General features: G+C 41.0%; 5 protein-coding genes and 1 pseudogene across 13 annotated transcripts; 3 read left to right on the top strand and 3 right to left on the bottom strand.

Moving 5' to 3' along the window:
- Positions 1–1,063: 1,063 nt before the first annotated feature.
- On the top strand, positions 1,064–16,706 carry LRRN4 (leucine rich repeat neuronal 4). Its single transcript, XM_033440264.2, has 4 exons — positions 1,064–1,724; positions 3,562–3,766; positions 9,300–9,437; positions 10,953–16,706. Exons 1-4 carry the CDS (start codon positions 1,064–1,066, stop codon positions 12,196–12,198), a joined length of 2,250 nt encoding a protein of 749 aa, XP_033296155.2. The 3' UTR covers positions 12,199–16,706.
- Positions 16,029–42,518, bottom strand: CRLS1 (cardiolipin synthase 1). Of its 3 annotated transcripts, none has more exons than XM_004276453.3 (7): positions 41,882–42,518; positions 38,973–39,110; positions 34,271–34,400; positions 21,398–21,483; positions 20,426–20,494; positions 18,740–18,831; positions 16,029–17,011 (listed from the first exon to the last, which is right to left on the bottom strand). In XM_004276453.3, the coding sequence occupies exons 1-7, from the start codon at positions 42,185–42,187 to the stop codon at positions 16,924–16,926; spliced, it is 909 nt and encodes a 302-aa protein (XP_004276501.1). In that variant the 5' UTR covers positions 42,188–42,518; the 3' UTR covers positions 16,029–16,923. The 3 variants fall into 3 exon arrangements, with proteins under 3 accessions (XP_004276501.1, XP_049555960.1, XP_049555959.1); XM_049700003.1 differs by lacking the exon at positions 41,882–42,518 and adding an exon at positions 41,710–41,850; XM_049700002.1 differs by lacking the exon at positions 41,882–42,518 and adding an exon at positions 41,599–41,618.
- An 18,567-nt stretch (positions 42,519–61,085) lies between these two features.
- On the bottom strand, positions 61,086–102,311 carry MCM8 (minichromosome maintenance 8 homologous recombination repair factor). 7 transcript variants are annotated; one of them, XM_004276451.4, is made up of 19 exons: positions 101,991–102,309; positions 98,798–98,944; positions 98,419–98,502; positions 96,316–96,398; positions 94,657–94,806; positions 92,696–92,799; positions 91,710–91,908; positions 88,266–88,351; positions 83,922–84,073; positions 83,482–83,677; positions 80,358–80,388; positions 77,025–77,165; positions 74,833–74,974; positions 70,620–70,815; positions 68,654–68,873; positions 68,168–68,377; positions 67,255–67,331; positions 62,678–62,867; positions 61,086–61,384 (listed from the first exon to the last, which is right to left on the bottom strand). In XM_004276451.4, exons 2-19 carry the CDS (start codon positions 98,940–98,942, stop codon positions 61,292–61,294), a joined length of 2,499 nt encoding a protein of 832 aa, XP_004276499.1. In that variant the 5' UTR covers positions 98,943–98,944; positions 101,991–102,309; the 3' UTR covers positions 61,086–61,291. The 7 variants fall into 7 exon arrangements, 6 of the variants coding, with proteins under 6 accessions (XP_004276499.1, XP_049555954.1, XP_049555956.1 ...); XM_049699997.1 differs by lacking the exon at positions 61,086–61,384 and adding an exon at positions 61,742–62,108 and having other exon boundaries at positions 98,798–99,001; positions 101,991–102,311; XM_049699996.1 differs by lacking the exon at positions 61,086–61,384 and adding an exon at positions 61,743–62,108 and having other exon boundaries at positions 101,991–102,311.
- Positions 102,312–102,362: 51 nt separating this feature from the next.
- On the top strand, positions 102,363–113,151 carry TRMT6 (tRNA methyltransferase 6 non-catalytic subunit). Its single transcript, XM_004276450.4, has 11 exons — positions 102,363–102,727; positions 105,267–105,394; positions 106,845–106,954; positions 107,506–107,597; positions 107,728–107,811; positions 108,077–108,201; positions 108,968–109,326; positions 109,717–109,802; positions 110,444–110,546; positions 110,649–110,735; positions 111,664–113,151. The coding sequence occupies exons 1-11, from the start codon at positions 102,600–102,602 to the stop codon at positions 111,871–111,873; spliced, it is 1,512 nt and encodes a 503-aa protein (XP_004276498.1). The 5' UTR covers positions 102,363–102,599; the 3' UTR covers positions 111,874–113,151.
- A 1,784-nt stretch (positions 113,152–114,935) lies between these two features.
- LOC117203896 (EEF1A lysine methyltransferase 2-like) lies at positions 114,936–119,431 on the top strand (annotated as a pseudogene).
- Positions 119,432–124,951: 5,520 nt separating this feature from the next.
- On the bottom strand, positions 124,952–138,179 carry CHGB (chromogranin B). The gene is made up of 5 exons (XM_004276449.3): positions 137,932–138,179; positions 133,412–133,458; positions 132,852–132,945; positions 126,232–127,928; positions 124,952–125,343 (listed from the first exon to the last, which is right to left on the bottom strand). Exons 1-5 carry the CDS (start codon positions 137,978–137,980, stop codon positions 125,260–125,262), a joined length of 1,971 nt encoding a protein of 656 aa, XP_004276497.1. The 5' UTR covers positions 137,981–138,179; the 3' UTR covers positions 124,952–125,259.
- Between the last annotated feature and the right edge of the window lie 1,640 nt (positions 138,180–139,819).

Genomic DNA, 139,819 nt, shown 5'->3' with positions numbered 1-139,819 from the left:
CCCCCCAGCTAGCAAGAGGGAGGCCCTTTCCCTGGAGCCAGGGTGGTTGCTCAGGGACTTAGCAGTCAGCAGAGAGAGCTGGAGCAGGAATGCACACCTGCAAAAATGAGGGGATGTCAAGCAGTGACCTCAGGGTCAGGACCTAGTTGGAAGTAGCTCTGACACATCCACAGCAGCCCGTGGCTGCCTGATCTATCCCTACCTGATCTCCCAGCTGCCCTGTGCAATCCTGGGCACTCCAGAAACTCCACTTCTAGCAGCCCTCAGTCATCCCTTCTGGGCAGGGCTGACCTCAGGAACCCTAGCTTTTGTTGGAACCAACATGGGATGAGGAAATACTTGACTCCAGGTTCCCAAGCCCCACAGTGGTCTGTGGGCTCCCTTCTTCCCTGAAGGCAACCCTGAGTGTCCTCCCAAGAAAGAGATCCCAGAATTTAAAGTGTGACTTGCAAACTAGTTTACAGGCAAACTGGACTCACCTGTGGCTCCGTAGTCTAAGGGGGAAAATTGGGGCAACTGAGTGTCGTTGGAACAAATAAAGTCTTCCTTAAGTCCCATGTTTATTATACCCCAGCAGAGCTCCCTCCCGACTGAGGCCATCCACTGGCATGTTACTAATATACGTTTATGCAGCAGCGTCTGCACACCTGGGGAGAATTTGCAAAGAGAAAGGTCATGTTCCCTTCCCCCCAGAAACTCATGGGATGGGGACAAGCAAAGGGAGAGGGTTACTGGAAAGTTCAGGGGCAGATAAGGGAGGCCTTCCTCAAGAGGTCACCTGTGGGTGGAAATCCTCGAGTGAATGAGAGGGAAAGGCAGAGCTAGGGGAAGGAAGGGCAGGAGGTGCCGCGGGGTACATGCGGGAGATGATGGGGCAAAGCAGGCAGGGACCAAGTCACCGCACATCTGTGACGCGGGGAAACAGCTCTCGCCCTTCAGGGAACATCCAGGCTCTTCCTGGGGAAGAGGCGGCGGGGGGTGGGGGCGGCGCGTTTGCCCCTTCGTTCGGCGTTTCCAATGCATTTAATGGGTTGGTCCGCTCTTCTGTCTGCAGCTAAGCGCCATGTGGTGGGATCTGCTGGTGCTGCTGCTGCTGCCGTGGACGGCACCGCGCCCGAGCCGGGCGGGGCCACTCCAGAAGGCCCCAGTTTTCCAGCTCACTCACCAGGGCCCCTGGGGGAGCGGGGCCGGCAACGCCACGGTCTCGCCCTGCGAAGGGCTCCCCGCCGCGGGAGTCACGACCCTGACCCTCACGAACCGCAGCCTGGAGCGCCTGCCGGGCTGCCTGCCGCGCGCGCTGCACAGTCTCGACGGCAGCCACAACCTGCTGCGCGCCCTGAGCGCGCCCGAGCTCGGTCACCTGCCGCGGCTGCAGGTGCTGACGCTGCGCCACAACCGCATCGCCGCGCTGCGCTGGGGCCCCGGCGCGCCCGCGGGACTGCACACGCTCGACCTCAGCTACAACCTGCTGGAAGCCCTGCCGCCGTGCTCCGGGCCCGTGCTGCCCGGCCTCCGAACGCTGGCGCTGGCCGGGAACCCGCTGCGGGCGCTGCAGACCGGAGCCTTCGCCTGCTTCCCCGCGCTGCGCCTGCTCAACCTGTCCTGCACCGCGCTGGGCCGCGGCGACCACGCTGGCATCGCCGACGCTGCCTTCGCGGGGGCTGGTGGCGCGCCCCTGGCTGCGCTCGAGGTCCTGGATCTCAGCGGCACGTTCCTCCGGCGCGGTGAGTGCGGGCGCCGGGTGTCGAGCCCGAGGGGCTGGCGATCTGGGGAGAAAGGGCTGTGAACTTCCTCGAGGGGCGCTGCCCCCGGCGCCTGCTCACAAGACCACTCAAAAAGACCCGCCCCGAGCCGAGGGCACCCTGTTCGAAGCGCCGCACCAGGCTTCACTCCTTGAGTTCCAAGAGGTGGGGACTATTATCTCCGTTCTGCATGTGAGGGAACCAGGGCACAGAGAAAGAGGAATGGCTGGCCCGCAGCCTCCCAGGTCATTAGCGGTGCCTCCATATCCGAACCCAAGCGTTCTGGGTCCAGAGCCCACACTTTTAGCCTCTCTGTTCTGCTCCCCAGCAGAGCTGGTCAATGCTTGTAGAATGGGGAGTGGATGCAGCGCTTTGGGGCTGATGAATGGAAGAACTTGGTACCAAACATTTAGTTAACGTGAAGCACCTGATGCTCAGAGGATGCATTCATTGATTTCTATTCAGTTGGCTAAAACTCTTTCTGTGAATGTTGAATCCTTCAATAAGACACAGGAGGGAGGTGAGAATACCTGTTTTCCTGTACTTGGCATGTTCTGACTCTGATTCACAAGGTTGGTGTTATTTTTAAAAAAACACTTCTCATCTACACAGTAAGTCCCCTACATACGAAGGAGTTCTGTTCCTAGAACATGTTCGTAAGTCCAATTTGTTGGTAAGCCCAACAAAGTCTGTCTAGGTACCCAGCTAACACAATCGGCTATATAGTACTGTACTGTAATAGGTTTATAATACTTTTCACACAAATAATACATAAAACACAAAAAATAAAACATTTTTAATCTTACAGTACACTACCTTGAAAAGTACAGTAGTACAGTACAACAGCTGGCACACAGGGGCTGGCACCAAGTGAACAGGCAAGAAGAGTTACTGACTGGAGGAGGGAGGGGAGGTGGGAGATGGTAGAGCTGGAGAATCGTCAGCAATAGGAGATGGAGGGTGAGCTGCAATTTCACTCATGCCTGACGTTGATGGCACAGGTTCTGGTTCCTTGCTGGATTCAATTCTATCTACCCTCTTAAAACAAAAATCCAGTGATATCTGGGTATTAGCTCTTTTTTTCTTATCATAGATGACACGGTAGCACTGGATTGCATTTTGAATGGCTGCTGCAACCTTCATGTACTGTTCTACATTCCAATCCTGTGCCTCAAAAACTAACAGCGCCTCCTCAAATAGAACTTACATGATTGGACATGCGAATGCATGTTCGCATCTTTGAAAGTTCACAACTTGAATGTTCGTATGTAGGGGACTTACTGTAATCACCTGTTCCACCACCGACAAGAGAACAAAGAACAGGAATCAGAGGAAGGGGCACATTCTCCATTTACTAGGAGAGCCACAAAATGAGGTTTCTGGGCCTCCTCCTACCTCACTCCTCCTCTCCTTCCTTACATTCCTCAAAGACTTCCCTTTCTCCTAGTAGCCATCAGAGTAAAGGCTGGGGTACTTCTGTGAGGGGTTTAACAAGAGGGTGGGGCAACAGTGGACTTGGAGACAGTGTCCTGGGGTCAAGCCCCACCCTGTCCCTTCCCCACCGTGTGGCCTTTCGCCAGGCATTGTCCTCTGGGGCCTCAGCCACCTGGGGCTGGAAAAGGAATAACTGGTCATCTCCGAGGGCCCTTCCAGCTGAAATGGCTCATGCTTCTGAGATTCCCAAAGCTGCCCACTGTACCCATGCTCTGCAATGACCTTCACCACTCACCTTGTCACTCTCATTGTTTCCTTAATCCCATGCCGGCCTCCTGGGTTTATGCCTTCCCAGGTAGTGGGCAGCTTCCCCTCTGTGTTTCAGTTCAGTCAGGATGGATCAGAGACCTGCCGAAGCTCACGTCCCTCTACCTAAGGAAGATGCCCAGGCTGAACAGCCTGGAGGGGGACATTTTCAAGGTGACCCCTGACCTGCAGCAGCTGGATTGTCAAGATTCACCAGCACTTACCTCTGTCCATACACACATCTTTCAAGACACGCCTCTCCTACAGGTCCTTCATTTCCAGAAGTAAGTGTTCCTGAAGCACGTGACTGATTTTTGCCCATTACACTAAGTTGAATAGGCATAACTATTTTATAGGATAAACCAGACCTTACTTTGCCTTCCACTGCTCCTTCAAGGCCTCGCTGGGGTCTTGTTCCTCCGCATCCTTCGAGTGATATGGTGGGCACATCCTAGAGAGTCCATCCAGCCTAAAAATCAAGCAAATCAGTCCTGTCCAGAGTAATGTTAAAACTTCAAACTCTCATGCATGTTAAGTTTCCTTTAAGCCCAGGATGAGAAACTTGCAGTGGGAAGAGGAGTTGAGGGCATCAGGGTCTTCTCTATTTTTCCAACCACCTGCTTCCCCATGTGTTTATGCAAGTCAGCAGCCCCTTCCAGGGCTTGAGCAGGTCCTACTTGCATTGGGACCTGGGGATGGTGCCGTCTGGCCCAGTGGATGTCCCAAGTGTCTATATCCACCCTCCTTCCCAAGAGCAACTACTGTTCTGACTTCTAGCAGGAAGGGCAACGTCCCTTTGAAGATGATCCCAGGCCACCTCCTTTCCTGTGGGCCCACAAGCACTGTTGCCCCACCATCACTCTCAATGTAGCTACTTCTCTTCTTTCTCTGCTAGCTCCAGAGTACTCACTTTGGGGCTTATCACAAGTGAAAAGGACATAGAACATGCAGAGCACTTAGCTCAGTGCCTGGCACATTGTGTGTGCTCTATAACATTAGTTAAGATCATCATGGTGGTTGTGATGAAGGTGATATAATGATGACAGTGATGGTGGTAATGGTAACTCTGATGATGGTGAACTGGTGATAGGATGGTAATGGTGATGACGATGGTGGCAGTGGTGATGATGTGGATGAGAGTGATATCATCTCTGGCTCAGACTCCTCTTTTGAGCTTCAGACTGATGCAGCATTATTTAAGGTTATCAGATACGGAACCAAACTGCCTGGGCTCAATCCTGAGTCCACCCACCACTTACTAGCTATGTGAGTTGGGGCAAGTTACCTAATGCTTCTGTGGCTCAGTTTCCTCATCTGTGAAATGGGGATAATGATCAAATCCTCCCCCACTGCATTGTTGTGAGAGGAAATGTTTTGATATGTGCCTATAACAGCACCTGGCACAGAACAGGAGGTTTGTATTATTACTACTGGGCATCTCCACTGGATGTCTCATAGGTCTGTCAGGATCTAGCACACAACTAGATACATGAGGCTGGAAATCATGGAAGGCCTGGGCTGGAGATCCCTAACTGAGCACCTTCAGCACACAGATGGTGGAGGAGGTATCAGGTGATGACGGTGGATGCTGATGGGGATAGTGGTGAAGGCACCAGTAACAATGATGCTGTTGAGGGCGATGGTGGTGTTGATGATGACAGCATGGCCCTTGCTTTCAGGGAGTGCACAGTTCTGTAGGCAGCGGACATCTGCCAATTGTCATGATATGCTGGGATCAGTAACAGAGGCACACACCATGTACCGTGCTATAAGGCAAGTGGGGTTAACGATCAGCTCCAGCAGACTGGAAAAACATAATTGATCCATATCTTCAACGGTGAGTCCAAACTCACCAGGTGGAAAAGGCAACCTAGACCCCAAGAAAAGCAGGCATACCTGGGTCAGAAGTGGTGGCTGCTTCCTCTCCCTACGCTTCTCAGTTCGCTGCAATCTGACCACCCACTTCAGCTTCATGATTGAATGGGACCAGTGGCATTTCAGCTGCTACATCCAGTGGACACTTCTCTATCCACTGAGCCCCTTGTTGAGTCTTTCCCCCTCTTGACACGCTCTCCTTGTCCTCAGGATGTTGCCCTGGTGCTTCTCCATCCTTTCTGGATAGGCCTTCTTAAGGTCATTGGCTATTTCCACTTCTTACAACTTTTTGGCATGTCATTTCTCACCCTACATGCTTCCTCTAGCATTGTCCCCACCCCCTTGTCTGATGCCGTAGGATTTGGCAAAATGTGGGGTGTTGGTGACATTCGTTCTCAGTGGAGCCAGATGGGAATGGGTTGAAGAGTCAGTGCAGGTGTAGATGGATCTTAAGGTTGGCTCCCCAGTTACCAGGTCCAGTCTGGTCTCCATTCCCAATAGCTCCTGTGCCAGCCCTTCCTACCTGCCCTGCAGGGCAGCTGGATATCAAGTTCTCCTCATTCCCTACCCCAATAACCGAGAGCCTTCTAATCGGTGACTCCACCTTCAGAGGCCCACATGTTAGTGCAGGAAGTCTCAAACGTTTCTGTTCCGTGGACTCCTGTGGCATTCTGTGAAGCCTATGGGCCAGAAGAATGTTCTGATATACATAAAGTAGGGTATGTACGTAGGATTCCAAAGAAACCAATTATAGTTAACAAAATATTTTTAAATGTGTGTTTTAGGAATATATGTGTGTGGGGTGTGCTTCTTTATTTAACACCATAAATAACAAAATCCAGCAGCACGTCCAATAACTTCCATAATTTTGATGATTATAAATGACAGAAAACTACTGAAAAGTGATATGGAAATATCTGTGATTTGTTGGTGATTCACCTGTGATTTGCTGCCTTCTTTTGCCACTGTAGCAAATGGTAAATTTCAGTTAGAGGTTTGTGAAAGTAAAGAAGTAATATTCTCCATCCAAGTTCACAGACCCTGTCTCCAAGGACTTCAGGTTAAGAACCCTTGTAACCCAGTCACCATATTCAGCCAAGAGGTCTGTCTAAACTGTAATCTGATTGAGTCTTAAGCCAAATGAAAACCTTTCCATGCTTTCCGTGGCTGGAGGGAAAGGTTTAACTCTCTGGCTGGCTCAGCCCAGGCCCCCACTGTACCCCACTGTGCTCCAGCTGGGGGAGGAGCCACTCCCAGAAGGCTGGGAGCTCTCAAGCCTCTGCAGCTTATTAAATGCCCACTCCCCTGCTGGACCCTCTTCCCTGCTCAGCCCACCTTGCTTCTGGCTCTCCTTAGCTCACCCACAGCCTCCCCTGGGAGGCTATCTGTGATAGATGCTGGGGGACGTGTGCATGCCCTGGCACAGTCAGCACCCTCTGAAGAGGGGGTGGCACCCTCCTGGCTGCTCTGCCAACCCAGCATGCCCAACGCCATCCACAGTCCTCTCCGACAACACTACATGCAGGAGGGAGACGCCCTTGGCAATATAGCAGCAAAAAAAGAGAAAAAGATTGTTTAGAGGGCGAGGGGAAACTTCTTCCACACTAGGGCTCTGTCAGTTCAGATGCAGAGAACACCTAGGTGCCATCATGCGTCAGGACATGATGCAGGGTCTCCCTCAGCATGCGGATGGCAAATGCAGCTTGTCTTTATCATATGCAGGTTGCACTGGATGGCCCAAAGGGCTGTCAGATAAGGAAAAGACTCCTTTTCCTTATTTATAAAATGAGTGAAATATTGGGAATTCCCTGGTGGTCCAGTGGTTAGGAGTTGGCGCTCTCACTGCCGGGGCCCAGGTTCAATTCCTGGTCAGGGAGCTAAGATCCCGCAAGTGCAGCCAAAAAAAAAAAGAGTGAAATATTATCTACCTCATGATCAATGAGATAATGTTACCTGAACCACTAAGCAATGTTACTTCCCCCAAAATATGGTAATCCTTTTCCTTTCCCCTTCAGGCAAAAAGAAAAATATTTCTTTTGAAAGATGAAGTGCTAAGTAAACTCCCATCCTAAGATTTCTACTCTATCTCTGTGAATCCTGCTAAAAGCAAGCATTTGCATATATATATATATACACATATATGTGGGCACAGCTTAAGTTTCAATATAAATGGCACACACATATATTCAGTGCTCCACAGGGGACAACTGTCAGGTGCCCACTGGCCAGGAGTGTTAGAGCAGATCTGGGTGGTAGGTCCTTCCTTGCCCAGAACATCTGCATCTCCCCCAGAGCAGGAGGAGAAGGTGGATGTTTCCCAGGCAGATGGAGAAAAGCCAGCCTTTGATCAGAAGAGGCCTGTAGATAGAGTGTAACTCCTGTTGCTAATGATACTCAGATTATAACTGAGAACATGTACAAGAGGCCAGGAGACTCCAGGAGTTGAGACAGTTGAGGCCAAACGCTCAGTGAGGCTCTGGGCAGAAAACGCAGAAAACCAGGAGAGGACCTGCCACTGCTAGGTGTGGTACATTGTTTGCAAAAATGGCCCTGATAATTCCTCCCATCCCTGTAGACACACCCCTTTGCAATGTACTTTACAGCTCCTCCCATCAGGAAGTAGAGTCTGTTCTCCACCCCTTGAAGCTGGGCGTGGCCATGTGACTTCTTTAGGCCAGAGGGACATTAGCAAATGTTATATAAGCAGAGACAAAAGCAGATGAGCAAGTTGGGGCTCGCCCTCTCTTGCTGGTGGGGACTGGTCCACCACCATGTGCACAAGCCTGAGCTAGCCTCCTGGGTGATGAGAGACACATGGAGAGTGGTCCCAGCAAACCCAGCTGAGGCTCCATATATGGGAGGCCATCCTAGATCTTTCGGGCCCAGCTGAGCTGGCCCAGACCATAAAAATCACTGAGTCAACCCACAGAATCATGAAAAAGAATAAATATTTATTATTTTAAGCTAAGTTAGCAAGCGCTAACTGATACACTTCAGTGAGGCATCTTCCAAAGGACTGGTGTTGAGTGCCATCAGATGCAGTTCAACTGCAATAGTATACGTTCAAGAGTGTTCTCACTGGGCTTCCCTGGTGGTGCAGTGGTTGAGAGTCCGCCTGCTGATGCAGGAGGCGCGGGCTCGTGCCCCGGTCCGGGAAGATCCCACATGCCACAGAGCGGCTGGGCCCGTGAGCCATGGCCGCTGAGCCTGCGCGTCTGGAGCCCGTGCTCCGCAACGGGAGAGGCCACAACAGTGAAAGGCCCTCGTACCACACACACACAAAAAAAGTGCTCTCACTAATTAAGAACTTGTGACTGGTCTATGATAACAATATCTTACTTTTTAAAAAAGTATATATTTTATTTTATTACTTATTTATTTTGGCTGTGTTGGGTCTTTGTTGCTGTGGGCGGGCTTTCTCTAGTTGCGGCCAGCAGGGCTGCTCTTCCTTGCAGTGTGTGGGCTTCTCATTGTGGTGGCTTCTCTTGTTGTGGAGCACGGGCTCTAGATCACAGGCTCAGTAGTTGTGGCGCACGGGCTTAGTTACTCTGCAGCATGTGGGATCTCCCTGGACCAGGGCTCAAACCAGTGTCCCCTGCATTGGCAGGCAGATTCTTAACCACTGTGCCACCAGGGAAATCCAACAATATCTTACTTGTGTAGAGATTTATATTTATAAACACTTTCATCATCACAGACTCTTTTTGATATAACCAGCAGGGAGGATTGTCTCCATTTGTTATGAGGGGTGATACTGACTGGGTTAGGTTTGTATCCCTACAGATGAAAAAAAAAAAAAATCCAAGGTTATTAAGAGTTTGCTCAAAGCAATATCATCTAGCACCTAACAGAATGGATTTCCCATAACACCACCGTGGCTCTCTGGGTATAGTTTTGACCTGATTGTAAAAGACTGACTTAATAGATTTTTGTGCATTTCAGCTGCAACTTGAGTTCCTTCCCTCCTTGGAACCTGCATTCCTCCCAGGTCCTGTCCATCAACCTCTTTGGTAATCCCCTCACTTGCAGCTGTGAGTTGTCCTGGCTCCTCATGGATGCAAAGAGGATTGTCCTAAGCAGGTAACACATTTACAAAGCAGATGACTGAGGGGTGAGGGCCTGCCCTCCGGAGCTGAAGTTCTCACAGCTCATATCTTGCTCACGTAACCATGCTGGACAGGTTGGCAGTGCTGGGTGGGGCAGCCATTCCCCGTGTAGTCACACTCAAGAACCCAGGACATAGAGGCTCTACTTCCCTTCCAGTCAGCCAGAGGGGCAGAGAGCGTGGAGGACCCCCGACTCAGGAGGTTTTAATGGGCCAGGCCAGGAGGTGGAGCTCACTACCGTCATTCACATCCCATTGGCCAGATGTCACTTAGCAGGTCACGCCTACTACAAGGGAGGCTGGGAAATGTAGTCTAGCTGTGTGCCCGCTAGGAAAAGCAAGTAGGAGAAGTAAAGAGCTAGCTTGTCTCTGCTAAAGCGGAGTTATCATTGCTTATTTTTACAGACGAGCGAATTGGGGCCCAAGGAAGAGAGGTACTTGCTTAGATTCACGTAGCCGCTGGGTGGAGGAGGCAGGATCTATACCGTCTTCCAAAACTGTGCTCTTAACCACTGGGCCCCACTGAGTCCCCAAAACGGGGCCTGGCCTCTAAGTCCAGGGCCAGTGGGCTTATAGAGCTCTCTTGTGAGACAGGAGAAAAAGAATTCCTATGGAGACTTCCCATTGGCTGCTGGCTGGAAGAGTTGTTTTGCAATGGGGAGCCATGCCCAGGCTGGCCACCAGGAGAGGATGGGGGCTAGGGACACCTCTGGTCTTGAGCACCCTCAAACCACCTCCACCAGCTAATCTGTTCTCCTTGCAGCTCACTTTGAGAGCCCTGTCCTGTGGGGTTCTTTTCTCACCTCTCACACAAGCCTGGATATCAAGTGGGGCTCAGTCTGCCCCCCTGACCCCTTCATGTTGCCTCTGGCACCCAGGCCCTTTGCAGTGAAGGGTCTTGCTCTGGTATGAATGAAAAGGTTGAGAGTACTTACTACTGTTGATTCTGGCTGTTACTTAACCTCTTTGTGTTTCTACCTCCTCATCTGTAAAATGGGGATAATAGTGCCTACCTCATGAGGTAGTGCAGACTAGATTGGTTTATACAGTGAAGTGTTAGCAATAGTCCCTAGCATGCAGCAAGCACTCAAAAAATGTTAGCTAGTATGAGTATTGTTACTAGTACTCACCACTAGGAAGCAGACAGGTGAGAATAAAATGGCAGACCACACTTAGAGCATCTGGACTGCCCTTCACCGGGCTCACCCTGGGTTTTGGCTCTGCATTTACTAGCCACGCTATCTTGGGCAGTTAGTCCCTCTTTCTGAGTTCCCATTTTCTTCTCTGCACAATGGGAGTGATGAGGGGAGCCTCCTACACAGGTTGCCCTGAAGGTCACTGGCGTGACCCACGTTGCATGTGTACCACATGGTACCTGTCAGATGTGTCACAAGGCTTAGGAGAGGGATTATCTGCACTGAGGACTCAAAGCCCAGCACAGAAGCAGCCCTGATGCCAAATACCTTCTAACCAATTGGCCTCCCCTCTAGGGCAGCAGACACTGTGTGCACACCAGCTGCAGGATCCAGTGGCACCTTCTCAGCCCCTCTTTTGCTGTCCCAGCTGCCAAGTGTGTGCCATTCGGACCAAAACACCACCTTCCTTGATTCCAACCCACCCTCCTCAGTCTTCTCCACCCACACACCATCTACACAGGGTCCCTCCACCCTGCGGAGAACAGTCCCCTCTACCCAATGTGCAGGAGGCCGACAGAGTGTCACCAAGGTGCCCTCCCTCCCTGTGGATTCCCCCACACAAGCGGCGGGGCCACGGCACAGCCTTGCCGAGGACGGGGCCGTTCCCTCCACTACTGTCTCTCCAGCAAGTTCCAGCAACTCTGGCAACCCACCTATGGCTGCGAGCACAGCCGGGACAGAGCACCAAGAAGAACATGCTGCTCAGCTTGTCCTGGAACCTACTATCTCAGCTGCCTCCACCCCATGGGCCAGCAAACACCCTGGTCTCTCCCCTATCTCCCGGAACCCAGGGAGCACGCCTCAGCCCGCCCGGGGGACACGGGACACCCCGCGGGCTCCCCACCCGCCTCCTTCCGAGGGCGGGATTCCGGTCCTGCTGCTGGACGACTCCAGTGAGGAGAAGGAAGAGAGCGGGAAGGAGGAGGTGGGGGCGCCGGCCCGGGATGAGCCCTGCGATTACCACCCCTGCAGGCACCTCCAGACGCCGTGCGCAGAGCTGCAGCGGCGCTGGCGGTGCCGGTGCCCCGGCCTCAGCGGGGAAGACACCCTCCCGGACCCCCCCAAGCTGCAGGCGGTGGCCGAGACCACTGACACGTCGGCGCTAGTGCGCTGGTGCGCCCCCAACTCGGTGGTGCGCGCCTACCAGATTCGCTACGCGCCCGAGGGCCGGCCAGGGAACCAGTCGGTGGTGGGGGACGTCTGCGCCACCGCGCGCCAGCACGCCCTGCACGGGCTGTCGCCGGCCACCGCCTATCGCGTGTGCGTCCTGGCGGCCAACGGCGCGGGCCTGAGCCGGCGCGGGGCGTGCGCCGCCTTCAGCACCGGGCGCAGCCCAGCGCTCCTCGTGGCCGGGCTGGGTGCCGCGGGCGGCCTGCTGCTAGTCAGCACCGCGCTGCTGGCCGCCGGCCTCTGCCGCCGGGGCCGGACGCCACGCTCCCCGAACCGCCGTACGCAGCTGCTGGCCTACCGCAACCCCGCCTTCGCCGCCGAACCCGCGCCGCCGACCCCGGCCTCGCTCCCGCGGGCGCGCGATCGCTGAGCACCCGCCGCGTGCGCGAGGAGAAGGCGGTACCCGGTCCCGAACTGCCGGTCGGCCCCGAGCGTCTCTCCCTCGGGCGAGGCCCGCGCTCCTCAGGCACACGTGGCACTCCCCGCGCTGAGTTCCTCATTCCCGGGAACCTCTCTGCCTTCCCTTCCTGCTGCTTCTCTCTGTTCCGAGAAACGTGATGGTTCATGCTGCCGGGCATCCCTGTGTGTGGTTTTATTGGGGTTTTTCAGCAGTCAGTGCCCCTCAACGTCCGGTAGAATTAGAATTGTGTGTGGAAGTAGGAAGAGAGAAAACAAATGGCGCAATGCGGCCGCTTTTCTCATATTGGAAGCGACATCCTCAGGTCATTTCAGAGAAGTTCCCTCATGGTCAAGCTCTGGTAAGGGTCCTGTTGTTAAAGGGAACGACTCCAGTGGATTCTCAACCTGAGAACCGGTTATGTTCCCTGAGGCTTTGCGGGTTCATTAGTTCATTTCAGGGTACAGTAGCAGGTGTGCTTCTAGCTTTAAACTGCAGTCTTTAGGGAACATCTGTGAAACACGGGGAAGGCTGTCCTTTCAAACTCGGTTTTTGCTGCATTTCACCTATGTGAACTCCTTTTTTAAGGAAGCATAATAATTAATAATCTCACTTTCAGGAAACTTTTTTTTTTTTCCGGTACGCAGGCCTCTCACTGTTGTGGCTTCTCCAGTTGCGGAGCACCGGCTCTGGACGCGCAGGCTCAGCGGCCATGGCTCACGGGCCCAGCCGCTCCGCGGCATGTGGGATCTTCCCCGACCGGGGCACGAACCCGTGTCCCCTGCATCGGCAGGCGGACTCTCAACCACTGCGCCACCAGGGAGGCCCCAGGAAACTTTTTTTTTTAAGAGAGAGAAGAAATAAAAGGAAAACCTCAAGGCTCTGGCAAGAGGCCAAAGCATTTCTCTGCTCAAATTGCATCAAACAAACCTTTTTTGTATGATTCGTATCTGACTGTGGGCTATGTCTCACTACACCTTTTTTTTACTTCTATACAAACTTGGGGGGAAAGTGACTTTATTAAATTAAAATGGGGGTCATATACCTAGATTTTAATTTTCTACGTTAGCATTTATGTAAGTTTCCTGTGGCCACCGTAACAGGTTACCACAAACTGGGTGGCTTAAAACAACATAAGTTAATTCTCCTACTGGTCAGGCCAGAAATCCGCAGTCAAGGTATTAGCAGGGTTGGTTCCTTCTGGAGACTGAGGGAGAACTATTCCACGCCGGCCCCCCTCCCCCCACTGCCCCCACCCCTCCACCCGTGTCTGGTGGAAGCCAGCAATCCTTGGGTTCCTGGGCTTACAGGTGCATCACTCATCCATGCCTCCTTGTCTTGTGACAGTCTCTGTCTCATGTGTCTAAACACCTCCCCCCTTTTTCCATTCTTTTCTCCAGGCTTACTGATATATAATTGACATATAACATTGTTTAAGGTATACAATGCAATGATTTGATACTCCTATATATCGAGAAATAATTAAAATAAGGTTAGTGAACACGTCTGTCACCTCATATAGTTATCTTGTGTGTGTATATGAGTGTATGTGTGGTGAGAACTTTTAAGATCTTAGCTACTTTCTAATAGTACGGTATTGTTAACTGTAGTTATCATGAACTTGTAACTGGAAGTTTGTACCATTTGACCACCTTCACCCATTCCCCACCCCACCCCCTACCCTTAGGGACCACCAATCAACTCTGAGTTGCTTTTTTTAGATTTCACACATGAGATCCTACTGAATTTGTCTTTCTCTTTTTTCCGTTAGTATAATGCCCTCAGGGTCCATCCATGTTGTTCCAAATTGCAAGATCTCTTTCTTTTTTATGGTTGAATAATATTCCATTGTATATTTATTTTTTCTTTATCCATTCATCCAGTGACACTTAGGTTGTTTCCATGTCTTGATTACTGTAAATAATGCTACAATGAACATGGAGGTGAAAATATCTCTTCAAGATAATGATCTTATTTCCTTTGGATATGTACCCAGAAGTCAAATTTCCCTCTTCATATAAGGACACTAGGCAGTGGCTTAAGGCTCACCCAAATCCAGTATGACCATCCTAACTTGATTACGTCTGCAAAGACCCTATATCCAAATAAGGTCACATTCACAGGTATTGGGGTTAGAACTTGAACAATATCTTTGAAGCACAATTCAACCCACAACAGCATTTTACTTCTATTCCAAGAAAAAAAATCAAGTTTGATTCCCATGTATCTTTTGTTTCCATGACATGCTGCAGCACAAAAACCATGCTGCAGAAACTAAGCATATCCAAGTTTGACCTGAATAACTGAACTGTATTTCTAGGTGAAGTTTTGAAAAGGCTTCCCAAAATTCTGAGGTGGATCCCTAGTTTCATCAAATATGTAACCAAGAGAAATAAGACTGATTTAAAAGATACCTACCAGCTTCAAATTTAAAATTGCAAGGCAGAAGTCCTAAACATAAAAGCCCTCAGGAATGTAGTTATATTATCCCAATGCCTTTTTTAGTTTAATATCAAGATTGAGGGACCTTCCCTTGTGGTCCAGTGGTTAAGACTCCACACTCCCAATGCAGGGGGCCCAGGTTCGATCCCTGGTCGGCGAACTATGATCCCACATACCGCAACTAAGCCCGCATGCCGCAACTTCTGAGCCCATGCGCTCTAGTTGCCTGAGTACTGCAACTAGAGAAGCCTGCGAGCCGCATCCAGAGAGCCTGTGCAGCGCAAGGAAGACCGAAAACAGAATTAATTAATTAATTAATTTAAACAATATTCCTTTAAAAAAAATGATTGAGTCTGTTATGTGGAGGCATCAAAATGAATTTGTCTTGCTTGGAGTCTGTATGCATGAATATACACTCAAACATACCTAATACAATTTCAAAGTTTTATAGACCAGCAGAATTTATGTCTTATAGCAATTCAGTATCCAAAAACATACAGGTTGACGTGGAAAAAGTCTATTAACCAGAACCAGATTAAGACTTTGATACTAAAGAGACTAGGGACCCAACCCGTAAGTCACTCCAAATAGTATCAACACTAGACCATAAATAAGCATAACAAGACACAAAATTCTAATTTTTCCCCTACTTTATTTCAAGTTCTCCCTTTTTTAAACATCATTTTTGTGTGCTCATACTTTGCTAGTGCTGAGACATGGTCAACGTGCCTCTTGGGTGGTCCAGCAATGGGACTTCCACCTCAAGCCTCACTGCACCCCAGGCCGTTATGAGACATTACAGGAGGTTCCCAAAGGGGAGAATGGCCAGCCTCACACCACCCTTCTCTCACCCGCTTCCACTGGATTCCTTAGCAGTGTCCCTGGCCGCAGGCTTCAGTGTTTTCCAAGCCAAGGATGGCTCAGCAGCTAATCTGGGAACAAGGAAGCCAGGACCAGCAGGCAACAAGGGGCACACTGATCCAAGGATGTCACAACCAAGAGGCATGAATTTTGCTTATAACTTCTCATTTTAACACAGCTCAATAGGCTATGTTTAGATAATCTCACTGTATGAGTCCATGTTACACTTAGGTTAGACCTCGGGACAATGAGCAGCAACAGGCCTCCACTGTTAAGAGGAGGCAACCGGCACCAGCCACTTGTCTTCCTCTCCCCTCTCCCTGCATCTTGCATTCTCTTAAACATGACAGTGTAGCAAGAATAGGGCTTTTAAGTCAGATGATCACAAACCAATTATTTTTACAATGTTAAGTGCAAGTGATATATCTGAATGGACTTTATGAATCAGAAAACTTCCACAACAGCAGACGACCGTGGAACACAGACAACCCAAATTGAAGTTCACTTTTTTCCGGCTCTTTTATTCCTTTAACATCTTAACAAAAGAAGATTCCCCAAAGCTTAAAAAAACCTTTGAAAAATATAATTTCATATTATTTACATAACATATGAGTACAGGTCCCAATATCATACAAACATTGTTATGTTAGAGATACAGTGGGAAGGCATGATGTAACTCACTGCCTCTTGGATGGCTAGGGTAACAGACATATTTTCATTTTCCAACTACCTTTGTCACTTATTATCCTGATGCATAAACTATTAGGCACCTGAGAGGTTGGAAGACTTCTGAACATGAACTTCAGTACCTTCTATTTTGATCTTATTTATTATTTTCAAAATTTACTGCATTTTAAATCTCTTTACAAGTTTAATTCATCCACAACTAAGCTACCTTTATAGTCATTATCCTGAACAATCAAATATTAACCACATGTACTGTTAATGTGTGCACAGATCTAAAAGTCAAACAAACAACTGTGCAGCCAAGTTGTACAGGATGTATATTTAAACCCAGGAAATTCCCTAGTGCTTTGTGAGCAATCTAAATTCTATTAAAGTGACAACTCTTCAGTTTCCATGCTCTAGACTGTTTTTTGTTTTACATATCAAAAAATGACTGACAATAATTGCTACTTATAAATTAATCAAGAAACCTAAGATAAAAAAATTCTAAATTATAGTTTTATTTGTATTTAAAAATACATTGGAAATTCTGCATATGCCCATGATCAAGCTTATTTTCAATGCACATTACTTAAATTTTGATGACATGGTTTGTTCTGACAAGTCCTTTTTCAAGCTGAACACCAAAAAAGGAAACTCCCTTAGATTTCCACTGGCCCTGCCGCCGATGATGTATATTGCTTCCTTGCTAATGATGATGGATGACTTTCATCTGCCTTTTATCACCTGAACAGTCTTCCGACCATAATGATAATAACTGTAAGCTGATGCAGCTGTGGTAAAAGCTGTAAGACACCTTTTATGGAAGGAAAGAAAGAAAATTTAGTCTAAACTCTAAAAAATGCTAACTATAAGAACCATAAAGAATACATTTAAAGGAGTTGTTTCAAAGTAAAAAAGCCTGTGTTGGTGTAATTTTTTTTTAACAAGAATTTAAATATACTGCTTTTCTTTAAGACTTCATTTGAATCAGTAATGTCAAACAGAATTAACCTAATCAGTCTGAAAAAAATAATAATAGCAATTGTCATTTTTTACCCAGACATTATTCTAGGTAGTTTTATTTTCACAGCAACCTCATCTTACAGAGGAAACAGTGCCCCAGAGTTTGCTCAGGGCCACAGAACTATGAGTCTGGCTTGGTTCCAACTCTAGAGCCCTTGTGCTCCTCCCACTGTTCCACGCTGCTTAGAGTGTTAGTTTTAGAAGCTATTTCTTACAGATCTTGGGAATTCTAATATCTGAGTCATTTTAAATAAAATTCAGCTTTCTTTACTGATATTTCCTTAAAATTAAGGAGAATTAATCAGATTCTCTTTGAAATGACACGAGTGACACTCAGGGCTTGCTGAGCGCTCGCAGCTAACACGTTCCTTTTTGGTGCACACATGTACTTCTGTTTCCACCAGGTGAGGTGTAGGCTCATCAAGAATCTGTTTGATCTCAAACCTGTTTATGCCAGTTTGATATCCTAAATTCACACATAATGAAACATACAGGTAGGAAGAGTCGCTATTTCTGAGAACTAAGCTGGAGGCTTTGGAAAGGCTTGATATCACAGCGAGTTGCTAAAAATTACTGTCAAAGTAAGTAGACAATGTAATTGTTAAAATACTAGAGAAAATGGTAAAAATCTAGAAAGTTTCTATACTCTGATTGCTTCATAAATGTCTTACATTCTTATATCACTTTAAAAGCAGAACATGAAAATCAGAGAGGTTGTATTATGGATGCAGTTTTTTGCAAGAAAGAAAAAAATCCCACTGATGAGCCTATAATCAAAGAAAAGGCATTGAGCCTTTATCAGAAGACGTAGGACAAATCAGAATGAATGTACGATTATATATTTTAGAAAATAAAATGTCTAGCGTGTGTATCATTTTTAAAGCTTTTTAGCTTAACTGACTTTAGTTAACCAACTATTTTCTGGCTCAGACTGCATCAAGCAATGTTTTAATTATCGAGTTAAAAGTAGAGTAAAAATACAGTGCTTTAGTATCAGTGTGGCATAAAGTATGAATGTGACACATTTTCAAGGCAATACATAACCTTAATAAAATAAAACTCAAACTCCTTTCTCCAAGTTTCTCTCCCACTCTGCCCCCTTCACTAGGCTGGGTGCACTTTCCCCTTATCCACTCTCCTGCACGTCTGACTTTGCTCAGGGTCTGCCCTTCACCAGAATGGCCTCCCCTCAGTCTCTCTCCACCTAGACCTCATGGCTCAAATGCTACTTCTTCCCTGAAGCTTTCCCTCTTCTTCCTACCTGGAAGTATTTTTCTCTACTCCAAAACCCCAACACATTATCTGTACCTCTCATCCCTTCTAATTTGCATGAAACCCCCTATAACTTCTATATTCTACACTTGATAGTAAGCTTCTTAAAAATGGTATCAATCAAAAAATATAGCCCACAGCTTTACCCAGTGCTTAATAAACATGATTAAGAACAAAGTAATTCTAGGATTGTCAAAATAAGCCATTTTGTTGACATTCTCAGAGAGTAATTCTAAGTTTAGCTTACCACAGGATCTGAAGATAAATGCTGTCAGCATAATTGAAAACCGGAGCTGCCAAAGAAGCTGCCACCAAGATTAACTGGACTGCTGTGTTAACCTAAAAATAAGATGTCATAAATGAACAGTGCCAACCCAATTATGTTTCAAGCTCACAAGAGAAAGGCATAACCCATCACAGTGTAACACAACAGACCCTCAGGGATGCTGTAATATCCCTGCCAAAGAAGCTGGCATTCACACAAAAGGCTGAATTTCACTAACAGGCCCATCTGTCTCCACAGCTGCCCTATCTAGTGAGGGGAAGGGCAACTATCAGAAAACACCACTATCTTGAATTTCCATAGCAATAATGTTGCAAAGTTCTCTGCCTTTTTCTCAGTTGCCTATTAAAACAGCCCTGTGAATATGGAAATAATGAAGATACTCTTCACAGGTAAAAAGGTAATGAGTTAAGTGACTTGCCTGCAGTCATAGCAGGTTACAGATCCAAACCCAGAACCCACATTTCCCAGTACTCCATTCAATGCTCCTTTCACTTGCCTACCACCTGTCAAACCTATGAAGTTAGAAAACTGAAATGCACTACTCTCCATGAGAGAGGCTCTAAGTTCGGAAATGAGTAGGTTTCCCTACCCTAAAAGACAGCATGGTGGAGAAAAGGAAGACAACAAAACCACTGGAGACTTCCTGTACTCATTGAGAGAAGCATTCTGGGGAAGCGGGTGATGTATGAATCCGTGGGTGATGTGTCTAGAGAAGCACCTATGTTCTCTCATCCATGGTGCAGCCAAATTACAAGGATTCGACTCCGTTTTAAAAATAAGTAATAAAAATTGCCTGGAGAACTCCCTGCAAGCCCAAGGAATTAAGGCATTTGTCCCTGGTACCTCTTTAAGCCACCTTCTGTACAGTGCTATACTCCAATTACTGTACTTGATACATATGTAAGTCACAAAAATAAATAGATAAAATAAATAGACAGATAAATAAATAACGCATATTTGTAGGTAAAAATTCACCCCAGGGAGTCTCTGGTTTAAGAGTAATCATCCCTCTGTCCCAAAGATGATCAGCATCCCTAACCTGTTAAACCTCTGTCACAAGGCATGGAGCAAAAGAATAATTACAGCAAACTTACCAAGGCTACTAGTAAAACAAATCTGCCTTCAGAGACATTAATAGTGTCCTCTCTGTGTGCAAAGACTGGCACACAGTTATTATCCTGAAGAGGGCTCAGGAAAACAGATGGACAACTAAGAGTAGGAGTTGTTTATTAGTGAATAAAACTTTCTCATGTCCCTTTCCATGTTAACAATCGATCTTGCAAATGAAAGGACCTTGTTATATGGTGTTTTCACTACAGGGAGGGGTGGGTAGTGAAACCAGAAAGAAATTTTCATACTCTCTTTGTGTCAATATGCAATTACATTGCCACCTCCCCTAAGTGGTGGCCCTAATACCTCATTTGGAGACTTAAATTCTTACACCACCAACACAAAACACAACATATATACTAAAGATCCAGAAAGCCTGGAGGACAAAAGAACTGGGCTAATGACCCCACTCTCTATTCTCTATGGTCAATACATTAAAATGTGTCTCATTTTCAGCTGCTCCAGACTGAGGTTTATAGTCATCAAAATAAAATCCTCAACGGTTTTTAACTTAAAAGGATGTTGTGTGTCTCTTACCTTGCTGATGAAGGTTGGTTTTAACCTAGCAGTGGCATAACAAGGATTGAAATACTTAGAAAGTGTTCTCTGGCAGAGGACAAAAAAAACAAAGTTTATTCATCATTCAAGTTTAAAATAAATATTTTGTTATTATATGCAACAGTTACTGAGTGTATAACACACGCCTGGCTATATGCTAGATAAACCCTTTATCTGCATCTTCTTTTATTATACTATATAAGCAACATCTACATTCTTCATAAATCACCTACAGTTTATTGAAAATAGATTTTTTAATTTATAGATTTCTCAATTTCTATAAATTTCTAACACAATAACTATCATAAAGTCTGCTTAACTATGTCTTTCTACTAAATAGATTCAACAAATCTCCCTCATCACTGTTTTCTTTATAGGCTAAAAAGAACCAAAATGAATAAAATACTGCCATTTTCACCAGGCTGGGAATCAAAAGATGAGGTTGTTATGTTCATGAGGTGGCTATAAGCTATGCTATGCTTATGTGCTCAAATATTTGTAGAACCAATGAACAAATGTGTGAACAAACCACTCCATGCTCATAAAACTGTGATTTTAAAAACCAGTTCTAGATAATCCATAGTAGAAGCTAAATTAGACAGGGAAGGGTGCTTAGTTATACAAAACACTCCTAAACAGAGTTTGCTGCTAGGGATGGGGCTAGCTGGCCTGAGTTTTATGGACTATCAACTAAAACAATGTTGACTTATAACAAAAACATCCTTTTAAAAACTGATCATTCATATTTTCACTGAACAGCTACCATAATGGGTGATTCAAATAGCAAGATGACAGTTATGTCTGTTTTCTTTAAATTCCTAATAAATGGATTGAATACATAATAGTCATAAATTATTCCCATAAAGTGAAACTCAGTACGCAATAATGATTTTTTTCTTTTGCCTTAAGTTACAGTAATACTAAAAGAACATTTTTTTGAAACAAACTCACCGGTGTTGGAAGAGTTCGATATCTGATATAAAAAACAGCAGCAATCAACATTACATCTCTTGAAATTATCATATAAGTAAGTGGAACTGAAAATCAAATATAAAATAATTTTGATTGGGATTTTGAAAATTATTAAGACATTATACATACAATGAAGCCTTACCATAAACTGGTGTTTCACCTAAGCAAAAATTTTAAAATAAACACTTATTGATGCCTGTTTAGGGTCCCTACAGTGAACCACTGATTTTTATGTTTTTTTAACCTGCCTTCAAAACAAGGTGAAAGACAGACTATGGCTTTTAAAGTCACATTTCAGAATGTTGATCCTCTCACCCCTTTCTGTATTTTTTTTTCCTTGCATACGTTTTTAAATTGCAGTTAATCAGTGTCAGCTCTACTCAATCCTATTTCCTTTGTTACTTCCCAGCTTTGTAAATTTAGAAAAAAGATCACCAAGCTCACTATAATTACACGGAATGAGATGGTAAAAAGGTTGGAAAGGATGCCGGGACTCAAGGCATTCTTTTTTTTTTTTTTTAATAAATTTATTTATTTATTTTTGGCTGTGTCGGGTCTTCATTGCTCACGCGGGCTTTCTCTAGTTGCGGCGAGCGGGGGCTACTCTTTGTTGTGGTGCACAGGCTTCTCATTGCAGTGGATTCTCTTGTTGTGGAGCACGGGCTCTAGGCACGTGGGCTCAGTATTTGTGGCTCGCTGGCTCTAGAGCACAGGCTCAGTAGTTGTGGCGCATGAGCTTACTTGCTCTGTGGCACGTGGGATCTCCTGGGACCAGGGCTCAAACCCGTGTCCCCTGCATTGGCAGGTGGATTCTTAACCACTGTGCCACCAGGGAAGTCCTAACTCAAGCCCTTCTGACTTTTAAGAACTCTGACTGCTTGCTTCTGCATTCTAGATTATTTTATGAACAGTAAAATTTGCTATGTGTACCACTTGTGGAGAACCAAAATATCTTCATTTTTGCCTGGCCAGTTCCTATCCAGGCAATTGCTATTTTTTCTTCTGCTCATTCATTCAATGAATTCTAGTTAAACATGAATTCAACTTGTTGATAGTTTTCTCATTATTCCTAAGATCCTACAGGACGGTCCCAGTGCCAGCAGAAGGACATTTTAAGTGGATACCCAAGGAACTCCTGCTCCCTTGTCGAATGAGAATGGGAGGGCAGAGGTCCTGTTTCATTTTACATCCTTCCACGTTGAAGGAAGTTTTAACCATGAATATATGTCATGTTATTAGAAAAAAATATTTATTTAAAAAGGAAAAAATCTTGAGGCTAACACTCATTTCAAATTGTTTCAATTACTAAAATAAAAGAATCATGCACATCCCTTCCATAATACTTTCAAACAGTTCTTTGTGAATTACTTTTAAGGCCATACTTAGGGTCCTCTATTGGTTCAGAAACTTATGAAAAATCTCAGTAATTAATTACAGATTTAAAATTTAAATCTCTGCTGGTTGTGGCTGTGATGTAAGTGTTGATCCTTGGCGTAGTACTCAATGACAAGACGATTCCAAAGAGAAAATGCTTATCCACTCAAGTCATGGCATTTGGAGCACAAAGAAGACTCGACCGTATGAACCAAGTAACAAAACAAGGCAGTCATGATTTTTAGGAGGATTTTTGTGCCTGTAAACCAAACTTTTCTATAGTAATAATCAGCTGGCAAAATCAAATAACTATCAGATTTTATTTATTTTTAAATCAGATTTTAAAATGCAGCAAACTCATGTGAATTATATACAGTAAACACAACAGTAGAGGAAAATAAATACCTGTTATTGTAGTTCATCACCACAGGGGAAAAAGAATATAATTTAATTCTAAATAAGGTTTCTGCAGAAGAACAGATGAAGCAATTCAATACACTGCAAAGCCTTGGGCTCTAGTTCTATTAACTACTAAAATTACCATTTATTGGGCATCTGGCACCATTTAAGTATTTTATACATATTATGTCATTTAATCTACATATCAACTCCATGATATGGGAACCATCATTACCCCATTTTACAAATATTGAAAACAAGCCTCAGGCAGATTATAAAACCTGGCCAAGGTCACCAGTTAGTCAGTACTACTGCAGAATGCATCTCTGGGCTCAGTTTACCATCTGTTAACAGTCTGGTGGAAGACAGGACTGTTTACAAAATCCAGTGTTCCCCAAACTGACTACTCATCACAGAATCACCTCGTGAAAGCTTCATAAAAGCAAAGGTGAATGCTCCCTGGGGGTTCACAAGCACAGCCAGACTGGGACCAGGCTGCACTGGGTGATCTCTAAAGCCTCTGCCAACTGAGAGCCTGTATACATACATGTTCTTACTGTGATTTGGGGGGCAATTCTGTCCAGTTCCCTGGCTTTTGAATCTTCTAACTGTTCCTGCTTTCTCTCCTGGCCTTCCTTTCCCTTTTCTTCCAGGGCTAAAGCAGCTTTCCTTTGTCTATTAGAGTATGATAGTGTGTTAGGGAGGTGTAAAATGTGTCAGGGAGTGCTCCAAGGTTTTCCTATTTGCTAACTCTGTCTGAAATACAGTTTCTGCAACAAAGAAGTACATCATGGGCAAATTTATTAGTGTTAAAGGGAAATAATAAAATCAAGTCACTTTTACATAGTAGAAGTTTGCATTGAAAATAATAAAGTTAACACACAGCCATAGTCATTTGTTATATATTTTCTATGGCTGTTTTCACACTACAATAGCAGACTTGAGTAGTTACAACAAAGACCACATGGCCCATAAAGTCAGAAACATTTACCATTCTGGCCTTTACAGAAGAAGTCTGCCAACCCTTGTTCTACATGTTAATCTCTAAACCAGGACCTCTGCAATCTCTAAGGAGCAAATGGAGAGCTCTTACCTACAAAATAGAGCTAAAGGTACTGAGAATTCAGGGCCACGCCTTGTCTCTCACTGCCTGTTCACCCTAGAGGGTAGTATACCACCCAACAAATTCCACCAATGCCCAGGGAGCACCCAGTTAAACATTTATGAAGTAAGCAGCCAAGAATCACCAGACATTTTAGCAAAGTCTCCATCATGAAAGAGAGACCAAAACAAACAGAAAAAAAAAAAAGAAGAAAAGAAATAGATACAATACAGGGGTTTAAAACCACCCCCCCACAAACACACATACAAAAACAGATAGAAGATGTCCTGAAATGATGATACTCACCTATGAAGTAAGAAAAAGACATTTTTAAAAATTTTTTTATTTATTTATTTTATTTATTTTTTTTTTGGTTGTGTTGGGTTGTCACTGCTGTGCACGGGCTTTCTCTAGTTGCAGTGAGCGGGGGCTACTCTTCGTTGCAGTGCACAGGCTTCTCATTGCAGTGTATTCTCTTGTTGTGTAGCATGGGCTCTAGGCACACAGGCTTCAGTAGTTGTGGCACATGGGCTCAGTAGTTGTGGCTTGCAGGCTCTTGAGCGCACGTTCAGTAGTTGTGGCACACGGGCTTAGTTGCTCCGCGGCATGTGGGATCTTCCCCGGCCAGGGCTCGAACCCATGTCCCTTGCATTGGCGGGCAGATTCTTAACCACTGCACCACCAGGGAAGCCCCTTGTTTTGTTTTGAAAGAACATACAGAACAAGAGCTCTTTATTTCCTCTTGGAAATTAAAAATGATAGCAATAAAAATGTCAATCGAGGGACTTCCTTGGCAGTCCAGTGGTTAAGATTGCACGCTTCCACTACAGGGATTGAGGGTTCAATCCCTGGTCAGGGAACTAAGATCCCACATGCCACGTGGCACAGCCAAAAACCAATTTTTTAAATTAAATAAATAAATTAACTAAAATGTCAGTAGAAGGGGTAAATGACAAAGTTGGGGAAATTTCCCAGAAAGAGAACAAAAAGTGTTTCCAGTAAGAAAAGAACCTAGGGAAAAATGTTTAGAACTGATGGATAAGTTTTCAGACTGAAGGGGCCTTCTTAGTACCCAGCACAATGGAAGAAAGATTTACTACAAACTCTAGTAGGATCTAGAACATATAACACTGCAAAATTTCAGACCTATAGGTAAATGAAAAGATCCTCAGGTTCAGCTCCATTAATATCTGAGTAGGTAATAATTCTCCTGCTAAGACAGTTAAAGAAGAACATTAAACAAAAAAATCTTGAAAGTGAAAAGCTTGTAAGATGCTAAGAAAGTATCAGAATGAGAACTCAGGAAAATAAGCCTAGGTACTGAAAGCCACTCAAAGCCACTGTCCCTAACCCTAGGGAAGTAAGCCACAAAGCTGAATAGGGGTTTTGGCCACCTTAAAGGGTGGGGAAACAGTAGTCAAAGCCCAGAGCCCTCAGGTTGGGCAGTGACAAACCACCTCCTAGCTTTAAGCTGGGATCTGAACAACTATTTCCACAGGGTTGGGAGAGGAGATGGCCCTATGCAAACTAAGCCTTAAAAAAGAATGTCTTATCATCTGGCCATCTAGGTGGTCCCAGACTGTTAGCATGCCTAGATACCTGGCAGAACTGAACAAAAAATCTCCTCTGGAGAGTGATGCCATCATCCTACACATCAAGATATTCCTCCAAATTATTTTTTAAATATTAGTACAGTGTCTAAACAGTCAAAAATAACCAAAGACATAAGATACCATGAGTGAGACTCAATAGAAACAGACACATGAAAGAGACCCTCAAAAGATATTTCAGAATTACCAGTGTTTATAAAACAACTAAAGCTTACTATGTTCAAAGGGATACAAAAATCAAGATTGAAAATTTCAGCAGGGAACTGCAAACTATAAAAGTTGATTTACTAAGTTTGCAGAAGAATGAAATAGAAATTTTATAACTAGAAAATATAATAGAAGACTTAAATGAATTTGGCACAGCTGAAGAGAGAATTAGTGAAATGAAAGAGCAAGCTTCATTAGTAATCATCTAGAATGGACTGCAGAAAGATAAAATGAGGTATCATGCAGAAAAGAGGCTCAGACACTTAAAGGATACAGTGAAATCTAACACAGGTATACTGCAGTCCCAAAAGAAGGAGAAACACAGACAACAATACTTGAAGATTGTGGCTCAGAATTTTCTAGAACTGATTAAAGATATCAATCCACAGATTAAAAAGCCCAACAAATCACAAGCAGGATAAATAAAAAAGAAAATCACACCAAATATTGTGAAACTACAGAAAACCAAAGAGAAAGAGTAAATCTTAAAAGCAGACAGAGTAAAAGTACCTTTGAAAAAGAAATGGGTTAACAATTTCTTATTACCAAAAATGGAAGTGAGTAGACAATTGCATGGTACTTTAAATGTACTGAAAGAAAATTAACTACCAGCCCAGAATTCTATACCCAACAAAAATATCCTTCAAGAATAAAAGCAAAATCAGACAGAGAAAGACAAATACTGCGTGATATCACTTATATGTAGAATCTAAAAAAAAAAAAAAGAGAGATAGAAAGAGGCTGGTAAAAAGACACAAACTTTCAATTTTAAGATGAAACAAAAGATGAATAAGGTCTGAGGATCTAATGTATAACACACTGACTAGTTGGTAACACTGTATTGTATAATTAAAATCTGCTAAGAGAGTAGAATTTAAATGTCCTCACACAAAGAATAAAGGCAACATAAAAATATTTTCAGAGAAACAAAGAAAAGAATGTACCACCAGTAGACCTGTATTAATAGAATTTCTAAAGATATACTTTAGAGAAAAGGAAAATGATTCCAGGTGGAAGGTCTGAAATACACCAAACATAAACCAGAAAAAAGTATGAAGATACATCTAAATGAACACTGACTTAATAAACAATATCATGTGGGTTGAACACATAAATAAAATTAAAGTATGAGAATAACCTAAATTGAGAAAGGAATAAATGGAGTTAAAGTATTCTAAGGCCCTTCCAGTGCCCAGAAGGCATATAGGCATCCCTCGGTATCCATGGGGGGTTGGTCTGAGGATCCACCCTGCTTCCCCCAACATACACCAAAATCCACAAATTCTCAAGTCCCTTATATAAAATGGTGGAGTATTTGCATATAACCAATGCACACCTTCCCATATGCTTTAAGTCATCTCTATATTACTTAATACCTAATACAATGTAAATACCCTCAGTTTCCAGTTTGCAGCAAAGTTTGGTTGGAACTTTCTAGATTTTCTTCCCCCCAATCTGAGGTTGGTTGAATCCGTGGATGGAGAACTCCCAGATACAGAAGGCCAAATGTATAGATTTGTTAACATTAAACTTTGATAAGGTAAAGATGAATTATAATTTTGAGACTAGCTAAATGTTAACAGAGTGTAAAACTTTCCAATTGGTACAGGAAAACAGTGATAATTATAGAATATAGAATATAGACAAAAGTAGAATAGAACATACAGGCCAAATAAAACACAAAATAAAATGGAAGACTGCTACACAAATACTAGTAATCATAGTAAATGGATTAAATGTTCCAGCTGAAAGATAAAATATTTTTAGACTAGATAAAGTAAAGAAAAACCATCTATCTATATGTTATTTTTAAGGAATATCTAAAATATAAAGATGTGGACAAGTTGAAAGTAAAAGATTGGTTTATCATGTAAGCACTGACCAAAAGTAAGCTAGTGTAGCTATAGTAATAGTCAACAAAAGAGACTTCAAGGCAGGAACTTCCCTGGCAGTCCAGTGGTTTAAGACTCCGCCTTTCCACTGCAGGGGCCACAGGTTCAATCCCTGGTCAGGGAACTAAGATCTCACATGCCAGATGGTGTGGTCAAAAAAAAAAGAGAGAGAGAGAGAGACTTCAAGGCAAAAATCATTTCTAAAGATATAGAGGGTCACTTCAAAATAAATCATTCAATTCACCAAAAAGACATAACAATTCTACTTTATATGCACTTATTAATAGCATGACTTCAAAAGACATGAAGCAAAAATCAGAGCTAAAAAGAAAAAATAATGGAAAATTGGACACGGCAGGAAACTTTACTCTCTCAGTAACTGACAGAAAAGCAGACCAAATGTAAAAAATAAGTCCGTAAAGAAGGAGATTTAGCCACCAGGATTAAAAACTTGACCAGGGACTTCCCTGGTGGCACAGTAGTTAAGAATCTGCCTGCCAATGCAGGGGACACAGGTTCAATCCCTGGTCCAGGAAGGTCCCACATGCCGCGGAGCAACTAAGCCTGTGCACCACAACTACTGAGCCTGCGCTCTAGAGCCCACGAACAAGCCACAACTACTGAGCCTTCATGCCACAACTACTGAAGCCCACGTGCCTAGAACCCATGCTCTGCAAAAAGAGAAGCTACCGCAATGAGAAACCCATGCACCACAACGAAGAGTAACCCCTGCTCGCCACAACTAGAGAAAGGCTGCGTGCAGCAATGAAGACCCAACACAGCCCAAGATAAAGAAATAATTTACTTAAAAAAAAAAAAAATTGACCAAATGGACATATGTAGAACATCATACCCAATGACTGCAGAATACATATTCATTTGAAAACGCATAAAATGTTTATAAAATTTGACTGTATACTGGGCTGAAGGGCTAAAATCACAGAGCATGTTCTCTGAACACAAGGTAATTATGCTTGAAATCAATAACAAAAAGATACCTAGAAAATCCCACAAATTAAGAAATAAATTTTTATTAACATCATAGGCCAAAGAAATATCATAATGGAAACAGATTACTTTGAACTCGATAATGACAAGAACACTAATACCAACATATGAGATACAGTGAAAGGGATACTTAGAGGAAATATATAGCCTTAAATGCAAACTTTAAAGAAGAAAAGCTGAGGGAATTCCCTGGTGGTCCAGTGGTTACAACTTCGTGCTTCCACTGCAGGGGGCACAGGTTCAATCCCTGGTTGAAGAACTAAGATCCCACAACGGCACAGCCAAAAAAACAAACAAAAAAAGGAACGAGTTAAACATTCATCTACAGCTGTGTTGTTCAATACAATAGCCATGAGCAACATGTAAAGATAAAGCACTTGAAATGTGGCTAGTCTGAAGTGAGAGGTGCTGTAAGTGCAAACAGCACACTGGCTTTTGAAGACAGAGTATGAAAAAACAATCTCATTAATGATTTTTTATTGATTATATAATGAAATGACAATATTTTCCATCTAGTGGGTTAAATAAAATGTTATTAAAATGGGGGGTGGCCTGGCACAGGCAGCAGTGCATGCACAGAGCACTCAGTCTCCACTGTAGCAGAAGTGCAAGCACACACACACACTTCACCTGTTTCTTCTCACTTTGAACATAACTACTAGAAAAATTTAAATTAGATCTATGGTTCCCATTATATTTCTACTAGACAGGACTGATCTATAGAATTTAGAAAAAGAACAGCAGAAAAAAACCAAAGGAGGAGACAGAAACAAAAGAGCAAGATTTAATGAAGTAGTAAACATATCAGAGAAGTTTGGCAAAGTTCAAAGTTGGTTCTTTGAAAAGATTCATAAAACAGACAAACCTCTGGCAAGACAAGTCAAAGAAAAAAACAGACAAATAACTAATAATTAGGATGAAAAGGGGGACATCGCTACATAGTCTACAGACATCAAAACGTTAATGTGGATACTATAAATAGCTTATGGTAAATTTTTTTAAAATGTAGCTGAAATGGACAAGTCCCTAGAAAAACATCACAACTCACAAAACAGACAAAAGATGAACCACCCTGTAACCATTTTTTTAAAAAATGAATCAACTATTTTAAAACTTTTTCCCAAAGAAAACTCCAGGCTTCAATGGCTTCAACAAGTTCTACCAACATTCCAAGAAGGAATAATTGCAATCTCACACAAACATCTCCCAAGAATGGGGTGGGGTGTGTGTGCACTCCCTAAATTCATTTTATGAGATTATTATAAACTTGATATTAAAACCTAACAAAGGTAGGGGACTTCCTTGGTGGTCCAGTGGCTAAGACTCCACGCTCCCAATGCAGGGGGCCTGGGTTCGATCCCTAGTCAGGGAACTAGATCCCACATGCTGCAACTAAGAATTCACATGACACAACTAAAGATGCCGCATGCTGCAACTAAGACCCAGCGCAGCCAAATAAATAAATATTAAAAAAAAAAAAACCTAACAAGGGTATTTGTAGAAAAGAATTCCAGGCCAATCGTCTGAATCTAGATGTGAAATCTTCAACAAAATATCAGTAAACCAAATAGCAATATCTTCATAATATATCATGACCAAGTTAGATTTGTAACAGGAATGTCATCAGGTTCATTTAACTTAGAAAATCAATAACGTAATTCACCACACATTAAGCTTAAAGGGAAAAAATATGACTATCATAATACATGAAGAAAAAAATTTTCATAAAATTCCATATCCGATGTAAAAAAATTTCTGCGCAAACTGCCAGTGGAAGTGAACTTCTTTAACCTGAAAAAGGGGTATCTATAAAACCCTACAGGAAATGTCATATTTAATACTGAAAGACTGAAAGCTTTCCTTCTTAGACTGGAAATAAGACACAGATACCACTCCTATTCAACATTGCACTGTGCACTATTGTGAGGCAAATTTTTAAAAAGGTAAAAGGACTGGAGAAGAAGAAACACACTGTCATTAATTATAGATAATACATAATCAAGGATACAGAAAATCCAAGAGAATATACATTTATATTATTAGCATAAGAGTTCAGCAAGTTTTGCTAGACACAAAAACCACTGTCAGAGATGGAACTGATTTCATCCAATCAACATCAGCTACTACAAAATGAAATATTAAAAAAGCTACCATTTACAAAAGCATCAAGAACTATCAGTCACCTAGGAATAAATCTAATAAAAAAGTTTTATTAGCTCTCTAGAGAAAACTGTAACATTTTGACATTTTAACAGACCTAAATAGAGTAAATACAAGATGTATGTGGATTGGAAGACAATATTGTAAAAATACCAATTCTTCCAAATAAATCTGTAAATTCAGTGCAACCCAAATAAAATCCCAACAGGTTTTTCTGGGGAACTTGAAAGCTGATTCTAAAATTCACACACAAATGAAAACAGGTAAGAATATCAAAGTGGAAGAATGTGCTCTATCATGTATCAAGACTTTTGGGGGACTTGCCTGGTGGCGCAGTGGTTAAGAATCCGCCTGCCAATGCAGGGGACACGGGTTCGAGCCCTCATCTGGGAAGATCCCACATGCAGCTGAGCAACTAAGCCCGTGCGCCACAACTACTGAGCCTGCGCTCCAGAACCCATGAGCCAAAACTAATGAGCCCACGTGCCACAACTACTGAAGCCCGTGCATCTAGAGCCCGTGCTCTGCAACGAGAAGCCTGCGCACAACGAAGAGTAGCCTCCGCTTACCGCAACTAGAGAAAGCCCACGCACAGCAACAAAGACCCAACGCAGCCAAAAATAAATAAATAAATAATAAAATAAATTAAAAAAAAAAAGACTTTTGGCAAAGTAATAATAATTAGGGATGGTACTGGTGCAAAGATAGACAAATCAATGGGGAATAAACTAGACAACCCAGAAATAACCCATGTATATATGAACATGGCAGTGAGTCTGGAAAGTATAGAATTTTCAATAAAAAGTGCTGGGATAATTGGGTGTCCCAAGAAGCAGTTAGAAAATTAACTTTTAAGAGAGAGAATTTTGTAAACCATCAACTAGGAATTATGCAAAGAAATCTTAAAAGCTTTCTAATACAAAACATAATCACACGTAAAGGAAAAGATATCAGAATGGCATGAGACTTCTCAACAGCAAGATGGAATCTGGAAATCTATAATCAGGGTCTTGAAAATTCTGAGTGAAAATAACCTGCAATTGAAAATTATGCCCCAATCAAGTATGGAGGGTAGAACAAATACATTTTAGATGTCTGTAGAATAAAGACATTGTACACCTCTAAAAACCTTGCTGCCAGGCTGCATCCTAGCTAGGAAACAACTGGATATTCTACTCCACAAAAAGGAGGACCCTAACAAGGAAGCCATGGGAGCCTGGAAAAACAAACCCAACACAGAAGAGAGACAATGGAAGTTCCCAGAATGATAATTAAGGGAAGTTGCAGTTCCAAAAGCGACCTACATCAATTGTATCAACAATATCCATAATACCAAAACCTGGAAACAATTTCTGTGTTCACCACGGAAATACCTGGGCTGGCCAACCTTTGTAAAACAATACAACAAAATACAAAATAACTCTGAAAAATGAGAAGCATGAAAATACACACACACACACACACACACACACACACAAATTTTAATTGTGAATGTTAACAGAATGCTCCTTAGGATCTTTTCTCCTACAAATTATCTATATTACTTATAGCATACCCCTGCCCCTTCAATACCCCCAACCATTCACACACCATAATTCTGACTTTCAAAGAAGCACATGAACAGTAGTCTAATTCATTTTTAAATTTGGTATGTGGATTTAAAAGCCTAAAGGTAGGGACCTCCCTGGTGGCGCAGTGGTTAAGAATCCGCTTGCCGGGGCTTCCCTGGTGGCGCAGTGGTTGAGAGTCCGCCTGCCGATGCAGGGGACACGGGTTCGTGCCCCGGTCCGGGAAGATCCCACATGCCGTGGAGCAACTAAGCCCATGTGCCACAACTACTGAGCCTGCGCTCTAGAGAAGCCACCGCAATGAGAAGCCCCCACACCGCAACGAAGAGTAGTAGCCCCCACTCGCCGCAACTAGAGAAAGCCCGCGCACAGCAACAAAGACCCAACGCAGCCAAAAATAAAAATAAATAAATAAATTTATTAAAAAAAAAAGCAAAGCCTAAAGGTAGAGGAGAAAAAGAATCTCTAGATTGGGAGACTATACTAGACTGAAACACCAGTAAACTTCTTCCTATCAAATGTCAGTAATAACATGGTATTGAAGGACCAAGTACCAGCTTCTTTGTTCTCAGATTCTAACTCTTGGAAATAAACAGTTTAATCTGAACCAAAGGATTAAAAACTGAGAAACACAGCGGAAGTAGAAAATGAACAACCAAAAAGCACATACAAAATACAAAAGATCATAAAATTTTGTTACAAAGAGTATTCAGGGGCTTCCCTGGTGGTGCAGTGGTTGAGAATCCGCCTGCCAATGCAGGGGACACGGGTTCGAGCCCTGATCGGGAAGATCCCACGTGCCACGGAGCAACTAAGCCCATGCACCACAACTACTGAGCCTGCACTCTATAGCCCACGAGCCACAACTACTGAAGGCCGTGCACCTAGAGCCCGTGCTCCCCAACAAGAGAAGCCACTGAAATGAGAAGCCTGCACACCGCAACAAAGAGTAGCCCCAGCTCACCACAACTAGAGAAAGCCCACGCACAGCAACAAAGACCCAACGCAGCCAAAAATAATTAATTAAAAAAAAGAGTATTCAGACAATGTACAAACTATGTGTATAATTTAAAATTGCGTAATACCATCTAAGTAATAATAATAACAATGTGAAATTTTATAGACATCTTTAGGATTTCAGAGCTCTCACTTATTAAATTGTACTTAATAAATAATAAGACTTAGGAAAATTTTAAATTGCTTTCAAAAGCTAGGCACAAAGAAAATAATAGTTTCAAAAGATTCTAGGATAATATGAATTAGCTCAATTTTTTTGAAATATTTGTTTAATTTTAAATAATTTTACTAAGAAAACAATGCATTCTATAGTATATACAAGGTCATAAATTCTAAAGTAAAACAAATAGCTTGGAAAGCAAAACAGTTCAATAGTTTAAATTTAGGGAAACACTTTAAAGTTGAAAACATATTTTTGGAACAAAAATTATTTGTCTCTCAATCAAGAGAAATCCTAAGCTGATAAATGTGATTCTTCCCTGTACTATTTAAAAGTACGCATGACGCGTTCTTACCTGGAATAAGATCTGCATAGGTCAAGCTAACATATAAGATGCTGATAAGTATTTTATCAGCAAGTGGATCAAGAGCACTTCCCAAAGCTGATTTTTGATTGGCCCAGTTTCGAGCAATAAATCCATCCAACTGAAAATAGAAGTTTTTTTTTTTTAAATAAATGTCATAATAGGTACAGAGTAGATATCTTGAAGGTTAAGAGATACCAGAATAACCGCTATACTTGCATAAAATGTAGATAAAACCTCTTCTGTCTCTTACCCCCAAACCTTCTGTTTTACTGGTATACACTTAGCTTTTAAATTACCAACTGGTCAGAAAATGATTTCACTTTTCTACAGAAAAAAGTTTTCACTTTTCTTTCTCAAGGCCTTCAGCTATTTTGCAATGTTTTCACAATGCCCCTTTGTGGGATGAACCCAGACACAAATTTAGAGATGTAAAGAACCCAAATAAAACTCAAAGAAAGCAGGACTGACAGAGCTTGGGCTAGGCACCCCACCCCAACCCACCCCTCCCATCCCCCACCCCTTGAGCCCTGAGCTATTTCACTACAGCCAAAATAGCTGCTTTTACTTGCAAGGACTACCGTTTAACTGCGAGATTTTCTAACTTCCATTCCTACCTACTTTTCTATAATATGACCCAACTCCCTATGTTTTAGCTGTTATTATTTTTATTTTATTCTATTTTAACTGTTATTATCAATATTTTTTATCTAGTGCCACTGTTAATTCCATGTCTGACTGTATTGCATGACCTGTATTTGAATACAAAACTCAGTCCTCTGTACCTGGCCTACTTAAAATTTTTGATATGAAAATTACTTATTCACTACTCTTGGAAACAAATTATATTTTAAAGCAGAGGTCATACTTGGGTTACCAGGGGGCCAAAGAGGCCTGCAGGCTGGTTTTGTTTGACCTGCCCAGTGATTTTTTAAATATAAATTAGTTGCCAATATTTAAATATTCAAAGTCTTAACTCAAAAAAATCCAGATCTCCAGGCTCACTTGAGAAATGGGAAGATCTGGCCACCCTGGGGCCACAAAATTGACTGAAACCAAGTACTGCCTATTTTCATTAAACGAGGCAGATATTTTCTGGTTTTCCAAGTCCCTACCCCGGCTTTTACTCATTTTATTTAACTTCAAACTTCAACAAATATTTGAATTTTCCAGTCCTAGTTCCAAGGAAAAAGATCAAATTAATCTAGACGTAATTTAACATGGTACATTTTAAAGGATAAATAAGTCCTCCATATCTCAAGTATTCCAATGACTTAGAGCAGTCGTACAGGACAATGGTTAAGAACTTACTCTTCGTAGCAGAGCATAAGTGGTTCAAGCACTGGCTCTCCCACTCACTTAACTGTGTGACTCTGGGCAAGTTATTTGGCCTAAGCCTCAGTTTCCTCATCTGTAAACCAGAGATAGTGCTACCTACCTCGCAGGGTGGGTTGTCTCAGTACATAATGTGATTAATACTTGTTTAGCACTCAGCGCTTAGTAAATCCGCAAAAAAAGCAGTTACTAGCTATTACTACCTCAACTGAAAAAATCTATTTTCTTAAGTATACTATAGGTAACACTAACAGAAAGTGCCTAGAACTGGGAGTTGGGGCCTTGGAAGATTCAGGTGTCAGTTCAGTTTCTGATCTCGGGGAACTTATCCTCCCATTTTATCACCATCATCACCCTCTTGTCCTCATTTTTCCTCTACTCACACTGGATTCCAAGGTCATCAACATCATCTCTTCTTTGTAAACCTCTATAACTCCCTACTCCACTCTCCCTCAACCCTGCTTAAATACAACTACCATGTACTATAGGCCTGCACCCAAGCAGCTGAACACTGATCAAGAAAAACACATAAATGGGCTGATTGATCTCACTTTTTCATGACCACAAATCTCCTGTGGGCACTCAATACTGCCTGGCAAACCCACACCTGCTTACTGTGTTTACCTTCCCTATTCATAGTCTGCTCATCCTTCCCAAAGCCTCTCTCTCTAGCTCATGACCATGTCTATATTTGCTCAAAAAACAGAAACAGAGTGTCAGCCCTCCCTTGTATTCCCACCTCCAAGTCCACCACCTACTAGTGTCCATGCACATTCTCTCTGCGGTCCCTGATCCCAAGTCCTCTTACCTTCTGAGTTTTCCCCACCTCCCCTGCATCATCAATCTCTCTCTTCCTACCCAGTCATTTAATTAATTAGTTAATTAACAACAAAAATTTCCCCAGTATGTATCTCTTTATAAACTACCCTTCCTTGACTATCTCTCTATCCCCCTATGAAGGAAAACTTCCCCAATGTGACATCTATTGTCATCACCACCTCATTTATGCTCGCCAACCCATTTTGACTGCCCCACCCTCTAGAGATTGTACCCATAAAAGTCACCAATGAATTCTACATTCTTAGCTTACTTGACCCCAACACAATTAAAGCACTTTCTTCGCTTAACATCTGGGACACCTTATTGCCCAATTTTCTTTCTTTCTCACCAGCTATTCCTTCTCAGTGTCCTTTTTTGGCTCCTTCTCCATTGCTCCATTATTGTTCTTTTCTCTGACCTCTTCTCTTCTTTTACCACAGCCTAGATGATTTCATCCAGACTTGACCACCTATATGATGATAACTCTTAAATCTATCTCTAACCATGATTTCCTCCAACTCCAAACTACTGTATTCAACTACCCAATGTTACCTCTATCTGAACAGGCATAACAACTCTTTCCCACAAACCCTGTCCTACCCTGAGTGTTGACCATCACAGAAAATGTACACCTCCATGCATCTGCTTGTTGAAAAGGAAAAAAGTAACAGCCTAGCACTCCTATTTAATTCCTTTCTCTCACCCCACATATCCAATCCATTAACATATCAACTCTATCTTCAAAACATATTTCCCAACCCTCTTCCCTAGATTACTATAAGCCTCATAACCAGCCTCTCTGCTTCTATTCTTGCATTCCTGTAATCCATTTCCCACATACAACATTCCCCTACTTAAACCCTCCATGAGTCCAGCCATCTGCCCAGCAGCCATTCTAGAGGCATCAAAACCTACATGAAGTAAACATAATATGATGCCAGTTAACTCAGGTTTCTGTACACATTGTCTTACATATTTAGAAAAGTGTAAATGAGACCTCTCCCATTCGATGAATATTGCAATCTCATGTGGCAACTAAAAAAACCTACAAACCAAAAAAGAGCAAATCCAGTAACTGAAAAACATCTTGCCTATTATGAAAAAAAAATTCCATTATCAATATAATGGCCTTTGACAGACTTGGAGACTATATTAATAAATGGAGGGCTTCAGGCTTCACAGATAAAAGCAGGGACAAAAGAAGAGATTGTGAGAATGAGAAGTTGTGACAAACAGGAGCTAAACTCGGGAAAAAGAGGCGGTAACCACTTCAAGAAACTGTATTTGATGCATATTTAGAAATGCCATATAACAGTGCAAATGTCCTCATTATTTATCCTGCAGAATTTTCAGCTAACTCTGTATTGCTCAACAATGCTACTGGGCAGGTGTAATTTTGTTTCTATGAACCTCAAAGGGAACAGCTGATGTTACAAAGAAAGATGCTATGTGACTTTTATTAACAGAAAATTAGTTTCTCTTTATTCTCACTGAATACTGAGCAAAGCTTTTCAAACATACATCAGTTTAAAGAGGCACCAAATTATTATTGCCTGTCTGGGTACTCACTTGGATCTCAGACCAACCTTGTACAAGAATATACAATTTATATACATAATGTCTATTTCTACATGCTTTTGTCCTGATTTAAAATCTTTCCTCTACCTTTCCCCCACTTCCTTCAATTGTGTTTTTGCAGGACATATAGTTTTACAAGCCATTTCAAATCCTTTATGCAACAGGGTGGGTGATAAATACAAATAATGTCACACATGATGATGACTGGCCAGTCCACAAAAGCCTATATAACACATAGTGTGGCTTTCTGTTAGAAAATTATTTTCCAAGTTCTAATTGGAGATAACCTGAATAAATCTTTGCCTCCCTATAAACTGACACAGTGGTGTCAAGGTGCTCTTTTCTCCTTGGTCCATCTGCTGGGAGAGTGGAAGAAGGAAGGATGTCTAATGCCCACCTAGGGCAGGGTCTTCTGGAAGGTGGTCAGAGGGGTGTAGAGAAGGAATCAAGGACCAAATCTGTGGGGTGCCTATGGCCTCCTGCCAGCATAAACCTGAGCAGAGATCCGGCCTCTGCAAGCTCCCTGGTCACAACAACTGGCCCACTGTTTCCCTCTCCACCAGTAAAACCAACTGTTGTTGCAGATCAGATATTTCTCTCTACTATATAAGTAAAAAAAAAGTCTCACAGCTTCTCTCCTTTATTTCTATCCCTAAAGCAAGTACTTGGCCCTTTGAGAATTTCTAAGGTTTTTTCTTCTATGAAGAAGTTAAAAACCAAGAGTAAAGAGCTCCCTCTCCCATGCCTCCCTACAACCTCCACTTCCTTCCTTAGATCATATAAAGAATAACAGAGTCCCATATAGATGTTAAAGACAAGCCTTTACACAAAGCACTAGGTGAAATTCATCTTGAGGATTTCCTTCCAAAGAAAAGCAGACTGAGTCTGTGCTATTTCAGTGTAGTAGAGACCCTGGGATTTAGAAGGGGAGCAAAACAGGGGGAGTGCCGGTACAACTTACCAAATCAGTTAGCCCAGCTAAAGCAAAAACTCCTAGTGCAATATTAAAATCTTCTTCAATAATCAAATAGCCCAAAACTGGGGCCAAGCCAATTCTCATCATTGACAACATATTTGGGATTGTCCATGGGTTTTCATACTGAAACATAAAGACAACAAAATTTAAATACTATAAATTCATACTTTAAATAACTATATACATTGGAAAAATACACTCCATCAACTTAAAGGTTAGAAGCTACATAAACCTTAAAATTAGTACTTTCAGTTTTAAAATCCATTCCGTTATTTTTACACACATCTAAAACTGTAAAGAATGCAGATGAAGATATGTCATATACCAAAACACAGACTAAAATGTTGGTTGTATATAGAGTAGGTTTTCTCACTAAAGAGAGAAGGAATAAACATGTATTATCTATCATATAAGTCAAGCCTTTAATGTATTACTTCACCATCAGAAATCAAAACTAAAAACATACTGCTTTTAAAAGTGAAAATTCAACAACACTGTAAATCAACTATATCCAATAAAATTATTTTTTAAAAAAGAATTACTTTCCCATTATACAAAATTAAAAAAAAGATCTTCAGGAAGATCTTATACCTCAAGTAGACAAACGGTCTAGAAAGTGTCAGAAAAAAGCCGAATTATCAACCATGGGCATTTTGGCTAAAAAACATTTATTGCAAAATAACCTCTCCTCACTCCTCTACACATACCCATCAAAAGAATGCTAAATGCCATACACAGTGTTGGAGATACGAATGAAGAGGAATAAAACATTTAATTCCATAAGCTCATCACTAAACTGGAGAACTGCTAGAAGAAAATGGAACAAGGAAAAGGTATTGAGATACTTAGGAAATAAAGAGATTTTGTAAATTTGTTCAAAATAGCCACAGAAATGTTAAGATCCCCAACCAGAAGCTGAGGGCTTTCACAGCTCCCCTGTGGGGGCTTTATGATTCCTTGAAACTTCATTTGGAGCCAAGGTGTTTGAAGTTGGCACCAACAAAAGGGCACCTCAGCAGCTGCTCTGAAAACCATTCCTTCCTGGCCAAAGTCTGTTTCATGAGAGGGTGTTTCAACTTTAAAAAGCCTCAGCCTAGTGGAACTAAGATACACTGCACAGAACAGGGTACAGAAATAATACAGAGAAAAATGTCATTCCCTAAAGGCCGGATTTTTTTTCTCCACTGAGTCAAGACTGCCAGCTCTACCCCATGGGACTATCTCCTCACAAGATAACCCTACTTAACCTCTTTATCAATCAGTAACCTATTTGCCTGAACCTTAATTTTGACATTTCCACTTCTAAATACCTCTTTTAAAATACCTTCAGCCATTCTGTAAGAAAAGCCAGTTCTCTAAAGATACTAAGTTTGTGTTTATAAACAGAACCCAGCAAGAAATGTTCACCTCAGTTTGAAGGAATAATGAAGTTATTGGGGCCCAGTGGCAGAATACTGTCATTAAAGATACAGAAAAATTCAAATTCTGCAGGAAACAATCACCAAACAAGCAGCACTCCAAACCTCTACTCAAGGACCTTCTGTTGAACTAATCCACATTATATTAATTAAATGGAATCATTCTTGGAACATATTCCAAATTCAAGTTCAAAGGTCCAAGTGTTTCAGAGTCCAGAGGAAAAAAAAAGTCTGTTGACCATACTGCGATACAGAGTAAGTCAAATACTGATCCAGCATTACAGTGCCTCATTGAGGGGGGTGAGGAGGTACAGTTCATGATTGAGAGAAAGGAAAAACAAAGCAAAAGGTCAGAATACAGAGGCCCAAAATTAAACTCAGAGAGGCCCATGGGGAAAAATTAAAGACACAGTTGTAAACAGCCAGAGCATTTCATTTGGTGAATTAATAAACCAGACTGAATGTTCTTAGAACAATGAAAGGGATTCCTTTTAGCTCCACATATTTCAGTTAAAATAAAATACCTCAATTTATAATCATTAAATTTGTAAACGTTTCTAAGTTAAAATTAAGAGAGCTAATCTCAGATTACCCAACCAGATAACCTGTGGCATACTCGACCAACTACTGCCGTTCTTGGAAGGACTTCAGCCAGGATATGGCAACCTCAAAGCATCCAGCATTCATTCAAACCCCAACATGCTCTAGCTATTAATGTGGCCGAGACTCCTGCCAGGATGTGGCCACCCCAACCCATGCTGTATAACTGATGAAAGCAGCACAGGGGCCCACTGAAGACATAACAATTGAAGATGTAATAATTGCATGAGTCTTGCTACATGACATCAAAAGCTCTCCCACACTCATGCTCTCATGTCTTCTGTTTGGTCAGTATTTCAACAGGTAAGCAGACAAATATTTTCCTCCGTTACCTCAGGAAGAGAGGTTTAATCTTTTCCTATAATTAAAGGTTAAAGGATCTTTTAATTACGATTTAAATTACTTAGCTATCCTTCATCCTACAATATGTAAAGTCACCAAAGGTCAAATGATAGTTAACCAAACCTGCACAAGCAAACAGAAAGGCCTGTATATCATTCTGAAGACGCCCAGAGACTTGCCCTAAACATTGGGGATTCGCTTCAAAAAATTTAAAATGGGCTTTTAATAAGACAGGTGAAGGGTATTTTTACCAATGCAATATCCAGAGGCGCGTCCAGCTACCGGTGCGGATAGACGGGAAGGAGAGGGCTCTAACTTGACCACCGAGACAGGAGGACGCGGCTGGTACCCCTGACACTCACCCCGACCGAATGATCTGCCCATAACTTCTCTTCGGGGAACGCTTTAAAAGTTCTGAAACGGAAGCATCGGACCTCACCGGCCACGGCACGTTATTTGCGTTCGGGACCGAGCGCCGCCGCAGCAGTCGACCCCGACCCAGAGTCGCCCCTCCGCCTTCTCCTCGGTACGTACCAGGCTGGCGGCGCTCGCCGGGCCCCACCGGCCGCCCCGGGCCTCGGTGGCGGCGTCCTCTTGCACTGCGGGCCCGGGGGCTGCCTTCCCCGCGCCCGAGCAGTGGGCCCGCGGGCTGGCCCCAGGCAGCCGCAGGCCGAGCGCAGCCGGGCGCAGCCACCAGCGCTCCGCCAGGCACCCCAGGCAGCATGGCACTGGCGGCAGCAAGGCCCCGCGGGCGCGCCCCTTGCCCGGCCGCGCTCCCGGGGCCCACACGGCTACGCGCAAGGCACCCCACGAGGTGCGCGCCACCCGCGAGGCCAGCATGGCCCTGCGGGCGAGCCGCGGGGACGCAGGCGGCGAGAGCTCAGCAGCCCGGGGCACCGGCGAGTAGCTGCCCCATCGAAGCCCAGCAATATCGGAGAACCTCGACAGCCTCCATACTGGTTCTCAAGCCTCAGCACGTTCGGTTATACCAGTGGCCTGGGCCGCCAAGAACGGACGCCGTCGCGACGCTTTTGCGACACCGTCGCCGCTGGCCTTCCCAGCGCCGGCGGCGACGGCGCAGGTGGCGGGAGTCACGTGCCGTTAGGCCCAGTGGGCTGCCGGGTAGCGGTCCGGCACGGCGCCGCAGTCCGCCCACAGGCGGGCTCCGGGCTCCGTGGGGAGGCGAGGAAAGGAACGCGCAGGGCAGGACTACGGCGCGGCGGCTGTGGCCGGGAGAGGGCGGAAGACATCTCGCGCCCCGGCCGGAAACCCGAGGTGTGCGCGGCTCTGGGCACAATCGCGAGAGTTTTACATATTGCTAAAATGTCTGATACAGAAGAAGTATTTAATACTAGCTCTCTGTTCTTTTCCCTCTTTTGAGCGTTGCATATGCCCAAAAATATGGGTGTTAGAAAATGTCAGTACTAGCAATTACTGATCGTTTACCTGAAAAAAGTGTTTACTGTAGCCAGGCTAGAGTGCATCATCCCGTTTAATCTTCCCAGCAACTCTCGGATGGGTTCCATTAGTATCTTACTTTTACAGATAAGGAAATTTAGGCTTAGAGAGGTTAAGAAACGTGTTTATTAGAGGAATATCCAAAATAAGAATCGTTAATTAACTGACAAATTTTATACATTAATGATTAATATAGAAGTTATAAATTATATTGATTATTGCTATATTGTTATTAATATTTATTAATGTTGCAGACCTGTTTTCTTGTAGAGTCTATGTCAGTGAATTTGAATCGTTCTTGTGGCCTCTGCACCATCCCCCTCAGCCGTGTCTGTGCTGACAGACCCACATTGAAGTTGATCTTAAACTTAGTTCAGGTAGCTTAGGAAAGACCAATTGAATTTGAACGTCATTGTAGAGCTGAGTATTTATCAAAAGAAATCTTCAACTTCTTGCACACATATTGAAATGCTGATATTGAGAGAAAAATTAAGTGTTTGTACTAGCAATGTAAAAAGGATAATTCTTTTAAAAAACAATGATATTGGAATCAAATACCTACAACTGATACATAGACTTTCTGGATAATCCTGTGGGGGGGAGTGGGCAGTATTTCAGTCTCTTATCCCTTCCACTCAAGGACCTGCGTTTACTCTTTCCGTTTACTCACTCTTTCCACCTTCTCCTAATTTAGGACACTTTCTCATTGTCTCTTGGGATTTTTTCTTCTCTGTGCTCCATAAGCTGTCAGTCCTGCTGCATCTGCCTCCTGCTATGAGGGCATGATCTTACTTGCTTTTCTCTTCATGTTTTTTTCATTTCTTGCTCTGATAGTTTTTATTTCTATTCCTTTTGGTATTTAATCTTGTTTTTTCTAAATTCTAATTTAATGTTTAATTATTTATTCAATTTATGTACTATCAATTTATGGTAATCTAGTTTTATCCAGGGCCATCAAGAATGATACCATCGAGAATAACACCTGAGCTCTTCACTTAGTTGCTTTATTGTTTGGAGATAGCCTTTTGGCTCATAGGCAAAAAATAGTCACAGAAATTAAACCATGAAATATAATTTATGGTTTTCTGTTTAAAATACAGTTTTAGTCGTATGTATTTTTTGTATATTTCTGTGTATGGAATTACATTATACTAAACTGTAAATTTTTAAAATAAAACTTTTGTCTGTTGTCTGTGTAGTGATTTCATTATGTTCTTCTGTTTCTCACTTCAATATAAAATTAGAGAAAAAATTAACCCCCAACTAAAACAAAACTCACACTTTAAATATAGTAAACTAGGAAATGGGGAGGTGTTGGTTAAATGGTACAAATTTCCAGTTATAAGTTCTGGGGCACTAATATACAGCATGGTGACTATAGTTAACAGTACTGTATTATATACTTCAAAGTTACTCAGAGAGTAGAGCTTAAATATTCTCACCACATACACAAATAATTATGTGTGGTGATGGAGGTGTTAACTAACCTTACTGTGGTAAACAATTCCCAATATATACATGTATCAAATCATCATATTAAATTTACACAATGTTATATGTCAATTATATCTCAATAAAGCTGGAAAATGTTTAATAAAATAAAATATAGGAAACTATTATATATATGTATATATATGTAATACAGAAAGTCAGCTTTACTACGGACTACTGATATTACTACTAAGTCTTTATAAAGTAGGGCAGTTAAGTGTCTGGCATTTTGGCCTAAAGGTCAATGACAGCTCAATACATAGAACTAAAAAGTAACAGTGCTTCCAACAGACCATTTCCTTAACATTTTAAGACAGGAGAACATGCAGCTATCAGTCTTTGATCTCATTTTCTAGAACATGACAGGTGTCAACAAATGAACAGATTAATCTGGGATGAAGGGTGGAGAAAATGCAGAAACCCAGTAAAACAACAATCCCAGATATAAGCTGTTAGGATACACATAGAAAATAGTAGTGAAGCATATTTGCTAACATATTCAGCTAGGGGAGGGCAGGGGGCAGAGGAAACCTAAAAGTTCTACGGTTAGTATTTGATTTATAATAAGTTAATTCCCTGTTTTATAAATTGTATAAGTTAATTTCTATCTAATAAGATTAACTAAATAGGTGGGCAGCTCATATGTCTGAGGGATTGGGAATCTCTGTCACTGGACTTTTTACCAAAATTAGGAAAAAATAATTGGAAAAGTAAGCCTGTAACAAGAATCCAAGTAAGTATCCGTCTATGAGCCCTAAGTCTCTTGCTTGAGATTAATTCCAATTTTTATCTCTTCACCCTTTTTATTAGAATTATTTTTTTAAAAAACTAGTCAGGTGTCTTATCCCAACTTCTGTAGTCAATCATGTAAATTCTAACAGAACAAAACAGGAAAAGAAAGGATTGTAAATAACCTTGAATAATTAGCCAGTTGACAGTGTGCTTAAGTTACTTCTTTGAAAGCATCAATGCTAACAACAATAGCTACTAATATCTACTGTGCAGTCACAGCGGAGCTATGGAGCTATACCGTGTATGGCTTTTTTTTTTTTTAATAAATTTATTTATTTATTTTTGGCTGTGTTGGTCTCTGTTGCTGCACACGGGCTTTCTCTAGTTGCGGTGAGCGGGGTCCACTCTTCATTGCGGTGCACAGGCCTCTCATTGCGGTGGCCTCTTCTGTTGCGGAGCACGGGCTCCAGGCACACGGGCCTCACCAGCTGTGGCATGTGGGCTCAGTTGTGGCTCACAGGCTCAGCAGTTGTGGAACACAGCCCGTGGCAGCTGTGGCACACAGTTGCTCCACGACATGTGGGATATTCCCGGACCAGGGCTCGAATCCGTGTCCCCCGCACTGGCAGGCAGATTCCCAACCACTGGGCCACCAGGGAAGCCCCTGTGTATGGCTTCTTATCTTTTGATTGATCCTTTGCTGTGGAAGTTGTGAAAGTAAAAATGTTGCCCCTAGAGGGTAGTATTGTCTCGCCACTCAGGCTTTCCTTGGTTAGTTGCAAAGCGGTGCAGGTCGGGCTGTGCTGAAAATAGGCACATCCTACCTCTGCTAAAGATTCCTGGATCCTGGTTTTAGGCTTTTGAAAATTCTGCAACCCACTCATTCTTTCCCACTTGTCACTTCTATTTGAAGCATAAGCTTTTTGAAAAGAAAACTATCCCAAATCTATTCGTTAATATTTTCTGTTAATAGTCTATTGATAAACATAGAGATATGTTTACCCTCTTCTTATATTAGACATACAATAAGGTATAGTGTTTGTTACTTATATTAAGTTGTTCGATCTGGGATACAATAAACTTGAGTCACTTTCTGTTTCCTGGGACCAGAAGAAAATAATTATAGTGCAAAGAAAATAGCTCTGCAAGTGGATGGGTCTTATATAAATAATAATTGGAAGTTAAAGCCAAATCAGGAAAATGAAATTATTTCTCTCCTCAGGAATCAAGGAGAGTTAAGTTTTGTAGGAGTGAGCTTTAATTACTCATCCTAACCCCAAAGGTATTTTGAATACTTAGTAACACAAATAAGGTACAGGTTTAAACCATTGTAATAACTACATGAACTAACAGTCTAAACAGGAAGGAATAAAGTGATCGGGTTTAGATTTGAAACACGTGTACCCAAGAGAGGGCATTAGTGGTAGGGTCAAGCTCTTCAGGGCCTGCAGAGATGAACTCTATATAAATTCTATAATTTAGATTGCTCTTTAAATTATTAAGAGATCTAAACTAAATTCTTTTTTTTGTCAATTTCTAGTGCCAGCCTTTGATTATTCCTTTCTGAGAATATGTGAACAAGTCTTTAGCTAAGAGTTTATAAAAACTCATATAAATGGTTCATTTCTTGTAGGAAGCTTCAAAGGAAGTAAAAACAGTCACATAGGCAGGCATTATCTACAAACAAGGAAGTGAAAGAGTTGGGTTTAATACTTTTGTCCTATTTTCCCTTAGTAATAAAAAAAACACTTTTTTTGGCCGTGCCACACATCCTGTGGGACCTTAGTTCCCTGACCAGGGATTGAACCTGGTCCCATAGAAGTGAAAGCACCGAGTCCTAACCACTGGACCACCAGGGAATTCCCAGTAGTAAAATATTTTTAAAGTAACAGCAGGATTTTTAACATTATTTAGTGTATGACTTGCTTTATTTTTTGTTCCATTTCTCCTTGTCAAAAATTTAAGAATCTTGTTTTCTATAGCTTAGAGAGACCTATTTTAATGTTATCATCTAACTATCCAATCCATTTCAGGACAAGTGACTGAATTTGAAAGATGATAAACACCTTCACACCCCCCTCCCCAATGGAAAAAATTTAAAGCAATACTGTGGATTCTTTCAGTGGTTTACTTCTGAGAGAAACCTTCAAATGTGAGCACAAGATAATTTTTTTCCTCCATAGAATACTCAGCACTTTAGTTAATTTTAAAGGGGTTATATAATACCTGCAAAGTGAATACAAATTTGAGAATTTTGTTTTTTAAAGTGTTTTTGAATGTAATAAATATTCTTCAGCTACTGATTTCCTATACGTACCTCATATTCCTCGAAAACTTAATAGTTTGTTAGTCCTCATATTTTTAGAAGCCACGTCTCCACACAACTCAGCATTATTATTATTATTTTTTCTTTTGGCTGTACTGCGCAGCTTGCAGAAGCTTAATTCCCTGACCAGGGATGGAACCCTGGGCTCTGGCAGTGAAAGCACCAAGTCCTAATCCCTGGATCACCAGGGAATTCCCAGCATTAATTTTTTTTTTCAGTTAAATCAGGTTGTTTAATAACTTTAATTCTGGAGCACGTGTTCATATCTAGGAAAAGGTGGTGTAGGGCTGAGAGGCTCAGTACTAGTAGAGAAAACAGTTGTGTTTCTTGACGAAATTTGAGTTAAACTATGACTCTTCTTATATTTTGAACAAAATACAGGGCTAGATCCCTTTTGAAATATTCTTCAGTCTTTACCCACTCACTAAAACTGAGATTTTTACCCAGTAAAACTGGCTGTTACCAAAGTATATCAACTTGTATACAAATCAGCCACAGTTTGGAATAGGTTTTCTGATACTAAAACCACCCTCTGATATTTGGCTACCGCCACCTCTTCTATGTTTTGTCAATTCCAAGCCCATTTCCCAGGAAGCAAATTAAACTAAACATATTATTTCCTTTCTTCCACAATTAGAAAATTCTTCTATACCACTCATGTTTAGATTGTAGGGAATCTACATGTCTCTGTTCTCAGAGAGCTTACATTGCAAGCTGTCTGGACTCCAGCCCCTAAAAGATCAAAAGCATCTTCCATGGAATGTTTTGCAGACTTCCTATATAATCCAATGAAAGCTATAAAAAATAAGCAATACAAATTTTGGTAAAATTTCAAGGGATTTCTATAGCCCAGGAGACCCACTCACCAACCCCATGGTCATAACCATTGTGGGCAATGCTCACTCACACTTCTGTGTTCAGAGCTCAGGTTGTGAGTTCAGATGTGAACTCTTTGCCACGTTCACATCTTGTGCTTGTTCTCTATGGCCCCTAATTTAACATATTAAGCAGAGAAGAAATGGGGATAACACCTCAGCTTTTAAAGGTGTCAACCTAGCAACCAAGAAATTTCAGTGCCTCACTCTTCTTTATTCATCACCTTGGTGAAGGGGTGTGTCCTTCATCCCAGACCCTTCACTGAGAACCTCTCTAGTCCAGCTGCTGTTTGGGTAACCTCTGATGATACAGAAACTATAGCAAAAAAGGCATCTTTCTTACTGTCTCACAGTGAAGGTGTCAATGACAAAATGTGAAAAACTTCCACAACCAAAATGTTAGCTAAGAGTCTTTTTCACTGAGAGGTTCTCCGAACATTCAGAGTCAAATGGATGACTTGCCTCTTTTTTTTTTTTACAGCTGGTTTTCAGTGTCATGACTAGATATCAGCTCCTTTTGCTAGAATACTGTTTATACGATGTTGTATCGCTGTCCTATTGCTATTGCAACACCTTACCACAAACTTAGTGCCTTAACACAAATCTATTATCTTACAGGTCTGAAGGTCAGAAGTCTAACACGGATCTCACTGGGCTAAAATCAAGGCATTGACAGGGCTATGGTCCTTTCTAGAGGCTCTGGGTAGCATCTGTTTCCTTGCCTTTCCCAGATTCTAGAGGCCACCCACATTCCTTGCCTGATGCCCCTCTTCCTCCATCTAAAAAGCCATCAGGATTGCTTCTCTTTGTGCCTTTTCTCCATAGTCACATCTTCCTCTGACTGACTCCATCTGCCTCCTTCTTCTACTTTTAAATTCCTTCTGATTATGTTGAGCCTACCTAAATAATTCAGAATAATCAATCTCCCAATTTTAAGACCAGCTGATTAACAATCTTAATTTTCCTTTGCTGTATAACCTAACATATTCACAGATTTTGGGGACTAGGATGTGGATGTCATCGGAGGGGGGATGACATTTTGCCTGCCAAACCTGTGAATACAGTGCTTCTCAGGACTGAGAAGGAGAGCCATTTTCAATACTTTAGATAATAGACCTTCTTTGAGAAAGAGAAGTTTTCAGGCTATCCAGTGTTTTCAATATATCTAGAAGAAGTCTGTTGAAATTATTATTTATATATGGAAGTAAGGCTAAGGTTCTCGTCTTAATGAATTATTCAGTGACTTTGCAAGTCTGTGTATTAAAAATAGTTTCAAGTTAAATGTCAAAATCTCACTCAATTTTTTTAACCTTTTCATTTATTTTTATGTCTATCTTATCAAGTTATATATATATATAGTTATATATATATATATACGGTAACTAATTCCATTGTGTAGAAAAGCTGATGATGAAAACAAATATGTACACTCTACCTTTCCACCCCTAGGCCCATGCTCCAGAGCAAACCTGGTATAGCTTTTTTTAATTCTTCTGATACTGACCTCTATAACTTCAAATAAAACTAGTATGTAGTTTTTATGAATTAATATTGCCTCATAACTTTTTAAGTATGTAGTAGGTGAGCTGGGTAGAGTGCTTTGGATAAAGGTATATCAGTGAGGATTTAGTTACGGGAAATGCAGACCATTCTCGGCACATTAAAAAGAAGGATTGTAAAACAGAGATGATTGTAATATTGTTGGAAGGGCTGGAGGAATGGGCTGCATGCTGGGTCTCCAGGGCTGACTCCCAGAAAAACACTACAGGCCTGGCTTGCCAGGGGAGCTTCTACCCCCACAACAAGAAAGGTGGAGAATTGGGGCCTGCCAACATCACACAACTGCCTCTTAACAACTGCTAGAATGTTGCTGCAGAGAAGTTAAATTAAATGTCTCCTCAACTACATGTGCCAGCAGAAAACAGCAAGAAGGAGGAAGACGGCTCTCCAATTCTACCTTCCCAATCTAATGAGCGGACTCCAATTCACACTCAGAATTCAAGTGGCAAAAGGACTTTGGGAGGGAATTCCCTGGCGGTCCAGTGGTTAGGACTCCGTACTTTCACTGCCATGGGCCTGGGGTTCCATCCCTGGTGGGAAAACTAAGATCCCAAAAGCCACGCGGCACAGCCAAAAAAAAAAAAAACTTTGGGAAACGTTTCTTTGCTTTCCAACCTCTGTATTATAGGAAGGCACACTAGGAGGATGGATTGGGTGTCGGGTATCAAAATCACTTTATTTACTACCATTCACCTCTTTGGCTAGTCACTATGCATACATGTTCATTCTACCCATTCATAAACATCTGTATAACAACGGCAACTTAACATGACAACGTAAAAAACATATTTCCCTTCTTTATAAAAGGAAGCTATAAAGATCTATCACTCACTGTGTGGTGTTTATTCCTACACTCTGCTTGATAACCTCTATCCAAAGGACTAAATTATCAAGTTGACTACTACCAATACATTTTATTTCAAATAATAGGGGAAGTAAGGGGGGAGGCAAGTTGCTTAATGTACAAATACAGGCCTTCTTTCTGCAACTGGTCTTGAGGTTCCAGTTAATATTTAGAACTATCTTTCTCCATTCCCACTCTGTATTCCCTTTTTACTCGGTCAGCATCTCAGCTGGTCTGGATTCTCTACCTGGTAGGATGACTCAAAGCTTCATCCTGAGGTGTCTGAGCCCATAATGATCCTGCCTATAGTTTCTACCACCTTCTATTAGTGGATGTGAACATATTAGGAACTGCCCTAGAAGACCCTCTAAGTTCTGGAAATGTCTTCCATGCCCCAATTTATATCAGTGACCCAGTTTTCTCCTAATTATCAAGTGGAAGCCCACTAATCCTCTTTATGTTTTCTACATCATAGGCACAAGAGCCAAAATGTTTAGGTGGTAGTTTCAACATCCAGTTCAATGGATTCATTGTCCTGTCTTCTGGTAGAAGTATTCCTCCTTTGGATAGTAAGACCTCTAGCTAGTAAAGCCCAATTTTATGGGCATGCAAAGCAAAAATTTTATGAAGGGATCATTAGAAGTAACAGTGACATGGTGTTCCTAGACCTTGGTTCCTAGACCAATGTGTTCTGGCTGTGTAAGAAACAGCACCATAAAGTGGTCACTGGCTTGGAGAAAATAATTCATCCTGTAGGACAGTACCCCAGACTTGCTAGATATTATCAACTAGCTGGCATCATAACTGATTTTTCATTGTCCATTCCAGTGTTCCCTCAGGCCAGATGCTCTTAGGTGATGGGGTACATGGTAAAGACAGTACCCATGAACTTCAACCCATTGCCTTACTTCTTCAGTTGTAAAATGACTTCCTTAGTGAGAAGTAATACGTGGGATATCGTGACAGTAAATAAGTTTAATAAATTCACATATGGCATTGCTGAAAGAAGTAAGGCAGCAAGAGCAGACCTATCCAAAATAAGCTCACTTCTTCCAGAGAAAACAAATTGCTGCCCTCTTGCAGCCCAAAGTAATTGATCTGCCACCAAGTGGCAAGCTCATCCCCCTGAAGTTTGGCACTGTGTTGTCTCAGATAAGTTGCTCTGCTGTCAACTTAGACCCTCAGCAATGGTGATAGTCTAGGTCAGTCTTGGTGAAGTTCATGTTGTTGAGCACATGCCTAACTGCAACCCCAGGCCCCGTGGTCACTTTGTTCATGAACTCATTGGCCAAGATCTGAGGTGGCTGTAGAAAGAGACTAGCTGACATCCACGGAATAGGTGATATCTGTTTAGTTGCAAAGCTCCTTTGGTGCGCATTCATGTGGACCCAGGTGTACAGAGTACACCCAGACTCAGAGTACATTCTTAGAAACTTATTCACAAGCCTCTTCCCCAGACTGATGTTCATTCATTCAGCAAATACTTATTGAGTGCCTGTCAGTGCCAGGTACTATTATAGGAAAAGGGGACTTAACAGTGAAGATAATAGTTAAAAATTCCTATCCCCGTGGAACTTACATTCTAGTGAGATGAGGAAACAGACATAAACAAGATGAATAAACTATATAGTATATTAGATTGTCAACAGAGAAACAGAGATGGAAGATAGGGTTGGGGAAGTGCAATTTTAAACAATGTCCAGGGAAGATGTCACTAAGAAGGTGATACTTGAGTAATGACCCAAAGGAGTTGAGGGGATGACCCATGTGGCCCTTTGACTGAAAAGCAGATCAGAGAGGAGAAACAGCATGTGCAAAGACTCTCTGGTAGAATGTGCCTGGTTTGTACAAGGGCCAGCAAGGAGACCAGTGCGGCTGCAACAGAGTGAGTGAGAGGAATGAGCGCAGTAGGAGTTGAGGTTAGAGTGTGAACATGGGGCAAGATATGAAAGGCATTGTAAGCCATTTCATGTATTTTTGCTTTTATTCTAAGTTAAGCACAGGCTTGACCATCTTGTTTCTTATACATCCTGACTGGCTAAGCCACATGATGTATGCTTGAAGTTATGCCCACTGGCGAAAAAATCCTTTTCCCAGTGTTCTTCAGAACACTGTGTTCTCCTTAGAGATTCTGTAATATAGCAGCACGCCACTTTTGGCTAGTGCCAGATGTCATGCAGAACCACCTATAAGCCAGGTTCAAAATGTTTCTTTCTCAGCTGAACTACCCTGTGAGGCCTCAGATATGGAAGGGAGAGAGCAGTATGACAGGACCAGACTCACTGGGAGTGTGAGTCACATTCCTGAAAACATACTGGGCCTTTGGGACCAACTCAAGCCTGTTCTTCCATACACCCCTTTCACTTTATGATGAATGCCACTACACCCACTCAACATTACGGCTTGGTGGATCGGAAAATACCTCTTAGTGTCCTGTGGCCAGTAGATGAGGGCTCAGTAGAGGGCTTGGAGCTGTTTCTGAAGAGGAGGAGTAGTTATTGGCTGAAGAGAACCAGGACTTCTGCCAATTCTGGAGGCCTATGTCGTGATTGGCCTATGAGGACCTGCCGGGACCAGGTTCCATCGAGTAATCTGACACAGAAACTTACAGCACCAACATCACTAAGATGTTTGCACTGCAGCCTGAACCAACTGGCGAGCCTACTCTTGCTCTGAGCCTATTTGGGTCCTGGATCAAATTCCAGTGTGGGAGGTGGAATTTTCCCACACAACCAAGCAAGTCTCTGGACACCAGCTGGGTATCCTACAATTTGGCTCAATTCTGACACTATCAACCTGGAGATAGTATCAGATTCCACAGGTGAAGTCCCATAAGACTGCCCTCTACCTCAGATACAAATCCCAAGCCCAGGTTGTTACCTGTGCCTCTAGCTGGCTATAAATCAGAGGTTCCCACAAATCCCTTCCTTGGGTGTGAATAATTAGCTAAAGCTGCTCACAGAACTCCAGAAACCCATTTACTCACTAGATAACTGGTTTATTGTAAAAGGATATAACTCAGGGACAGCCAGATGGACGAGATGCATAGGGCAAGGTACGGTGAAAGGATGTGGAGCTTCCATGTCCTCACCCCAAATCTCCACATGTTCGCCAATCCAGAAGCGCCCCTAACCCTCTCCTTTTGGACTTTTATAGGCTTCATTACATAGTCGTGATTGATTAAATCATTAGCCATTGGCCATTGATTCAACCGCCAGTCTCCCTCCCCTCTTTGGAAATCAGGGGGTAGGACTGAAAGTTCCAACCCCCGATTGTGTAGTTGCTTCCCTAGTAACCCTTAGGTGCTTTCCAAAAGTCCCTTCAGTAACATAAACCCCGTAGTGATGGAAAGGTGATAAGACACCCATTTCACTTTCATGGCTCTGAAGTGATTTCGGGAACTGAGGACAAGAGACCAAGTATTATGACAAAAAAAATGCTCCCATTTTTTTGCTTATTGCTCAGGAAATTCCAAAGGTTTGGGAAACTCTGTGCCAGAAACAGGGATGAATATATAATTCATAAATCACAGTATCCCTGAGCCACACTCAAAACTAAAAGTATTATGGATTATACTTATTGTATAAGTAGCACACCTAGTGTGTTGTATCTGGCTTCCAAAATCCAAAGAAGCAGGACAAGTATTGTGACTCTTTCAGAGTGTAACGGGGTGCAAAGTACAGCAACTTGTCTTTCACTTTGCAGGGTATATTCTGATATGCTCCTAAGTACTGGAATCCAGAAGCTTCACTGAGGAGACAGACCCCTAAATTTTTGTGGGATTTACCTCCAAGGTTATGGTATGGATGACCTGCCAAGGTATCTAGGGTAGCCAGTATAGTCTGCTCACTTATCATTCTATCAGCATGATGTCATCAGTGTATGGACAAGAATTGGCATCCCATGGGATGGGGAGATGGTCCAAGTCTCTGTACACTAAATTATGACAGAGAGTCATAGCTGTCACGGACCTGAGATAAGACAATGAAGAAATATTGTTCTTGACAGGTGAAAGCAAACTGCTGCCAGTGTTCTCTTATTAATGAGAGAAAGAAAATAGCATTTGCCAAATGTATAGCTTCCTGCCAAGTTCTAGGGGCTACGCTGATTTGCTCTAGTAAAGAGGATACAATTGGAATTGCAGCTGCAATTAGAGTAATTTAAAACATTCTACTGCTGTCTTTCTAAGACATCTTCTATAATAAAATGAATTAAATAGTGCACTTTATCTTCCAAAAGAAATGGTGGCAGTAATCTCTGTGATTCCTCCAGCAATGCAGCATTGCCTTTGGTTTACTATTTTGGCCTTACGATACTATGATAATAATATATGGCCTTCCTATCAGAATAGCCTTGATCCACAAATTAGGGAGCCAAGTGGAGATTTTTTAAGTTAAGTATGTCTGCTCCAATTAGGCATTCAGGAACTGAAGTAACTATAGGGTAGGTTCAGGGACCCATTGGTCCACTGTAAGATGGACTTGGGCCCAAAATCTATTTATTACCTGACTCCAATAGCTATACCCCACCCTCCACTCAACTGTAATCTACAGTGATATTCTGCTCAATATTCTTGAAGTTCATCCATTTTGTTGCAAATGGCAAATTTTCATTCTTTTTTATGGCTAGGTAGTATTCCATTATATATACATATATATTTTTGGCCTCCCCATGGGGCATGCAGGATCCCATTTCCCTGATCAGGGATTGAACCCGCATTCCCGTTCCCTGCACTGGGAACATGGAGTCCCAACAACTGGGCTGCCAGGGAAGTCCCTATTTTTATTTAGTTATTTATATATATATATATATTTTTGGCCACACTGCACCACATGCGGGATCTTAGTTTCCTGACCAGGGATCGAACCTGTGATACCTGCATTGGGAGTGTGGAGTCTTAACTACTGGACCACCAGGGAAGTCCCTAGGTCCCATTTATTTATTTGTTCTTTTATTTCCTTTGCTTTAGGAAACAGATCCAAAAAAAAATACCACTACGATTTATGTCAGAGTGTACTGCCTGTGTTTTCTTCTAGGAGTTTTATGGTTTCCAGTCTTATATTTAGGTCTTTAATCCATTTTGAGTTTATTTTTGTATATGGTGTTATTAGAGAATGTCTTCTTTATTCTTAATTTTTATCCACTTGACTACCATGAACTGAGAGAAGTAAACCAGTCTCTTACTACTTGACTTCTGCATTTCCTGGTCTCTCTTATAGTTTCTGCTTCCTAACGCTATTTGCAACATATCCATAATTATTATATAATTTTATGAACTGCTCTGCCTAGAATTATAGAAAATATTCTTTGTTTAATAAAGCTTTGCCTTGACTTCAGTCTCCTTTTATATTAAGATGACACCCTTGCTTTCTGTTTGTATTTTCCTGGTACACCTTTTTCCATACTTTTATTTTCAACTTTCTAGTTGACTTTAAGTGCATCTTGCATACAAGAGTTTGTGATCCCATCTGAAAGACTTTTGTTTCAATAGGCGAGTTTAGCCCATTTGCGTTTATTGATTTGATATATTTAGGTTTAGGTTTACTTCTGTCATGAATATGTTAGGCTCTTTTCTTACTTCTAAAACTTTCCACGATACGTTTTCTTGTTTTGCTTTGTATGTTTGTTCTAAAATTTGTACCTGGGATTTATTTTAATCAGGAATGGTAAGCTAACAGACATGAGGCAACTGCCTTTGAAAGAATTTATTACTTACACTTCCCAAGAGAAGTGGGCAATACCACACCACAAAGGGCCACAGGGGTTAGCATCAAGGCTGGTCAGAAGGCGGGAGCAAGGGGGAAGCCTAAGTGTTTATTGCTGTGGTTGTGGGAACTGGTGAGGTGAGGATGTCCCCTATTGGGCAAGAAGTGAAACATAGATACTGGCATTTGTTGTTGGAAGGTTTGTAATCAGAGAAAGCTGGATCCCAGCAGAGATGTAAACAACTTTGGACATTAGTTTGGCCTTGCGATTAATGGATGCCAAGTAGACAACAGAGGATCTAAGAAACACAGAAGAGTTTCTTCTGATAATTTAGGTTTATAATTTCATCTAATAGTTTTAACATCTGACCTTTTAAACAGTATCTGTTATTTTCCTCTTTGAACAATGTATGTTAACATAGTATATTTATACTACATAAGTATATATTATATAAACATATAGTAGATGTGTATACTATTTATGTAGTATATTTCCTCTTCCTTCTCTCTCTCGTCTATCACCTTACTTTGTTTGATGTTATCTGTGCTGACTTTTGTGAAATGTACTTTTTATACTATTAATAGATTTATCATCTTTAAATACCTTTTAACCCTCTATCCCACAAAGACATCATATTTACACTACTATCTACCTTTTCCTTCCTTCCTTTTTTAAAATCAGGACTTAATATTTACATTCTGTTCTATGGCAATAATCACATTTATTGGTCCTACAGTTAAACGTTCAGTGTACATTGCCTTTTTTTTTTTTTGGTTTTAATTTTCCAGTCATCTAGTTTGCTGTAAGTTGTGTTTTGGTTTCCCCATGTCCCTGGTACAGAAGTGACATCCATGGGACATGAAGGCAACATGTGCCTTGTGAGGCAGTAGGGTGGTAGCAGCTTCCTCTTAAGGCCAATTTCAGAAATTGCTCCTTGAAGCTTATCCTCTTAACTCACCAGCCTTCCAACAATCCTGTGAGCTAACGAAAATTCTTTCAAAAATCTCCTTTTTCTGCTTAATCAAGTGAGTCAGTTTCTACTGTTTGCAACCAAGAGTCTGCAAACCACAGTTCATGGGCCAAATTGGACCCGCTATCTGTCATTATTCAATGGATTAAAAAAATTAAAGATTATCATTCTAGACACATGAAAATTTTATGAAATTAAAATGTCAGTGTCTATTAATAAAGTTTTATTGGCACACAGCCACACTCATTTGTTTATGTAGTGTAACAATGGCAGAGCTGAATAGCTGTGACAGAGGTCATATGACCCAGAAAGCCTAAAGTTTTTCCTATCTGGCCCCTTACAGAAAAAGTTTGTTGACTCCTGGTTTGCAACTAAGAAACCTGATCTAAACATCTGGGTATAAAATTATTTTTTAAAAGTTTTTGTGGGCTTCCCTGGTGGCGCAGTGGTTAAGAATCCGCCTGCCAATGCAGGGGACACGGGTTCGAGCCCTGGTCCAGGAAGATCCCACATGCCACGGAGCAACTAAGCCCGTGCACCACAACTACTGAGCCTGCGCTCTAGAGCCCGCAAGCCACAACTACTGAGCCCACGTGCTGCAACTACTGAAGCCCGTGTGCCTAGAGCCTGTGCTCCACAAGAGAAGCCACTGCAATGAAGCCCGTGCACCGCAATGAAGAGTAGCCACCTCTCACCGCAACCAGAGAAAGCCTGCGTGCAGCAACAAAGACCCAATGCAGCCAGAATTTAAAAAAAAAAGAAAAAAAATTTTTTTTGTGGGCATTGCTCTACATGTTTCAATGATGAGTGTTGTTTTGGAGAAATCTGAGGACAGCCAGATTTTTTTTTCTCCTTCAAAGTGGCATCTGTATAACTTCTCATTTAACCTCTCCTTAGAAGGTGCTGCCGCCAATCTGTATGCCATATTCACACTATTGCAACGGTGGGGTTTTACATTTTTCTCCAAGAGGTTTGCAAAGTACACTCTGAGAAACACCTCGTTGCTTCCCTTGGAAATCTTCAGCCATAGCATCATCTCTGCCTCCTCCCTCATGCAAGGCTGCTTGGGTCATCCTGACAGCTCTTGAGAGTCCTTCCTAGTGTTGGGGTTTGGGTCTCAAGTTGTTTCCTAGTTCACAGAAGATGAACTATATAAATATAAATATATATATATAAATAAATATATATATATATATATTTTTTTTTTTTTTGCGGCACGCGGGCCTCTCACTGTTGTGGCCTCTCCCGTTGCAGAGCACAGGCTCTGGACGCGCAGGCTCAGCGGCCATGGCTCAGGGGCCCAGCCGCTCCGCGGCCATGTGGGATCTTCCCGGACCGGGGCACGAACCCGTGTCCCCTGCATCGGCAGGCGGACTCTCAACCACTGCACCACCAGGGAAGCCCTGGACTATATATTTTTGTTCTTCAGTTTCCTCATTGCTTTTGAGCAACTTCCCAGAGAGAAACAGGGGAGAATGCCTCCTTGTAACTAGAAACTCCTTTCTCATTTATTCTCTTATTCTTTTTCTATATTCTTAAATCAAGTTGCTTAACCACTCTGATTAAGTTCTGTATCACTCTGTGTCCTTATTTATAAGTGGTATAATCACCCACTTCATGTGTGTTTACCTCATAGGGGTATGTGGTCAAAATCTGTTTTACATGCTAGGGCAGTAGTGGTGAATAAAGCAAAGTCCTTGTCCTTATGAAGCTGAACAACAGATGATGGCTTGGGCCAGAATAGTGGAACTGGAAGTAAAGAAAAGTAATCAGATTTCAGGCATTTTGAAGATAGTGCTGAGAGGATTTGTTGATGGATTGATTAGGGGATAAGAGAGAGAGTTAAGATAACTCCAACATTTTTGGCATAAGAAACCAGCAGCATAGAGTTTTTAAACACTATAAAATTTCAGAACACCATGGAAAAGGGAAGGTACAAATAACCTGTCAGAGAAAGTAAAGGTCACATACCAAGAATCAAAATCAGAATGGCTTTGGATTTCCAAACAGAAAAACTGAAAACTAAAAGCAACAGAGTAATATCTAAAATTCTGAGTGAAAATGATTTCCAAACTAAAATTCTATGCCCAAATTATCAATCCATGACTAAGGATAGAATGTGCCTTATAAAATCTTCCTCAGGAAGCTACTAGAAAATGGATTCCACCAAAATAAAGGAGTAAAACAAGAAAGAGAAAGACATAGGAGCCAGGAAATGGGAGAGAAAATGAGACATCTCATGATGACAGATGTGTAGTTCAGAATGGAAAAGGCTGGAGAACTCCAAAAGAGATGTCTCCAAGAAGTTAAAATAGACTATTTGATTTGTCTGTGTATTCTGCGAGGAGATTCAGATTTACAGTGGAGCCTTGGGGTCAAAGCTAAGTGGTTGAGAAACAAATTATTAATTCTAAGGAAAACAAAATTTGTACAAGAAAGGAGATGAATATATTCAACAGTCATAATAAGATTAACGCCAAATACAGATTTAACTAAAAATTATGATATATAACTAAATTGGAGAGAAATGGGGAAGTCTGTATGTATGTATTTATGTATGTATGTAGAAGGATTTAAGAGAACCACGTTCTTATCTTCTAAGGTAAAAAGTCAATATAATTTTTGAAACTGAAAACTCAAGAATGAGCATTACTATAAATAGATAACAAGAATTTACTGTATAGCACAGGGAACTATATTCGTATCTTATAATATACTATAATGTAAAAGAATAGAAAAAAAAGAATATAATAATAAAAAAGAATATATACATATATATGTATAACCGAATCACTTTGCTGTACACCTGAAATTAACACATTGTAAAACAGCTATACTTCAATTAAAAAAAAAAAGAATTAGCATTACTAGCGTGTCCTTTAGAAAAATGGAGGTAAATGCGAGAACAGTTGAGACTGAACAGAAAAATAGGGAATGTGGAAGAGTGGAACAGATGCTGCTAGGTTTTAATATTAGTTTTGCACAACAGACATCCCTGGCAGTCCAGTGGTCAGTGGTTAAGACTCCACGCTTCCACTGCAGGGGGCATGAGTTTGATCCCTGGTAGGGTAACTAAGATCCCGCAAGATGCACAGCATGGCCAAAAAAAACCAACTAAAAAAACATATAAATAAATAAATAAAATATACTTTGAAAAAACTATTAGTCTCGCACAGCTATTTATTTAAAATTTTTTTCAGTAGCTAAGATGTTAAGCTTAGTATGTCAATATAAGGATGGAAACTAGACTTTTGGTAAGCTTGCAGTAGTATATACAGAAGTCTAATTGTAATATTATATACATGAGACTTATATAATGTTATAAACCAAAGTCAAAAAAAAGTCAATATAAAAATTTCCAAATTATGGGCTTCCCTGGTGGCGCAGTGGTTGAGAGTCCACCTGTCGATGCAGAGGACACGAGTTTGTGCCCCGGTCCGGGAAGATCCCATATGCCGCGGAGCGGCTGGGCCCGTAAACCATGGCTGCTGAACCTGTGCGTCCGGAGCCTGTGCTCCGCAACGGGAGAGGCCACAACAGTGAGAGGCCCGCGTACTGCAGGAAAAAAAAAATTTCCAAATTTTTTGGGAATTGAAAGTTGGTTTCAATTTATTTCTAAAAGATATTCAATTTTGTGTGTCAGAACTATTTAAACATTTAAATGTAACTTTGTAAATGCTTACCCAGATGCACATGTGATATGCAAGACTATGAAATATTTATAAGAATGAAAGACAGGTCAAAAATAAAACTATAAATAATTTCTAATTACATCATTTAGATAAAATATAAACAATTTATTTTTAGCCTTTTGGAGAAGTAAAAAATTAACACATGACTTTATCACTTCTTAAATTAGTTCAACACTCTTTTCCTATTGCATTACTTTTGGGATGTTATTTTTCAGGTAACTTTTTTTTTTTTTTTTTTTTGGTGCATATTCTTCATAATAAACCCAGGAGGGCCTGGCTTGGTAGCTCTTTTACATAGTTTGAAGCTGGTAAACCTTTGGGCCTTTTTTCAAGAGGTAACCTTGGTCATTTAGTGATCCAATAAAACTTTCAAAATCAGCTACCTGGAAGAAAATATCAAAAGAGTTATTAGCTCATTAAGTAATATACAAAAATATGATTTTTAAAATGAATCTCTCAAACAGTAATATACAATTGTCAAGTTTCTTATGCAAATAAAATTATTTGTACTTCTTACAGAAAAAACTGCCTACATATAAATCTTGGATTCTATAATGCCTAGCTAGTCAAAAATAACTCCAGTGGGGCTTCCCTGGTGGCACAGTGGTTAAGAATCTGCCTGCTAATGCAGGGGACACGGGTTTGAGCCCTGATCTGGGAGGATCCCACATGTTGCGGAGCAACTAGGCCCGTGAGCCACAACTACTGAGCCTGCGCGTCTGGAGCCTGTGCTCCGCAACAATAGAGGCCGCGATAGTGAGAGGCCCGCGCACCGCGATGAAGAGTGGCCCTGGCTTGCCACAACTAGAGAAAGCCCTCGCACAGAAACGAAGACCCAACACAGCAAAAATAAATTAATTAATTAATAAACTCCTACCCCCAACATCATCTTTTTTTTTTTTTTGCGGTACGCGGGCCTCTCACTGTTGTGGCCTCTCCTGTTGCGGAGCACAGGCTCCAGACGCGCAGGCTCAGCGGCCATGGCTCACGGGCCCAGCCGCTCCGTGGCATGTGGGATCTTCCCGGACCGGGGCAGGAATCCGTGTCCCCTGCATCAGCAGGCGGACCCTCAACCACTGCGCCACCAGGGAAGCCCCCCAACATCTTCTTAAAAAAAAAAAAAAGGATTACAGGCTGTACATTTAAAAATAAATAACTCCAGTTTGCAGAGAATCTTTTATATTTGTTTTAGCTTAGCTTCAAAACAAAAATCAGACTAACTTTTGCAATTGAGTGAGCAATTTTCTGTATAAACTGTTTTATGTGTTTAAAGTGCTATTACACCTATTTTCACTAAAACTTTTAAGTAGGTAGAGCAGGTGGAATCATGTCTATTTAACAAATGAGAAAACTGAGGTTCAACGATTTATAAGGATGACTTGCCCACAGGGATTGTCAGGAAAACATGGAAACTGAATCTTGCTATGATGTTTTCCCCTATCAAGATGTTGAAAACTCTTTAGTAGGTATGAATTTTAGATAAAAACTGTTTTTCTGAAGCTCTGAGCAGCTAATTTTATATCTTAAAGAAAACAAGCCTGTATTTTTAAGTACTCCAAAGACACCTATTCTGTTCTTTTAATCCAAATCTTTTAATATTTAAATATTCTACTATATTAATAAAGGCCTCCTGAAATTATTATAAAAAGATTTACTAATTATTTGGTTTATCATACCTGAATGTTTAGCTCTTTGGCAATCTGCCGAAGTTGATGAAATTGAAATAAATTATTGTAAGTTCTTTCAGCAATGTTGTTGAGAGCGGAAATAAATCTTTTTGCTGTTGACCTGTTGCTCATTCCAGAACCATGCTGGGATCGTTCAAAATCTAGGTTCCCAAATTCATCAGAGTAAGTTCCTAACATGCTTATGGGAAGGAAGAAAAAACAAAGTTACCCAGTGTGGCACAGCTAAAGAAATTTTTGTCCCAGGCCTCCAGGTTATAAGAAGAAAAATATGGGGCTTCCCTGGTGGCGCAGTGATTGAGAGTTCGCCTGCCGATGCGAGGGACACGGGTTCGTGCCCCGGTCCGGGAAGATCCCACATGCCGCAGAGCGGCTGGGCCCGTGAGCCATGGCCGCTGAGCCTGCGCGTCCAGAGCCTGTGCCCCGCAACGGGAGAGGCCACAACAGTGAGAGGCCCGCGTACCGCAAAAACAAAACAAAACAAAACAAAAAAAATTGTGGAAGTAGCCCTGAGGCTCACATAACAAAGATTTAAACATGTTTATTTATTGAGTGGCCACTGTGTAATTCACTATGTATTAACAGTTTGGGGATAAAAATATTTTGGACAGTTACCACTTTTAAGAAACTCCCTATATTTGCAAAGAGAAATGCATAAAAATACAAAGTTGATAGGCTACAATATAAATACCTGGAACATTCTTTTTTTTTTTTTTTTTTTGCGGTACGCGGGCCTTTCACTGCTGTGGCTTTTCCAGTTGCGGAGCACTCCGGACGCGCAGGCTCAGCGGCCATGGCTCACAGGCCCAGCCGCTCTGCGGCATGTGGGATACTCCCGGACTGGGGCACGAACCCATGTCCCCTGCATCGGCAGGAGGACTCTCGACCACTGCGCCACCAGGGAAGTCCTGGAACATGCTTTTTGATTCATGAAAAAAGAAATTCTAAATATACTAAATTTAGGCTTCACTTGGTAAAGATGTGTTCCAGCTCCTAGTGGAGCACCTGGCAAATAAAAGGTGTTGAAAAATACTCTGGATAATGAACTAGAAAGGTTCTGCTGAGTTGCAGTAATGATCGATATTAAAGGATATGCCTATTACTCCAGCTCTCTGCTGCTTTCCTCCTATTTTCACAGTATCATTAAGGAAAGAAATATGTACTTGACAGTAAATTTTAGTCAGAAGTCTGATAGTACTGGTTAGACATACAATTAGCCAGCCCTGTTGCTGATTCCCTGCCTGAATTCTCTGCCTATAAATGAGACATATGTAGTCTCACAGCCAGGCTCATAGGCAAAGATGTTATTTAATCAGGAATTAATTAATCAAATATACATTGGTCACTTCCGAGGCAGTAGGCTTATCGTGGTGAACAAAATAGGTGCAATCCCTGCCTTTAAGGAGCTCACAGGAATGAGTTTAAAGGGTTACTAAAAACACAGCTTCATTTTGTTCCCTGAATAGACAGGAGCTCACATGAAAGAGAATGAACTGTACAAATAGGAATATGAGTCATCCAAGATTGTAATAACTGATAAAACAATTTGATGAATGTGTGTTTCCCCTAGATATATAGTATAATCTTATTTATGATTAACTACTTTACCATATAATTTACCATATACTTATTTCTCATAAAACAGTTATCACAAATGCTTTAGGCTACTATGTTAATTATAATAGCTAATATTTACCTTAATTATATTTATTTACCATGTGCTATCCTACTTAGTCCTTCCAGCAACCCTAAGACTTAGGGACTATTCTTATTCCCATTTTATAGATGAAGAAACAAAGCCTTGGAAGGTTAAGTGACTTGCCAAAGTTACACAGCTAATGAGTGGCATATCTGTGATTTGAAGAAAAGTATGTAAAATATGAGTTACTTTCCTTAAATAGAAAAAACTCTCACAATGATCTCTTAACCTTTGAAGGTGGCTCTGTTCTCTTCTGCTTCCTAGTTTATTTCCAATTCTAAGAGAAAGCTTATGTGAACTGTTGCCCATAAATATGTGGTTTTTATAGCTATGTGCTCTGATAATTGTGATGTATTGTCACAGTTTAGATTTTTATTATTTAGGCTTCTGCTTCCCAGTTAAAATGTAATTTTACAGGTTCCAAACCACGTTAAGGGCAAACATTCAAAAGTTGAGGAGACAGAAACTCTGAAATGGGGACTTACCTGGTGGTCTAGGGGTTAAGACTCTATGCTTCCACTGCAGGTGGCACATGTTCCATCCCTGGTCAGGGAACTAAGATCCCACATGCCACACAGTGCAGCCAAAAAACAAAACAAAAACAAAAGAAACTCTCAAATGGAAGATTTAATGAATGAAAAATGATTACTAAGATCAACCTTACCATTAATGCAGTACATTTACTGAGGGCCTACTGTGTGCTAGGCATCAGTCTGGGCCCTGGGAGTACATGGTAAATGCGACAGATAAGGTCCCTTCTCTCAGAGTTTAGACTGAGAACAGAAAGCATGTTAAGTATCACAAAGCAGGTAATTCACGATCTAGTCTCAACGTGTTTAACTGGGTCTTGATCTCTACCATGGAAATAATGCCAGGTAACTCCAATCATTTGGAATCAAACTAGCCTCTTTTTTCCCTGAAAATTTTTATAAAAGTTAATAAACACTCAAGCAATTCAGGGAAACAAACTGGAAATCTCATGTGGGTGCTATTTACACTTAATAATGAGAACTCTTTTTTCAGGAGCCCTGAAGAAAACTGACAGCCTGATGCTAATTCAGTTTTACCAGCAAGGCAACTTTGAGAAGTAGAAACAAATACAAGTTCCACAAGGAAAAGCCCATGTAAATACTGTCTGACATGAGTATTCAGACATGCATAACTATTCATAAATGAGCACTGTAGTATTTTTATTGAAAAGGCAATTAGAACATAATATACCTTGCTTAAGTATAATGCTCAGATATGAGAACTAATCCATGTTGTCCACAGACCTGTGGATTTACTGTAGAGAAACACCAGATTGGCTGCTTGAGGCAAAGTTTGGGGTCTGAGGCCTTGGGAGAGTGACAAAGGGTAAAGCCTCAAAAACCAAATGCTACAGGTGAAGGAGAGTGGCTGGGGTAGTCTGACCCTTGATTTGCTTGACGGCCAACAGTCTATGAAGTAGAAGCACATGACACTCTTCAGTAGAGCCAGGCACCAGAAAACCCAAAGAAAGGGCGAGAGAGCATTAAAAAGAAAAGAAAACCAGGAGCGGCAATCTTGGCTCCACTTCCAAAGGTGAAGCACTTAAGGGTACAATGCACAGAAAGAGAAAGATACACATACTCAAGATTGTGAGCAAAGAGGCAGCTTCTTGTCATTAAATGAGAAGTCCCTGTTGTTGGTGCTTGTTTTCAATTAGGAAAAAATTTTAGAATCCAAGATTTCTAGAATTTCGGTTGGGTTCAGTGACTTACTTTCCTAGTGAAAAAAAGGATCTCTATTAGGACTCTCAGTTTCTTATTGGTCTCGTCTCCCAGGAAGTTAGACCTACGAGAAGTCAGGCAGCTGGTTTTTGTGGCCATTCCTTTACTTCATATGCTGGTACACTGAGCCCTGGCAGCATGTTGTATGAGAAAGTCTAGTAATTCCTATCTGTTTGCTTATAAATGATCAACTGGAGGGTCTCCAGCACAATGAAGCCAGCCTGGTAAAATTTTCACCTACAAGACCCCTCGAACCCTAGTAGTGAGTCACGTAAAAGAGAAAATTGATGGTTCAAGTGCTGTGTGATGCTAAACCAGTAAGATATTAAGATATAGAGGGTAATATGTTAGGAATTGGTCGAAAGCATTGGTAGTCATTAATTGTTAATAATTTTATTCATTATGAGGCAGTTAGTTACTCTGGGGCCAGCAATAAAAAATTATAAGCTGTCAATTCTTTTTTTTTTTTTTTTTTAGCCACACCACGCAACGTGTGGGATCTTAGTTCCCTGACCAGGGATGGAACCTGCGCCCCCTGCACTAGCAGCTGTCTTAACCACTGGACTACCAGGGAAGTCTCCAGAGAGGAGATCTTTAAAGTTGTCATCACAAGAAAATAAATTGTAACTGTGCAGTGATGAATGTTACCTAGACTTACTGTGGTGATCATTTTGATATACGTATATCACATATATATATAATATCATTATGTTGTACACCTGAAACTAATAATGGTATATGTCAATTATATCTCAATTGAAAAAAAAAGGTACAGAACAGAGTAAGTTATATGCTATTTACAAGAAAGTAATGGGTGTCCTGGTAAAGAGGAAGGGTGGATGGTAAACAGGATGGAGGCAAGCCTTCTCAAAGTATGCTTTTGAATTGATTTTAGAACTATGTGAATGTATTACCCATTCAAAAAAACCTTTTTTTTTAATGTAAAGATTATTTACACAGGAATATTTTAAACCAGTAAAGTACAATTTGTTCCAAGGAAAATAAGTGATCAAATGGGCTAAATAAAAATAATATTGCTTGTCCCAGTTAAATATATAATTTGAGATGGAAAGATGACTGGTATTTCACTTAAAACAGCATTTAAAATGTAATCTTACCTATATTTCATAATTTCAACTATGTCCTCAGCATCTTCTTTGGTTGCTTCCTCTCTCAATTCCAACCTTGCTCGTGCCTTTTAAAGAAAACAACCATCTTCAGATAACAAAAGATAAATATATTTAACACTGATTGAGCAGGTATAGTATGTCTAAGTTTATTTCATTTATTCATTTTACACAAAACTTTGGGAAGAGGGGCTGTAGTATGAAAAGTCACAATTTTAAAAAATTATCTGAAAACTTGAGTATGAAAATTATCACTCATTTTAAAATCTATTGTTATCTACTAAAATAGATTTTAGTAGATAAAAATTTTTTGAACATCTTTCTGAATGCTCATTCTAGAAGATTTGATTATGAAATAGACTTGCCTTGTACTTTCAGGAAATCATGCCTAACTAATTTGTTAAAACAACAAAGATGAGTTACTCAGATTCTAGGAGCAAAAAAGCTCAAACTCTGATCCAGTTAATTTTAACTGCCAGAGTTCTCTTAGCATTCCATAATTGTGAATAGATGTTACTGCCGTTAGAAAAACAGGCACTTACAGACCTGTTGTATATAAAATCAAATACTCCTAAGATATTTGACACATTCCATGTTCCCATATGCTCACTTTTGAATTCCCAAATCCTTAGTTAACCTAAGCAATCTTCAAACTTCAAGAGTCTCCTAAGTGTCATTAAAGGAAAAAAAACCCATTGCATAAGTAACTGGTCCTGCTTCGAAAAAAGTGGTTAAACTTTGATTGTTAAGTATATGACAACCCTTTTAAAAAAAATGTATCTACCCATTTCTAATGTCTCTCAGTAGGAAGAAAAGCAAATCATTACACAGAAAATTGAGAGAAATCTTATTACCCTCTACTTCCTTTTTAAGCCAAAAGAATGTGAACTTAAAATCAACGAACCTCTGTTAGACGAATCAAAGATTCCAGCTGCCTAGTAGTGATTGGTGAGCTATTTAACCGCTGGCTCTGTTTCCGGAGCTCAAGGTAAAAATCCTGAAGAATTTGAGTAGCTTCTGTGGATAGCCTTGGAGAGACATACTGCCGAGCATAACCAATGTACTTTCTCAATAGCTGGTGGGGAATTGGATCTATTGTTTCTCCAGGAACCACCTAAAGCATGATAAAAAGGCCCAAGATTACAAGGATAAGTAGCAAATAAAATCTTTCTGCTAAAATAACTTGTTTAGATAAATAGACCAAATAAGCCAAACACTGTAGTTCTAGCTCTCAGTCTAGTTGACTCAGATTATTTCAACTGAACTTTATATAAACTCTAGTATTATAATATAAAAGGTATTTGCTATGAAAGTTTACATACTACACAAGCAACACACTGAACTCTGACATTCAAACAAAACTGAACTGAATGATTAAGAAGAAGCATACCTTTAGTCTTTCTGATAGTGGTTTATCAGAAACCACTTCAAGTATAGAAGTATTTGAATCTTGACTATTCATACGAGCTACTGTGGCACTGCTAACAGCTCTCTGCTTTCCAGCCCTTATTGCAATCACATGTTCAGAGAGTAAATGATCATGATCCTCATTTGGGGTGTCTAACAGGATAAAGACTAAATCAAATCTGGATAGTAGGGCACTCCCCATTCTAAAGGTGTGAAAGAAAGAAGAAACAGTGATCGGAATTAAAACAAACAGAAAACCTAGAAAACTGTTTACTCACTTGCTTACTAATCAAGTTCCAGGTAGAACTTAAAAAAAAGAAAATGAAGCTTTAGGTTAAAGAAACAAGCAATAGCTTCTGGATTCAATATACCCACCAACTCCAGAGACACACCAGGTCACATGTGCACAGCCTTATATGTACCTATATCGGTATGTTGAGGACGCAGTCTTTTCTCACACCAGCAAAACCACTAAATTCTTCTCTATGTTCTATATCACTCCCTATGATTTAGGATCATTGAACTTGTAAGCTAGAATGCTACATGATACATCGAAGGTTATCTGGATGAGTAGTTCTTAATCTTTTATATTTCCTGTCTCACCAAAACATTGAGTCTCTCAAAGTACCTAAGCCCATTTAGAAGCAAAAATACCACTTTTTCTTAAAGGGGCATTTATATGTCTATTAATCATTATAGTAAAAGTGCTGTGTTTTACTTAGTCATTTCTAAATTTACCAACCAGATAACTCCTTTATTTGAGACCAACAAACTGAAATCCAGAGAGGTTAAAGAATTGGACCAACATCCTAGTGGTACCACTAAAAACCAGAATCCAAGTTCCCTGGATCCTTGTTCAATAAGATCTTTCTGATCTTTCCAATTACAGGACTTGGTCATTTTATTAAGAAACACTAACAGACGGCTTTTTTGGTGGTAGTACAGAAATACCCAGGATCTAAAAGTACAATTGTGTTTTTTACTATGTACCATTCCTACAATAAAAGTATTTATTATTAAATATTAGAAAATTAGCTTTTTGTTTCCCACTAGAATTTAAAGTTCCAATTTTTTACATGAGGCATCTTTTTGTCTTTTTCTCACTTATGCATCACTTGAGGCTATTTTCCCCTCCCCATACATTTTGTCCAACCTGTACAGAACAAATTAGAAGAGAAAGCATACACACACCCAGATATAAACATTGGTTTTGGAAAAAAGTGGGATCCACATATACAGTTAAGTGTGTAATGTGCTCCTGTCACTTAACCATAAAGCACAGACATGTTCCCCTATCACAGTACATACAAAGCTACCTTCATTCTCCTAATTGCTACTTTCCACAGTACAGTCTTATTATCTAGTTCAAGCACTTCCCTACCGATGGGGGCACTTCACGTTATTTCCAATCTTTGGCGTGATAAATAATGCCGTAAGACCCACCCTGCCAACATATCTTTGTGCACTCTTGTGCCTATTTCTGTGAGTATAATTCCCAAAAGAATTGGCTGGAACAAACAGAATATATTTAAAATAGTGATAAACATGTCAAGCTGTCCTTCAAAATGCTAAACTATGTATGTGAGAACCCATTTCGCCACCCCATTGCCAATAATGATTAATATTTAAAATATCTGCCAATCTGGTAGATGTCAATAGCACTTCATTGTTTTATTTTATTTTGGGCTTGCCATGTGGCATGCAGGATCTTAGTTCCCTGATAAGGGATCGAACCTGTGCCCTCTGCATTGGGAGCGTGGAGTCTTAACCATTGGACTGCCAGGGAGGTCCCAGCACTTCACTGTTTTAACGTGCAGTGTTCTAATACATTTTTGTCCATTTATTGGAAACTTGCAACTTCTGTGAACTTTCCATTTATGTCCTCAGTTATCTTCTTCATATCTATAGGCATTCAATATACTAAAGTATAAATATTTGAAGAGGCTTACTTTAAATTCTCAGAAACTGTTTTAGCTTTATTGTAGTGTCCTCCTACTGGATTGGCAGCAGCAATAATGGAAGTTCTTGCAGGAAGGCTGCAAACTACGCCAGCCTTAGCGAGACTAATACATTGCTGTTCCATGGCTTCTAACAAGGCTTGATGTTGATTCCCCATCTTATCAAATTCATCTATTCCACAGATACCTACAACCACAGTAAAATAATTCAGACAAAAAATATTCCTTTCGTCAAGTTTCAAACCTGACAAGATAGAAATTATTCCACAATAAAGCATATTTCCATTAGTTTCCAACAGTTAAGATTATAAAATGTCATACAGTACAAACTTTGTGCTTGTTTTACAGCAAATAAAATATTTATCTTATTTAACTGTTATATAATATTTAGTCATTTAGCATTTTCCTTGGGCAAGGCACTATGTGGTGAGGGTTACAAAAATGAAGATATGAGAGTGACCCTCAAAAAGCTCAAAGGCTTAAATTTGAACAGATAATATATATATACACATTTAAGATAGTATATTTTAACAACTATAATATATATGCATAATCATATGAATTTTCTGGGGGTGGGGTGGAGTTAAAAGAGGAAGGAGAATCTGGAAAGGTTTCAAGAAAAAGGTGCTATTTGAGCTGGGTCCTTTGGGAACAGTGGACAGCATGATTTGGGAAGGAACACAAAGCCTCTAAAGTCAGAATCTGTCTAGAGTGCAGTTCTCAGCAATGCCAGGTGTTGACTGTACAACTGTAGAGTTAACTGTACACTTAACCTCTTTAAACACCATATGAAGACCCACCACTGAACAGGGAGGAGCAGCGGTAAGGAGTATCAGTTTTTAGATTCCACCTATAAGTGATCATACGATAAGTCTCCTTCTCTGTCTGACTTATGTCACTTAGTATGATCGTACCTAGGTCCATCCTAGATAAAACTTTTTTTTTTTTTTTGCGGTACGCGGGCCTCTCACTGTTGTGGTCCCTCCCGTTGCGGAGCACAGGCTCCGGAAGCACAGGCTCAGCGGCCATGGCTCACGGGCCCAGCCGCTCCGCGGCATGTGGAATCCTCCCGGACCGGGGCACGAACCCGTGTCCCCCGCATCAGCAGGCGGACTCTCAACCACTGCGCCACCAGGGAAGCCCGATAAAACATTTTATGTGCCAGGTATATTACGTCTAAACCACAGGTTTCTGGAAGCCCTCTAACATTACCTTGTAATATTTTTCCTCCGCTTCTCCCCATACCATGAGCAATTTGGTGGTCATGTCCTGAGGGCTTTGCTATGGTTAAATGTCTCTATATCTACTTTATGATCAGTAGGTCCAGGACTCTCTGGAATTGATGGTATTATTGGAAATTCTCAAGATTACTAGTACAGTTCCTCAGAGGTGTGGACAGGGTAGGAACAAAGTCAGGCTACCTCTTTGCCACTTTTCAAAGTTTAACGCAGGAGCTGGCAAACTTTTCCTATAAACGGGCAGATGAAATTTTTTATGTTTTGTGGGCCACATATAGTCTGTCACGTATTCTTGGGTTTTTGTTTGTCCTTTACAATCCTTTAAAATAGCTTGTGGACTACACTAAAATAGGCTGAAGGGTGGGTTGACTTGTGGACTAAACTTTGCCAACCCCTGGTTTTAAAGCATATAGTTTAAGTTGTGAAAATTTTACTCTTTTTCTTGTTTGGCTACAATTGGTATATCTTGTTGCTTTTTTTTCAAACAACTTTTTGGTCATTTCATTAGATATTGAAGAAGGGAAATATTACAAAACAGCTCTATTTCTCGTTTTTTTTCCCCTGAAAGTCTTCAGTAAAGATTTTAGTAGGATCCTATTTTTTAGTAGGATTCTATTTGTTTCTAGAATCTGGTCTCGGCTAATATTCTTTTGTATTTTAACAGTGATATTTTTACCATCATAGTGCTTGGCTCATCTACATAGATTTGAAAGAGAAGGCCATTGGCTTTTTTTTTTTTTTTACTTTATTTTATTATTTTTGGCTGCGTTGGGTCTTCATTGCTGCATGCGGGCTTTTCTCTGGTTGCAGCAAGCGGGGGCTACTCTTCGTTGCAGTTCACAGGCTTCTCATTGCAGTGGCTTCTCTTGTTGCAGAGCACGGGCTCTAGGAGCGCAGGCTTCAGTAGTTGTGGCTCGCAGGCTCTAGAGCGCAGGCTCAGTAGTTGTGGTGCATGGGCTTAGTTGCTCCGCGGCATGTGGGATCTTCCTGGACCAGGGCTCGAAGCCGTGTCCCCTGCATTGGCCGGCGGATTCTTAACCACTGTGCCACCAGGGAAGCCCCGGCCATGGACTTTTAACGCTGTGCATCTTAAATCACATTAGCTATCTGCACAGCTAAACCCTGTATCACCTTCAACTTCTATTTAATGGAAAGTCTGACAGCTTAATAATGAGTAACCTCTTCCTATTTATTATTTTCTTCACCTGGTAACCTAGCAAAAATACTGTCACTTCTAATGAGCTATATAATAACCAGATATATGTTTGTTGAATTTATGCATTCATCAAATATTTACTGAATGCTTTTTATATATCAATACTATGTTCTAGGCATGCGGGATATAGCACTGCGAAGACAATATTCTCTGTCCTTGTGAAGGTTACATTCTATTCAGTGTTGGGAGGAAGACAATTAAAAAAGTAGACCATATGGTATATTAGAAGGTAAGAAATGCTCTGGAAAGAAAGGTAGAGTAGGGTAGGAGAACAGGGTCTGCTGGTGGTGGTGGTGGTGGTGGTTACAGTGTAAAATGTGGTGTTAAAGGAAGGCCTCGCTGGGGTCAGGACTTTTGAACAAAAATTTGAAGGAGGAAAGGAAATAAGCCTTGCAGACTATCTGGGGTAAGAAGGTTCCAAAGTACAAAGGCTGCGATGCAGGAATGTGATGTGCCTGGAGTGCTGATGGTATTCAAGGTATAGCAAGGAGGCCAGTGTAGCTGGGGAAGAGGAAATAAGAGGAAAGTAGCAGGTAATGAGGCAAAAGAGGTGATTAAAGGGTGCCTGGGCCACTATCAAACTTGGGCTTTCACTGTGTGAGATGGGAAGGCACTGGAGGGTTTTGAATAGAAGAATAATGTGATCTAAGTTTTAATGGGATTGCTCTGCCTTATTAAAAACAATAGGAAGGGCAAAGGTGGTCACAGGTATGCCAACTAGGAGATCACAGTAATAATCCACGTGAGAGATGATGGCGTCTTGGATTGGGGTAGCAGCAGTGGAGAGGTGGTTGGATACTGGTTATATCTGGAAGGTAGAGCCAACAAGATTTGCTGACAGACTGGATGTGAGGTATGAGAAAAAGTCAAGAATGTCTTCACGTTTTCTGATATGAGCAAATAAAAGGATGGAAGTGTCATTTACTAAGATGGGAAACACTGTAAGAAGAATAGGTTGAAGGGGAAGATCAAGATTTTGGTTTTGGACACGCTAAGTTTGAGAAAGCTGTAGAGATACTGCATAGGCAAGGGGAAATATGTGCCTGGAGTTCAAGGGGGAGGAAACATAAATTTGGAAAATTTCAGGATATAAGTAGGTAAAGAGCTATGAAGCTAGATAAGATCATCAAGAAGGTAAGTACAGACTGAGAAGAAAATAGTACAAAAACTAAGTTATCCTGAGGAGCCAACCAGTTAAAACGTTGGGGAGACGAAGAACAAGTAAAGACTGAGACTGAACAGTGAATAAAAGTAAGAGGAAAACCAGAAGAGTGCAGTGTCCTTGAAACCAAGGAGATACAGTATTCACTGAGGCAGCAGTGATCAGCTGTGTCAAACATGGCTGACAGGTACTAGATTTAGAAATGTGATGTCACTGGCAAACTGGAAGGAATGAATGACCTCAGCTGGACTGGAACCTGGGCACTGCCTGATACATGCACAGGAATATGTTTTCCCAATCGGGTTAAAGCATCACAAAGAGAAATTTAGGTAGCAAAGCCCAACTGGCGATCTCTTCCTGCTGAGCCTTCCAACTAGATTTCTTATAAACTATCCATCATATCCTAAAAAAACAGACAAACAAAATGATGAGATGTGCATTTCTTGTTTTTCTGGCACTCATTCTCAACTCACTGGTTGGGACGGTGTTGTCCAAATGACTCTTAGAACAGACTGTAAAGAAATTAACTGAAAAGGAAAGGGCTTAAAAAAAAAAGCCCCAAAATTATTATTTCCTTTGGCCTCTTACCTTGATCACCAAGTACCAGGGCACCAGCTTCCAAAGCAAAATCTCCAGAGGAACTATCTTTTGAAAGAGTTACAGTCAAACCAGAGGTGGTTGTGGTATTACCACAAACATACACGCCACGTGGAGCAACATTGCACACTGCCTAATGAAACAAAGAGTTTAAGAGAATCAACCAAAGTAAAAGGGAAATAATAGCTATAGTAGTTGCTCACAAATATTAGCTATATGCCAGGTATTCTTCTAAGAGCTTTACTGTACAATCTTCACCACCACAGTAAGACGAAGGTAACACTCCTATTACTGATGTAGAAACTAAGGTCTGAAGAGAGTAACTTACACAGCTATGAAGGTGTGACGTTAGGATTCAATCAAACCCAGGCAGCCTGATTCTGAAGTCTGTGGTCATGTGAATACTCTACACAATTCCATTTTATGCTTCATTTTCAAGTTGAAATAGCAAAAATGTAAGTACTAAGTTTAGTTTCAGAGACTCCAATGCTTCTTTAAACATCAGGTAATAAAATGGCTCAACAGTGCTCACCTTCTGAGTAAATAAGATACGGCACGACAGAAAAGTAGTTAAATGACACAACAGCTAAAAGTATGGATCTCTGGAGTCAGACAGACCTGTTTAAATCCTGGCTCTACCATGCATCTACTGGTGGTGCTGCTCTTGAACCTCTCGGAGCCTCAGCTTCCTTATATTTTATCACATACTGCCTTGAGGAATAAATGAGATCGTATATGCAAGGCACTTAACCTGGTACCTGGCATACAATACATGCCCTGTGCAAGGCTGCTGTACACAGCTGTGCACCCCACAACCTTAGGAGACAGCACTTACACTGCTATCTATGTCAATAGTGCGCTCTGGACTTGCGTAGCATACAACCCAAGTGATGCTTCGGTGCCTAGCTAAATAAATGGTAGCTATCATTATTTTTGTTACTTGTAATTCCTTAGTTGTTAGTTTGAGAGTATGATGGCTTGCTAAATGGTCAAAGGAAAACATAATTTAAAAATATAAACAACTCATAACTGTTAGTGTTAGCCTAATTTTTAAAAACCTTGGCTTAGTGGGGCTAGCAGACTTAAATGCAATTCAGATCCCCACATGCACTTTTACATGCATATTCTACCTAAGTATATACTGTTTTCATTTTTACTATCAACTCTGTTTCAGCTATAACTGGGTACTCTATGCCTCAGTTGTCAGCCTTATAGCATGTGTTCAGAAGAGAATTAAAAAAAAAAAGTTGACCCAATTGGCCAAAATGAACAAAACTGGGAAACACAGGATTAAATAAATATCAGATTAGGAATTAAAATGATAAGTGATTTAACACTCAGCCATAGGGAATAAATAATGACTCTGACATGAAGGACAGTAGGTTTATAATACAATGAGATCAAGAGTTTTCAATCCTGGCTGCACTTCAGAATCACCTGTGTTTATAAACGTGCAGATGCTAGGATCCTAACCCACAGATTCTTAATTCTTAATACCGGGGACGGCCACGGTATTTTCGAAAATCTCCAAAGGTGATAGTGATATGCATTGCTGGCTTACCAGGTATCACTCCAAGGAAACCAGAAGCACTCCAACCAGCTGCATTTTCTAGGGCCAGCATAAGCCCTGGAGGGGAGAACTACTAGGCTCTGATTGGCACAGCCAAAATCATCTTGGGGACCAACAACAGACTGGTCATAGAAGTTTCCTTGTTTTAGACTCAGAAAGAAGCAGTGGAGATGGATAGGACAGACCTCTTACCTTTATCAGACTATTCTTAAAGCCCAATACAGTGTTTATGTAGCTGTATGAAGAGAGAACAGGTTACCCTGCTTTACTTTCTTGAACTATTCTTTTCATAGGTGAGGTCACAACAACAAAGACTAGCAAAGCAACGCTGGATACAAAAAAGGGAGTTAGGGAAATGGTTAATATTTCACAATAGTTGACATCTTAACAGAGCAGCATGCTTGTGCAGCCTGAGTGACAGGAGACTGGCTCAATTTGAAAGGATGGCCAGATACAAGTTATATATTATTCACACAAACCCCAACTCACTCACACTACCTGACAAATAATACCCTCTGGAACACAAACACTGTATGTTTTAAGAAAATTCACTTGTGAATTAGTCATGCATTTTATAAGCAAAAGGTCAAATACTAAATGTCTGATTTCCTACCTGTAGCATCTGACTCTTTCCCAAGCCTGGGTCTCCAACAACAAGGACATGTGGGTCTCCTCGAATTGGAATTCTGTTTTTGTCATCTACATATTTCTGGCTTCCTCCAAAGAGTGCTAACGCCAAACCTGCTTTAACAAGCTCAGATGTGAAAGAAGAGAGAGAAGAAACAAGTGAGAAAAACATAAAGATGACTAGCAAAAGGGGTGCTCCTCCGATGTTTACAACATTTGTGTGTGGATTCTTTTTTTTTAAAGCATGATTGAACTCTGTTTTTCTTTTCCTAAGAAAAGTAAGTCTAAAAATATAAACTTCTTTAATGTAAATGATTAAAAAGCTTAGGGCTTCCCTGGTGGCGCAGTGGTTGAGAGTCCGCCTGCCGATGCAGGGGACATGGGTTTGTGCCCCGGTCCAGGAAGATCCCACATGCCGCGGAGCGGCTGGGCCCGTGAGCCATGGCCGCTGAGCCTGCGCGTCCGGAGCCTGTGCTCCGCAACGGGAGAGGCCACAACGGTGAGAGGCCCGCATACCGCAAAACAAAAACAAAAACAATAAAAAGCTTAAATTAGAAAGCATATAAGATCAGGTTATCTTAAAAGTCACTGAGTGAAGACCTACCTTTCCAGGCATTGAATCCATTCCACAAAACTGAGAAATCTTTGTTAATTTCTGCTTTAACATTTACAGTGTCCAGAGTCACTTTAAAAAAAGGTCATTCCTATTGACTCTAACTGGTAAGCAGCTCTGTCTTACAAGGGACTGTAGTTTATCTTTCATATAATGATTCATACTAAAATATGAGAGACCTCCTTGGTGGCGCAGTGGTTAAGAATCCACCTGCCAATGCAGGGGACACAGGTTTGAGCCCTGGTCCGGGAAGATCCCACATGCTACGGAGCAACTAAGCGTCTGTGCCACAACTAATAAGCCTGCATTCCAGAGCCCGCAAGCAACAACTACAGAGCCCACACGCCACAACTACTGAAGTCCGCGCACCTAGAGCCCACACTCTGCAACAGGAGAAGCCACCGCAATGAGAAGCCCGCGCACGGCAACAAAGAGTAGCCTCTGCTTGCCGCAACCGGAGAAAAGCCCATGCACATCAATGAAGACCCAACAGAGACAAAGAAAATTAATTAATTAAAAAAAAATACTTAGAGCTAATCAATGAATTTGGTAAAGTGGCAGGATACAAAATTAATGCACAGAAATCTCTGGCATTCCTATATACTAATGATGAAAAATCTGAAAGTGAAATCAAGAAAACACTCCCCTTTACCATTGCAACAAAAAGAATAAAATATCTAGGAATAAACCTACCTAAGGAGACAAAAGACCTGTATGCAGAAAATTATAAGACACTGATGAAAGAAATTAAAGATGATACAAATAGATGGAGAGATATACCATGTTCTTGGATTGGAAGAATCAACATTGTGAAAATGACTCTACTACCCAAAGCAATCTATAGATTCAATGCAATCCCTATCAAACTACCACTGGCATTTTTCACAGAACTAGAACAAAAAATTTTGCAATTTGTATGGAAACACAAAAGACCCCGAATAGCCAAAGCAATCTTGAGAATGAAAAAAGGAACTGGAGGGATCAGGCTCCCTGACTTCAGACTATACTACAAAGCTACAGTTATCAAGACGGTATGGTACTGGCACAAAAACAGAAAGATAGATCAATGGAACAGGATAGAAAGCCCAGAGATAAACCCACGCATATATGGACACCTTATCTTTGATAAAGGTGGCAGGAATGTACAGTGGAGAAAGGACAGCCTCTTCAATAAGTGGTGCTGGGAAAACTGGACAGGTACATGTAAAAGTATGAGATTAGATCACTCCCTAACACCATACACAAAAATAAGCTCAAAATGGATTAAAGACCTAAATGTAAGGCAAGAAACTATCAAACTCTTAGAGGAAAACATAGGCAGAACACTCTATGACATAAATCACAGCAAGATCCTTTCTGACCCACCTCCTAGAGAAATGGAAATAAAAACAAAAATAAACAAATGGGACCTAATGAAACTTCAAAGCTTCTGCACAGCAAAGGAAACTATAAACAAGACCAAAAGACAGCCCTCAGAAAGGGAGAAAATATTTGCAAATGAAGCAACCGACAAAGGATTAATCTCCAAAATTTACAAGCAGCTCATGCAGCTCAATAACAAAAAAACAAATAACCCAATCCAAAAATGGGCAGAAGACCTAAACAGACATTTCTCCAAAGAAGATATACAGACTGCCAACAAACACATGAAAGAATCCTCAACATCATTAATCATTAGAGAAATGCAAATCAAAACTACAATGAGATATCATCTCACACCAGTCAGAATGGCCATCATCAAAAAATCTAGAAACAATAAATGCTGGAGAGGGTGTGGAGAAAAGGGAACACTCTTGCACTGCTGGTGGGAATGTGAATTGGTTCAGCCACTATGGAGAACAGTATGGAGGTTCCTTAAAAAACTACAAATAGAACTACCATATGACCCAGCAATCCCACTACTGGGCATATACCCTGAGAAAACCAAAATTCAAAGAGTCATGTACCAAAATGTTCATTGCAGCTCTATTTACAATAGCCCGGAGATGGAAACAACCTAAGTGCCCATCATCGGATGAATGGATAAAGAAGATGTGGCACATATATACAATGGAATATTACTCAGCCATAAAAAGAAATGAAATTGAGCTATTTGTAATGAGGTGGATAGACCTAGAGTCTGTCATACAGAGTGAAGTAAGTCAGAAAGAAAAAGACAAATACCATATGCTAACACATATATATGGAATTTAAGAAAAAAAATGTCATGAAGAACCTAGGGGTAAGGCAGGAATAAAGACGCAGACCTCCTAGAGAACGGACTTGAGGTTATGGGGAGGGGGAAGGGTGAGCTGTGGCAGGGCGAGAGAGAGTCATGGACATATACACACTAACAAACGCAGTAAGGTAGATAGCTAGTGGGAAGCAGCCGCATGGCACAGGGATTTTGGCTCGGTGCTTTGTGACAGCCTGGAGGGGTGGGATAGGGAGGGTGGGAGGGAGGGAGACGCAAGAGGGAAGACATATGGGAACATATGTTTATGTATGACTGATTCACTTTGTTATAAAGCAGAAACTAACACACCATTGTAAAGCAATTATACCCCAATAAAGATGTTAAAAAAAAATACTAAACTTAATTGCTTTAAATAAATAAATAAAATATGAATAACTGTCCAACAGAAATGACTATTATTTGTGATATCTCTATATACTATTTTTGCCAAATTTATGTATTTTTGAGCAAAGAGGAGGTAAAATACTTACTTCATGACCAAAAATGACAGGGCAAAGCGAGCTGAAAAACAGAATATGACATAAATTCTAACTTACATTTCAGTGATACACTAGAAGATCTACTTTACAATTTGCTTAACTTGCTTTATTTAGCATCAAAAGAAAATAGTAAAAAATAAAAATTTACATCTCCTCAAACAACTCAAGAAATTTTATTCTAACAGTAAATTTATCAAAATTCTTGGTGAATCTATAAAGGGAAGAATGTTTTAAAAAGTGTGCCTGTGTAAGGGAGGCAGGACACTTGTAAAGCATTTATATTACTAGCCTTTAAAATGCATCATAGGGACCTCCCTAGTGGTCCAGTGGTTAAGACTCCACGCTTCCAATGCAGGGGGCGAGGGTTCTATCCCTGGTCAGGTAACTAAGATCCCTCATGCCACATGGAGCGCCACAAAAAAAAAAAAAAAAAAAAAAAAGATCATAATTATGGTCTTCTACTTTAGGCTTTAGGATATCAAATTACATTCTATTTTACATGAATAGACATCTTTAGACCTGTGCAGCCAAGTCACTGAATGAAGGAGACTAAAGGGTGAAATGAGTACATAATAAAGGGATAAAATTTCATTTATTCAGTTCAAAGAATCAGAATAAATAAGGCCATATATGAATATATAAAGTATTATGTTGAATATAAAGAAGTAGTTCCCATTTATCAATTATATAAACAGGAACAAAAAGGACAGGGAGGAAGAGATATAATCAGTTAACTGTGAATCATTATCCCTGTTAATACATGTCAACACAGAAGTTGGTGTCCTGCCACTTCCCCTTGGCAATCATTGTTCAGCGTGCTCCTGCATGATCACTGCTGGCCTCTTACCAAGCACCTGCACCTGTCTGCCAAAGGGCTTTCTGTGGCTGCAGAAGCATCATCAGCAGGCAGGCTGGGCAGGCCAGAAGTGCTCGGGTGTCTAATATTCTCAGGAGCAGCCCCAAATCTAGGCCCTTAGATGGAAAAATACTGAGGCTAGCTCTATAGTCAAGTGTCCCAGAGGCCTCAGAAGGATTAAGCCTTTATTAAGCCTCCATTAAGGTACCATACACTAACTGCCCTCCCTTCTCTGTCTCACTTCCCCATTCTCCTCCCAGTATTTCTGGGGATCACCTCCCAAAGAAACTACATTTATGCAAATCATTGCTTCTGAAGGAACCTAAACTAAAACAGCCTTCTATTGTCTTCTCCATTCTCTTTTCATAGGCCTCAATTAATCTAGCAAGGGTTGACAACATTTTTCCTAAAGGGCCAGAAAGTAAACAGTTTCAGTTTTACTGTCTGGGTCACAACTACCCAACTTTTGTCAAAGCCAACAATTTGTAAATAAATGGGTGGGGCTGTGCTCTAATAAAAACTTTATTTACCAAAACAAGCAGCCTGCCTAGTTTGCCAACCCCTGCAAGATTCACAAATGGAGGACCATGAAAAATTCAAGTTTTGATGTTGGAATCACAAACTTAGAACTAAAAGGTAAAAGCAAACTGTAGGAAGGAAACCCAGGTTTTTCATACTAACTTATCTTCCTTAAGTATGACAGAAGAAGGACCACTGCAAATGTTCATTTTTATTTATAACTGGTAAGAGGTACCAATCAAAGAGGTGTTTTGGTCCTCAACCAGGGTGTTCCTTGGCCACCTGCTACAGACCACTCACCACCCCAACATTTATCACCAGATCACATCGCCACCCTAGCTCAGAGCACCCTCTCTCCCAGGGTGGGTTTGGATGGCCATCTATTCAAAGGACATCTCTAAGGGTTTAAGGACAAAGAACTCCTGAGGAACTCTATACTTTTCCCAGCTTTCTAATTAACATATTAAAGGCAGAAAGAAAAACTGTTAAATTCTCCTAGAGCCCAAAGCCTAGGTGAAGAGAAAAGCGTGACAAGATCAATTTTTCTAATACAATGCACTTCAAAACCTCAGTTCTTTACCTCTGGTACAGCTACTATTCGGTCTCTCACATTTTCTCCTATTTCTTCAAAGTTATCCAAAAATTTGTCAAAATACTTCAAAATAACAGCACATTGTGTTAACTATGTTAAGTACATAATGAAATCTCATTTAATCTTCAGAACAACATTCTGAGGCAGGTATTATTATTTCTACTTTAAGAAGATAAAAATGAAGGAGAAATTAACATGCCCCAGATCACATTGGAAGTGGCTGAAGCAAGATTCTAACTCAGGTTTATCTTCTAGAAAAGGCTCGTAATCACTAAAGCAAAAATGCCTCTACACTGCTTCTTCTCTACTGCAGGGCAATAACACGGAAATAAAAAAATATTATGAAATACTTATCAATAGTAAGTGACTTCGATGTGAATCTATTTCTTGCTTTTTAAAAGTAAACAAACAACACCCTACATACAAGTAGTTGAAATGACTTTGTAATTCACTGTCCCATGACTCTTCAGTTGAGTAACTAGATTGTGTAATATAGTAAATTTTCCTTATTGTTTCAACTAGAGATCAGTAAACTTATCTGTAAAGGTACAAACACATAAATATCTGTGAGCCATTCTCTATTGCATCTACTCAACTCTGCCCCTGTAGCTCAAAAGCAGTCAGATACTATGTAAATGAACAAGTGTGGCTGTGTTCCAATAAAAGTTTACTTATGGATAGCAAAATTTGAACTTCATGTAGTTTTGTGTGTCATGAAATATTCTTTTTAATTTTTTTCAGCTATGAAAAAATGTAAAAACCACTCAGCTTATGGGCTGTACAAAGATGGGTGATTAGCTGGATTATATCTCTTCCACTCTGTCCTTTTTGTTTGTTCCTATTTATACAATTGACAAATGTAAAATACTTCTTTATATTCAACATAATACTTCATATATTCATATATGGCCTTATTTATTCTGATTCTTTGAATTGAACTGAAAAAATGAAATTTTATCCCTTCTTTAAATATTATGTATGCAGTTCACCCTTTAGTCTCCTTCTTTCAATGACTTGGCTGCACAGGTCTAAAGATGTCTAATGAATTGTAATTTGCAAACATTTTGATTAGTTTTCAGTTATTGGTAGCCAAGAGCACCCCCAACATGCACACGATAAAGTAAAACTTGAGATAACCTCATACATACTTGACAATGAGTTTAAACAGGTTTTCTTCAGATTGAATCTCCTGGATGGCATAAAGGTCCTTAAGTGAGAACTCCATCAATGTTCCATGCTTATACTCATCCTCGGAAGGCTTAGTTTTCTGTCCTTTGCTGTTGCTAACAGAATTTGCTTCAATGTACAAAAGGAACATGCATTTGTCATTCTTATTTCGAGAACCTGTAAATTTCAAAGTATGATATACAATAATTGGTATTTTCATTTTCCCTACAAAGATTCAAGTAGACTGTAAAAGAAAGGCATGGTGAGCTATAAATAAACTTTTATTTTAGAGGAAAAGTTTCACCTATATAAGAATCAAGTTCTTTAAATTAATGGAAATTCAGAAGTATCTTAAAAAGGGAAAAGATGAATGCTGACAAACTATTGAGGGACAATTGAATTAAGGAAAGTTATACCACACCTTCCTCAGCATTTGAGACTTTGACAACTCCAGTGATAGTCACTGTGTCTCCTGGGACACAGCTATCCACAAGATCGTGAACAAGCTCACATTCTATTGTTCGTGGAATCCGACCTGCTTCTCGCTGATCATCAGACATCGACTCCTGGATTCTAAAAAGTTAAACAATTTTCAGTCAGTACATAAACTGACTTTGGGTTATTTGGTCAACACAGTAACTATTCAGGGTCCACATGATGCTGAGATAGATAAAGGGCAGTTAGTTTAAAAAAAAAAGAAAAGGTTCAATGGTATATTTAAAACTACTTCAGCAATTTCCAATTAAAGATGGCAGAATGGGCACATGCATTTGCCTACCTTCCCTCTAAAGTGTCCACCAAAACAACAGTCACTAAAAGAGTGAAGAGAAGTTTTGGGGCATGCAGAGGTGCCATCATCAAATAAGAGATATTAATGAAATTTTATAAAACAGCAAATGGGAAAGTACTGATGGATAAAATAAAATGAATTCCAGAATACACACAGGAAAAATTTACAAGGGTACAAGAGAAGTGGGAGCCAATGTTCTCAGCCCTAGAGAGGCTTGTAAGTTGGAGGTGGCAGGAATGGCAAGTGGGAGCAGATGGCTGAAACAAAACAGAATAATCAACTGAAAGACAAGTCGCAGAAGAGCTGTTCAGAAATTATTTGGAAGGTGGGGGCATAGGTGGGTAGAAGAAGAAGGAGGGCATCCCAGGAAAGCCATCAGGCTTCCCCATCTGGCAAAAACCAGAGCACTGTTTTAAGGAAACAGAGCCATCTACTCTATGAGGGGAACTAAGGTGCCGAGAGAGGATATCAGAGCTCCAGCATAAGCCTCCTCATTCTGGCATTTGAGGAGCCCAGGCCAAATTCAAAAACACATTCATAAAGCAAAATCTGGTTGTCAAAACCCTACCCTCTATCTAGGGATGAGGCTTTTTGAAGAAAAGCTCCTACCTAAAAAATAGCAAAGGAAACTTATCTTACCTACTCCAAATAATTTCTCATTCCTCATCAGATATTTGAAGATGAAATGGCAATAATTAAAGAAGGAGAAAAGCATTAAAAACAAAGAAAAAACTACTTAAGAGTTTCTGAGAAAATGTTACCATCATAAAACAAGAATGAGCTGCTATGAAAAAGAAACTATTGGAAAACAAGTGTGAGATCAGAAAAATTAAAGATATGTATATAAAAATCAAACACTTATAGAAAGGATACAAGCAAAAGCCAAAGAAATCTAGAAAAGAGCATAAAGAAAACAAAGGGTGAAGGACAAACAATTGAATGGATACACCTGATAAGAAGCCCAAAGAGAGAAAATAGAAAATAGATATTCTAGAGTTAGACAACTCTAGAAGAAAAGGGCCAATCAGTATCAAGCAAGATGAAGACACAGTTAGATAGACTCAGACGTTTTCAGAACACCATGGATAAAAAGATTACGAAGAGTAGGAAAAGTGCTAAACGACAGTTATAGTCCAAATATGAAGCATATTAAAATATGGGCTAACTCAGTGGAGTATAAGAAAAGAATCCTTTTTGATTTTGATGCTTGGATCATTTTCCTTTAAGGGGCAAAAAACCCCAACAAAACAAAACAACCCAGTGACACAAATTACATTTCTTTCTCTTGGCATCTGATCACCTGACTTGATTCTCTGTTGAACAATATTTATGTTATCATAAAAATGTAAGTGCTGTTTGTTGGTTTCATTAGATATGACCTATGAATAAAACATGGAAGATAATTCTCATTAGAAAACAGAAGTAAACCTTGACAATTTAAAAGTAACATCATACTGAAAAAAGGTGGAAGAGGGAGAAGGGACAGCAGGTACCATGTCTCTAACATTCTCAGCTCACAGACTGGATAAGTAAAGTGAAGGAAGAGACATAAGAATGCTATCTAGAATTATGTATAAGGCAACAAGAAGTTGTGGGAACTGTGGCCTTCTATGCTGATTGAGTTTTTAAAAACATACACATTATTTTAAAACTTTTTAATTTAATCACTTAAATGATGAAAGTAAGCACAAACCCTGCTCCATGGTTACCCACTACTTTCACCCTCAATGCATATTTAAACACTGGCGAACTGCAATGAGAAGTGTCAGAGTGACACAACATGCTAAGGTCACCTTGCTTTAAAAAAGTATATTTTTTGGGACTTCCCTGGTGGCGCAGTGGTTGAGAATCCACCTGCCAATGCAGGGGACACGGGTTTGATCCCTGGTCTGGGAAGATCCCACGTGCCGTGGAGCAACTAAGCCTGTGCGCCACAACTACTGAGCCTGCTCTCTAGAGCCTGCAAGCCACAGCTACTGAAGCCCGCATGCCTAGAGCCTGTGCTCCACAACAAGACAAGCCACTGCAATAAGAAGCCGGCACACTGCAACAAAGAGTAGCCCCCACTCGCCAGAACTAGAGAAAGCCTGCATGCAGCACCAAAGACCCAAAGCAGCCCAAAAAAAAGAAAGAAAAACAGTATATTTTTACACTTTTCTTATTAAAAGAACACATATTTCTATGTGTCACCTTTGTAAAAATTTAAAAACACAGATAAGCAGAAAGAAAAAAATAACAATTACTTTCATCTGACCTCCCAGACAGTATACTCTTAACATGTTTTTGTATTTACCAGTGTTTTTTTTTTTTAATAAAGTCAGTATTGTACAGTAGAGAACATTCTGTGACCTGCTTTATCACTAAATTCATTGGAAACATTTTTGGATGTCATTTCAAAACACTCTCCTACATCATCATAATTAGTGGCTACACAATAGTTCATAGTATCATCCTTTTTATAATATTTTCTTCAGATGTTTAGGTTATTCTCCATTTTTGGTTATCAACACTGTGAAAACATACTTTCAGCAAGCTATTTCTGCACATATTGTGACTGTCTTCATCAGATGAACTTCTAGAACTGGGACTGCTGCAACTATAAGGCTTCGATTCTGATATACACAATAAAGCTGTCACCTTGACTCATCCAAACATTTCAATGCACTAGTTGAGAAACAATTACTTAATTCCTTATGGCCATCCAAGCTAAGGCTCAGAAAAAATTGAAACTGAGTTTACTATATATGGCAGGAAGGAGGCCTTTCTTCTAGGGCAAAAAATCATTTTATGTACCTACAGAGCAATAGAATAAGACAATTAATTATGTAAGCTAATATTGCATTAACAAAGTTTTACTATAACTAACTCATTTAAAATGAACCTGAGCAATACCTTACTTTTAAAAACTCAAGAAAAGGACTTAAATGTCCTCCTTTTCTCAATCATCTACCCCTAAGTTTGATTTCCTAATATTAGGAGATGATCATTCAAACCCAGTTAAAATATTTAAGCCTATTTTTAGTCTATTTTTACCTGAAAACAAAGAAATTTTGTTCAAATAATTAAATCACTCTGAATCTTCTATGCATATACTGTGAACCTTATAGCACCTTTGAGGCCCTCACCACCCCCTTCAGTGGTGAAAGTGCTATAGACATGGGCTGGAAACCAGGCTCCCCCACATGATCATACTCAAGAGTTTTAAACATTTCATCTTTTATAAAATGGAGTGTCTGTAAAGATCTCAGCATAGTGCACAGTTAATTATTGTATATATTGGTCTTGGTTTTTATAGGGCATTAGGAGGTCAAGCTAGGACAGGGCTTGGTAGAAATCTACTTCACTTTTCCCCTATGTTCTTAGTTTTTAAAGACCATTTGTTTCAGCCAAGTTTCCTGGATAGCACCCTGACTTCAAAACTACCCATTATTTTATATTTAGGGATGAGTTATGGGACTACAGCCAGAAAAAAATGGAATAAATTGTTAAAAATATACACACATAGAGAAAACTATCTGACTTTAAAAAAAAAGTTTTTTTTAATCACCTATAGAAAATGCCTCATGGATATTGTGAACATAAAATGAAATGTATCTATTTCTAAGGGAGTCTCTATTTTAAAACTTCAAAACAATATTATTTCTAGGATATCACATTATGGAATGAAACATACAGCTTTGCTTATATATACATCCAATTCAATGAGTAAAATAAATGAGATATAAAATGATTTCTCAATAGCAAAATGACATAATACTTGTACGTTAAATCCTTTCTGGAATCTGATAGAAAACAAATCTCAAATGAAGACAATTATCACTCCAACACATAACTCTGCAGCAAGTAAACCTTTTATTATATACTTTATCACAATCTACAGAGAAGCATCAAAGTATAATACAGGAATACTGTAGATTTACTTGGCAGTATGAGGGCTCTAAAACCTGCCTTTTATTTAATAGTCTGATTGCTTACTTGATTGACTGCCAGTCCATCGTAACTGTGAGAGGAGAGCTTCGGAGTGCAGTAAATGACTTCCCTCGACATGCAGGCACAGGACACTGCAACAAGATTAATTCGCACTTAAATTTTGATATACTACAATCATATCTCAGGAAAATTCAAGTTAAAATGCTTCATTTAGTATTGGTTTAAAAGTTGGTCCCAGAATGGTATTAAAGTAAGATGAACTAAAAGCTGCAATGACTTTCCATTTTCTTCTGTATTGATTTTGTTTTTGAGGCACTTTTTCAGCTGGTCCCTCTTGATGACTGCTCTTATGCTTTCTGCTGTGGGTATGCAAGTCTCTTTACACACCTGTCACACCAAGCACTTATTCCTTCCTTTGTGCCCAAGTAGTCTCCCAATCCTTGAACATCTCCTTGTATCCAGTCCCACATACCCAGCTCCAATCCTCCCCTTTTCAAAAGCCTTTCCTGGGTCTTCTTTAATCCCCAATTCTCCTATCTAACCTCCTTTTGCACTGCTTGTATAGTATAATGTTTATTGTACCACACAGGCAGTCCTCAACATGTAAGTCAGTTGTGTTCAAGTTTTCGTAAGTCATTTGTTTGCTGTTTGTACCTCAAGATGCATTTATAAGTAGAGAGACTGTGGCAGACTGTGTTTTCCAAATACAGTTGTAATTGTATCACCCTTCAAACCTTTCTAGAACCCTGCCACTCCCCTATAAAGAGCTGGAGTCTAATTTCCCCCTCCTGGGATGTGGACAGGCTTGTGACTCACTTTGTAACCAACCGAATGTGACAGAAGTAATGCTGCCTGACCTCTGAGGGTGCCTCAAAAGAGGCAAAGCCATTTCTGCCAGTCAGCTGGACCTCTGTCTCTTGAAGCTATTGGCAGTCATGTGAGCAGAATGAGTGTCCTGAGCTGCCATACTGTGGGCAAGAAGCCAAAACCAGACCACACAGAAAGACAACGTGGAAGAGAGATACTGGCCAGTGCCCAGTGAGTCCAGTCACTTGCTATTCCAGCTCCCTAAGAGATCAAGAGCCAGAAGTACCCAGCCAACCAGTTCTTCCAAACTCCTGACCCACAGACACCATGTGAAATAATATAATGATTCTTGTTATTTTGAGCCACTATGCTGTAGGGTGATTAGTTATGCAGCAATAGTGACTGGAACAGAGATCAGCTGGAACAACTGTCTTTCTGATCACTTTGATTCACTGAAGTTCAGACATGAGTAATGAAGTCAGCGTTACTACCTACTGTATTAGAGGGCATGGAAATACCCTGACAAAATAATGTTTACAGAAAATATCCAATTTAAATCAGGATTTAAATTCTGGCCTCTCCAGGGAATTCCCTGGAGGCCCAGTTGTTAAGACTGTGCTTTCACTGCTGAGGTCACAGGTTCAATCCCTGGTCAGAGAACTAAGATTCCACAAAATGAGCCAAAGGGGAAAAAAAAAAAAAAAATCTGGCCTCTCTGACCTAAAGGCAGTCCTGAATCTTAAGCCCAAATAGTAGGTGACACCCATTTACCAACACCATTGATTAGTCAGAACCAATAGCTGAATCTAACATACTCTGTTCTTCCTACAAGAGAAGGAAGCCTTAGGAATTTCAGTGTGAGTAAAAATGTACTAAATGTTAAACTTATTAAAGTCTAAGGATGATAAAGGCAATTCTGGAAAAGAAGAATCGGTATGGCAAGTGTTCCTACCTTATCAAAAGTTTTAATAAGGTCAATGTAAATAGGATTGTGTAGACCTGGTACAGGACCAGTGAAATAAAACAGACTCACATGTCTACAGGAGCACAGTGTACTACAGATGATGTATTACACATCAATAGAAACAGAGGGCTTAATTAATAAATGGCGACAACTGGCTTTCCACCTAAAAGAATAATATTAGATCCTTAGCTTTATGCCATTCACAAAATTAAATTTCAGATGGACGAAAGATCTAAATAGAAAAAACAAGACTTAAAAGTACTGAAAGAAAATGTAAGAGAGATGTTTATAAATAGTGAGTGAGGGAGGCCTTCTTAAGCCATGGAGAAAATGTAAAAGTCATAGGAAAAAGACTGATCAATTTAACCATGTCAAAATGTATTGATAAAACTCTAAAGCAAAAAATGTACCACAAAGTTAAGAGATAAACTAAAGACTGGGAGAAAATATCTATAATGTAAGAAATCAATGCTCAGTATCTAGAATTCATAAAGAACTCCTATCAATAGTATAAACAGAAAAATGAACAGAAAATTCAATAAAGAAACTGAATGGCCAATAAAGATGTGAAAAGATGCTCAAACATAACAGAAATCACAGAAATTCATATTAAAAATGAAATACCATTTTACACCCATCAGTCTGGCAAAAATTTAAAAACCTAACAATACCAAGTGTTAATGAAAATATGGGGAAATGGTAATCACTTAACACCACCAGCAGGGGTGTAAGTTGGGACCAACATTCTGGAAAGTACTTTGGCAACATCTAAAAATGTTAAAAATAAGCATAGCATATAACTGAGAAATTCCTCTGCTAAGGAGACATGTACAAGAATGTTCTCTGCAGCATTATTTGAAATTGTGAAAAACTGGAAACAGCACAATGTCTGCCAAGACTATGGATAAACAGTGGCTATTCATTTACTCCACACAATAAATGAAAGAATTAGATATGTATTAAGATAGGTAGAACTCCAAAATAACCAAATGAAAAAAATGCTGTAATTTGTTACATTCAGTATATCATTTATGTAAACATAAACAAAACAAATCCTACATATATAGTCAAGTATGAAAATGCAGACTTGAGGAATACATGCTGATTTGAGAATAGTGGCTCTAGGGGTGGAACAAAGTTAATGGAACTGAGGAGGGAAACAAAGAGACTTTACCTTTATTACACTTAATATTTTTTGTAAAAAAATTAGCTAAATATTTGCCAACCCATAATGGTAGTACACAGATATTAGTTACATTATTCTTTACACTTTTCTATAGTTTTAAAATTTATAGTTTTAAAAAAAAGTTAAAAAAGGAATGCATCACTTTCCAACAGCAGAATAAAGGAAAGAAAACAATATGTGTACCTATTAAGCCAGAATATAAAAATATGAACGGAAAGAATACAAATTAACTTCAGGATAATGACTGTCTCTGGGAATGGTACAAGCAAGGGGTAAAAAAGAGACAAAAGCTGTACCAGTAATGCTTTACTTCTTTCAAGATACAGCTGGAGCTGGCAAAATGTAAATTCTGAGTGGTGAATAGAGATGTTTTGTTTATTTTTTGTACCCTGAAGTATTTTATAATTTAAAAACTGAAAATAAACAATAAAAATAAGCTCTGTATTTAGAAACACTGGGAAATGTTTTCTGTAAATTGATTTGCCTTCTTTACCAAGATAAAGAAGGAAGTAGTTAAAGAACATGGTATAACCTTTGTGGGAAGATTATATTTTCCATCTGGAAGAGAAAAACTCTGAATTTCTCCACACGCAGCACAAAGAAAAGCCATCTTGGTACAGAGAGGCTTTATATTACTGACGCGAACCACTGTCCCTCTCAGAGCAATGTATTTTCCATAGTAATTTGCTCGGACATTCTTGAGCTGTGTTAAGGGCTCATAGTTGTATACCCTAAAAACAAAAACAGGAACATATTTATCTATACATTTAAAATGAGCAGAAAGCTGAGGTTGTCTGCATTTTCACAAGTCCCTTTAAGAAACTATGGAATTCTCAAACCATATCATCCCCATATATATCAGGAATTTTACAAGTATTAAATCAGTCTTAAAAATAAAAAAAGTTAAATCTTCACTTTTCCTCTTGTCTCATTGGCTGTTCTCTAGGGAAAAAGGAAAAAAATAATGCCAAAAGGAAAGTCTCAAATTCAGCAACTTCTGAGTCTCCAAATTCTTTTTCAAGAAATGTTAGGAAATGTCTTTTTTAAATTCTAAGGAAAAAAAAACAAAGAAACAACCTTGATGATTACCTTATTCATCTCTTCTAATGAGAATTTAAAATCTTATAATACAATAAAAAGTTGAATTCAAGAAAAAATTCCATTTGTTCTCTGTGTTTAATAGAAATCTAATAATTTTAACAAAATTTAATCACACCACTTAGTGTATCACATGGATTATTAAATGTAAATAGCAGGGTCTTGATAAGCATACATCCAAAATCAATGCTTACAAAAATTTGCAGGTTCACAAATCAACTTATTTAGGCAGAAAAAGCTTATTTCTATCAAGATCTCTTCAAATTCAGCAGGTTCACTTGGATGTGATGACCAATGAGTTAGCAAGAAACTCATATACTTTTTACTGATTTCTTTGGCTTTATAAAATAAGGTTCTCACTCTTAAATAGTCTTTAATGCCTGTTTCTGAATAACACTTCAATACCAGAAAATTCCTCACCTTGTATGAATGTGTGGCACATTTACCAATGTCTCCCCATTTCTAGACAATCCTTCTTGGGCTTGTAACTCAGCTGCATGCCTTTCAAGATCCTTAGTTAACACCTAGACAAGACAGACATTTACTCAAAAGTTTGAAAACAAGATACCCTCTTGAAGCAGAACTCTTTTATAGAGAATATGAAGTTAAGAATATAAACAGTTCAGAAGAGCATATTAACAGAACTCTAACTGCCCTTTAAAATTCTGATATTTAGGGCTTCCCTGGTGGTGCAGTGGTTGAGAGTTCGCCTGCCGATGCAGGGGGCGTGGGTTCGTGCCCCAGTCCGGGAAGATCCTACATACCGCAGAGCGGCTGGGCCCGTGAGCCATGGCTGCTGAGCCTGTGCGTCCGGAGCCTGTGCTCCACAACGGGAGAGGCCACAACAGTGAGAGGCCCGCGTACCGTAAAAAAAAAAAAAAAATTCTGATATTTTATTATGATTACTTATTTTATAGTGGGTTATGTTTTACCTGGGGTTCTGCTGTCCTTGGGCTGGAAAACTCCAGCATCCCTGTCTGCTACTTTCTGCCTCAACTAAACCTAGTATTAAAAGTCCTTACAGTAGCCCCTTAAAGATATTCTGGATGGATTCTGGAAAAAAAATATTTTCTACTTCTCCAAATTCAGTGATTAAGATAAAGAAAATAAAGATTACTTTTGAAATAACCAATATTTACTTCCTTGGCATTTGACATTAAGTAAAATAAATATTTAACATCTACCTGTGTACAAAGCAGTACGCTGCCAGTCTGAAAAAATGAGATGCAAATATGCAGCTATAATTGCTACCATAAAGATTTACAGACAAAAAAACCATGTGAGTTTTGAAAAGGGGTCATGAGAAAGGTTTCAGAGTGACAACTGAGTTAGGCCCAAGACATTTGGACATGTGAGGCAAGGGGCATTCTATGCCAAATGGACAGCACGTGTAAGAATCCTAGAGGGAGCTTAGTTTAGCTGGATGGCAGTGAAAGAAGGAGAGCAGGGAGAGGAAGTTGAACCAGGTTATGGAAGGCTTTCAATGCCACACAAAGGGTTTGGATATCATTTGGCAGAAAAGAGTCACCACAGTTTCCAAGGACAAATCGTGTTTTACCACGTATGGCAACAGTTAAGGAAAGATAATGAAGTCTTATGACAGAGGCTGTAAGGATGGAAAAGAGGTGGATTTAAGAGATATTTTAGAAATAGAAGTGAAAGGATGTGGTAATTTAGACATGAAGAACTAATGAGAGGGACTTCCCTGGTGGCACAGTGGTTAAAAATCTACCTGCCAACGCAGGGGACGCAGGTTCAAGCCCTGGTCTGGGAAGATCCCACACGCCGCGGAGCAACTAAGCCTGTGCGCCACAACTACTGAACCTGCGCTCTAGAGCCTGTGAGCCACAAGTACTGAGCCCGTGCACCACAACTACTGAAGCCCTTGCGCCTAGAGCCTGTGCTCCGCAACAAGAGAAGCTACCGCAGTGAGAAGTTCACGCACCGCAACGAAGAGTAGCCCCTGCTCACCGCAACTAGAGGAAGCCCGTGCACAGAACAGAAGACCCAACACAGCCAAAACTAAATTAATTAATTAATTAATTAAAAAAAAGAACTAATGAGCAAGAGGAGTCTGAAGACAACAGCCAAGGTTCCCAGCCTTGGGTCACTAGCAGTGTATACATCTTTGCAACGAATCTTTTTAATGAACCCTCACCTGGATACCCTGACCTCCTCTGCTCTATGTCCAGTCCTCAGTACCACTTTAAGACCCACTCTAAACCCCACCACGCCTATGAAGTCTTCCTCTGACAGGATAGCAACCTTTCATTTCTAGCAAAGGTCTGTTGGTAAAAACTAAGAATCTTTTAGAGAAGGTACTGTGACTGTGAAATCTTCCTTTAAAATTTTGACAGAAGTCTCACAAAATCAACACTTACCTGATGTATTGCCAGACCCATGCAAGCCAGGGTTTTGTCAGGTGTATCCCTTAATTCATTTGCTATATTTGGTATCAATTTAGCTATTTCGTCATCTTTTGTCAGTTCTTTAAAATCCACCAAAATACTTCCCTTTCTTTCTATTTCATCCTACAAAATATTACGGTATGAAAATAATGATTGCTTTTTTACCATATATGAGCAGTCAATCACATACTTTGAGAAAGCATATAATGTTAATATAGTGATAATATCAGCTCATGCAGCTCAATATTAAAAAAATAAACCTAATCAAAAAATGGGCATAAGACCTAAATAGACATTTCTCCAAAGAAGACATACAGATGGGCAAGAAGCACGTGAAAAGCTGCTCAACATCACTAATTATTAGAGAAATGCAAATCAAAACTACAGTGAGGTATCACCTCACACCGGTTAGAATGGGCATCATCAGAAAATCTACAAACAACAAATGCTGGAGAGGCTGGGGAGAAAAGGGAACCCTCTTGCACTGTTGGTGGGAATGTAAATTGATACAGCCACTATGGAGAACAGTACGGAGGTTGCTTAAAAACTAAAAATAAAATTACCAGGGCTTCCCTGGTGGCGCAGTGGTTGAGAGTCCGCCTGCCGATGCAGGGGACACGGGTTTGTGTCCCAGTCTGGGAAGATCCCACATGCCGCGGAGCAGCTAGGCCCGTGAGCCGTGGCCACTGAGCCTGCGTGTCCAGAGCCTGTGCTCCGCAATGGGAGAGGCCACAGCAGTGAGAGGCCCGCGTACCGCAAAAATAAATAAATAAATAAAATAGAATTACCATATGACCCAGCAATCCCACTACTGGGCATATACCCAGAGAAAACCATAATTCAAATAGACACATGCACCCCAATGTTCACTGCAGCACTATTTACAATAGCCAGGTCATGGAAGTAACCTAAATGCCTGTTGACAGATGAATGGATAAAGAAGATGTGGTACATATATACAATGGAATATTACTCAGCCATAAAAAGGAATGAAACTGGGTCATTTGTAGAGACATGGATGAATTTAGAGACTGTCATACAGAGTAAAGTAAGTCAGAAAGAGAAAAACAAATATCGTATATTAACGCATACATTTGAAACCCAGAAAAATGGTACAGATGAACCAGTTTGCAGGGCAGAAATAGAGACACAGATGTAGAGAACAAACATATGGACACCAAGCAGGGAAGGTGGTGGTGGTGGGGGTGGTGGTGGGATGAATTGGGAGATTGGGATTGACATGTATACACTAATATGCATAAAATAGATAACTAATAAGAACCTGCTATATAAAAAATAAATTAAATTAAATTAAAAATATATATGGTGATAATAAGTACTATAAGTTTTGTGCCAAGCACAGTTCTAATATTTAAAATGTATTAACTTATTTATGTCTCTTAACAACCCTTTGTGGTAGGTATTAATAATACTCTCATACTCTAATGATAGACGAGAAAACACACAAAAGAAAGCAATTCACCGAAGTCCATATTGCTGGTAAGTGGGAAGCTAGCAGCTGGACCAAGGCAGTTCAGTGTCTATAATCACAATCACTAGCACCTCAAATACACTGTTCAATAAGATGACACATAAAGGTGGACTAGTAGCTTTGTTATGCAAGAACCTTACCTTATCGTATAAATCGATACGCCTTGCAAAAAAATTTTCAAATGCTTGAATCTTCTCAATAAAAGGAGAGCTGTCGCTGTAAACTAATCCAACAAATATGGCATCAGCACTAATAAAAATTACACATGTACAATCATATTTTTCATGAGACAGAAGAAATACTATATACATGGTAGATGACTTCTAATTGCTGTACATTCTGATTACATTTAGATAAGAACTGGTATAGAATGTAAACATAAGATTCTAAAACAAGTTTAGGTCTGCATAATCTGAAAGGCAGATAGGAAGTGTCTCTCTCTCTAAAAGCACCAATATCTGAAAATCTTTACATTGAGCTGTGACACCTAGTAAGATCTACTAGTTCAAACAGCTTACATAATAAAGCGAAAACTTAAGCCGCATAGCACAGGGGGATCAGCTCCATGCTCTATGACCACCTAGAGGGGTGGGATAGGGAGGGTGGGAGGGAGACGCAAGAGGGAGGGGATATGGTGATATATGTATACGTATAGCTGATTCAGTTTGTTATACAGCAGAAACTAACACAACGTTGTAAAGCAACTATACTCCAACAAAGACGTTAAAAAATAAATAAATACGTTGAGGTTTAAAAAAATTTTTTTAAAGCCAAAGCTTAGCACACTAACTAAACTCTTATTTCTTTGCAAAGAAAATCCTACTAGCCCAAATAGCCATTTGTCAAATCCCTTCCTGAGATCAGGAGAGGCAGACTACCACTCGGCTCTGGTCCCAAAACTGTAAAATTATCTTCCACATTGTAAAGTTCTATAACATTTTTGAATTGGTCTCCCACAGAGAAACAGAACAATGAAGCAGTTCGGAAGTACAACTGGCCAAAGGCAACTAGTGAACTCCATTTTTAGGACCAGTCCAAAGATCACTTCTAGTATTCTCTAGTATTCTGAGCTAACTGCTAGGGAAATACTGTGGGTGTTGGTGGCTAATGTATCCTAAAGCAACAAAAGATACATCAACTATGAAACATAACATTTCTATATACCAGAGAAAAACAGACTCTCAACACAGCAAACATTTGTAAAGCACTTCATTCATTCACAAAATGAATACTGAGTGCCCGGTATGGGGCAAGATCCTTGCCCTTAAGCAGTACAGTCCAGTGGGTAAAAAAAACACAGATATACATAAACACAAAACCCATATCTCATAACAAGCATATGATACTATCAGAGCACAGGAAAGATGATTCTCCAAACCCATACAGACAGATGTATGATGTTAACTGATGTTCTGGATTACAAAAAGGAGATTCCTTAACTATGTTTCTACACAAACTGTGTTGGCTGTTGTCTCTTGATTCCAAGCCTATTCTTCTATATTCAGCTTTGTGATTCTTTGATCAAGATCTGCACATGGAACTTCCCAGACTCCTGTAAGATTCTGACAATTAGAGGCAACTTTAGAGACTGGCAGGTGGCAGGAAGGAAGGAATTTATTCTTGTTTCCAATTCTTTTCAGCATCTCTCCAGCTACAGAGGATAGCTAAGTTCTGGCCTCCAGCTCTAAGCACCAACCATGCCACTCTCCTGCCAGAATTACCAGCAGCAACCTGCTTAATTCGCCTCAGTGGTCTGAGCACAGCTCTGAAAGATATCCTTCAGAGGTCCAAGCACAGCTTTGTGGGGTGCCCCTCAAAGGTCAAAGCCACAGCTATGCTGTGGCTCCTCCTTTCAATTCTTAGGTTCTGATAACCTCAGCACTACTTATCTTTTGTTCCCTTAGGCAAAAGGGTGGTTGTTGCTTTCCAAAGTTAACACTATCTGGGAGTTTACCTCAGTGTTCCCTTTTTGCTCTTTCAGTCTTCTATCTGTATACCCAATTCCCTGTATTAACTCCTCTTTCTGAAATACCTAGTGTGGTTTGTTTTTCTGACTTATAGAAAAATAAAAAATTATGCTCTTGAAACATAAACATAATTCAATTGTTTGAGTGAACTAAGATTAAAGAAGAGGGGAGATATATATATATATATAAGCCAAATGAGCAGTAATATGAGATGTAGCATCCAAAAAATGTTAAAGAAAATAAGACTTATGGTACTTTTTGCACTTTTAACTCTACCTTCTGACAAATAAAGCTTCCAGCCTTTATATGGTATGAATTGATCCAACGTTGATTGTAGTAGCAAAGACTGTGGGGTTTGTTCTGAAAAAACAAAAAAACAAAACCACAAAAACAGAATACTAGGTTAATAGAAGCAGAACATTTTTTTTTTTCCTATTTGTTTCTCCTTATAACAATGAGACCCTGACATGTTATTAACAGAATATCTAAGTTACAGATTTCAGTAAGAATTTTGGATATTAACATCCAAATATTACCTTAAGGGTAATGTCAAATAAAAGACAGACAAATTTGAGTTAAACTGCTCTTCATGACAGGCACGAACAGATTCCTTCACGAAGGAAAAAAATATTGCACTACCGTTGGCCTCCCCTACCAGGATGTTTTCCTGTGGCTTTATTCAGGTCAGGTCTGTGCTTTAGTTCTCTCCATTTTCCTAAGAAGCTCCCACCACCTCTTCCTCTTTTCCAGCTTTGAAATCTTCCCCGTCCAAATCCTCTGCCTCTGTACTCTCCATTCATGTCTTTTAAAAGATAGAGATTAGGAAGTCCTCATCAAAACTGTAGGAGAAACAGTGCTCCTAAAAATGTATTAACACAGAAAATAAGAAAAATTAATATATATTCTAGTTTGAGACCAGCAATGTTGCACAGCATGGTACAAACCCCAAACACTCTGCAGTAATTCTTCTAATCCTCATCTCCTTTTAAGGCCTACCACAGATGTTTAACCAAGTATACTGAGTGCTTATGCCTTTTCTTATTTTTGTCATGGGATTTGTCATGGGATAAAAATAAGAAAAGGTATAAGAAAAGGTACCATACCTGTTTCCATGGAACTCTCACAATAGAAATGAAAATAAAACAGGTAATTAACTCTAAGATACCTCTGTAGTGTGGTGAGACTTATTACAGGGCAGCACTGTCTGAACATTATCCTGACCTGTGACATTAGGAATATATCATCATAGCTCCTTATATATAGACAATCCAGCTGTGCCATATCCACTTTTATCAGGGATACATGGATATCCTTTTTTTTAAATTAATTTATTTTTTTATTTTGGCCACACTGCATGGCTTGTGGGATTTCAGTTTCCCGACGCAGGCCACGGCAGTGAAAGGACCAAATCCTAACAACTAGACCACCAGGGAACTCCCTGGATATTCCTACATAGGTATCTAAGACAGATCTTTCTGGGGAAGCACAGGAGTGGGATGGGTACATACATGTTTCAACCTTTCTTGTCCTGTAGGGGCCAAAATGGAAAAGAAGTTAATTTTCCAGATTTAGAATGACTGTGTTAAAACGACAATGAAAGCAAGATCATTTCTAGGCCAATACTGATAGATGGGTTATTTGCAATTTTTAGATAAATTTGTTAAAATGCAATAAAGTTTTTCTGAAAGCATATCCATATTTGTTAATATCATTTTTGGGGCTAATTATCCCTTCCTGCTTTTTTCTACTTTGTACATGGTGAGATACTCATTTAAAAAAAAATTATTTTATTTTTTGCCACACCGTGCAGCTTGCAGGATCTTAGTTCCCTGATCAGGGATCGAACCCGGGCCCACAGCAGTGAAAACGCTGAGTCCTAACCACTGGACCACCAGGGAATTCCCAAGACTCATTTTTATTAAACTCAAATCCATAAAAATAGTTCCTGGTTGAAAAGCAATAAATCAATATATATGTGATCTTTTAAAATGGGTTTTAAGGGGCTTCCCTGGTAGCGCAGTGGTTGAGAGTCCACCTGCCAATGCAGGGGACACGAGTTCAAGCCCTGGTCCAGGAAGATCCCACCTGCTGCGGAGCAACTAAGCCTGTGTGCCACAACTACTGAGCCTGCGCTCTGGAGCCCGTAAGCCACAACTACTGAGCCCATGCACCACAAGTAGTGAAGCCCACGCACCTAGAGCCTGTGCTCTACAAGAGAAGCCACCGCAATGAGAAGCCTTCACACCACAACGGTCGCTGCAACTAGAGAATGCCTGCACACTGCAACGAAGACCCAACACAGCCTAAAAAAGTTTTTAAATGGGTTTTAAAATAATTCATATAAGTAGAGCACAGGGCAGTGAAACCATACTGTATGATATTGAAATCATGCATCTGTCAAATCCCATGAAATTATACAACAAAAAGAGTGAATCCTAATGTAACTATGGATTTTAATAACAATGTATCAATTTGGGTCCATCAATTGCAACAAATGTATCACACTAATGCAATATGCTAATAATGGGGGAAATGGGGGTGGGGGAAGGGAAGAGGACCTATATGGGAACTCTGTACTTTCTGTGCAATTTTTACAACAACAGTTGTAAACCTACAACTATTCTAAAAAATAAAGTCTGCTGAAGAAAATAGTTTACTCGTACAACTCAATATCCAAAAACTGAACAGAGGACTTGAACAGACATTTTTCCAAAGAAGACTTAGAGATGGCCAAGAGGCACATGAAAAGATGCTCAACATCGTTAATCATCAGAGAAATGCAAATCAAAACCACACTGAGATATCACCTCACACCTGTCATAATGGCTATCGTCAAAAACACAACAAATAATAAATGTAGGGGAGGATGTGGAGAAAAGGGAACCCTAGTACACTGTTGGTGGGAATGTAAATTGGTGTAGCCAGTATGGAAAACAGTGTGGAGCTTCCTCAAGAAATTAAAAATAGGGACTTCCCTGGTGGCCCAGTGGTAAAGAATCTGCCTTCCAAGGCAGGGGACGCGGGTTCGATCCCTGGTCAGGGAACTAAGATTCCACATGGCGCAGGGCAACTAAGCCCCCACGCCACAACTACTGAGCTCACACACCTCAACTAGAGAGCCTGCATGCCACGAACTACACAGCCCACACGCTCTGGAACCCGCGCGCCACCAACTGAAAAGAAGAGAAAACACGCACGCCACAACTAGAGAGAAGCCTGCGCACCACAACGAAGAGCCGTCGCACCGCAACTAAGACCCAACAGAGCCCCCCCCCAAAAAAATTTAAATGAAGTATAACCTATAAAAATTGAATCACTATGTTGTACATCTGTAACTAACATAACATTATAAATCAACTATACCTCAATAAAAGAAAATAGTTCATATCCTAAGAATAAAAATAAATAAGAACATATCCATAGACTGTAGTGCAATTCATTACAAGACAGCGTATACGCATCTTTATTTAAAGCGATTTAAATTAGTAAATAAGTTAATAACAAGTTCATGTTATGGGCACTAACAGGGCTTTGGTAATCATCTAGACCACACCATACGTTAAGAAACTGAAGACCAGAGAAATTAAGTGAACTGATCAAGATCAAATTTGTCTGTTGACAGTACTGAGCTCAAACTTCATCTCCACATTCCCAACCTGAAGTGCTCCTTCGACAATGCTACGTGCCGTATCTTTTTCAAACGAGGTAATATGGTGAGAACAACTAGTAAAAATTCCAACATAAATGCAAGAGGTAGGACTGGAGAATGGGTAAACGCCACCCGTCGGGCTTCTATGCTTGGTTAAATACCTCACTTCATTTACGTCTCCTCAAGACTAAGTTCTTACTTGCAAAAGATGGAGGTCCCAAAACTCTCTTAGTTCATGGCTGGGCTGGTTCTCCCTTCCTCTCGGGGGGAAGCACGACGGGGCGGAGAGGAGACTCCGCGGTCCGAGCTCCACAGGTGTCCCTGCCCAAGCCCCGCAGACTCTTCACCCTCAGCTCTCCTGACGTCCCCGCGCGGGATCGAAGCTCGTCTGTAGCAGCGGCTTGGGGACCTCAGCTTCTCCACCGAGGCCGCACAGCGGAGCCGGAAAATGTCTAGAGCACGGCGCCACAACAGCACGGCTAACCAAATCCCAGTTTTCCAAGTTCTTTTTTGGCGCTTTTGTGACGCAACTTCCGCCCGAAGCTGCGGCGAGACCGGAGGGGCGTGACGGAGGGCAGCCAATCAAAGAGATCGGCCTGACGGAAGCCCTGAGGCTCCCGGAAGCTGTCCTGAGGTTCTTATCGGAAAGCGGAAGCGGCGCGCAGCACGTGGGGGCGGTGCCGGTCAGAGGGCTTTGAGTCGTCTTGGTTTGTGGGAGGTGAGGCTGCCAGCGGCTACAGCCCAGGGCCAGGGGCAGAGCGCGGGGAACTGGAGAGACGCTGCGGAGCTCGGAGACCGGCTGAGCGTTATGGAGGGCTCTGAGGAGCAACCGGGCCCACGGCCACAGCATCCCGGGGACCACCGCATCCGCGACGGCGACTTCGTGGTGCTGAAACGGGAAGACGTGTTTAAAGCAGTGCAAGTCCAGCGGAGAAAGTAAGTCGGGTCGCTGGCCTTAGGGGTTCTCCGCCCCCATCTTCTAGACACCCTCTCCCTCCAGGGTACCATTATTGGATTCCCAATCCATTCTGGATTCCCAATCCTGTCCCTCGTTATCTCCTCTGGGATCTTCCCACAGAGGCCTTTGCCCCCAGGATCCCATCCTTGGCCCTCGAGATCTCCCTCACTCCTTCTGTCTTCCTACAGAACTCCCCTCCGTGATCTCATACTGGCCCTCCATCTTAAGCATCTCACTTTTTCCAGGGTCCTTTTCCCATTCTTGGCCCTCAGGTGCTCCGCCCCTCTCTCCAGGCCCCCACCCCACCCCCTGTCCTGTGGTTCTTTCCCCAGGTTTTGAGTTCTTCTCTCCTGTCTTCTCACAGAACCCACCCTTCACCCTCTAGTCTCATTCTTGCCTCCCAGAGCCCCCCTCATCACAACTTTATTTTGTATTCTTGAAACCAGTGCTCTTTTCTTTTCAGAATTTCTGATTAGAAATGTGTAAAGTGCTAATACTAATTATTTAAGCTTTTTAATTTAAGTATAGCAGTGCAGCGAAGTCCTTAGGGTTATACGTTCGATGAATGATTCCATGTGCAGATGAACCTTTGGTTTTTCTTTCTACTATTGTCCTTTTAAGTTGCTTGATCGTGAGATGTGGTTGTTTGAGTTTGCTTCTTACAAATGTGCTTTTTTAGATAAGAGCTTTTCATTCCCAAGGAGACAGACAGTAACATCTTTATTTCTAAAAAGTATTCTTTAGACATTTATTTTGAAACACTTTTCATCAGTTTTCTTGGCAGAAGCCATAGCATTAGTTTCCATTTTGTTTAGAAAATGATCCTTTGAGTTCAGCTACATCGCAGGCCAGAATCTCCCTTCACTCTTTCCTGGGGGCTGCACTCATCTGGTTAGGCAGAAGCAGTCCTGCCTCTGTGAGCAGACTCTGCACATCCCCCTCTTCCCCAAGGAAGGTGTGGCTCCATGTCCTTCTGACTGGGTCCCACTTTCCTGACTAGGGCAGTGACCTCTTGTCAGGCCAGTCAGTTTGAGTGACACGCCCTTCTTTGCATATCAGACCAGCTGCCAGGGGGTAAACCCAACCCAGCTCAGACACAGTGTTTTGCTAGCACTGGGCTACTCAAAGGATGAGGTGGGGGAGGGTACACATCTGGGCTGAGCTGAGTTTCATCTTCTCTGAGGGGATTCATGTCAGCATATATTTAGAGTGTCTGTTATGTGTTAATCACTGAGGACCCAGCAACGAGCAAGAATTGGCCCTGTCTGGATACTTAGGATCTTGGAGAAATTCACTCAGGTGGTTCAAGTAAGGAGACTTAATGAAGATGTGACACATACACATACAGAGATGTGACAAGGTTTAGAGAACCAGTAGAGACTGGTGATGCATCCAAGGGTCTAGAATTGTGGGAAGCCTTCAGCAAGGGAGCCTGTGTGATGTGGTGTGTGCATTCTGTCATGGTTGGCCTCTTGGGGCACAGAGAAAGAAAGAGAAGGTGTAGGATGGGGCATAAAGAAAATTAACCAGTGTACATCTTTCAGAATTCAGAGTTCTGTTGATACGCGCCATGTCCTGAAGCTAAGCAGGGCTTCCTGAGATCCATTTGTTCTTTGCTGGATAGACCGTGTGGTGCAGTGGAAAGAACCAGGCTTTTAAGTCAGGCAGACTTGGATTTGAATCCCAATTCCTACTGTGTAACTGAATCTTGGGCAAGACACTTTTCCCTCAGTCTCAAGTTTGCTCACCTGGAAAGAGCTGTGTCCCAGGATTACTTAATTGAGAATTAAATCAAGAAGTATGAAACACCTGGCACATACTACCTAACCCCTGATCGACACTCAGTGGGTGTTAGTTTTTGTCTTTTGAAAGGAAAGTTTTTTGTTTTTGTGGGATTTCCCTTTTACATTGTTAAGAAGATAAAAATCTGGGTAATGGGAAAAGCTAAGATTGCCTGGGCCTCAGTAGAGCCTCATCAGTGTTAGGCACTGTTTACAAATGTGTAGATTGTCAATAATGTTATGTAAATATCATTTGCTTTTACTGGATGATTTTCAAAGAAAATGGCCAGTTAGGCCAGGGAATTTGTTAAATCCCTGTCATCTCAATGATTGTTCAGTTTTGAGATTTTCTTGTGTAAGTTACAAGAGGCATCACAGTGTGTGTCTCAGTGGCATGGCAGTCTTGCTACTCAGGAAATCCAAAGTCTGCGAGCTTGGACATCCTGTCAGACAGTGCAAATTGGAGCCAGACCAATGCCTCAGAGGAGGAATGTCTTCTGTCCTTGTTTCTCATTCCAAATTCAGTGTTTTTGTGGCTGCTTTATTAATTTTGTGCAGTGTTTTGTGTTTCTGACCCCAACCCAATCCTCTCTAGTTCATTTGTCGGTTCATGGTCAGAGATAATGCTGCTAATCATCCTTTAGGGAGACTGATTATGAAATAACCTAGATTGAATAAATCTTTCCTATACTGAATACAAATGAGATTCAGCTAATTGATTGCATTTCTTCCCCAGAAAAGTAACTTTTGAAAAACAGTGGTTCTATCTGGATAACGTCATTGGCCATAGTTATGGAACCACATTTGAAGTGACCAGTGGAGGAAGTCTTCAGCCTAAGAAGAAGAAGGAAGAGCCTACTTCAGGTGCACTGTACTACTTAGGATGTATGAAATAGTTGCTCTTGAGCTGGCTACTCAGAAACCTGTCAACTCGAATTAATTCTAGAATGCTAGCCCAGGCTGTCCCCAAAGAAATCTAAACTCATAATCTAAGAACTGTAGCTTGGTGGAATGCATTAGGGTCTGCCTTTGGCTTTGAGATACCTGGGTTCTGACTCCTGCCCATCATTAACCAGCTCTTCGACCTTGGGCCAGGTATTTGATGCCATGAATCCTTGCAGCTTCATTGTAAGAGTGGGTGTGGAGCCCTGTTGGTGTCTAGAAGTTACCAGCTCTTGAGGTAGTTAGCATATAGGGTAAGGATAATAGGTCTGGCTTTGAATTCAACTGACTAGGTTTAAGTTCCAGCTTCATGACTTACTTTATAACCTTGACCTAGTTATTTGGTTTCTCTAAGTTTTATATTCTCATCAGTAAAATAGGGCCATAAACACATTTAATGCCCAAGCTGTAGTTGTCTTCTCTCAGAGAAGTTCTTAACAGAGCCTTGCCTGTTAGAGTAACGACCCCATAATTTTAGTATTATTGTTATTAAAATTAAATACTTAAATTTTTGTCAAAATAAATGTGCTTAAATATTAATAAAATGAAAATACTTAATTATTAAAATTAAATAAGTAAAACACTATTGAAGTTCTGGTTCAAACCAGTTTATTAAATACTTTTAAATCAAGCTTCATGTTTTTATTAAGCACCAGATATGTTCTAGACATGATTAAGCAGTGCAATTTCAGCAGTTCCTTAGATAGACTATCCCATAAAATTTATTTAGCAGTGGGGAACACTAAAAATAAGCAAACAGCATAATTTCAGATGGTGATATGTGCTGTGCAGATGGTAGAGTAGGGAGGTGTACTGAAGGCTGATTGAAATGTGAAACTTGGCTGAGATGGTGAGCTCAGCCCTGAGTGATGGAAAGGATCCACCCACTTGGAGGTGTCACAGAGCATTCCAGACAGAGGGAGCAGCAAGTGCCAAAGCCCCGCATTGAGACCATGCTGCTGTGTGTCTAAGGAACAGAAAGAAGGGCAATGTGGCTGAGTACAGGGGTTGAGAAATGAGCCCTGGAAAGGTAGCCAGGGGCCAGGTCATATAACAACCGTGCGGGTCGTCTTTGAATTGCTACTGGAAGCCACTGTGGTTTTGTGCGTTGGAATAGATGAGCCAATTTGCATTTTAAAAAGAGAACTTTGGTGTCACGTAGATTGTAAGGGGACAAGAGTGGGAACAAGAATATGAGTGAGTGGCTTGGAGTAGTCGTGACAAGAAAGGATAGTGGATTGGGGTGGGGGCAGTGGAACTGGAAGGCCAGATTTAAGTGGCTGATGGGCTGGATGTGGATACGAACTTAGAATAGGAAAGATTTTTAAATAATTTCAGATCATACATGTCATAGAGCAATTTTCTTCCTTAGAGACCAAAGAAGCGGGCACTGATAATCGAAATATAATTGATGATGGGAAATCTCAGAAACTTACTCAAGATGACATAAAAGCTTTAAAGGACAAAGGCATTAAAGGCGAGGTAAAATTCAAAGGATTTTTTGTTTTGTTTTCATTTGGTATTTAGGAAATTGCTTGCATTTTAAAGCAGACTTCTCCTAAGGTAAAATGTAAAAATACTGTACACTTCTGTTAAAAATAGCTTGAAGTGTATATGCAATTCAGTATATCAAAGATTTTGTTTCTTATAGGCAGGAATGTAAGTGAATAGCATTACTAATAGTGTTAGCAAAAGGGAATTTGATAACTTAGTTCATCTCAGAGCTTAAGTTTGTTCATTTTCAGTAATGTTTTCAGCCAGTGTCTTCAGGACTGACAGTTTTCTTTACTTCTTTTCTTCCTTTATTGTATATGTCTGTTCTTTTACTTTGATTTAAATGGAGTTTAAAGTACTTACATTTTAATACAAATTCTAGATAGAGTATAAAAATACAAAGTTCACCCATTTGGACTTCTGTGGAAAAGGGCCTGGAGAATCAGACATTTGGATACATTTTGGGGTAAGAAACCTTTGAAGTTATCTGTGCTGTGAAAATAAAGTTTCAGGAAATTTGCTTGCTCCTTTTCTTATAGGAAATAGTTCAGCAATTAATTGAAAATAGTACAACATTCCGAGACAAGACAGAATTTGCTCAAGATAAATATATAAAAAAGAAGAAAAAGAAGTAAGTAATTTTTGTTTTTAAAAGGATGAAAATATAAAATCTTTTTATAGATTTATAAAATATATTATTAAAAATAAAATATTTTTAAACTAGCTTTTTAAAATTGATGTTCTGCTTTTCCTTCCCCCAGATATGAAGCCATGATTACTGTTGTGAAGCCATCCACCCGCATTCTTTCAGTTATGTATTATGCAAGAGAACCTGGAAAAATTAAGTACGCTTTGTTTCCTTTCAAAAGTATAATTGGGGGAAAGTATATCTTTAAGAAAGTCATGATTTTAAGTAAAATGAAAATCTTGCTCATCTGCATAAAGTGTCCTCCTACTTCATAAATTGTAAGTCCTTTTTTACTATTGCCTCCAAAGCAATCGATAATCTTATCAACATCATTTTTATGAAACAAACAAAACTTGAAAAATTATGATTAAAATAGCAGACTTTGCTTAGCTATAAATGAATGAATCATTTTTTTTCCTTAGCCACATGAGATACGATACGCTAGCCCAGATGCTGACGTTGGGAAATATCCGTGCTGGCAATAAAATGATTGTGATGGAAACATGTGCAGGCTTGGTGCTGGGTGCAATGATGGAACGAATGGGAGGTAAGATTTAACGTTTTCAAGTTCATTAAAACCCTACCATGATTTGAGTCGAGGGGTCTAAAAAACTCAAAACTCATGGAAAGTGAGTTTGAGTTACTGGAAGCAAATGAAATGACTTGGGTGTGCCTGCACAGCTCCAGTCTCTGGGACCTTTCTCCATAGCCCACATCTCCCAGCCTGAGCTGTGCTGGCACTCCCGACACAGTGTCCTTTCCAGCTTCTGTGTCAGTGGGGATGGTTCTGAAGCCTGTGACTGGCTAGGACCTCCAGGACCATGATTTCAGTTAAACTCTTGGATAGTTGGTGCTCATTTTATTGGCCTGAATTGAGAGTATAGGGTGGGAAGAATACTAGGGATGTATTCTGTACTAGAAGAGTACAACACAGCCTGATTTGTCTGCCCTTTTTATGACCCTGTTGAAGATAAGAACTTCTAACTGTCCTGTTTAAAGATTGGACTTGGGGGATGCTGAGAACCAATCACCAATCATGTGACATACAAAATTTGTATGATCACAGGGTTTTACTGTAGTGTCAAGGGGGGTACACTTCTTTAAGACTTCCTGTGTACCTGTTTGGAATTCTGTTACCCCCATTGGGAATATGCATGGACTCCAGATGGACCCCAGAGGAGCTGCATCACCTTCAACCTCTGAACAGCGTAAAGCAGAGAGACCTTCAGTCTCCTTACTGTGTAGTACCCCGAGGGTTGCATAGTCTAGAGCCACCTCCGTTGAGCAGATATTTGTTTCTTTTGTCTGTTCAGGTTTTGGCTCCATTATTCAGCTGTACCCTGGAGGTGGACCTGTTCGGGCAGCAACAGCATGTTTTGGATTTCCAAAATCTTTCCTCAGTGGTCTTTATGAATTCCCCCTCAACCAAGTGGACAGTCTTTTAAATGGAACATTTTCTGCTGAGATGTTATCTTCAGAGCCAAAAGACAGTGCTTCGGTTGAAGAAAGTAATGGCACACTGGAGGAAAAACAGACTTCAGAACAAGAGAACGAAGACAGCATGCCAGAAGCCCCAGAGAGCAATCACCCAGAAGAACAAGAAACAATGGAAATTGTCTCTCAAGATCCAGACTATAAGGAGCCTAAAGAGAGAGGAAGCAAAAAGGATTATGTAAGAATGTTAAGAGTTCCCACTACCCTCAGTATCTTCCTCAGGCTTCATTTAACTTCATGTAAGCCCTGAGATTTGATTTGGCTTTGGAGCATCAGCTCCCAAGATAACAAATATCAAAACAGACAGATAAAAACTGTGTGTGAGTGTACACATGTGTGATTTAATCTTTGGGATGGAGCTTTAGGATACAGAAGCATTGTATAGGTGGCTGCATGGTGGTTTTATAACCAAAGGGCTCTCTTATGTGTTTTTAGCTTCCTTATAAATGATCTTCTGTTGCCTTAGTCCAAGTTGATAAATATTGTTAAAATGTTTTGACAGACCAGTGTTTCCATAAACCCGACTGAATGACCTCAGTATGTTGGTATCTTATTTTTCTTCTTGAAGATTCAGGAAAAGCAGAGGAGACAAGAAGAGCAGAAGAAAAGACATTTAGAGGCTGCTGCTCTGCTGAGTGAAAGAAACGCAGACGGGTGTGTTGCTGAAAGAACATGGGAGATATCTCGGTGCTCGTGGGCTCTGCTTCAAGCAGATTAGCATTCTCTGTCTGCTTGTCTATTTTGGTTGTAGTGAGGGCAAACATGATGATTCTGTCTTGGGTTTTTAAAGAAAGGAGGCTGCATCTGGCAGAGATGAGAAATTGATTATGCTGGTTTGAGAGTTTTAGAAGAAATTGAAATTTCTCCAATGATGTCACATCAAGTTGGGCTGTGTAGTCCCACTAGGTGCAGGTTGGAGGGCATTCCAGTTGATGTGTTACTGACTAAGGGCATGGGCTAAGGAAAACCTGACAGGAAAGGCAGATTCAGGTATCTGCAAAGCCAGTATTACAATGTTGGATTTTCTTCCAGATTTTTTTTTTTTAAATCAAGACTGTCGTTAGAGTTGCCAACTCTAAGTTGGCCGCATAGAGTTGCCAGTCACCATGAGAGTTTATAATCCAGTTTGTGTTTCCTAGAAAGTAATAGCTCGTGATTTTATTGTTGGAATCTCTAGAATGTTGTATTTAAAGTGCTTCCTTGTGTGAGTCATGCAAATAAATACGTGATATTTTAAAACCTATGCTCTGCTTTGGGGACATAGAGAAATAATTTGTCTAACATTTTCCTTGCAGTTTAATTGTAGCTAGTCGTTTCCATCCCACTCCACTGCTGCTGTCTTTGCTGGACTTTGTGGCTCCTTCAAGGCCATTCGTGGTGTACTGTCAATATAAAGAGGTAATACTGAAACAGAGTGGACAGGAATTCTTGCATCTGAATGTTGATTCTCAAATTGCACCCTCAAAATAATTATTAACAGAACTCTGTTTATGCCTTTAGCCTCTGTTGGAATGCTACACAAAACTGCGGGAAAGAGGAGGGGTCATCAATCTCAGGCTGTCTGAAACCTGGCTCAGAAATTACCAGGTATGTGTTCTCACAGCCAGTCCCTGGGAGCTGCTCTCCTGGGTCGCTGGCTCTGCACAGTAGTACCAGAAGCTGTTAAATAGGGATCTCCCTGTTTCTATCTATAGATATGGTGGAGTCTCACGTCTATAACTCAGAGAAAGTGCCCTGACCTTTCCGGACCCTTTTTTCTTTTTTCACGTCATGGTCTATTACTCAGATACCCGAGTCCAGAGACATTTAAAATGCAAACGACTATGGTTCGTGTTTCCCCAAGGCCTTGAGATCACTGTAGAGGGAATAACTGATAATAGCAAAATCCCTAGGCTAACAAGAAAGTGACCCTTTCCTTTCTGCTGGCATGTCTTTGCAGCAAGTGTTCGAGAGTTCCTGGTGGGCTCTGTGTCAGTTCAGGTCCTCTGGAACGTATATGCGAAGATAGAATTAAAAGTGTAAGAGAAATGCCTGTGAAAGATAAGACAAGAGGGAGCAGGATTAGGCAGGGAGAGCTGTCAGACCATGATACAGGTCTGATGCCTGTGACAAGTGGGAGGAAGGAGGGGAGGAAGAGCATGCAGTGCTGCTCTGAGAAAGTCTCAGCCAGGATGACGAGGAACCGCAGAGCAAAAATTGCCCATTAAAGGAGGGTGAAAAACCAGGCCCAGAGCACTACACAAACCAGTTGCCCTTTCACCACCAGAAACTTGCTTCAGGTATAAGAGAAATGGTTTCAGTTTTATATTTCAAAAGAAAATCACTTAAACCAATTTCTACGCTTTTATCTGCACTGTCATGTGAAAGATGGACCTCCTTAGGACTTGGTCTGATTAAATTGGTCTCTCTTCAGGCGAATCTGTGTTGTTTAAATTCTCATTTCTGGCATGTGTATTGTTAACGTGGCTTTATCTGCTTAGGAAAACATGAATATCTGTCTTTCTGTCTTGATTAGGTTTTGCCAGATCGAAGTCATCCCAAACTACTGATGAGCGGAGGTGGGGGGTACCTTCTCTCAGGCTTCACTGTTGCCATGGACAACCTTAAAGCAGACCCCAGTCTCAAATCTAGCACCAGCACTTTAGAATCACACAAGACTGAAGAGCCAGCAGCTAAAAAACGGAAGTGCCCAGAGTCTGACTCAACCTTTCAAAAATTGCTTTGATTTTTGTTCTCAGACATTATGCAGTTAGTAAGTAAACTTTAAATGCCATTACTAATTGTGTTTTCATATCCTAAGAATGAGAACATGTCTATACCCCTGTTCGTGGGAAGGACAAGTAAGCCTTTTGTCCACCTCTGACACAGATTGGTTCTGTCTGTCAAAACCTCGAGCCAGAATACCCAAGCCTGGGGTAAGCAGTAAACTGGTATATGGCCAGTTGTGTTTATTTCACAAAAATCCTCTAAGTACTTTTAGTGCTCTGCGCAAATATCTTTAGAATTTAGAGATCAAAGAAATATATTTATACAAAACTTTGTTTATATGTTAAGCCAAGTGGAATAACACACCATCAGTGAAACTTGGGTACTGAAACGAAGGAATTTGTGGAAGAAATTTCCTCTGTTCATTATGTTCTCTTCAACCTAAGCAATATGAATGTGTGTGAGACTTACAGTACCAAAAATGTCCACCCTTTTCCCTCCAGTGGAATAAACTTTTAATAATTTTATATTTTATTATCTTAATAGTTGATGACCTAGAAAAGATCTGAGTATTTATTTTACTGCTGTTTTTGTCAGTAGAAAGGTGTTGTAGGGTACTTTTTTGAATTAATTTGCCAATCCTCTCATTCTTTGTTCCAAATAAAGTGACTAGAATTTTTGTGTACTATTAAATGAAACAGAAATGGTTTTTTCCCTCCCCAGAGACTTACGGAGATAGATAGATACATGTATATGGATATTGGTATATGCGCATACATACATATATTTATATGTGCACACACATCCACATGGAGACAGAGAGAACACACTGTCCATATGAACTTTAACAAAGTTTAGTGCAGGGCTTAGACCAGTCCTCATTGCATTAGTGTCACTCCTTGTCAAATGTATTTTAAAGTGCCTTTTTTTGGTGATTATTAATGCTGGTTTGTTGAGCTCTGGCATGACTAGGTGGTTAGCCTTTCTAAGCTCTGAAAAAGTGTAATTAAATTATTTGGTCATCTGCAGCCAAGAAAAGTGTTTAGAGGAAGCCACAGCTCTTGCCCATTGAGAGTCTGAGTCTTGCTCACTAAACATGCTCATCGTGTGTATTGTTCATGTCGTTATAGAATAGATGCAATCATCCAGCAAGGGGCATCTCAGAAAAAAAAAATTGCTTTTTCCTAATAGCATGTACTATTCTAAAAATGGCCAGTGTGGTTACCAACAACTACAGTTCTGATTCCTTTTTCTTAAAACAATTGCTTTTAAAGAATAAAAGCATTTCCTACTGTGATCCATCTGACTTACATGAATGATGCTGTCAGTGATGCCGCATTCATTGGCTTTCAGCTGATTGTGACACATGGTCTTTGTAAGAAAACATGCCTGGATTGGCATGTCACTGAACATGTGCTTGCAAACAGTTGTCACTCACATGCAACCAGTCAAGTTTGGTCGAAGAGAACACAATATATGCACAGACTAGATTCAGTAGTGGCTGGTCTCCACTGGTCACTGTTGTTAGAACCATCTCCTACTTGAAACTCAACCAGTTTTCAAGTCCCATCTCATTCCATTCAGTGTGGGGGTCTGCACTGCCAAGGACCTGTGCGCCCATATAGCTGCCCCTGGAGTTGACTTGTGGACTTTTGCACCAGGTTAACTTAAAGTTAACCTTTACTTGTTAATGTTTTCTCATTCATGTAATTTATTTCATCTTTGAGTACTGATGATTTAATTCAGTGGTTTGAAAATTTAGTGTGCACCAGAATCCCCTGGGGGGCTTATTAAAACACTGATTGCTGGGCTCCACCGAGTTTCTAAGTATTAAGTCTGCAATGGGGTGGGAAATTTGCATTTCTAAGTTTCCAGGTGACACTAGTGCTGCTGGGCCGGAACCCACTCCTTGAGAAACACTTCTGTGTATACACGCATATCAAGAGTGTCTTGTTTATAAAGTGGACATCCACCTTTGGAGCACATGAGTGGGTAATTCTATGACTACTAGACATCCAGTCACCAGGAGAGCTATGTGAAATAGCACTTTAATGAGTGGCCATCAAAAAGTAAAGACAAAATCATTATGTAATGTCCATCTTACTTCTCCATTGGATTAGGATACTTGGAAATATACAGTGGTGCCAGTTAGAAGATTTTTTAGCATAAAGGTACATTAAAATTGTATGACGTTTTATTGAGTTGTAATTGACATAATAACATTGTGTAAATTTAAGGTGTTCAGTGTTGATTTGATGCAGTTTTGTATTGCAGAATTAGCTAACACCTCCACCTGTGACATACCATTTGGGTTGGGGGCGAGAACATTAAAAATGTACTCTCTTAGCAACTTTCCAGTATATAATTATGGTTAATTATAATCACTATGCTCTACATTAAATCGCCAGAATGTATACATTCTTAAATCGCCAGAATGTATTCATCTTATAACTGAAAGTTTGTGCCTTGTGACCAGTATCTCCCCATTTCCCCCACCGCCCAGCCCCTGGCAGTCACCATTTTACTTTGTTTCTATGAGTTTGATTTTTTTAGATTCCACATATAAGTGACATCATACAGTATTTGGCTTATTTCACTTAGCATCATGCCCTCAGAGTCTATCCATGTTGTCACAAGTGTCAGGATTTCCCTCTTTCTTGTGGCTGAATAATATTCCATTGTATATATATACCACATCTTTATCCATTCATCTGTTGGTGGACACTTAGGTTGTTTCCATATCTTGTCTATTGTGAATAATGCTGCAATGAACGTGGGAGTGCAAATATCTCAAGATACTGATTTCATTTTCTTTGGATATATATTCACATACAAAAAGTCTACGCTTTTACACTCCTCCTACATTTTGTATTTTTGATGTTTTGTCTTTTTCATGTTGTGTGTCCATTAATAAATTATTGTAGTTATATTTTAATACTTTTGTCTTTATAAGTGACTTACCCACCACTATTACAATATTAGCATATTCTGAATTTAACTCTATATTTTACCTTTGTAAGTGAATTTTATACTTTCATATGTTCTCATGTTACTAAATAGCTTATTAGTAGCTTTCATTTCAGCTTGAAAAACTCCCTTTAGCATTTCTTGTAGGGCTGATCTAGTGGTGATAAACTTCAGCTTTTGTTTGTTTGGAAAATTCTATCCTTCAATTCTGAAGGACAACTTTGCTGCATATAGTATTCTTGGTTGGCAGTTTTTTCTTTCAGCACTTTGAATATATCATCCCACTTGTTTCTGGCCTGTAAAGTTTCTGCTGAAAAATCTACTTGTAGTCTTATGGGGGTTCTCTTGTACGTAACAAGTTGCTTTTCTCTTGTTGCTTTTAAGTCTCTCTCCTTGCCTTTAACTTTTGACAATTTAATCGTAATGTGTGTCAGTATAGGTTCATCTAATTTGGTACTCTTTGAGTTTCCTTTATCTGGATGTCTGTTTTTTTTTTCCTCCAAGTTAGGGAACTTTTCAGCCATTATTTCTTTGAATAAGCTTTCTGCTCCTTTCTCTCTCTCTTCTCCTGGAACCTCTATAATGTGTATGTTGGTCCACTTGATGGTATCTCAGGTCTCCTAAGATATGTTCACTCTTTTTCATTCTTATTTTCTTTTTGTTGCTCTGACTGGATGAATTCCACTGGACTGTCTTTGAGTTCATTGCTCCTTTCTTCTGTTTGCCTCTGTTGAATTTTTCAGTTTAGTTATTGTATTATTCAATATTAAATTATTCTGTTTGGTAGTTATATTTTCTGTCTGTTTTGAAGTTCTCACTTTATTTATGAATTGCTCTCCTTACCTTGGTGGGCATCTTTATGACCATTATTCTGAACTCTATCAGGTAAAATCACTTATCTCTTTCATGAAGATCTGTTTCTGGATATTTTGCGTGTTCTTTTGTTTAGAACATATTCCTCTGTTTATTTTCTTTCACTCTCAGTCTTGGTGCCTGCACATTAGATACAATAGCCACCTCTCACAGTCTTGACAGAATGATCTCATATAGGAGATAAACCTCATCAATTAGCCCAGTCTGAGCTCTTGGTTGTCTCTCAAGACTTTCTGGTCTCCAAGCTACTTGAAGAGTAACTGATAAGCTGTTAAGTACACCTGACTTTGTTCTTAGTGGCTCCCAATAATTGAGGGTGTGCCATGACCCATCAATATCCCAAAGGGTAGAATTGCTGTCAGCACCTAGATGCAGGCTGATTAGAAGTGGATCCTCAGGCAGCAGCTGGGAAAGTATGTAGTTAAGCCCTTTCCAGGGAGAAACTGGGAGGTGAGCATTTTTTGCCTGCTCCCTCTACACTGAACCCAGATGTATAGCTGCAGGGGGTGCTCCTGCACCCATATAAAAACTTCTTTGCTAAAGTCCTGTGGGACTCGTGAATGCAGTTCTCATTGGCTATTAGATTTGGGGTTCTGTTCCTTGGGTGGCAGCTGGGATGCCAGACATGCATACAAGCTCCTTCCAGAGAGGTTGGCAATCGGATAATGTTGGGGCAAACCAGAGGTGGAAAGTAGGGAAAGTGCTCATAGACTCCGGTGGCCCTGGATCACAGCCAGTCCCTAAATGTGTGCTAAATTGAAGCCTAGCGCTCAAGCAGCAGCTTATAAAGTGTGTAGTCACACCCTCAGGGAAAGGCTGGGAGATGGGTATTGTTCTCTGCTACTTCTGCACTGAGCCCTGGGGGGTGGCCACAGCAGCAAGTGTTTGGTTGCCATTAAGAACTGCTACTTTGTTTGCTCCAGTCCTGTGGGTCTCATGGACCTAAATGGCCTTGGCTTTCAGAGCTAGGTCTTTAGGAGGCCCGTTGGTTCCTTGAGTGGGACTCTTAAATGTTGGGGTGCTATGTTGCGGTCCAAACCCTGTGGCCCTCAGGGAGAGGCTGGGAGTTGGGGTTGGCATTTCCCTCTCAACTGTACAGTACTGTGGCAAGGATGAAGTTGAGAACATTCATTGTATCCGAATGAGGGATGAGGGAGTTCAGGACCCTTCTATGTTGCCATCTTGGTCCCCTCTCATATGAAGCAGATTTTTTTGTTTTTTGTTTTTTGTTTTTTTGGCCGCGCTGCGTGGCTTGCGGTATCTTAATTCACCGACCAGGGATCAAACCCAGGCCCCCTGCAGTGGAAGCTAGGAGCCCTAACCACTGGACCACCAGGGAATTCCCTCATATGAACCAGATCTTAATGGGTAATCATTCATTTATTGGTTATATATGGAAAAGCCAAAAATATATTCTTTTTTAATATGTATAAACTTTTGAAGAAAAAGGGCGTGTACATTTTGTTTTAAAGCATTTGTTGTTGGAGATTGTCATGCTGAGTGAAATAAATCAGACAGAGAAAGACAAATATCATATGATGTTGCTTGTATGTGGAATCTAAGAAAATGGTACAGGTGAGCTTGTTTGCAGGACAAGAGAGTCACAGACGTAGGGGGCCAACTCATGGTTGCCAGGGGGGAAAATGGCAAGGGGGAGTGAATTGGGAGATTGGGACTGACATGCACACTACTATATATAAGGTGGATGACTAATAGGAACCTACTCTATGGCACAGGGAACTCTACTCAGTGCTCTGTGGTGACCTATATGGGAAAAGAATCTAAAAAAGAGTGGCTTATATGTATATGTGTGACTGGTTCACTTTGCTGTGCAGCAGAAACTGGCACAACATTGTAAATCAACTATGCTACAATAAAAATTAATTTAAAAAATAAAGCATTGATTGTAAATATTACAATAGCAATAGTAAATACTAAGAAGCATGTCCTAAAAATCTGATTATTAAAATTCATGTTGTTCTAAATGGTCCTGATTTTGGACTCTATTTAGTGCTAGAAAGGATCCAATTACATCTGATATCTTTACTAGAAATAGAATGTTGCCTCTGGGCTAGTATTAATTTTTGTAAAAGAAATTACAGATTTTTCTTGGCCTTATGTAATACAGGTCAGATGGCAAGAAATGTGAGTACCTGAAGAGCAACTGATAAGCTGTTAATTACCCCCATTAACATTTATTAGGCACCCACTGTTTTTTGACCCTTTCTGAGGAAGTGCAAAATCTTCGAAGCATAGGAAATTAATGTGATGTACTCCCCCCTCCTTTTATTTTTGCCTCTTACAATTCATTAGTAACCTGGGCTTCTGGCATTTAAATGAGATATTAAAACAGGACTGGAAAGATTTAGACATTTCATTTTCACATTGCCAGAAAGTTAACAAGGTACTAAAGAAAACTTGTTTCAAAATGTGGGTGGCCTCAATATGTTGTATGTTGTTATCATTCTAAACCAGCACACTTGGAAAAGTAGAGAAATTAATCCAGAGGGCGGAGGAAGTGAGAGTGAAAAGTTATTTGCTTTCTGGGAGTACTTTCCACAAACAAATACGTGTAAGTAAGGTGGCCTCTCACAGTTCTTTTCCATCACCTGTGAGTGACACAAAGTAGCTGTAAGGCGACAGACTCAAGGAATAGAGGAGACAAAAATAAGAAAGAATATGCCTGCTTTAAACCAAGTGTCAGCAAGCCACAGCCCACAGACCCAATCTGGTGCACCGCCAGTTTTTTTGTATGGCCTAAAGCTAAAAACAGTTTTTTCCATTTTTAAATGTTGGGATGGAGGCAAAAGAAGAATAATTTTGTGATATGTGAAAATTACATGAAATTCAAATTGCAGTGCCCATAAATGAAGTTTTATTGGAACACGGCTAGGCTAATTTGTTCAAGTATTGTCTGTCCATGGCTGCTTTCTGCTATGGCCAAGCTGAATAGTTGTGACAGAGACCATATGGCCTTCGAAGCCTAAAATATGTTCCATCTGGCCCTCTAAGGAAAAGTGTGCTGACCACAGATTTAAGTGAAGCGATGAATGGAATAGGAGGGCAGCATTTCGGAGCGTGGTGGGAACGAACAGAGCAGTGGCGCTGGGGCCCCAGGCACAGTCAGAGGGGCAGTCCCAGAGGGGATGGCTTTGTCCCAATGGCTGGGGACCCAAGAGCACTGGGATGCTATTATCTGTGAGAGAGAACTGCAAACTCTCCAAGAATATGGAGATACAGGATTAATCTCATTTGTAGAAGTGGGTATAGCTTGACTAAGGTAGATACAAAAACACAAGATTCTACTGGATGCTTCAGTACTTGATAGTGAAACTGGAAATGGCAGAATTTGGTTTCCCTAACATTACTGGAATTGATACAGCTTTCCAGAAATATTATAGAGAAAGAAGGTTTATTAAGTTGAAGGTAGAAGACTTTTTGAATCTTTCTGCAAAGCTGCCTCGATTTCATACTAGTATTGCCAAAGGGACTATTGATGCCATAAGCCTTAATCCTAACAGTGCAATTGAGAAGGTGAAGCATTAAGTGAAATCTCTTTCCAGAATGTTGAAAAGTGAAAGACTTTTCTAATAACCTAATATAATTTAACCAAGGAATCATTGCTAAATGAATTCAGTGAAGGATCTGAACTTCTCAAAGAGCTACCAACACCCAAGTTCAGCTTTGGAGGCAGATCTGGAAACAATGTTGCATCACTGGTTTTCCAAAAAATGTGAGACTTTTTATTGGACAAATTCACTTAGCTTTTTTAAAGAAACTCCACAACAAAGTAAACCTGACACAGAAAATCCAAGGGTAATAAATGCTTAGTAATCACACAGGATGCACACGTTGTATAGAGAGAATAGGTTAGTAAAAAAAACCAAACAAAAAAAAACAAAACCATGAGCATGTAAGTGGTTGGGTTTTAGAGGTAAACCAAGAATAAAATTTTTCTTTTGTATTTAAAATGTAAATATTTTTCTTTCTGATTTTAAAAAAAATTCCTGTAACTGCTGAAACAGTTAAAAACTTTAAAGCAGTAAGTGAATTTACAGGGAAAAAAAAAGATGTAAAGTGAAATCCAAAGCTCTTTCTCAGTCCTCTAAACCTATTGGCAGCAGTTGACTCCTCTCCGTGTGACAGTTTTCCTCTCCTGGTTCCCTGCTTCCTTTTTAGCCCTTTTTCCTCCATCTCTGTTGCTGGTTCCTCTTCATCTCTGAGATGAATGTTTAGGAAAATATCAGTGTGCCCCAGGGCTCAGCAACTGCACCTTTTCCTTTTTTTTGTCTATACTTGCTGCCTGGGTGTAGGATGTTCAAGGGATTTGGGAACTGATAAAAGAAAAAGATAGAACCATGAGGTGGCAGGAGCTCATACCTACTTTATTGGGTGATGATGATGCTCTGACAGGTTGGCAAGGGCGGGGAGGGAGAGATGTTCCTCATAGCAGGAATCTGTCCAGAAGCTACACCAAGGGGGTTGCTACTCAAGGGGAGGAGGGCAACAGAACTCCCAGGGAGAGGGGAGTTGGGGTGGTGCCTTTGGTGTCTAGGTAATGCCGCTCGGCATGGCAGGGAGTCGCTGAGTCAGAGAGGTCCAAGGGGCAGGAGTCTCACAGCTTATAAGGATTGAGGTCTGTCTTGTAGTCACATGGCTCTATCTTATCAATGGCCAGCAGATGCTAAGTATAGTTTGGCAGAGGTATGCAAAGCAGATGGGCCCTGAATGTCCAAAAATGTGCTCCTTTGGGCTATGTTTAAAATGAATGGATGTATAAAATTTGAGTCTGGCACTGACAGGCTTTTGAGCTAACAGTTCTCAGCCTACAGTGAAGAAATAAACAACTTTGGGGCAGATATACAGAGGCCATCTTTGGCTCATTTATATAACACTAGGTGATCTCACCCCATTTTGAGGCTTTATACACCATCTTTGTGATGGTGACTCCCACACTGTCTTTAGCCGCCCTCTTCCTTGAGCTCCAGGCCCATACAACCTACTCAACACTTCCACTGGGCGTGTAGTCACATCTCAAACTTAACAAATCCCAACCTGAGTTCCGCATACTTCCCCTCTAAGCCAGTCCCTCCTGTAACCTTCCCCACCTCCCTTCTTCCCAGTTGCTCAGGACTGAAACCTTGGAATCATCCTTGATGCCTCTCTTTCCCTCCTGCCACACCAAATCCATCGGCCCTCCCTGTCATCTGCCTCCAAACTAGATCCTGAGTGTGACTACTTTTCCCCACCTCCAATGCCACCACCCTGGTCCAAGCCATCACGATGACCCGTCAGGATGTTTTGCAGTGGCCTTCTTGCTGGTTTCTGTGTTTCTGCCCTCACTTCCCCTACAGCCTTCTCTCAACCCAGCAGCCACAGTGTTTTTATCATGTAAAGCAAATCATGTCAGTCCTCCAGAGAACTCTCCAATAGCTAAAGCAAAAGTCCTTACCAGGACCTACAAAGCCCTGCATGATCTGGACCCTTCCACCCTCTCTACCCTCATCCCCTATGACTGTCCCCCATGCTGCCTGCTTGTTCTTCTTCAAACGTGCCAACCACATTCCTGTTTCAGGGCCTTTGCATCTACTGTTCCCTCCGCCTGAAGTGTCCTTCCCCAGGTGTCCATGTGGCTCATCCTGCTTCCTTTTGGTCTTCACTTTCTCATTGAGGCCTGTTATGTGTCCAAGTGACTAGCTCCTGAGCTAAAAATAGTAATTGTTGCATTTAGTTAATTATTTAGCACCTGAGATCTCCCAATTATATATATGTTACAATGGTATGTTGTGGATTTTCATTTTGTAATGATAGGACACTTTCTCCCCTCCTGTCCCATCACTTGATAAAATATTAGAGACTGTGACAATTAAATACTCAAGTAAGAAAAAAAACTGTAAAGTAACTATAGATGGCTGCATCTGCAGAAGGATTTGGGAGGAGGGGCAGAGGCCATTTGTTTCTCATTATATCAGGTACATAGGGTGCCCTAACAAAGTACCACACGTGGGTGACTTAAAACAGAAATTTATTTCACAATTCTAGAGGCCAGAAGTTCCAAATCAAGGTGTCAGCAGGGCCACACTCCCCCTGACAGTTCTAGGGGGCAATCCTTCCTAGCCTCTTCCAGCTTCTGGTGACCCCAGGCGTTTCTTGGCTGGTGGCAGCATAATTCCAGTCTCTGCCACTGTCTTCACATGGACTTCTTCCCTGTATGTCTGTCTTCACATGGCATTCTTCTCTGTATGTGTCTGTATCTAAATTTCCCTCTTCATATTGGATATGGGCCCACCCTAATGACCCCATCGTAACTATTATAGATCGCATCTGCAGAAGCTCTATTTCCAAATAAGGTCACATTCACTGGTGCCAGGGGTTAGGACTTCAACATATCATTTTGAGGCACACAATTCAACTCATAACACTCACTCAATGTTTTGCCATCAACATATATTATTTTGACTAAAGGGGGAAAAAACAGTAACCCGGTTAGTCCTTGACTCCTTCTCAAAGAAATGGTGGCACCCAGAGGTCCTAACTGCACTCTGCTGGGCACCACGGCTCAGGTGGGATTCTCTTGGGTGTCTCCTGCAACTTTGATAGGTCATTCATGCCTGCACATTCCCCTGCCCTGAAGTGTCAGCCAACTAAGATGAAAAGCTGTGCTAGAGCACAGGGCCTCACCAGGCAGTGGGCCAGGAGGAAGCTGTGTGAACCATTTCCAAGCCTGGGGCACCATACAGAGCTGTGCTCCATATGCCAGCAGCTTCTCCGCATGAGCAGTGCCCACCGTGTGTGTGTGTGTGAGTGTGTGTGTGACTTGCCAGGCTGGCATTTGATGCATTGCAGTGTTTCTCTCATCCAGTAAGTAAATCCCTATTCATTTTGAGCCCCTTGAATTCTCTTTATTTAGGAAATGATTTTGTTTTCTACTGGACTGCAGTAGAGAAGGGGAGAGACATATTGCTTTGCATGTATTGTAACATGTTAAGCATTTCCCAGTATCTTCTGTCAAGACACAGTAACACAAGAGATTATAACTGCAATGTATTACAACGTGTGGTTACATTATTTACCATAAGACGAGTTTGAGCTTGCTGTTGAATGGTTTCTTAGGTTGGGCTTTCCCAGAAGCAATCCCTGAGATGAGAAGTTGAGGACAATCGGTTTATCTGGGAGGTGATCCCAGGAAACACCAGTAGGGTCACCAGTAGGAGCAGGACAGGGAGGTAAAGAGAGCCCATAAAGGGTGCACTAGAGAGCAGGCCACCTGTGGCACCTGGGGCTCAATCCCCTGGGGAGTTCTAGGAGGCACAGAATATGCGGCTCAGAGTTAATCCACCTGAGGGGTGCGGGAGCTGGCCTGCTTGGGTTGAATTTTGCCCCCAGAAAAAGATATGTTGAAGTTCCAACCCCTAGTTCCTCCAAATGTGACCTTATTAGGAAATAGGATTGATGCAGAGGTAATTACTCATACTGGAGTAGGGTGGGCCCTTAATCCAGCATGACTGGTATCTTTATAAAAGGAACATTGTGTGAAGAGGAGAGGGTCATAGAAAGAAGATGGTCATGAGAAGATGGAGGCAGAGATTGGAATGATGCTGCCACAAGCCAAGGAACGCCTGGGGCCACCAGAAGCTGGAAGAGGCAGGAAGGACATTCTTCTACTGACTTTGGAGGGAGTGTAGCCCTGCCAACACCTTAATTTTGAACTTCTGGGCTCCAGAACTGTGAGAGAGTAAAATTCTATTGTTTTAAACTACCCAGTTTGTGGTACTTTGTTATGGCAGCCCCCAGAAACCGGAACGATATTTGTATCCTAACTCCTTGTCCCACGAGGACTGCCTCCAGCAGCCATGACCCCCAGCGCTTCCCACTCACCTTTGCGAGCAGCCCGTCATGATCCCATGGCTGGAAAAAATACCTAGAGAGACAATAAGCAGCCTTTTAGAAGTGTGTGTGCCCAGATTTAGAACAATTTTCTGTCAGATTCATCACACTGATTCATCACACTGGCTTGCTCTCCATATGATAAACTGACACTCTCCTGGAGAAGTATGTCACCAAGAGTTAACCTGACAAGAATCTGGCTAAATTATCACAGGCAAGTCTTAACTTAGTTAAGAGGAGGAGAACCAGGCCTTCCAGATGAATAAAAGCCATGGGTGATGCCCAGAGGACAATGCTTTACCTGAACTGCCAAAACAGGAGTAATCAACCAAGTAGAAGCCACCATCTGTGAGGAATGAAATGCCAAGTAAAAGAAGGGAGAAGGGCTATTGTCCGTTGGTCTTGCTGTGAGAAACTGCAGCCATAAAAATCGTAGCAGCCACTGTTTTCTGCACCATTGCCTTACACTGGGCACTACTCTGAGTGTTTTGCTTAAATTCAGTCATCCTCACAACAACCCAATGGAACAGATATCCTTGTTTTACTGATGAATCTGAAGCCCAGAGAGGGAAAGTAACTTGCCCAAAGTCACACAGTTACTTAGAGTCAGAGCCCTGTCTTCTTATAGAGCAGATATGAGACAGGCCGTGAAGGTCCAAGGATCTGTCTGGCCTACCCCAGATGTTGTGATTCCCAGTCTGGAGTTCTTCCCACTATCCAGGCTTTCTCCTCAGCCCTGAAAAATGACCCTTGGCCAGCTATTCCCAGAGCTCTCCAGATAATCAGATTCTAAAAGTAATGGCTTATAATAATTTTTGAAACAGGTTCTTCAAGCCTATTTAATCTTCCTCCAGCCTGGGGGAGCAATGTCTTTTCCTGATCTCTTTCTCTTTATATCCTCCACATTCTTTTATTTATTTATTTATTTATTTGGCTGCGTTGGGTCTTTGTTGCTATGCGCGGGCTTTCTCTAGTTGCCGTGAGTGGGGGCTACTCTTTGTTGCAGTGCACAGGCTTCTCATTGTGGTGGCTTCTCTTGTTGTGGAGCACGGGCTCTAGGCACGCGAGCTCAGTAGTTGTGGTGTACAGGCTTAGTTGCTCTGCGGCATGTGGGATCTTCCCAGGCCAGGGTTCGAACCCGCGTCCCCTGCCTTGACAGGAGGATTCTTAACCACTGCGTCACCAGGGAAGCCCCCTCCACATTCTTTTATTTCAGATGTTTGCTCTTTTCCTTTTTTTTTTTTCATTTCTGTATCCAAACACCAACAAACCAACAAATCTTAGTACTATATTTTAGAATTTACTTTGAAGAATGGATCTAAAAGTCACACTCCTCCCTATTAGCCCAAAGGAAGCTGAGAACATGACACTTTTGGCCTCAGGTGAATCTTTTATTACTTCAGACTGAGACATTTTTTCAAGGACAGTAGCACAGTCATTGTCACAAGCATGTTAATATATCTATTATTTGATAAAGAATATGCTACAAGTCATGCTATTCATATTTTCAATAACATTCTGGCAAAAATTAAGGACATTTCCAATCATGTCAAACATTTGATGAACAGTAAATTCTACTTTCTGCCTTTGGGTAAATAAATGGGGTCTTTCAGTGAGGTGGTGGAAAACAGATCATGTGAAGGCTGCTTTTAAAATCTGCCCTTTGCTCCAACGACCATCAGCCCCTTCGGTTACCACTGAATTTCTCAGCTATTTTCTGTAGTTCCAAATCCATCGCAGCCAAGTTTTCAAGTTCTTTTTCCTAGAAAATACAGAAAAGTAGAGGCATGAGGTCCCAGATCAATTTAGTTCTTTGCAGTTCTAGGGAGTCTGAACAGAAGGGGGAATTTTTGATATGTTAGAGGCTATAGGAGATACCCGACATCAGTGGTTTTCAAAGTGTGGTTCCTTGACCAGCAGCATCAGTATCACCAGGGAACTCGTCAGAAATACAGGTTCTTGGGCCCCACCTGGGGCCTACCTACTGAATCAGAAACTGTAAGGCTAGAAATCCCACATGATTCTGAGGCACATTCAAGCCTGAGAAGCACCAACCTACATAATCAATATTGGGGGAAAAAAACATTGTTAAGGAAGGTAAAGCTCTGGTAATGTTCCTTCTCCTACACATAGATGTCTGACTGTTATAGGCCAAGAGATGACAGAGATAGAACTAAGCAACTAACTTCTGTATCACCTGTTCTTTCCTACCCTGGGAAATAGTGATGAAAAGTCAAATGACCAAGGAGAAGACACTAGACCAGTGGTTTTCAACCTTCGCTGAACATTGAAACCACCTGGGAGCTTTAAAACATCCTGATGCCCAGGCAGCATCCAGTACCAAACAGAAGCTCTGGGTGTGGGTCCCAGATGTCAGTAATTTTTCAAGCTCTCCAGGGGATTACAACATGCAGCCGAGGTTGAGAAGCACTGCAGCACTGCAGTGGGAGGAAGTGGACAGGGCTGTGGACAATGGCTAGATGCCAGGTGGAAATCAAACCCAGAGGTTGTCTCCGCTCTGTTATTAGGCGTACAGTCCCATGGTGATTAATCCCCATCCATATCTCCCCCTAGTATCAGATAGTCTTGTATATAACATATTAAAATTAACCACCTGAAGTTAGTTTTAAGCAAAAGCCCCACAGCATACCTCTTCCTCTGTCAGAACTCCTTGGCCAGCTCTCTCCTCTTCACTTTCTGCTGCGTGGCGACGGTGCATCTGCTCCTCCGAGCCATAGAAGTCCGGGAACTCAGCTGACTTCTTCCTGTAGTGAAGGAGCCGGTCCAGTTCGGCCACTCTGTCATACTGCCTTTTCAGATCCAGTTTGGGGGCCAGGTTTCTCTTCTCATACCCCCAGTTTACATCCTCCTCAAAGGGCTTTTTCTCCCACCAGTCATAGTTGTATTCTGGGAAGAAATTCTTCTCATTCAAGGTCAGCCCGTTCTCCTCTTCACCCTCAAGAGAATTGTCATCCAGGTGGTCTTTTCTCTCAAACCGGCTGCTCTTCCACTGGGGAGGGTCGTAGTATGGACTGACAAGCTCCGCTAATCTCTCCTTTTCGGTGATGTGAGGGGGAGCATACTGTTTGCCTCGAAGCCTCGCTTCTTCCCTGTTCTCTTCAGCGTCTTGTGGGTCCCCCAGCTGCGGCCACTTCCCTCGGGCCCCTTCCTCACCCCTTTCCTCATCATAGTCGAGGTAATTTCGCACCTCGCCTGGTGGATGCCGCCTCGCCTTGTCCGTCTGGCTTTCCTGAACACGGTGGTGCGCTTCACCCAAGAACCGTTTCTCTTCTGTTTGGTGTAGAGTGGAGTAGGCTCCCGGCTCCCCTACCCGGGCTCTGTGGCGGGGTCCCCCCTCCTGGCCTCTCTCTTCCTCGCTCTCCTCGTCATAGCCGTGCGCCATGCTATTCAGCTCTAGGCTGAGGCCTTTTCTCCTGTCCTCCTCCTCTGGGCTCTCCTCACTGCGAGGCCTGGGAGCCCGGTGCTCTTCACTTCCTTTGCCCCCATATCGTGCCCCCTCCAGGTCCCCGGGAGCCCGGGCAGCCAGGTGACTCCTCACTTCCTCCCCGTATTCGGCTTCTTCCTCCGAAGCCCTGGAAAGGGTTGGATGGCGGGCTCTCTTTTCCCCTGAGCCGCCTGTGCCCACGTGTGGCTCCTCCCAGGAGTACCCCCTTCCCTCAGCGGGAGGACTCCCTTCCTGAGAGGACCTGTCGGGCCTGCTCCTCCCATGGTGGTGTCTTGGCCTCGAGCGTCGCTTGTCCGCCTCGGGGCTGACATCCTCGTCGCTCTCCTCAGGTCCTTCCTGGCGCTCGGGGTGGCTTTGCGGTTCTCGGGGCCCATTCTCCTGGCTTCCGGTCTCCTCTCCACTCTCCTGGCTGCTCCTCTCCCGGCTGTGCGACTTCTCCAGGCCCCCTGCAGACTGCGTATCGTATCTGGACACTAACTCCTCCTTCTTAGCTGGAGTCTGGTTTCTGTGGCTGGGAAGAGCAGTTTGTGCCTCTCCTGGCCCCCCAGGGTGTCTCTCCTCACTGCCATCTTCCACACGCTCCCTTTTCTGATATTTCTCCGCCTCTTCTTCGTCCCTGTCGTGTCCCTTGCTCTTCTCAGAATGGCGTGCCTTTGCTTCTTTGGCCACTTGGCTGCCTTGGGGCTCGCCTGCCCGCTCTCGGCTGTGCCCACCGCCCTCTGTGTCTGCCACTGTCTGGCCTTGGGCGTCCTCCTCCCCTACGTCCTCCCTACTGGAGGTCCTGGGGGCTTCTGAGGCGTCAGCTGGGTCTCTTAACAATCTCACTTCAAACCTTGTGTTTTCATTTTCACTTTTCTCTTCATCTTTGAGCTGTTTTCCACCTATAATGAAAATAAAAAAGAGTAAGTATACTTCAGAATTGTTTGTGGTTCACTAAGCACAGCCTCAGTGATCACTACAAAACCTAAAGATCCTGAAAGTCCTTGGGTAATTTTTTAAGTTAATAAAGAATATACTCAGATTACTTTTAAAAGAAATGGTATGGGGACTTCCCTGGTGGTCCAGCGGTTAAGACTCCACACTCCCAGTGCAGGGGGCCAGGGTTCGATCCCTGGTCAGGGAACTAGATCCTGCCTGCTGCAAACAAGATCCCATGCGCTGCAACTAAGATCCAGCACAACCAAATAAATAAATAAATATTAAAAAAAAAGAAAGAAAGAAATGTTATGAAAACTCCTTAGCTGTGTTTAAATCTGATAATAAATTCTCTGCATATTTATTTTTTAATAACACCCAACAAGCATCTTTCAATGACCAAATTGAAATCCAAATATAGGTTTATAAAATACTAGAATTTAGAACCAGAAGATACCTTAGAATTTGTGTATTTCAACCTCCTCTTTTTGTGGACAGAGACACTGAGGCTCAGAGAGGTGTAATTCAGGACCATTATTTCCATGTTTGCTCTAAGTAGGGGTTTAAAAGTTAGCATTGTGTAAATGGTTCCCACTAGAATCCAGCTAAATGAAGTTAAATGCCCAAAATGGGAAATATCAGATTCAACAAAGGATTAAAAATGTGTTTAATTAGTTTACCAGATTTTTATTATCCAATCAACTGTGTAGATGCAACTTAGCAGTAAGTGACAATAAAACTTAGTAATTGGTGATAAGCAGGGTGTTTGTTTCTTCCCTGAGAAAACTGCACAGCAGTGGAAAGGACCATGTCCTTCCCTCACTCAGGTCCCATCCACCCCACATGTTCTCAAAGGTTGAGAATGAACTTCAGTAAACTGAGTTATCTTTGTATTGCACAAATCAACAGTAGACAGTATAACCGACATTTTAATTGAATGCTGTTTTTTCTCATCTTTTCCAAATGTTGACAGCATCTTCACTAAATCCTCCTTAACTCAAGGGCATCCTGTGAAAGAAGATATGCAGTTAACACTGTCTGAGTTGTTAGCTGGGAGGGCTTGGATTTCAACTGATGTCACTGAGTTCATATAGAACACCTGAAGCCAAGGCTGCTCACAGCTCTAGGCTGACGTCTGCGCCATCCATGGTGGGGGCCACCAAACCTTTGTGGCTACTGAGGACTTGAAATGTGGCTGGTCCAGACTGAGACATGTTGTAAATGTAAGAAACCACCAGATTTCAGACTTCAGATGAAAAACAAGAATGTAAAATACCTCAAATTTTCATATTGATTATATGTTGGAATGATAATATTTTGGATGTACAAGATAATATGTATTATAAACATATTGTATGTACAAATTGTATATTGAATAAAATAAATTGGACAAAACTAAATATATTATTAAAATTAATTTCACCTGTCTACTTTTTTAATGTGGCTACTGAAAAATTTGAAATTATATTTGTGGTTCACATGATATTTCTATTGAATGGCTCTTGATGAGTCATTTTGAACTGATATTTGCAAAATAGAAAAAAATGGTCTGTTTTGTAAAAATGTCCAAGAAATAGCAGACAGTCTATTCCTCTCTGCTTAAAAGCCCAGCCTGGCATGATAATATTTTCATGTTTTATGAGGCAACTGAAAGGTCCCTGACCTTCCACACCCAGACACCTGAGGGCTGGCCCCTCACCAGTGCCTTTGCCTTTTAAGAGCCAGTGGTGGTGTGTGCAGCACTGAGGCAGGGCTGACCAGGTATGCACAGGTAAGCAGGGAGGCTTTGAGCAGATACTGATGTCATCTGGACAGAATCTCAGCTTCCCGAGGCAGAGGCTGTGTGGCCCTTTTCCTACTGCCTGCTGGTCAAGAAGAGAAGCATTTTTATTTTTTCCAGGTTAAATGTGTGCTGCTTGTAGCAGCTTGCCTGAGGCTTAGCACTTCCTCCTAAATTTAGCTTTAAGTCCCCTCAGGTGAGATCTGAGGAAGGCTGTGATTAGCAGCATACAGTCTTGTCAATCTGTAAAACCAAGGTGTGAAGCTCACTCTTACTTCAAGTAAAAAGGAGAAAATGCACCTTCCATCCCTAACTATCATGTTGCAGAGATGACCTGATCAAAGAAATTGTTATACCTGTTAAGAAATTGGACTATGAATTCCCTAAGATCTCTTCAAGCCATGAAACAATGATTCTTCCCTGCTCCCCAAATGTTTGTTTGCTCAGTAAGCGTGTGCTAACCGAGATGTGCTGGAGAGAGTGGGAGTGGAGACAGAGATGGGCTGGGGATGGGAGGGAGGCTACATGAAGGAATTCATCCAACTTGTTGGCAGAAAGCTCCACCAGTCCTGTGACCAGCATAAGACATTTCAGCAGGAGAGAGAAAACCAGAATAGGACAGAAGTGTGGACAAAGAATGTCGCCTGCCAAATCAGTAAACAAAGGGTGTCCTGGCCATCTAGGCACTGCAGCCACACCTAACTGTGTACCCAGAGGGGATTCAGGATGGAAAAAACAAGATAATTAAGGTGCATATGAAAGGAATGACTTCAGTAAGCCCAGACTCTTGCATCTTCCCATACATAGAAAAGTGCTAAATTTGTTAACTTAAGATGTCTGGTTTTCTTTAATTAACTGTAATATTTTAATGTTCTGACTATCTGGTTTTTATTGCAAGAACACCTATATATCCTGCCTCCTCCCTTACCTCTTCAAAACAGTCCCTCAGACTGTATCTGAGAGGTTGTCTCCTGGGCTTAAGTCCTTAGTATGTCCATGGAATAAAATATAAATCTCAAATTTTAGGTTGTGCTTCTTTTTTTTTTTTTTTAGTCGACAGAAGTTATGAACTGGTAGCCCAAAGGTGAATTCTATTTGGCCTAAATAACATTTTTAGTAAATTTGAATTCAGAGGCAATACTTAAATACTAGGAGATATTGCTTAGATATCCAAATTTTAAATTCTTTTGAAAAATCCCAAGATCTGGTAACAGAATCTATATTTCTCTCACAATAGGTTTCAAGCTGAGAAAAATCTACTCCTCCTTAGAAGTGGCCTGTATCCTCCAGTTCGTGAGTCACTTCCTGTCCTGTTTTATTCCTTTCTCTTACGTATTTTCCTGGCCCTGGCTGGTGTTTGAGTCTGCAACCCCGGAGGAGCTCAAATCTCCCTGATCTCAGTATTTAATGGCTCTCTGGGTATGATGTCTCCAAGGTCCTGATAGACATGGGTCATTTGATTTTTACCAGTTTTCCTGGGGCTCTCTCAAGAGACTCAAAAGACCCCAGGGCACAATCAGTGATGAGCAGAGGCTAGAATCCTACCTGAGAGCTAAGAATCTGATCTTGGCAGTTAGCAAAGCCCTACAATCAACAACTCTTCCTAAGCAATCTTGGTTCTTTGATGACCTAGTATGACAGACCCAAAACTTCTGCATCCGTCTGGTAAACAAAGAAATGGGAAGGGAGATAACGAGATGGGTTTGCCCAAAGTAGCAGCATTTAGTCCCTGCCTGGAGACCCACCCTGCTCTCACTCATTCCCTGCAATGGCTAATAAACTCATTCTGACAAGCTCATGAAAGAGGCATGTAGGCTGGGAGTGGTAGAGAAGCTTCCTTCCACTGTGCATGGGTCTCCTACAGTCTCAGGCCCCCACACCTACTATGGTTATCCTGAAGCCCCCAATAGTGGATTGAGTCCCCCCAGGTTACTCTTTTGGCTAGTCACTCATACTTGTTATAATTTTATGCATGGACCTCATGTGCAGCAACAGGAAGAGAGTATTATCTTGCAATAGGAGATTTTGAAGGTGAAAAGAAGAAAGAAAATCCACTCTTCTCAGCCTGACTAAAAATTTAAAAGCAGAGAAAGGTGTTGAAGAGAACAGAGCTTTTCGGATTTGTTTGAATCAGTTTGCCTTCATGCTAAAAGAGATGCATAGTTTTTGTTTTTGTTTTGGCCATGCTGTGCAGCATGCGGGATCTTAGTTCCCCAACCAGGGATCAAACCCATGCCCCCTGCACTGAGAGCACAGAGTCTTAACCACTGGACCACCAGGGAAGTCCCAGAGATGCATAGTTTTGTAAAATTTACCTCTTTATGTCAACTTCCAATGGATACTGCTCATATCACTGTTTAAATTTTGTTTTCAACATAAGCTGTTTGTATAGAGGAACATTCCAGTCTAGACCCAGAAGGGCATTGCTCTGACTCCTTGGATGCTCTAAGTCTACCCCCACCCCTTCCAGTTCTCAGGCCTGGAACTCCTGATACCATTTGGTAGTCCTCTCATTCTAACAAGCTATGTATTAAAATGGCTTAATCAATCTGTCATGTAAACAGGCCAGAAGTTTCCCAGTCACCTTTCCAAGCTTCTAGCTCCTCATTGTCAGAAGAGTAGAAGGTAAAGAGAAGAATAATTTTTGTCTCCTTCTATCCTTTCATCTTCCATTGCTTCCAGAACACTTCGCCTCCCTGTCTAATCACAAATGAGCACTCCCCATACCTCACTCCACCCAAATGAAAGTCTGTTTTAAAATTCCAAACTCTCAAACCAAGGAATTTAAGAACTATATAGACAGCTCACAGACTATCATTCAGTTCAACTCCCTCATTTTACTTTGAGGAAATAAGCCCAGAGAGGCAAGGGGTCTTCCCCATGGTAACACGGCTATGAAGTGGCAGAGCAGGGTTTGGAAGCCATATGTTTAAGTGGCAGAGCAGGTTTGGAAGCCATATGTCATCTTCCCAGATACTGATCTAGCCTGTAGTCTTCCCACTGCATCATGCCCCTGGTTCATATGGAGATAAAGTGGAAGGCGAAACAGAGGGAGCAAGAGAAAGAACTACTCAAGGGACAAAGATCTCCTGAAGTGGAGGATACTTACTCTTCTTCAGGACTTGTCGGCACTCAGGGGTGATGGGTGGAGTGTTGGACTTCGACAAGGCATTTGAGAGGACCTCGATGATGCAGCGAGTCACCTAGGGGGAAACCGGAAAGCAGGCTGGCAAAGCTGGTATCACTGGGATGCCTGACTACTTAAGCCAGAGCTGCTGTCAAAAGAGGCTTGGCTATGTGACCTGTACCGATGCAGACCCCTTGGGTCAGGAATGTAGACTTACATATAGGACTGTAATGAAACCTCCCAGGCCACCCCACAGAGCAATGCAAGAAGGCATTGGGTCAAGACTATCCAGAGAAGAGAAATAAACACCCATTTCTGAACAGATTCAAAGGAAAACAGTGTGATGACAGCTATCCTCAGGGGCACTAAAACATCCAGGAAGGAGGTAAAAGCCCAGGGCAGGAGGGACATCACTTGCTCCCATTTCCTCATTGTTGTTTGTCTATTTTTGGTTTTCATTTTGTTTAGTTTGATGAGATAAGGGGTGGGAGAATCCAGAGTCTAGATATAAGTCTAGATTCTAGACTTCCATTTCAACTTACCGTTTCTTCACTGTGGTTCCTGATGTCCACTGGCATAGAACTGACAGCTTTGAAAGAAAAAACGAATGGGAAGTGAGTTGATTTTAGGAAGCTGTGTGTCCCCAAACTCACAAAATCACCCCAGCCCCAGCATGTTACTTGGAGGGAGTGGCAAAGTCAGAGCTGAGCAGAGTGGAGATAGTTGCGGATGTCTGTCCCAGGGACAAGAATTGCCCCAGTTGCACGCACACACACACATGCACACACACACACAGCTGTTTCCCCTAGCAATGTCATAAACATGATTTGAAAATGAATGCTATCTTATATCCAATATAAATCCACACAAGGGGAGCTTCTGGGATACTGGCAATGTTCTGTTTTTGATCTGGGTGCTGATTACACAGCTGCGCTTAAGGAGGGAAAAATTCTGTAAGCTGTATACTTATGATCTATATGCATTTTTCTGTACATATATTATATGTCAATAAAATGTTTAAAATAAACCTAGTTTAAATGAAACTGGGGTGCCCTCCTCAACCCCTCTGCCTACTCAAAATGGGTAAAGATCTGTGATTCCCTTTGCCTTTTCCTGTCCCCAAGAAAATATTCTCCCTGAAACTCACTTTATTTACAAAAATGTGGTTATGATTATCTTATATAATTAATTACCTCATTTTACCCTCAAGCCTTTTCTTGGACAAGCACACTTATGTGTCTGTATCAGTGTTGTTTCCCTTTCCCCATGTTGTCTGCAGCCATGTAAAGAATATGGGAGGTATCTAATTTTACCAGGATATTGTTGAATCCATAATATCATATGCAAATAGGTGTTTAATGAATAGTTCATGAGGATATTGCAAAAAGATAAATTTTAATTTATTTAAATTAAATTTCATGAGATTCTGCTTATTTTCAACCAGTGATTGAAGTGCCTTTGTCATCTTAGGAAATGCTTCAGGTGTTTTTAATTTTACAGTGCTTTTTTTTTTTTTTTTCCTTTTTCAAAGTTGCTTTGATTCTTTTATCTTTCACTTTGACTTTGTTTTGTCTAAGCTCTTTCCACTGGAGAAGCTCAAAGCATTTACATATAGGTCCATCTCTACCGTTCTCCTGACACTCCCTAGAAGAGAAACTGCTATTATGGCTGGAGAGCTCAGTGCAGAAGATTCTTCCAGGTCTCTGAGACAAGTGAAGAGCTACTTGGAGCAAGAGCAAAACTCTCAGACATCAGAGATGGAAGCTGCTCAAATGCTGTTTCTTATTACCAGCAACCTGACCTTTCCTCCCCAAATATTTGCTTTCCAATCTCTTTACCTCCTCCCAATCAATTACATATCATAGGGCTCAATCTAGAAATAAAACTCCTATTTCATTTGCTCACCTTACTGAATTTTCCTTTTCAAAGCACAGCCTGGGATCTACTCCAATTGTTTCAATAGGCCCAAAGTTATGCAGCATGTTAAAATCACTGGTAAAATATTTAAGAAGTGATTAACAAGGTATGTCCCCACTATCTTCCTGAAATGTAGTTCAGACAAGATCTGGATGGCCACCTTTGGTACTCAGGGTCCAATATGCTGGGCCATTATTTTATCCCCCAAATGGCTGTTATTTGAGAACATTCCCACTTTGGCACTTACTCTTTCCACCTAAGATCTGTAAAATGCTCTGAAAAGAAATAACTGAATTACTTCTGTCATAAACTAGAAAGTGCCTTTTAAAATTCTGGCTTTACTAAACTTTCTTTGGTAAATGCAGTTTCTTGCTAATAACTTTTCTTTTTCCACAAATGTTTAATAGGTGCTATTATTAACTACTGATATTGCTAAAGTAGTAACAGTCATTTGATTTGAGGGGAGAGGAATATTTTTCTTCTGTGACTCTGAACAATTTGTAGCTCATGTTTGTTTTTACAGAACAATTCTCTTTCCTAATTGAGGCTCTTCAGACATCTTTTTGATGGAAAGGAACTAAGGTCTCCTTATGAAAGCATATTATGCATCTAGTGAGACATCTAAGTTCCATTGTATTTCTTCCAATAGAATCTGTGGCAGCAAAGTAATAACCGAAGGTATGTTGATACCCCTAAAGTAGTTTAACTTATTTTTGTAAAAGTTAACATTAAGGGTGCACAAAAGAAAACCCAATAATTGTGATAAAAGTGAAGTAGTCAAATGGCAGAAAAATTTTCAAATAATATCATATGATAAATCTGAGAATAACTTCCAAAGTATTAATATTCCATAAGACTACCAAACTAAGGTTTCATCCCAGAATGAAAATACAGCTATAAAATAACATGGTACGCAAACTCTGTAGTTTTTTCGTTTTTTTTTTTGGGCTGCGTTGGGTCTTTGTTGCTGCGTGCAGGCTTTCTCTAGTTGTGGCGAGCGGGGGCTACTCTTCGTTGCGGTCTGCAGGCTTCTCATTGCGGTAGCTTCTCCTGTTGCAGAGCATGGGCTCTAGGCGCACGGGCTTCAGTAGTTCTGGCACACAGGCTCAGTAGTTGTGGCTCAAGGGCTCTAGAGCGCAGGCTCAGTAGTTGTGGCGCACGGGCTTGGTTGCTCCACGGCATGTGGGATCTTCCTGGACCAGGGATCGAACCCGTGTCCCCTGCATTGGCAGGCGGATTCTTAACCACTGCACCACCAGGGAAGTCCCCGCTAACACTTTTGAATGCAGAAACCATCTTACCTAGTATATATGAATAGCATGTAGCTCCTTCACTCATATTAATTTTTAGAGTGAACAACTCCTGTAGAAAGGTGTAGATCTCCTTCAGAAGCTCATAATGGTAGGAAATGAGCCAGATGGTTTCTGCAGGTTTCCTGTGATTTTGCTAAAGAACAAACTCTGCTTGAAGGCTACCATACCTAATATCCAAGCATTTGGGGGAGGTGGGAATGGGGAATGACTGCTAATGCATATGGAGTTCCTTTCTACCACAATGAAAATGTTCTGAAATGTGATAATCTGTGAATGTACTAAAAATCACTGAATTATGCACTTTAAAAGTATGGATTTTATGGTGTGTGAATTATAGCTCAGTAAAAAAAATTTTTAAAGAATATAATATCTTGATTTTAGTTGCTGTTAAAATATAAACCCTTCTTAAAATATTATCTTGCGTAAGAGACATAAATATTTTACCACTATAGTTAAATAAGTCTCATAAAAGACATTGTTTTTGTGGTCTATAGCACAATGTATAGCACAGATTTATCTTGTTAAGCAATTCCTTTCTGAAAATATTTTTGACCAGGAAGGACTCTAAACATTCATTTGGTTTCCTTTAATTAAATCGAGAACATTTATAGGCAATTTGTAAGAGTGACAAGAATTTTAGAAAATTCTGCATGTATGTAGTTTGCAATAAAATAAATTACCAGTGGCTTTCATTTTCTCTTTGGGATCCCGTAATTGCTGTCAATGAAACCCTCATATTCATGGATGGCGATGCCTCAACTCTAGTTAGGAACCTCAATCTCAGATAAGAACAATATTCTATGAGGTCATTAAGACAGCTAAAAGAACCCCTCCAATTTAATCTGGTGGTGGCATATTTACTTCTCAATGGACTCATGGATTTTACTTCAACACACACACACACACACACACACACACACACATTTTTTCCCCAAATCTCCAAAGATCATTTCTTTGAGATTCAGAGTAGTTTGAAAGATCAATCCCACAATTTTCCACACATAAAGAGGCACTCAAATATCTACTACTTAAAATTGTATCCTCCCAAATTGACTAAAACGATTTTTTTTTTACTACTCTAAAAATATTTTTCGTGGTTATTTTATACTCATTATTTTTCTGGAATACAAAAGTCAAAATATCTCTTGCAGTTACCATTTTTAACTTAACGATGGATTAATTTGAATGTGAAATTACCTCTCCCCAGAGGCAGAAATACAAAATACAGAAAAATATTACACTAAACCTGTGCATACATATACCTGAACACACATATATGAATGTGTTAAGAAAAAAGATATATCTTATCTACATATATACATAAGAGACTTACTTTTATCTAATCATGTTTAAATAATAAAATAATAAATTATACAGTTGCCAACTAATATAATACATGTATTCCTGTCTCTCCGTGGTCATCTGGCTTTAAAAAGCCAAACAAACACAGATTAATTAATTAATTACAGATACAGAATAAGACTATCACAGTATCTCTCTAAACAGGTAAAGAGGATGTGACATTTTAGAAGTGAGCACAAAATGTGGGGTTTCCTTGGAGGCGCGGACACGTCTTCTTTATATCGATTAAAACAGACTCTTTTGGTTGGGCTAGGAAGCTCTCTGGCTTTTTCCAAGTCAGACGTTGGGGCGGGGAGTTGAAGGGAAATACCCAGGGAAGAGAAGAAAGTAAGAACCTCAAGCAAGAGGGAGACACCATCCACTCAACCCTCCCCGTCTTCCAGTATCCGCCAGTCAGGATGCCTAGAGCGGCCGGAGAGGCAGAGGCTGGCGCTGTCCGCGGTTCTGAACTCCCCACAGTGCCCACTCACCCGCCATCATCGTGGCTCCCAGGAGGCCGAGAAGCACTGCAGGCTGCATGGCCCGGCTCGCCGGAATCTGCGCAGGAGAAGAGGGCGGCGGCTGACGGTGAGCAGACGTGGACGGAAGGCGAGATGAAGATACTCGGGGAAAATAGCCTTGTATCTTGGTCCCCGCGGTGTGGCGCGGTTGGCGCAGGCCCCGCTCTTTTAAAGAGCAAGCCGGGGCCGCAGGGCCGGGAGGGGCGGGCACCCAGGAGGCGGCGCCCCCTCGCTCAGCCCTGACGTCATGAGGCGGCCCCGGGGCGGTGGCGCAAGTAGGAAGAAATTTACGCCAGTCCAGTCGCCTTGGTGCTCTGGGTCTTGAGCCGGGGTGGGGAGTTAGGCAGAAGAAGGGATGGAAGGGTGAGGGGAGGTAGTTAAAATGAGTCAGGGGGAGAGGAGCGAGGTCCTGCTTAGATTGTTCAAGCTTATTTCTCATCTCCCCCGCACCGCACCACCCCCCAACCTCCATATCTAGAAACATGTGTTTGAGGCTGTGTATGTCTTTTCACTGTTGTCAGTTGGTCGACAGCCAGTTCCTACATTCAGACTTACTTTTCTTTTTTCTCATTATTTTATAATCTTTTTATTATTTCAGATCAGCATGTACAGGGAGGCGGGGGGAAGCCTTTGGGAAGAACATTTCTCAGGAATTCTCTCAAAGCAGGATGACAGAGGAAATCAATATTTTCCTTAGGAAACAGGGCTTTAGAATAAACATGGTATGAGATAGGGGTACAGTCATTTTTTTTTAAACCATATCACCACCTAAGTGTTCTGGGAATTTTTTTTTTTTTCCTGAAATGACCATATTTCCCACCTGCTCTGTAGTTTAACTTTGAAAAAAACCTGGAGTCCATATGTGTACAGGTATGTGTCTGGACTGTTCTAGAATATCAGTCCATTCCATTTCGGTGGTCTATTTGTTTATCCTTGGAGCAGTACCATACTTTCTCTATCACCATAGCTTTTAAATAAATCTTGATATCTGGTGGAAAAGGTCTTCTCAACTTGTTTTTCTTTAGGATGTTATTGGTTATTCTTGGCCCTTTGCATTTTCATATAAATTTTAGAATCAGTTTTCAATTTTCATGAAAAACTCTGAGGATTTTGATAGGAATTGCATCAAATCTATAGATCAATTTGGTAACAGCTGACATTTTTAATCTGTGGATCAATTTGGGAACACATGACATCTTTAGAATAGTGGGCTGACCTAGCTTTTTGATTGCTGATGTTGTTCTGGATATAATTTTATCTCAAGTTGTACAGAATACTATTACTATAGGAAAAGAGAAGAAGCCATAGGGAAGAACATTTCTCAGAAATGCTCTCAAAGAGGAATTAAGGAGGAAAGCATATCTCCCTTAGGAACCAGGGTTCAGAAAAAAACATAGCTTTGCACATGGCTCCTGAAATAGGTAATCCATCAGGACCCAGTCAGGAAAATGAAACTACCAGAGGGAATTTAATACAGGAAATAATACTCAAGGATTAGAAAAGCTGAAAAGCAAATAGGAGAAAATGAGGAGACCCAGAGATTGTTGTAGGGTAAAGAAAGGATGTATCTTCCTTCGCTGGACCCCAGAAACATGGACCACCTGGTAGGAGTGGGAAGCTTTACAAGCTACAAAGGCCATGGGGCCATGGAGGAAGGGAGCTAGAACCACAGAAGAGAAGCAGCCACTGCTAGAGATGCATCCCCTTCCTCCCAAGAAAAGAAAGGGGGATAAAAACCCGACTTCTCCTTTCTTTCAGTGCAAGTACCTCTTAGTGTCTGAACATACCTGGGAAAGACTGACAGGGAAGACTGTAAAATTTAGTTTGCAAGGGCCAGTCTCTCCAGCAATACAGAACA

The sequence above is a fragment of the Orcinus orca genome, chromosome 16 (genome assembly GCF_937001465.1).
Source record: "Orcinus orca chromosome 16, mOrcOrc1.1, whole genome shotgun sequence".
Taxonomy (NCBI): domain Eukaryota; kingdom Metazoa; phylum Chordata; class Mammalia; order Artiodactyla; family Delphinidae; genus Orcinus; species Orcinus orca.
This window is presented reverse-complemented; position numbering and strand designations above follow the sequence as displayed.

Bases quoted from the DNA above. Each gene is read 5' to 3' on its own strand.
- LRRN4 (XM_033440264.2), top strand. From the start codon at position 1,064: ATGTGGTGGGATCTGCTGGTGCTGCTGCTGCTGCCGTGGACGGCACCG. The intron at 1,725-3,561 runs GTGAGTGCGGGC...TCTGTGTTTCAG, and splicing joins CGGCACGTTCCTCCGGCGCG to TTCAGTCAGGATGGATCAGA. The intron at 3,767-9,299 runs GTAAGTGTTCCT...TGTGCATTTCAG, and splicing joins CAGGTCCTTCATTTCCAGAA to CTGCAACTTGAGTTCCTTCC.
- CHGB (XM_004276449.3), bottom strand. From the start codon at position 137,980: ATGCAGCCTGCAGTGCTTCTCGGCCTCCTGGGAGCCACGATGATGGCG. The intron at 133,459-137,931 runs GTGAGTGGGCAC...TTTCTTTCAAAG, and splicing joins GGGAGCCACGATGATGGCGG to CTGTCAGTTCTATGCCAGTG. The intron at 132,946-133,411 runs GTAAGTTGAAAT...GTTTCCCCCTAG, and splicing joins GGAACCACAGTGAAGAAACG to GTGACTCGCTGCATCATCGA.
- TRMT6 (XM_004276450.4), top strand. From the start codon at position 102,600: ATGGAGGGCTCTGAGGAGCAACCGGGCCCACGGCCACAGCATCCCGGG. The intron at 102,728-105,266 runs GTAAGTCGGGTC...TTTCTTCCCCAG, and splicing joins GTGCAAGTCCAGCGGAGAAA to AAAAGTAACTTTTGAAAAAC. The intron at 106,955-107,505 runs GTAAAATTCAAA...CTTTTCTTATAG, and splicing joins ACAAAGGCATTAAAGGCGAG to GAAATAGTTCAGCAATTAAT.
- CRLS1 (XM_004276453.3), bottom strand. From the start codon at position 42,187: ATGCTGGCCTCGCGGGTGGCGCGCACCTCGTGGGGTGCCTTGCGCGTA. The intron at 39,111-41,881 runs GTACGTACCGAG...TTTATGTTTCAG, and splicing joins CGGCGAGCGCCGCCAGCCTG to TATGAAAACCCATGGACAAT. The intron at 34,401-38,972 runs GTAAGTTGTACC...TTCTATTTTCAG, and splicing joins TAGCTGGGCTAACTGATTTG to TTGGATGGATTTATTGCTCG.
- MCM8 (XM_049699997.1), bottom strand. From the start codon at position 98,942: ATGAATGGAGAGTACAGAGGCAGAGGATTTGGACGGGGAAGATTTCAA. The intron at 91,909-92,695 runs GTGAGGAATTTT...TTTTGTTTTTAG, and splicing joins GTGCCACACATTCATACAAG to GGTATACAACTATGAGCCCT. The intron at 68,378-68,653 runs GTATGCTTCTTC...ATCATGCTTTAG, and splicing joins CACTATCAGAAAGACTAAAG to GTGGTTCCTGGAGAAACAAT.